Source organism: Dermacentor silvarum, chromosome 7, assembly GCF_013339745.2.
Source record: "Dermacentor silvarum isolate Dsil-2018 chromosome 7, BIME_Dsil_1.4, whole genome shotgun sequence".
Lineage (NCBI taxonomy): Eukaryota > Metazoa > Arthropoda > Arachnida > Ixodida > Ixodidae > Dermacentor > Dermacentor silvarum.
Genome location: NC_051160.1, coordinates 40,394,586 through 40,538,764, shown reverse-complemented (window position 1 = coordinate 40,538,764; position 144,179 = coordinate 40,394,586). Strand labels below are relative to the sequence as shown.

At 47.0% G+C, this 144,179-nt stretch overlaps 3 protein-coding genes, 1 long non-coding RNA gene, 1 other non-coding gene and 1 pseudogene across 5 annotated transcripts; 4 read left to right on the top strand and 2 right to left on the bottom strand.

Annotated features, from left to right (window-relative positions):
- Window positions 1–5,434: 5,434 nt before the first annotated feature.
- On the top strand, window positions 5,435–5,625 carry LOC119459834 (U2 spliceosomal RNA). The gene has a single exon (XR_005193830.1). It is a non-coding gene; the product is annotated as a U2 spliceosomal RNA (small nuclear RNA).
- A 30,215-nt stretch (window positions 5,626–35,840) lies between these two features.
- On the top strand, window positions 35,841–36,012 carry LOC119459829 (U2 spliceosomal RNA; annotated as a pseudogene).
- A 17,116-nt stretch (window positions 36,013–53,128) lies between these two features.
- LOC119457937 (polyribonucleotide nucleotidyltransferase 1, mitochondrial-like) lies at window positions 53,129–108,174 on the bottom strand. Its single transcript, XM_049670570.1, has 23 exons — window positions 107,950–108,174; window positions 105,061–105,202; window positions 102,774–102,879; window positions 100,152–100,201; window positions 99,429–99,492; window positions 96,661–96,822; window positions 94,891–95,077; window positions 92,632–92,683; window positions 91,411–91,468; window positions 89,376–89,472; window positions 87,197–87,299; window positions 85,311–85,381; window positions 83,437–83,473; window positions 80,080–80,236; window positions 75,841–76,004; window positions 75,046–75,117; window positions 74,326–74,389; window positions 68,365–68,448; window positions 66,369–66,452; window positions 65,197–65,303; window positions 63,258–63,313; window positions 61,563–61,641; window positions 53,129–54,254 (listed from the first exon to the last, which is right to left on the bottom strand). The coding sequence occupies exons 1-23, from the start codon at window positions 108,132–108,134 to the stop codon at window positions 54,108–54,110; spliced, it is 2,328 nt and encodes a 775-aa protein (XP_049526527.1). The 5' UTR covers window positions 108,135–108,174; the 3' UTR covers window positions 53,129–54,107.
- On the top strand, window positions 61,544–65,273 carry LOC125946713 (uncharacterized). Its single transcript, XR_007467803.1, has 3 exons — window positions 61,544–61,657; window positions 62,387–62,459; window positions 65,174–65,273. It is a non-coding gene; the product is annotated as an uncharacterized LOC125946713 (long non-coding RNA).
- Window positions 108,175–108,486: 312 nt separating the features above from the next.
- LOC119457936 (mediator of RNA polymerase II transcription subunit 22) lies at window positions 108,487–109,299 on the top strand. The gene is made up of 2 exons (XM_037719709.2): window positions 108,487–108,976; window positions 109,057–109,299. The coding sequence occupies exons 1-2, from the start codon at window positions 108,767–108,769 to the stop codon at window positions 109,273–109,275; spliced, it is 429 nt and encodes a 142-aa protein (XP_037575637.1). The 5' UTR covers window positions 108,487–108,766; the 3' UTR covers window positions 109,276–109,299.
- A 24,141-nt stretch (window positions 109,300–133,440) lies between these two features.
- Window positions 133,441–142,919, bottom strand: LOC119457935 (solute carrier family 22 member 7). Its single transcript, XM_049671443.1, has 4 exons — window positions 142,104–142,919; window positions 136,870–137,886; window positions 135,677–135,707; window positions 133,441–134,250 (listed from the first exon to the last, which is right to left on the bottom strand). Exons 1-4 carry the CDS (start codon window positions 142,917–142,919, stop codon window positions 133,739–133,741), a joined length of 2,376 nt encoding a protein of 791 aa, XP_049527400.1. The 3' UTR covers window positions 133,441–133,738.
- Between the last annotated feature and the right edge of the window lie 1,260 nt (window positions 142,920–144,179).

Here is a 144,179-nt window from a genome sequence, read left to right as displayed (position 1 = left end):
TTACGCGACTCTATACTTCACTACAATTTGATTTTCACTTTCGGTTTCAGCAAACTGCACTCGTACCGGTTCTTCGGCTGCTGCACTACGAGAATTCCTCACTTATTCTTAAACGGGACGTACCGAGCAATGGGCGTGACTGCTCGGCTCCGTCGCTCACCTAGAATTCCACGCATGGACTCGTAGCGACGTTTCCATTTTCACTTGCAAACGACATGGTTGAAAAAGAATGTGTTTCTCCGAGTTAGGTGCGGTTCATAGAATTAGACAACGTTGCATGTAATCCCTCTACATAGAATGAGCTGCACGCACGCACACACACACACACACACACACAAACGCAAGTGAAACGCTGTACGGCGTCGACGCTCGCCTCTAAACAACTTCGTTTCATCGCAACTTAACCTGCTTAACGCAAACGTTTGCGCTCACATGATTGATGGGAGCGAAAAAAAATAAAAATTGCCTTGAGGTTTGACGCAGTGGAAATCCTTATTAGCGTTGTATCACTCCAATTGGCGATTATGGGAATACACTGCTGAAGTGTCGCACGGATTCAGGGCGCTCGCTTGCCTCGTAAGGAGTTTTTTCTTGCCTGCAATCGTAGACTTTGGTGATAACGGGTGCGCCCATTCGGAACTGGCTCGGCAAGATGAGATAAATATCCCCGATATAAAGTTAACGATACGAACTTGTCGCGTTGACGGCCGACGCGCACAGAGGAAGGTCATGAACGGGGAAGCCATGGGAGAAGCCATGTTGACTGTGACGTCGTCGCTGGTTGCGATCGATAATGGTTTTAGTCGGTTTTGTCGGCTTGGGCATCTCTGGCTTTTTGTCAACCAAATTATAATTTGGGAGAAAAGAAAGTGCTTGCTCTTTGCCCTTTCTGTATGAAACTTGACACTATCGACCGTTATTCTGTCTGACGCCACCGAGAGGTCGAGAGTACCTCTACGTGCATTTTGTTGAATCTCGCGTCTCTTATACCGATTTATTAATAAATTAGGTAATATTGGAACATTTTCAACTAAAAGTACTGCTTCGGAATGGACCAAGCAGTTCTCAGAGCGAGCGCCTCAGATGTTGTGCCATAATAGCGGTGTTTCGCTGGTACAGGCTGATGCGGGCTCTTGGGCTTCTTTTGTGGTTTTAAAAAGTGGGTTGAGACCGCGGTCCGTGATTTAGTTATCGCTTCTCGGCCTTTTGGCTAAGATCAAAGTGTAGTGCATGCAGCTGGCTTGTCCGGCCTTCACTACCTTTGTCTTCTGCAGAAGCACCCGGTCACCTGCCCGGTTACAGCAGCGTCTTTCTTTCTCGGTACCCTCCCTCTGTACCGGCCCGGACCCTTCTTGCACTGCCTCCAGGATCGGCCCACTTCGCTGGGGGGCTTCTTTCGGCCGCTGCTGCCTCCTGGTGTCTCCTGCAACGCCCGGCTCTGGACCTGCTCCTGCGTGACCTGGCCCGCCTGTTTCCTGCTGCTGCCTGGCGCTGCCTGCTGCCCCGAGCTTCCTGCCCCCCTTAGTGCAGCCTTGCTACCCTGCCTGCCCCTGTCCTGACGCCCCATGGTGGTGCTGCCCTCGAGGTTCCTGCTGCCCCTGCTACCTCTCTGCACTGTGGTACAGATGGCTGGCTCCCGCCTTCGCCGTCGTCCGTAATGGGCCCTGCCTCTACACTCTCACTTCGGCGGTGGCCCAACAGCCCGACATGACCTCACCTCCTGTAAGGAAAGCCGAGGTCTGAGGGCGTTCCATCAAATGGACGACAGTGAGGACGACGGCGATCCTGACCCTACTCCTGAGCAGGGACGCCAGCCAACACGTGATGGCGACACCCTAACGGTCTACTTCCCGGTACCACACACGTTCCGGTGCCGCGAGAGGGGCTGCCGAGCTGCCTATGGAGCAGCCCAATGGACATCGCGGCGGCAGTCACTCCAAAGGCACCTGGAACAACAGCACAACTGCAGAATTCGGCGCACCATCAACCTTTGCAGCATCTGCGGCGCGACCCTGGGGTTGAGAGCAAGTACCCACGCATGCCTGGCCGCCACCAGCGTTTCCGCAGCTCCTGTCAGCCAGCCACATCAATGTGGGCAATGCCCAATGTCTTTTCCAACAAGAATGGGCATGAGCAATCATGAGCAATGGCACAGGACGCAAGCGGCACTGGCGGCCAGAAGCAACCCCACCGCAGGTGCTCCTACCACCAGCAACGATGGTGCGCCGACACAGGATGACAGCGGAACCCCCCTACCTGAGCAGGACAGCACCCGGGCCTCACCAGGACCATCGGGAGAGGTGGCTGAGCGGGTGGCGGACCAGGAGCCTGTCGATGAGGCGCTGAGGCAGGACAGCAGCGGGGAAGCTGATGAGGATCCCTCATGGCAGGCGCCAACGCTAGCTGACACGGCCAGCAGCCCCCTTCCTGAGACGCCTGCCACACCGACCGACCAGACCAGCCCCGAGAACCAGTTGGCGGGCATGGAGGGGCCGGCGGCCAGTGGAGAGCCTTCTCCCGAGCCGGCGGGAAGCCAGGAAAGCGGAGACAGCCAAGCCTATGCGACACAGGAGGAGGCTGCCGGGACCATGGGACCAGAGGACAGTGCCTGGATGCTGAGGGAGGAGACGGCGGAGCTGCGAGAGTTAAGGCGGTTGCCGGAGTCTGCTGGGGATTGGGCACGGTTTGAGAACATCATCGACCGTGCCATTGCAGCCGCTACCAAACACCTGCGGCTGCCAGAAGGGGGCTCGCGCCAATTCCGGAGGCGCGAGGTTAACCCCGACAATCCTCAGCAGATACAGACCTTGTACAGGCGGAACCGGCGCCGAGCGGTGAGGCTGATCACCGAGGGCCCATCGCAGCTCTGCCCCATCAACCCAGACGCACTCCAGGCCCACTACACAAGCCTCTGGTCACCGGCGGCGGTCGACACGAGCCTGCTACGCTCCAGGACGGCTGCAACAGAGGAGATGGACCTGTGCCCCTTCACCCCAGATGAGGTCGCAGCCAAGCTCCGGAAGTGCGAAAGCACAGCGCCAGGGGAGGACCGCCTGACCTACCACCACTGGAGGCAGGTGGACCCAGAGGGCAGGTTCCTGGCGGCGGTGTTCAACATCTGCCTCAAATACCGCCGCACGCCCCTGAGCTGGAAGTCGACGAGGACTATCCTGATCTACAAGAAGGGTGACCCCGAGGACCCCACCAACTGGCGCCCCATAGCCCTTGGTCGAACAATTGCCAAACTGTATGCCGGGTGTCTCACCACCCGGCTGCAGAGGTGGTTGGGCGACCATGCGGTACTGTCCAGGTGTCAGAAGGGCTTCCTGCCGCACGATGGGGTGTTTGAACACAACTTCGTGCTGCAGGGACGTCTGGATGATGCCAGGACGGGAGGTGGGGAGCTATGTGTGGGGTTCCTCGATTTTGCCAACGCCTTCGGGTCGGTCGCCCATCAGGCCCTCGTCGATGCTGTCCGCGGCGCCGGCGCGGGGGAGGCCTTCGCTGCCATCGTGGAGGAGCTCTACCGCGCCAATACCACCAGCGTCGTGGCAGCTGCAGGCACAACGGAGCCCATCGCCATCGGAGCCGGGCTGAGACAAGGCTGCCCTCTAAGCGGCCTGCTTTTCAACTTGGTGGTGGACCCGGTCATCCGTGCAGTACAGGGAGGCGATAGGCAACACAACATCCTTGCCTACGCCGATGATCTGACGCTGCTGGCCGCGGATCCCACCACCTTGCAGCGCCGCATGGACATGGTGGCTACGCTCTCGGACCGGCTAGGGCTGCGGCTGAACGCCTCCAAGTGCCGGTCTCTACACCTGTCTGGTCGCCACCCTGTGGGCACACGGCCCACCACATTCACCGTTGGTGGCGACCCGATTCCGGCTCTTGGAGACTTTGAGGGGCACAGGTTCCTGGGCCGGCCTGTGGGATTCAGGGTACTGTCGGACAACACCACGGTCGACGAGGCCATCCACCTGGGCAGAAAGCTGCTCTCCTCCATGCTCGCCCCATGGCAAAGGCTGGACGCTATCAAAACGTTCCTATATCCAGCCTTAAACTTCGCCATGCGGGTGGGCGTCGCCAGCAAAGGAGAGTGGCAGCGCCTGGACGAGGAGCTCCGCCCGCTGATCAAGAAGACCCTGTACGTGCCAGCCAGAGCTTCAAACGAATACTTACATGGAAGCACACAGGCTGGTACTGCAGGGATCCCCCTTGCGGCGGAGCTGAGCGACATATGCCGGGTGGACGGAGCCTTCAAGCTTCTCACGTCGACCGACTCGGAAGTCCGGCAGCGAGCGAGGGACGAGCTGCAGCAGGTGGTGACCAGGCGACTGAGGCGGCCAGCTGACACTGAGGACATGGAGGTCTACCTCTCGGGCGAGACGGAGGGCGAGTTCAGGCAAACAGCCACACAGCTGCAGTCTGTGTGGACGGAGGCCAGAAAAGCCTCTCGTCGCCTCTCCATCGCCTGGGAGATCACGGACCAGGGGGCCCGCATCACCTGCGGAGAGGCCTCCGTGTCTGCAAGGAACCGCCACAAGCTGACGAGGACCATCCGGGCGCTCCTCTCCAAGGACCGGGACAGCACCCTACACGGAAAGCCAAACCAGGGCAAGGCGATGGTGTGCGTAGCGGCGGACCTGGCCAACGCCCACTTCATGAGGTCCGGCCGCTACACTCGGTTTACAGATTGGCGCTTCATTCACCGAGCCCGGCTCAATCTCCTCCCCCTGAATGCCACACGAGTATGGGCACCCGCAGCTGACAAGCGATGTAGGCGCTGCGGGTATGCGGAGGAGACACTACCACATGTCCTCTGCCACTGCATGAGGCAGAGCCGGGTGATGACGGAGCGCCATAACGCCATCGTCGACCGAGTGAAGAAGGCTGCCCTGGTGAGGTTCACCGTGATAGCGGAAAACCAGGTCGTTGGCAACACCTCTCTCAAGCCCGACCTGGTGCTGGCCCGTGGGGAGGAAGCTCTCATCCTGGACGTCTGCTGCCCATTCGAGAACCGGCTGCAGGCGTTCCAGGACGCCCGGAAGGCCAAGGAGGAAAAGTACGCCCCAGTACAACGACATCTCCTCCGGCGGTTCCAGCGAGTGACGGTGGACGCCGTAGTGGTTGGCTGCCTTGGCACCTGGGACCCGGGGAACGATCGTGTCCTCCGCAGGATATGCAGCAAAGAGTACCTGCGGACCATGAAAAGACTTTGTGTGAGCGACACGATCCGCTTCTCGACGCAGATATACAAAGGCCACATAGGCTCAGCCTAATATATTTATTGTTTATAGAGAAGTGATATATTTACACCTTTACAGTTTTAACCTTTTAATACTAACACTACTAACCAGCCCTTTTTTAGCCATTTCTGTTTGTCTTTTATTGTATACAATTTTACCCCGTTTGGCCTTGGTTTTGTAACCCAATTTTATGATGTTTTGTAACTAAGCATTAATAAAAAATTCTGTTCTTATCAGCTTAATATCTGATACGGGTCCTATTTGGACCCAAGATATTAAACTTATTTTTGGAATGGGGCGGAGTGCTTGAAGCTTGCTTCACCTCCGCCACGGGTTGGCCCGGTATTGCACTGCCTCCGGGATCGGCCCACTCACCCCACGGGGTGGGTAAAATCTTAATCAAAAATCAGACCTAAATATTAATATACAGCCCACAAAAGAGCCAGAGCTCTATAGAATTGGAGCACGGCTTCGTTTTTTGATGCCGCGTTTTTGCCTGCTCCCACCGCCCCGGTAGACGCGGTGCTCGCACGCGTGTGCGTATGATCTAAGTAAGGGCTGTTTCAATGCGAAACGCATACAACAGCAGCACGCGCACCAGTTATGTCCGTGACAACGCTATATATTGAATTTTCGCCACAAATTTGCCCCCCGTAATATTTGCAAAGCTCTGCCGCTGGACGACAAAGCTCTGCGGGAAAGCCACTTTCAGGAGGCGTAGGCTATACTTGTACACGTTACAGAAAAAAAAGCCCCCAAAAGCAATCCGTTACTTTTATAAACCATATAAGTTACTTTCCTCCCAACGTTTATTGATACTGCACAAATACAGTAAAAAGAACAAGCTGGCCTGGCTGTAACCCTTCACAATTTGTTTACCTTCACCAGCAATTGCATTTAAAAATTGTTTGTTACCTACCGTCGTTTTTGTGTGAAAGCATCAGCAACGACACTAAAAATCTCGCTCGATGTGCGCGCTGGAGGGAATGTAATTTAACATAAAGCTGCATATTAATCAGCCCTAAAAATAATTTTAAGTGTCTTATAATTAAAAGAAAACTGCTGTATATGAGTTACGTATCAGATAGATAAAAATTCACCAACGATTACGATACTCCCTAATGCGAAATTTGGGCGCAGCTCTATACGTGTTTTCATTTCGCGGTATATTGAGTCAAAGAATTTGAGAGGGACATGTAGCAGAATCGGTAATCGTCGTATATCTGATCTGTGGGCCAAGCGCGTCGGCTTTTATACATGACTCGTCGTAGGTTGCAGTGTAATCGCTAGTGCCGCTTGGCTTCCAGAAAGTACTAGACAAGTCGCGCATACAATCAGATCACCAAGCAAGCGCAAACCGTGACAATCGAAACAAGCACGAACGAGACCAAACCAAGCAAATCAAACAAGCGCGAGCAGACGATAGTACGAAACTAGCGGTCCGCCTAAGACCAGAAACGAGTACGCATCGAGCGGTCGGGCGGGTCCGCATGAAACCAGTTTCCTGCGCCACCCGCCGTTCGCAGCTCGCGTCTTTCATCTATCGCTGTTGTGCTCGTTCACTCGGTTGCCGCCGACGTTCGCCGGAAGGAACGGGCCATTATTGGGCACCGTAACTAGAGGTAATCTAGTAACGGTGATTATTGGGGTAGAGTGACCTAGAATATTGAAGAGTGTCCAAAGCGCCGCGCGAATGCATGGGAGGAGCGAGGACCTTTTCTTGTGAGCTCCCGCGCCGCGGCGCTGCTATACCCGACCCGTGGGCTTTCTCCGCTGCGGAAGCCGCGCCAAGGCGGCGGGCGTCTGCTACGAGCCTGATATTTTGGTTGCTATTAGCCAACATCGCAATAATTTGGGATATATTAAGTACCACGTCACCGCAAGGTAACACCGCAGTGACCCACCGCACAGAGAACGCGCTTGCCGGCTGTGAATACGGGTATTTTGCCTATATCCTTCTAGCTCGCTTGGTCCGCGCTTACGCGGCTGTTTGAGTAACGCATTCCGCGCGCTTACTTCATTTAGTTACGTGTGGAATGAACAACGTGAACGTGTTGCAGAAGAAAATAAGATGGAGATCGCGATGATAGAACGTGGCAGATATGGCTAGCTCATGCTAACGCTTTTACACCCTATTGTTTCCTTTCATTTAATTCATGCTTTATTTCGTTTCCTTTCTTTTATCGTTTCCTTCCTTTTATTTCATTATTTGTTTTACAAGACTGCCTCCCGCGCTCTGCTGTTTCTGTATTAAGGCGAAATCCTGAACTGGCTTTTGGGAAGCGGAATGTGTCCGTCGGCGGGGCCGCGGTACCAAAACTAAATACAAACCGCGTAACTCTCGCGTCTCGCTCGCTTGGTATATATACCAAAGTATAGCGTGGAAAGGCACAAATGTGCGACTAAGATGACTGATGGGTCATGGCATTAGTAACTTGACATACTTGCATTCACGTGGCGATTAACGACAACTATATGACGTGTGGTGCAAACCCGCAATTTTTGGCCAGAAATCCCTCTGATGATGTGGGTGTGACGATAAGAACGTGCTGAATGCCAATCTCGATCTCAACGTGTCGAACTTACCCATATATCGTGAAGAACTGAGAGAACAGGTAAAGGGCAATTATAGTAATGATAAATTCCGGGGCTTTACATCCAGAAATCACAATATGGCTGAGACGCCGTATTGGAGGGCTCCGGTAATTTCGACCGCCTGGGGTTCTTTAACGTGCACCTATAATATATACGTACACGGGTGTTTTATGCATGGCCACGGTGGCTTTTTTAAGCCACCGTGGCCGGGAATCGCACCCACATCCTCGAGCTTAGCAGTCCAACCTACCAAAGCCACTAAGCTACCACGGCGTGTAATTAAAGGGTACGCGAGAAATATACGTGGCAAAAAACAAGACAAACCAAAATAAATTAAACGCTAACAGTGCAACATTGTGTACGTACGCCTCATTTCATAATTACGAGCGGACGTCAGAAAACGAACGTGTTGCTTTACGGATGTGCAACTCGTCTTTCGCCTTCTTGTGTTGCAAGAGCGCAAACACTAAGCGAATTTTAACATGAAAGTAACTTTAGGAATATTTATTGCGTATGCTCGCTGGATTGTACACAGCAAATATACTTACTGATAAATAACTACATACTTGTACTTACGTAATGAAAGAGGCAACTAATCACCAGAACATAAACTTTTCATGTTTTACTGATTGAAGGTAACTATTTTAGGGACATATAGAATCAATAGCGATATTTGTAGTGCATCAAAGACGGTAAACATCGTAAATCACAAACATCGTCACGTGCCACGAATGCTTGTTAGTTTAGGTAAAAAAATCACACGTTAAGCAAAAACTATGATATCATGAGAAGTTACATGTTGGTAATTTCAGAGAGGATTCACGGATTATTAAAAGAAGGCTATTGTAGCGATAACTCTTGCATAACAAATGAGTAAATGGCTAGGCCAGTTGTAGCTGTTCAATGTAGAAAAATATTGTGACAGAGCGATGAAGAAGACGTTTTGAGAGGACTTGAAGAAGACGAAGCTCGGGACTTCGCGTGCTTACTATGATCAGATTCCTTCGGTATAGAAAGTTCATACCAACACCAGCGAATATACTGTGTCGATAATTCTTTCACCACGCGAGATATCTGCTTCATTAGAGTTCATAGGAAAGGGATTAGCACAATGCTTAACATCACGTTTGTCGAATGGACCATTAAGGCCTCCCATCGTGGTGTGGAAGTCACAGTGTCAGAGCTTTCCAATATGGTTAGATCTTTGCCTGCCTCAGCCCCAGGTCCTGATGGCATTTCCAATGCCATGCAAAAAATTTTGTTTGCAATGTCTCTTGAGGAACTTCTGAACACAGTGAATTATTCTCTAAAAAATGCTTGGATTCCTCAAGAATGGAGGACAGCCGAAATAATTCCGCTACTTAAAAAACAAGGAGCTGGCTATAATCTTGACAATATTCGACCTGTTTCTCTTACCTCAAATATGGTAAAACTTATTGAAAGTGTTCTATATGATCGCATGATGGATCATATTTCTAAAAATTCGTTCCTGAGCCCAAGTCAAATAGGTTTCCGGCGTGGTCTCTCCATTCGGTGTGCACATGTAGACTTGGAAAGCCGTATCCAACTTGCTCGGAATAGAAAAGAATTGAGTGCTTTAGTGACTCTTGACGTGGTGAAAGCTTATGACAGTGTCGAGTACCCAATGCTACTAGACAGATTAGAGTCCTACAATTTTCCGAGATATATAACGCGATGGATTTTTGCATTTCTAAGAAACAGACAATTTTATTGTTTTCAAAACGGCTTTTCTTCAAGAAAGTTCGATCAGACAAGAGGAGTGCCCCAGGGGGCTGTTCTGTCTCCTGTACTATTTAACCTGTTGATGAGTACAATTCCACTGAGCCGGGAAGTTCATCTCTACGTCTATGCAGACGACATCGCATTGTTCGCGACAGCTGGAGATATCAATTCCCTTTACCTGTCCTTGCAAACGTACCTATGTATTCTAGAGACATGGCTTCACACTCTTCACCTGTCACTAAACGTAAACAAAAGTGCAGTCCTTATCTTTCCGCTTTCCGGGCCGATACATTTATCATTAGTATATGATCAGAGAACCATTCCACAAGTAGAGTCGCATAAGTACCTGGGTATCACATAATGATGAAAAACTTAACTGGCGTTCTCACATAGAAAATATTGCAACGAAAGGGACACGAGCTGTAGGTTTATTACGTAGAATCAGTAACCGGCGTTCTGGTATGCGAAGTGACACATTAATTATGATCTACCGTATGTATGTACGACCGATTCTAGAATTTGGATGTGTTTTGTTTTCCGGAAGTGCAAAATATAAAATAAAACCACTTGTTCTTTTAGAGAGAGAAGCTCTTCGAATATGTTTAGGTCTGCCTAAATTCGTTGCTAATAATGTATTATACCAGGAGGCGCGCTTACCTTCTCTTCACACGAGATTCTGCATGCTTGCGGTTCAAACCTACTTAAGGACTTATGAATCTCCTCTTAGACGTACAGAATATATATTGACACAAGGTGCCTTCAAATCTCGTGCGCCAGCCGTCTCCTACGCCCGCCCATGTGTTTACGGCTACGTACGAAAGATAGCAGCAGCGAAGCCGCCAACACGTGCTCACAAGGCACGTGCGATCGGAGCAAGGTGTCATCAGCGCGGGGCACGAGGAGAAAGAAGTCGTGTGGAACTCTTGGCGAAGACTGCGTACGTTGGAGCGGGACTCTCGCTTAGCTGTTTGTCGGGCACAAGTTCGCCCAACGTTAGCTAATTAAAGTACCTTCACTCAACTGTGCGTTAAAATTCTGGTGGAGGTGCGGGGTATGATTTCAAGCCCTTCTCGACTTAGAGAAAGCAGCCCGGACGCACGGCGACTCGGACCCAACGAACTGACTCCTTCCTGTTCACCAACGCAGCAGTCGTCGCCTACGTGGTGAGCCCCCCGAGTTTTTCCCTTTACCGGATTCTATCGGAGCGTCAACAGCTGCTAACGGAAACGCTACCGAGATGACAACACAAGTCACGCCAACTCACATCGTAGTGAATCCACCGTTGACCCCATAGCATTTCTATGGTGACACATTTGAAGACGCAGAGGACTGGCTGGAACGCTTTGAGCGCGTCGCGGAGTTCAACGAATGGAACGAAGAGCGCAGACTGCGAAACGCTTACTTCGCGTTAGAGGACAGCGCAAGAACGTGGTTCGAAAACCACGAAGCGACGTTTGTGTCGTGGGAGGCTTTTCGAAGGGAGTTACTCGCTACTTATCCGAGTACAGACCCTAGGGAGAGGGCTGAAGCTGCCCTACAAGCAAGAAACCAGCGCAACATTTGTTATAGTGAGGCATAAATTAATAAAATAAGAGCCTCTGCCCGCACCATAACCAGCGCAACAATGAAAGCGTGGCCATGCGTGTGGAAGACATGTCCCGCCTATTCCGCCGAGCTGATCCGAACATGAGCGAGGACATGAAGCTTCGCGATCTAATGCGGGGCGTAAAACAGGAGCTGTTCGCAGGGTTGGTTCAGAGTCCGCCGCGTACCATCGCAGAGTTTCGCTCTGAGGCGATAACAATGGAAAAAACGTTGCAACAGCGATCAAGGATGTACAACCGAGAGATGAACGTCACCTCTGTAGACGCAGTTCCAGCAGTCTTCGGAAACAGCGTCGAAGTCATACGGGAGCTCGTGGGATCAGTTGTGCGAGAAGAGCTTCAGAGGCTACGGCTTGACCAGAACGCTCCAACGCCCTCTTCACTGGCAGACGTGGTTCGAGAAGAGGTCAGACAGGGGATCCGGGAACCACAGCTCCGTGCCCAGCCCCAAGCGCCATTACTGCGCCATCCGAGCGTCTCATATGCCGATGTGCTGCGGCGAACTCCCGGGCGTGCTGACGTCGCAGCCACTACCTCTATGAACAACCCGATGCCTCGAAACACGCTGCCGCCACCCGAGAGAAGATTTAGGAAGGCTGATGTATGGCGCACTCCTGACCGAATACCTCTTTGCTACCACTGTGGTGAAGCTGGGCACCTCTGCCGAATGTGCCCCTATCGCCAGGCAGGTCTCCGTGGTTTTCCGGTAAATGCACCTTGCCCTCGAAATGGTGAGCGTCCATTCGAAATCGAAGAATACCTGTCGACTCGTCAAAGCTTCCCATACACCTCTCAGCAACACCAACCTCGATCATCGGTCACCGAGCCCCCGTCCGTCATCAAGCTCCCCAAGACGCCGTCCGCAAAGCCCGCATCGGGAAAACTAGACTCAGCGACCCGGGGAGGTAAGGCCGTTGCCGATGCGAAAACAAAAGAACCTCCATCGACGACTCCGAACGACGACGAGGTACTCAGAAACCAGTGCCGTAATAGCGACGTCGCTTCCGATTTACGTGTGTTTGTTGACGGTTACGAAGTGGATGCGTTAGTGGACACAGGTGCAGATTACTCGGTAATAAGTAGTGAGCTTGCCAGGAAACTGAAGGAAAGTGCTGACTCCTTGGAAAGGGCCACAAGTATGAACTGCGGGAGGACACCTCATCGACCCGACGGGCAAGTGCACGGCTCGAATAGAGGAATACGAGGCTTCACTGACGTCGCTAGCTTTATTGTGCTTTCCGAGTACTCAAGAGACTTAATTATTGGCATGGACTCCTTGCAGGCTAACGGTGCCGTAATCGACTTGCGGGAATAACGTGTTTCCTTTTCAGCGAGGCACGCTCTCGCAAGATTTGACACTGAAGAAAAATTCGATGCCCTCTGCATTGCTGACGACGATACCAGAATTGTAACGCACAGTTGAGTGAAGGTACTTTAATTAGCTAACGTTGGGCGAACTTGTGCCCGACGAACAGCTAAGCGAGAGTCCCGCTCCAACGTACGCAGTCTTGCTTGCTTGCTTGCTTGCTTGCTTCCTATGCCATGGCGCATACCCACCACGGGGGATTGGCCAAGAAGCCGGCGGTTAAACAGATGGGTTGAAATTATGCAATGAAACTAACTGATGTTAGAGCCGTATTTTATATTATGTTATAGGGAATTAGTGTGCTTTTTGGAAGGAGATGAAGGTAGAAGGTAATAAATTTCAATCAGTTTAATTGGAATTTTCGAAATTAATAAATAATAAATCAGTAAATTAACGTAAATTGGAATTTTTTAAAATAATAATAAACAATATATCAGTAAATTAACTTGGTATTCTCCTTGTTTCACCGAGGAACTCGCATACGGCCCTGCATACGTTCCTGTGGCTAAAACCCAGTGTATATGCCCCGAAAGATAGAATATTTTCAGTGTTTATAGCGATGCCTAATTTTCGGAACGGAATTTCGAAGTATTTCTTTCTCTGGATTGCGAATCGGCGGCAGTTTAATAAATAATGATCAATGGTTTCAGGTTCATTGCAGAAATGACATAGAGGCGACATCGCCAGACCAGACCTGTGTAGATAAAAATTTAGGGGTGGAATACGGCATCGTAATTTTGTAATTGAGATTTACAATTTACGTGTGGGACACCATTGATTATCCCAAGGGTAAAGCAAATGCTTTAAGTCTGTGATTTGGAATGTATGGTTTGCAGAGTAATTTAAGAGACATAGTTTTCTAAACCTAGCCGCGGTGATATAAGCAGAAGTCGGCAGAACATGCATGACTGGTCCCTGTACGTGCCAGTGCGTCGGCCATTTCATTTAAGAACAAACCATGGTGACCTGGTACCCATATTAAACACACCAGACGTAAGGTCGAAGGGATTAATCTTTCTAGTTCGTTCAAAACTGTATTGTCTGAGGATGAGGTGAGTGCTGTGCAAACTGACAACGAATCAGTTACTATTACAGCTGTCGAAGAATTTCTAGGAAGTTTACGAAGAGCTAATATAATTGCTAATAATTCTGCCTGAAATATAGGTGTGAAATCAGGCAGTCGCATTGAATAAGACCAGGATAGCGCCTCAGAAAAAATACCTATACCCGCTTTCTCGTCACACACTGATGCATCCGTCGCTATTACAGTATTGATTTTCATTCGCGCTAAATGATCTTGCAGTAATCCGCTTAGATTTTTAGTTGGCAGGAGTTTAGCATTGGAAGGAAATATGTCATAAAATTCAATTCTGATAGCATTTACGGGTTTTTTGAGGGGAATGATCTCGCGTATCTGAACCTTTAATGGTTCTAGTTGAGGTTGCACAAATAGAACCTGCGGATTGTATAGACGGGACCATGTTTCTTCAAAGAAGGCAGATCTTTCCGTAATAAATACATACTGCTATCGTCTCAATGAAGATGCGTAAATGTTTAAGTAGGTTTTTACTGTAAGGATGCGGAATCTGATAACGAGTGTGGGTAATCGGGCTTCTTGATATAATACATTATTAGCAACAAATTTTGGCAATCCAAGACAAATCCGGAGGGCCTCTCGCTCTAGAAGAACGAGGGGGTTGATCTTGTATGCTGGACCACCAGAGAATAAAACACACCCAAATTCCAATATGGGTCGAACATACATAGAATAAATCATAATGAGAGTGTCTCTGCGTAGGCCAGAGCGGCGGTGACCGATTTTTCGAATCATGCCAACAGCGCGCGCTGCCTTAGACGTAACATGTTCGATGTGGTTGCGCCAACTAAGGTTTTGATCGTATATAACGCCTAGATACTTAATAAAGTCGCGCTGAGGGATTATTTCTTGACGGTATTGAAGGGAGACATTAACCGGTATATTTAAGGGAAATACAAGCAAGGCACTCTTGCTAACATTTAATGTCATACGAATATCATCAAGCCAATCTTCAAGTATTGCTAGATATGATTGTAATATTCTTTGTAGAGAGTGAATGTCACTCGCTGACGCAAAGAATGCGACGTCATCTGCGTAAACATACACTTGTACATCATCACACAGTGGAATTGAGCTCATTAGAATATTAAACAAAATGGGAGAAAGAACGGAACCCTGTGGAACTCCCCTGGACTGATTATATTTTGACGTCGAAACACCGCCTTGTGAGCAATAGAATTTTCTACATCTTAGGAATTCATAAATCCAATTTGTTATATATGGAGGAAAATTCATGTTCTTTAGAATATTGAGGAGAATGATATGCTCTACACTGTCGTATGCCTTAGCTATATCAAGAGCCACTAGCGCTGCGAACTGTCACCTGTGACGAGCAAGCTTAATACGTCCCTCCAAATCAACGTGCGCACACCAAATCGAGCATCCCGGTCTAAATCCGATCTGACATGAGCTCAGTAATGTGTTAGTAGTTAAAAACCTCATTATACGGATGTATAACACTCTTTCTATTAGTTTCATAATGTTAGATGTTAATGCAATGGGCCTTATGTTGTCCATATGCAATCCCGCTCCTTGTTTCTTAAGTAGGGGGAGAATTTTAGCAAGCCTCCAATCTGGAGGAATCCAACTGTTCTTTAGGGAGTAGTTGATGATATTAAGTAGGTCCTGTGGAGATACATCGAATAATATTTTTAGCATGCTCGTTGTTATGCCATCTGGACCTGGATCTGAGGCAGGTAGCCGTCTTACAACGTGCGAAAGCTCTTCAATCGTCACATTTATAAAACTGTCCTCGGATGAAATCTTGACAAAGTTCAATTGTAGCTGAGCTGTAAAACGGTTTTCTAGTCCTCTGGCAATTTGTCCCAATGATTCTGATAATTCTTTAGGCGATAGGATTACTGAATCAATATTTACTGGCGTTGGTATAGCCTTGCAAAACCGAAGAAACCTAAAAAGCGCTTTTTTATTGCCACTCTTCGACAGAAAATTATATCGTTTTTCATCATAATTACTTTTTGCTAAAGATACTGTTCGTTTAAACATAGCTGCAGCGTACGTATAGTTACTCCAATTTGTAGGGCATTGATTAAGAAGAAGTTTCTTCCACGCAGCCTTTCGGCGTCTATAATCTCGTGCACAGTCAGAGTTCCGCCAAGGACAGCCAGAACTACCTTTTGCTTTCGATACTGCAAACTCAGATTTCTTTATGGTACCCTTCGAAACCGCGCAAAGGCGTATAGCTTTAGAATCTCTCTCCATACCTATCAAAGATGCTAACGTGGACTGTAACGTTTTCTTAAATTTTGAATAGTCCACAAATGCATGTACTTCATTATCTAAAGAAATTAAGGGGCAGACAGTATCCATAAGTATAGGACGGTGATCACTACTTGTGGCGTCATCAACGACAGCCCAAGATGAGGATGATAAACTTGAGCTAGCAAATGATAAGTCTAAGACAGAGCGCGACTGACAGCGAACAAAAGTTGCAACTTTAATATTTAAGCAAGTAAAATTGTCCGAAGAAGCCCAATCCCACAAACGTTTCCCGGATGCATCAGTGCGGAAGCCCCACGCCACATGATGTGAATTGAAATCACCCGTGAACAACGTGTTCTTTTTGCAGTAGGTCAAGGTGACCTCAAGTGTACTGACATCTTGTATCCCAGCAGGGAAGTAGGTATTGACTACAGAAAGTGGTGCGCAGCCTGGAAGTGTTATCTCTAATACTAAAATTTCGCATTCAGGAGACGTAGTCTGATATGAAATTTTTGCTGTATGACAAATTTTAGATGAAATGAACGAAGGCAACCGGCCACCTCGGGACGGCCTATCCAATGGAAAGCAACGATAGTTTATTAAATGAAAATCTTGACCAGCTGTCAACTATGTCTCTTGCAACAGTATAATATCAGGAGTATGTTGGGTAATTAGATATAATAAATCAGTAGTAGCAGAAAGTATTGATCGGCAATTCCATTTGAGTACCCTAAGGCACCCTATGTTGACGAAAGCTGAGCAGCAGCCACTGCTTGCTCCAAAATGCTCTTTCAGAAAGTCTGTCCTATTAAGGGAATTTTTGGCACACTTTTTTGTTTTGGAGTTAGTAGGAGAATTAGGCAATTTGTTAGTAGGAGATCTGGTGCGTTTATGAGTCCGAGGGTCCATGTCTACATCCTGATTGCCTAGCGACTCTGATTCCGAGTGAACTTCTTGATCAAATTGTTGTGAACTTGAAGCCCGCGCTAAATCTGTGCTCGCGGAGGGGAGTGATTTCGGCAATTGTGATTTAGGAGACTGAGAAAGAGTGGAGATCTGATTTTGGTCATTACATTTTGTTACAATCTGAGATATCTCTGAGAATTGCGTCGACAGTACTTGCGCCAATGAGTCTGTCAGATTTCCTAGAAGCTTTTCTATTGCTTTTTCAACAGCTTTCTCTATTACGTTTGTGATCGTCTGGGAAAAAGATGAGTCCATACTGAATGAGTGGCGGGCTGTAACTCCAGCATATCCCTGTGTTCTGCTCTGAATTTCTGCAAGAGCTTTTCGACGAGAGCAACGTCTCCTTTCTATTATTTCAACTACTTGAAGCTCCTTTGATCTTGCGGGGTAGTTAGAATCGTCAGCGGGATGATTTCCATTGCACAAACAGCATGGTTCATCTGGAGATGTGCAAATGTTGTCACTATGTTCATCCCCGCATTTACGGCAACGAGTGGTTGATCGGCAACCGTTAGTGCTATGGCCAAAATGCCAACACTTGAGGCACTGTAGTGCTCGTGGGGTTCAACCCTGTAAATCAATGGCCAGGCCTTAATCTCTGATGGGCGAGCCGTCCCTGCAAACGTTGCGATAACTGTTTCAGTAGGGACCTTCTTGTTGTCAACTACCCTTGTGCATCGATAAACAGATACTACACCTGCCGGGGAAAAATGTCTAAGATTTCTGCTGGACTTAGACTTACATCTACACCGCGGACTAGGCCTTTGCAGCAAGCTAAGTGAGGAGGGATGTGACAGCTCACCGGGTGCGAAGCGAAATTAGTGCATTTTAGCAGATCTTGCACACAAGCATGGTCCGGCGACGAGCAGAGGATCCCCCCTCGTCCAAACTGTCGAACCTCGGTGATTAGCTGGAAGTGATTGGAGACTGCCCGAAGTTCCGTTTGAATGGCTTTTGGATTTTTCATACGGATCATCCCCCCATTTGTGGGTACCAAAGCCACAGGAACGCTGCTGGTTCCGCTTCGAAGAAACAGCTCCACCGGTATATCCTGAGGAGGGATGGAAGCAGACCAGAGGGAGGCCCTCTGTCCTGAAGATGAGACAGACATCAACTGAAAATGAACCACGACTTTCAATCAAAAAAGATGTGAAATAAAACAATAAATTTAAGAGAATAACCACCGGCTACTTGACAGCAAACCCGGAAGTAGGCTGGGTCAGGGCTAGGCGATCTCGGGCAAGCACACTCTCTGGAACGGCAGGAACGGCCCGAACCGAACAACCTCGGATCTTCGGCCGCTTCGTTAGGCTTGCTTGCTAGCGACAATGGTGGTCAATTTTCAAAGACGCAGTCTTGTCTTGTCTTGTTTCCTAAACTTTGGCGCATACCCACTACGGGGGATTGGCCAAGAAGCAGGCGGTTTCAACTGTTTGAGAAATTTTACAAAAGCTTTATCTTAATTTGAGATTTAATCTTAATTTTGAGATAAAGCAATTTTGTCATAAAGAAGTGAAATAATAGGAATAATTCATAATTCTAGAAATTCAGCAAGGTAATCTTCGTGTATCTCTAATGAAATTGTAAACTGCAAGAAAAGCATCCCTGTGACTGTGTCCCAGTGAAGTCGCCCCAAAGGAGAGAATGGTTGGTGAGGTTAATAATAAGCCAAGTTTTCGAAATGCAATTTCTAAGATTTTTCTTTCTCTTAAAAATCGGCGGCACGAAAGGAAAAAATGCTCAATGGATTCGGATTCATTGCAAAAAGAACATACAGCGAGACCAGACCTGTGCAAGTAAAAATTTAGAGGCGGTGTACGGCATCTCAATTTTGTAATGGAAACTTCGAATTGCCTTGATGTACACCAATTATTATTCCATGTGAAGCAAAGATGGTGGAAATCACAAGACGATGTTAAAAGCGATTTTGCGGAATTTTGCGATATAGAGAAATTTCTGTACCTAGCCGCGGTGACATAAGCTGATGTCGGCAAAACAGATATGACAGGGCCATTAAGTGATGCTCGTGCGAGTGTATCAGCCATTTCATTCAAGTGCAAACCACGATGTCCCGGTACCCAAAGCAAGAATACTTGCCGCAAGTACGAAGGAACCATTGAACAAAATGTTTGCAAATTTTTTTAATTTGACGAGGCTGTAAGTGCTGTGCAGACAGACAGTGAGTCAGTCACAATAACTGCTAATGAATCGTTTTGGGGAATTTTTCGTAGGGCTAATATAATCGCTATTAGTTCTGCCTGAAAAATGGGTGTGAAGTCGGGAAGGCGAAGAGAGTAAGACCATTGAAGAGATTGAGAGAAGATCCCCACTCCTGCCTTCTCATTGCACACGGAAGCGTCGGTAGCTATTATGTTGTCAGTAGCTAGCTGGTTTAGCTGGTCTTCTAATATATTATTTAAATGTCTGCTAGGCAATAGTTTAGCGTGATTTGGAAATATGTCCTCGAATTCAATTTTGAGGTCTGTTAAGGCATTATTCGAATGGCAAACTTGACGTAATGACACATTCAATTGTTGTAACTGTGTGTGCACAAATATCATCTGAGGACTGTGTAATCGCGACCACGATACGTTAAAAAACTCAGACGGTTCAGTGAAAAATATGTATTGTGCACACCTCCTTGAAAATTCATAAATTTTTAGAAAAGTCTGAACCGTAAGCATGCGGAATCTACAATCTAGAGTGGGTATATTAGCTTCCTGATATAACACAGTGTTGGCAACGAATCTAGGTAGCCCAAGGCATAATCGTAGAGCTTTTCTTTCTAATAGTATCAGAGGTTTAATCTTATAGGCGGGACCACCGGAAAATAACACGCAACCGAATTCTAATATTGGCCGAATATACATTTTATATATCATCATTAAAGTATCTCTGCGTAGTCCAGAGCGGCGGTGACTGAGCCGGTGGAGCATAGCTACGGCACGTTCTGCCTTTGTTGCGATATGTTCAATGTGAGTGCGCCAGACAAGCTTGCCATCGTATATGACACCAAGGTATTTCACCGAGTCAACTTGAGGAATGGTTTCCTGGTGATATTGGAGGGATATATGCACTGGTGCAGTTAACGGGAAAACTAGTAAAGCACTTTTATTAACATTTAATGACATACATAACTCATCTAGCCATGTCTCAAGCCTTCCTAGGTAACTCTGCAACGACTTCGCCAAGAGTTCCACACGTCTTCTTTTTCCTCGTGCCCCGCGCTGATGACACCTTGCTCCGATCGCACGTGCCTTGTGAGCACGTGCTGGCCGCTTCGCTGCTGCTATCTTTCGTACGTAGCCGTAAACACATGGGCGGGCGTAGGAGACGGCTGGCGCACCAGATTTGAAGGCACCTTGTGTCAATATTTATTAGTGAACCAAATTCATTTCTTGAGAACACGTGGCCACGGTTACATACCCCACAGGTTGTATTTGTGCAGGCACAATTAGCACCTTTAAATGTTCGCATTAGGGAAATCATTCCGTTTGATAGGTCCACATTGTCCCTTAAAGTAGAATTTGCGGACATTTTCCCCAATAGCGCAAAACTTCTGCCACCAACATATTTGAATGCCCTTTTTCAAGACTATTTGGCCCATTTCCCAATAAATGTAATAGCGACTGATGCTTCCTCGTGTGAAGAGAAGGCAGGCGTGGGAATTTACTCACCATCCCTCGATTGGTTCTTTTCACTTCGCCTGCCAGATTACACATCAGTTTTTCAGGCCGAACTTCTGGCAATAGTTCTTGCACTGCGAAAGTTACCGCTGCATGTTACAAAAGTTGTTATTGTCACAGATTCCCTTTCTGTATGCAGCGGGCTTAACACATCTACAAATTTGTAAGCTTTAAACACATTTTATACATTAGCTCCACCCCACCTAAAGTTAGTTCAATTAGTATGGGTACCAGGCCACCGAGACATCCAACTTAATGAAATAGCTGATTCTTTAGCGAGAGCTTCTTTAAAAGGTCCGGCGATATCTGTGCTGCCGGCAACCGCGTATATCACTGCAGACAGATATAGACAGTTTTCTTTGACCGAAGACAAGAAAAGCCTCGCATTAGCAAAATCTACAGACTTTACACATCTAAATTATTCTTGGAACCGACAGTGGTGTCCTAACCGGCAATTCGAAGTAACATTTACAAGACTGCGTTGCCGTATTCCACAACTAAATTTTTACTTGCACAGATGTGGTCTGGCGGCATCCCCATTATGCTACCTCTGCAATGAACCAGAATCTATCGATCAGTTTTTATTATCGTGTCGGCGGTTCTGTAATCATCGACAACGATGTTTGGAAATCTCACTTTGTAATCTAGGACTGCCGTTAAGCAGTTCAGTTGTACTCTCACTTGGAGCCACGGTGTTAGGATATAGCCACGGGAATGTTTGCCGAGCCATTTATAATTTTCTATGTCACACAAAAATATTTTCTTATTAATATTCCACTTTCTATGATTGATATATTTACCCTTCAATAAATTATAGCTTTAAAGAATTCAAAAAATAGTCACAAAATAACAACAACAACAACAACGACGACGACGACGACTACGACAACAACAACAAATATTCAAAATTTAGGTCTATCCTTTAATGTATCTAATTATTATTAAATCTATTCCTATCCAGGCAGGGCTGACTAACTTAGTATAGACTACTTGATTCTTTTATTATCGCTTTCTTTCTAATCTTGAATTATTCATATATTTTCATTTTTATTACTGAAATATTTATAAATCAATTTATCTTAAATTTCTATCACAATACCACCCGGTTCGTGGCCTATCCCCCACAGTGGGTTGTGCCATTGATTGAGGAATCACCATCATGATCATCATGATCTTGTCAGCCGCTGCCGGTCTTGTAAATACACTGTAAATACATTTCTTACTTCTTTTCCCCGTAACGTTTTTGGTGGAGTTTGCGGGCTCAAGCGCAAGACGGATTTACGCAGCGGGCGCTCCTTGGCTGCATCTACCATGCCAGCTCAAGGCGAGGATGCTTCGAGCTCGTCGGCCCCCACACCAACCGTGATTCTGGCACAACCGCGCGACCCTGGCACCTTTTCCGGGACTGACAACACGGATGTTGAAGATTGGCTTCAACTTTATGAGCGGGTGAGCACGAGCAACCACTGGAACCAGACCGCCATGCTGGCTAATTTGATATTCTATCTCGCGGGAACGGCACGCGTCTAGTTTCAGACCCACGAGGAGGAACTTACCACCTGGTACATTTGTAAACAAAAGCTCACGGATTTGTTTGGCAAGCCTGTTGGACGTCAGCGCGCCGCTCAAAAAGACCTCGCTTCGCGTGTCCAGACGTGCACCGAGTCCTACCTCACATACATCCAGGACGTGCTCGCTCTGTGCCGCAAAGTGGATCCGAGAATGACCGAAGCTGATAAGGTCGCACATGTCGTTAAAGGCATAGCAGATGATGCCTTTCACCTCCTTGTGTTCAAGAATTCTTCTACTGTACAAGCCATCATTACCGAATGCCGGCGGTTTGAAGAAGCCAAGAGGCACCGCATTGCCCACCCATTTCCCCGCCACCCCAACAGGGCTGCTGCGTCCACCTGCGAAGACCTCCGCAGTCTGCCCACGCCCAATCGCTCTGATGACATCGTCCACATCATCCGGCCTGAAATCGAGGCCGCATCTCCTATCGAAACCCCAACCCTTGGCTCCGACAATGGCCAGTCCACCGTTTCCCTGATCCAGACCGTCGTACGCCAGAAATTGGCCAACGTTGGCTTGACCAACGTCTGCTCCATTAATCGGCCTGACTACGCTTCGTACACCTCTGCCATGCACCTTCGCAACGTGAATGCCCCTCCGCGGTATGGCAACCCGGCTGAATGGCGCACTCCAGACGACAGGCCAATATGGTTCACTTGTGGCCGTATCGGTCATATTTCACGTCAGTGCCGCTCTTCGTGGAATTCGACCCCTTGGCCTTATCTCCCATCCGACCGTCCGCCTCATGCTGCTTCTCGCTTCCCACCAGTAACTCCTGGCAACACTTCTCGGCCCGCCCGCTCTAGCCGCTCTCCTTCGCCACATCGCCGCTTCTCCCGCTCGCCCCCATCGCGTCGGTCACCGTCCCCCAGCTCCTTCCCTCGCGCCCGCATGTCTTCCAGAAAGTTCTAGACAATTCGCGTCGCTCAGACAATCAGATTACATGAGCGTCGGTGACCACAGGCGACGGATACAAGCATCGATAACGTTCGAGAAGCTTCCAATGCAGGCGCGTCCTGCGCCGAGCGAGAACGTTTAACATTTGTTAGCCGGTGGAAAGAGGCCACCGGTGAAAGATAAACATGTATACGTGTCAATGCCCTCCCCTTAAACGGCATCGTCCCGATGCTACAAAGACGAAAGCAAAAACAAAACCACGCGTACAGAAAGGAAAAAAAAGAACAATAACAAAGCAACAAAGGACCTAAGTTCGTCAGCGGGCGTAGAACGGCTTAAGACGCGCCACGTGGATGACTTCAGGTCGTGCGCGGCGCCGCTGCGATTGCGAAATACCGTCTGGCACGACCTCAGAGTCCAGTGCGCCAATACGTCGGATGATCTTATATGGTCCGAAATAGCGACGTAAGAGTTTCTCTCTAAGTCCTCGTCGGCCTATCGGAGTCCAGACCCAAACACGGTCGCCGGGCTGGTACTTGACGTAGCGTCGTCGAAGATTGTAGTGTCGGCTGTCGGTCCTCTGCTGGTTCTTGATGCGCAGGCGGGCGAGCTGTCGACCTTCTTCGGCACGCTGCAAATAGGTGGAAACGTCGAGATTTTCTTCGTCGGCGACGTCCGGTAGCATGGCGTCAAGCGTTGTTACCGGGTTCCTTCCGTAGACCAGGTTGAACGGTGCCATGTGCGTCGTTTCTTGCTCGGCCGTGTTGTATGCGAAGGTCACGTACGGAAGGATGGCATCCCACGTCTTGTGTTCGTCGTCGACGCACATTGCCAGCTTGTTGGCGATGGTCTTATGTAGGCGCTCGGTGAGGCCATTCGTCTGCGGGTGGTAGGCGGTGGTCCGGCGATGGCTGTATCGCAGGATGGCTTGAGTTAGTTCTGCCGTAAAGGCCGTATCTCTGTCGGTGATGAGGACTTCTGGGGCATCGTGACGCAGGAGGATGTTCTCAACGAAGAATCGGGCTACCTCGGCGGCACTGCCTTTGGGCAAGGCTTTTGTTTCGGCGTAGCGGGTGAGGTAGTCCGTAGCTACGACGATCCATTTATTCCCGGACGTCGATGTCGGAAAAGGCCCCAGTAAGTCCATCCCGATCTGCTGGAACAGTCGGCGAGGTAGTTAGACCGGCTGTAGAATTTCGGCTGGCCTTGTCGGTGGCGTTTTGCGTCGCTGAGAGTCTCGGCATGTCCTTACGTAATGGGCGACGCGGGCAGAGAGGTGAGGCCAGTAGTATTTTTCTTGTATCCTCGCGTGCGTGCGGGAAAAACCGAGGTGTCCAGCCGTTGGGTCGTCATGGAGAGCTTCCAGAACCTCTGGACGCAATGCTGAGAGTACCACGAGGAGGTAGTTGGTTCAGAGAGGCGAAAGTTCTTTTTTAGGAGAATGTCATTTTGCAAGAAAAACGACGCTAATCCTCGCCTGAACACCTTCTGCACAGTGACGGTCTTGCCTTCCAGGTAGTCTACAAGGCTCCTTAGTTCCGGGTTGGCTCGCTGTTGTTCGGCGAATTCGTCAGCACTGATGGGTCCCAAGAAAGTGTCACCCTGGTCGTCCTGTGGCGGCGGTTTGAGGGGGGCGCGAGACAAGCAGTCGGCATCAGAGTGCTTTCGCCCCGACTTTTAAACGACGGTGATGTCGAATGCTTGAAGTCTCAGACTCCATCGTGCGAGGCGACCTGAAGGATCCTTCAAGTTAGCTAGCCAACAGAAGGCGTGGTGGTCGCTCACAACTTTGAAGGGCCTGCCATAGAGATAGGGGCGAAAATGTGATGTAGCCCAGATGATGGCGAGGCACTCCTTTTCTGTTGTAGAATAATTTTCTTCCGCCTTCGATAGCGACCGGCTGCGCACCTTACAACCTTTTCTAGTGCGTCAGTCCTCTGCACAAGCACGGCGCCGAGTCCTACGCTGCTTGCGTCGGTGTGGACTTCGGTATCGGCGTTTTCGTCGAAATGCGCAAGTAATGGCGGCGATTGCAGACGCCGCTTCAGTTCTTCAAATGCTTTGACTTGCGGCGTCTCCCACTTGAACTCGACGTCGGCCTTCGTGAGGTACGCGAGTGGCTCGGCGATCCGTGAAAAGTTATTGACGAAGCGCCTGTAATAGGCGCACAGTCCAAGAATTCTACGCACTGCTTTCTTGTCGGCGGGCGGAGGAAAGTTGGAGATGGCCGCAGTTTTCTGAGGGTCAGGGCGCAATCCAGACTTGTTGATGACGTGGCCCAAGAACAAGAGCTCCTCGTATGCGAAGCGGCACTTTCCTGGCTTCAACGTGAGTCCGGAGGTTTTGATTGCTTGAAGAACTGCTTCAAGGCGGCGGAGGTGTTCTTCGAAGGTTGAGGAAATCCAAGTAGACCGAGGCAAGTCTGCCACTTCAAGCCTGCCAGTACTGTATTCACGACGCGTTGGAAAGTCGCAGGTGCCGAGCAAAGAGCAAACGGCATGACCTTGAACTCGAACAGTCCATCTGGTGCTATAAAGGCAGTCTTCTCCCGGTCTCTCTCGTCGACTTCGATTTGCCAGTAGCTGGTTTTGAGGTCCATCGACGAAAAATACTTTGCGTTGTAGAGTCGATACAAGGCATCGTCAATACGTGGAAGAGGGTATACATCCTTCTTCGTGTTTTTGTTGAGGCGACGACAACCAACGCAGAAACATAGGGCTCCATCCTTCTTCTTCGCTAACACCACTAACGCCCACGGACTCTTGGACGGCTGGATGATGTCGCGTAGCATTTCATCGACTTGTTGCCTTATGGCTTCGCGCTCGCGCGCCGAAACTCGACATGGGCTCTGACGGAGCTGGCGGACATATTCGTCGGTTATGATGCGGTGCTTGGCGACAGGGGTTTGTCGAACTTTTGACGACGACGAGAAGCAGTCCTTGTATTGCAGGAGCAGAGCTTTTAGCTGTTCTTTATTATGCCTGGGAAGGTTCTGGCTAACGTCGAAAGTTGGTTCAGGTACTACACTCCTCGTTGCAGGTGCGCTAGAATCCGTGAAGGCGAAAGCACTGTTGGCTTGTACTATTTAGTCGATGTAGGCGACCGTGGTGCCTTTGTTAATGTGTTAATGTTAATTCAGGGCTGAAGTTCGTGAGCATCACTCTTGCTTTCCCTTCACGTACCTCAGCTATGCCTCTAGCGACGAAAATTTCTCGGTCGAGCAGTAAGTGATGATTGCCCTCGATGACGCACACCATTTTGCAGGCACTTCGGTACCGACGGAAATCATTATGCTGGAGCGAGGCGGAATGGTGACTTGTTCTTCAAGCACATTCAAGGCATGGTAACTTATGCTTGTATCCGGTGGTATCGCGTTGTGCGTTGAAAGCGTTATCGACTTGGACCTTAAGTCGATGACTGCACCGTGTTGATTTAGAAAGTCCATGCCTAGGATGACATCCCTGGAGCAGTGCTGCAGGATTACGAAGCTCGCCGGATAAGTGCGGTTGTTTACCGCGACTCGCGCTGTGCAGATTCCAGTCGGCGTTATTAGGTGGCCTCCAGCTGTCCGAATATCGGGTCCTTGCCAGGCTGTTTTCACCTTGTTCAACTTGGCGGCGAATGGGCCACTGAAGACGGAATAGTCGGCTCCAGTGTCGACGAGAGCGGTGACGTTAAGACCATCGATTAGCACGTCTAGGTCGGTAGACCGTCGTCTGGCGTTACGGTTAAGTCGTGGCGTCGGATCACGGCTGCGCCTGCTTGCTCCGCTGCTGCTACGTCGTGTTGGCAGGTCTTCTTTCGGCGGCGAAGTGTTGTCGTCAAGGCTCTTGAGAGGCGATGTGCTGATACTTCGTCGTGATGATCCGCGAATCTTCTTCGTCGGCGGCAGAGGATCTTCGGCATTGTGTCGTACAGCAACCGCACCTCCATCGGTTGCTGCCTTTAGTTTCCCGGGTAAGGGCTGGGAGATCGGCCCCGGGTTGGGCCGGCGTACAGCCGGCGATGCGGCGAGATATAGCGGCCTGGTGACGGCGAGCGTGAGGGTCGTCGTGGTTGCCACTGGGCTCCGGCGAGGTAGTCGGCGATGTCACGTGGGCGCTCGCCAAGCTGTGGACGTGGCGCGTTGACAGCGAACACCCGTAGGCCCATCTAGTGGTATGGGCATCGGCGGTAGACATGGCCGGCTTCCCCGCAATGATAGCAGAGCGGGCGGTGGTCGGGCACGCGCCAAATGTCCGTCTTCCTCTGGTAGCTGCGCTGGGCGACGGGTGGGCGTGCTGGCGGCGGCGGTGGACGACGGAACTGCGGCGGTACGGGGCCCTGGCGCGAGCGCGGAGGGGGCCCTTGACGACGGGCGAAGGCGGCGTAGGTCAGCGCTTCCGGCTGGGGTTGCGGCGATTGCGGCTGCACATCGGGAACTCCAAGTGAGCGCTGAACTTCTTCTTTGACGATGTCGGCTATAGACGCCACTTGAGGCTGCGACCTGGGAAAGAGCTTCTGCAGTTCGTCGCGAACGACCGCTCTGATGGTCTCGCGCATATCGTCGCTGCCAAGTGCTTGAACGTCGATGTTGTTGGCGGCCAGTGTTCGGCGGTTATATTGCCTTGTCCGCATGTCGAGTGTCTTCTCAATGGTTGTGGCCTCGGAAATAAATTCAGCAACAGTCTTGGGCGGGTTGCCTATTAATCCGGCGAAGAGCTCTTGTTTAACACCCCTCATCAAGAAGCGAACTTTTTTTATCTTCTGGCATGTTGGGGTCGGCGTGCTTGAACAGGCGAGTCATCTCCGTGAAAATCGTGATGTTCTCGTTGGGCAGCTGTACCCGGGCTTCTAGGAGAACTTCGGCCCTTTCCTTGCGCACAACGCTTGTAAAGGTCTGCAGGAAGCCGTGGCGGAACAGGTCCCATGTTGTCAAGGTCGACTCCCGATTCTCGTACCACGTCCTGGCAGCATCTTCCAATGAGAAGAAGGCGTGGCGCAGTTTGTCGTCGCTGTTCCACTTGTTAAATACTGCGACCCTTTCATACGTCTCCAGCCAGCTTTCCGGATCCTCAAATGTTGATCCGCGGAACGTTGGTGGCTCCCGGGGGTGCTGTAACACGATCGGTGTAGGCGGCACTGGTGCTGTCATGGTTGATGCGGTCGTCGTGGCCGTGCACTTCCTGGTCTTCTCGGGAAGAAATCCCTACTCCGGGGATTGGTTTCGTAGCCTGAGGCTAGCTCGATGGTCTGGGACAACGTTTGTACTCTCTTCGGGGTTCGGGCTTGGATTATGGCTTTTCGGGGGCGTCCGCTGCATGGACACAAATGCACCTCCACCAGATGTCACGTGGTAGTGACGCTGAAGTAAACAGTCGTAAAACTGTGTATGACGAAACTTATTCTTTATTGGGCGAACCTGTGCCCACAAAAGCAAGCTACACTCGAAGCACAACGAAAGCGGTGAACACAGTCGGCGATCGTCGAAAATCTAATCAGCGGCGAAACGCGTCGGCTTTTATACCTGAGCCATCGAAAGTTCCAGATTAATCCCTCGCGCCCGCGTGTTTTCCAGAAAGTTCTAGACAATTCGCGTCGGCCACAAAATCAGATTACATGAGCGTCGGTGACCACAGACGACGGATAGAAGCATCGATAACGTTCGAGAAGCTTCCAATGCAGGCGCGTCCTGCGCCGAGCGATAACGTTTAACATTTGTTAGCCGGTGGAAAGCGGCCACCGGTGAAAGATAAACAAGTATACGTGTCACTATGGTTCTGTCCAGCTACGTGACATTTGAATATTTTGAAATCTTTGCGCACCCTGTATAATACTGATGTTTTCTGTGCAGATGTGTGCCTGCTTTTCAAATTTGTTCCATCCTGGCTACTGATTTTTTTTTTTTTTTACAATGCGCGTGCGGTGTATATTACACGCTTGCATGTTTTTATTTACCATTTTTCCATTGTGGTAGTGTATGAGAGCGTAAGCTTTTGGGATAGTTATCCCATATTAAAATTATCGAGCTGCTTCATGCACAATTTTTTTCGTATTGTGTCTTTGCAAAAAATAAAAAAATAAAAGGTCTATGGAATTATTGTTTGGTGGGTGTATGTGTATTTGTGGACAGGCTGTAGCATCCATTGTCAAACACGCTTACATTGGCACATTCTCATATGGAATTTTAAGAAGAAAGTCACCTCTTTTTTTTTATATCTTGCAAGAGCCACTCAGTCCTCAATGGACGAAAGCCATATGAATAATATACACGGTCTATGTTAAGCCTGCCTTCGTCCCGCCTAATAAATTCCCATTTGAAAGAGTTTTTACATAGCTGATGTGCATTCTCATAAGTTCTAGCCATGAACAGCCACTTTGCTCTAGCGTGCATTGCATATCGCAAGTTTGCGCCGTTTCATTTCTTAATTTATATCGCGGCCACACTGAATTCGCGCAACGATGCTTGAACGGTTTTCTTAGTGTGAATGCAAGCAGCAATAAGCATGAAATACAACATTTTCCGATGCAGTCACTATTTTCTTCTGATCCTGTGGTAGCACATGGGCTAACGTTTTTATTTTTTTATGCTTGGATGAACGGCTAGACCCGACGAAACAAATTGTGTGCGCGAGCGCAACTTGAGTGGGCGTCACGTGAGTCACGTCATTCACGCCATGCACAAGGAACCTTCATGCTATAGCGAAGCAGTAAGCCTGGTATACTTATCCTTTAATCTGAAATAACAAATTTAGTTCGCGCTTTGAGTTTTAATCACTCCACTATGAACAAAAATTTAGGGGAGGCAGATCAATGTCAAGCCGCCGGCGCCGCTAAGCTGGGACCGCTGACCGCGGCGCCATCTATTGGCTCGCCGCAAAGCTGCTCGGCGCGCCTACGCACTGCCGAACATATTCTGGACGCTCGCGCGCGCGCAGTGTCAGCACCTAAATGTTCTTGCACCACGGTAGGAGGTAAAGAGGAAAGAGAAGAGAAAGAGTTCAGGGGGCTCGTCCGCACATAGGTAGACACTGTTAGAGGAGACATGGGCGAGAGCCCAGAGAGAGTCCGCGTCACAGGTACAGTGGCTAGCCACTGTAGCACAGGCAGCAGAGGCCAGCAGGGCTGCGCGCATGCGCCGCAGTGGGAGAGCGGGCACGCACACGCACAGTCTAGGGCGCCTCGATGCCCTCCGCGCCCACCACTCCCCTTCCACAGGCCTCCCTCCCCTTATTCCACTTTTCCTACTTTCTATCCCCCCTTCCCCGCCCCTCAGATGCTGAGCCGTGCTCCCAATAAGGGCTGCAGAAACATGCATCTTTTCTCTTTTCCTCAACCTCTACTACTACTACTACTCCCCTTCCACTGGGAAGTCGCGTTTGCTCGCCCTCGTGCGCTTTCACTCACACATACAGCATACGGCCACTGAGAGTTTTTTTTTTTTTTTCTATTGCCGGAGGCGACCAAGGAGGTTGAAAAAAACAAAATCTTTTTTTTTTCAACCTCCTTGGAGGCGACCATCGAAGAGTAAGCCCTTAACATCTTCGCTGAAAAATATTGATTTGTCGCGACGGCACATCATAATGCCTCCGTAGGCGTCGAAACCCCTTTATATCGAAATTATTTTTGAACAGCTCTGATAGCGTCCACGCAGCAATCAATGATTGCTTGTGTACTGTCAAACGCTCATATGCTGCAGCCTAAAGCTCGCAGCACGGTGCGAAAACACGCTCGCATCGAAAGTGACACATTGTGTGCTCACATGCATGCAGACGCGCAGTCAGTCGCTGCGAACCCGTGCGATCGCTTATTGAGGCTTCATTTTGTTATGCTTCATTTGGTTATACCTGAACATATTTCACATAGTTTGCTCTCAGCGATTGTCTACTTTTCGCCCAAGATTATTATTTTGACAGGACAAAAATTGGAGGACGCTTAAGCTTCGCCATTAAGAGTGGAACGCGATAGCGTTATCGGGCCACGTTCGCATCGCATTTTAGATGGCAATTTATGGTCGGGGCTGTGTCACTCCCTAGCTCCCTCCATCCATCCATCCGCCGTGCCGCGTCCACACCCCTACTGCGCATCCTCCTCCCCCTCCTCTCCTCTCCTAGTTCATCTCCTCTCCTCTCGGCATTCCTCCTCTCCTCTCCGGATTCCGCAACGAATGGCAACATCTGCGGCTCGCGCGCGATAATGCGAAGCAGCTTAGGTTTAAGGCGCGACGGTAGGCGCCCCAGAGGCACCCGCAACAGTCACCAACGCCGCGCGCGTTCGGTGCGAACGCGGGCAAAACGCCAACGGCGTCGACAACAGTTCTGCGCGTTGCTGGTGCTGCTGCATGTCCAAGTTTATACAGCTGATAAAACTACCTTGAGTCGACCCCATGGCTGCTTCGCATACTCCTCAGGGTTTCCCTACGGGAAGATGGTGTAATTTTTTGTTTCAGTGGGCTTCACCGCAACACCGAACGCAGGAAAAGTCAGCTTACAAAGACCAAGCTTACACCGATCCTCTTAAAGTCGGCATCACTTTTAAACAGAAGTGCATTTCACATAGTTTGCGTTAGCCTACATCTCGGCCACCGCTTGCTGGTGGCCGGGGACATATCCACGCAGTGTCGGCTTTTTTGTGGTTGGCGGGCGTCGGCAAGATGAGCAGCCAGCCGACCCAGAAGGCCTACGCCTTCGATGTTGTCGTCCCTGAAGGGGCAGGTCCCGAAGACATCGTTGACGCGACGGCTTCAATAGTATCCTTGGAAGAGCTATACTGCGTCCAGCACTTCGGTGGACGCAACTACCAAGTAACCGTGAAAAGCGAAGCCGCCATGGCGAAAATCGTCGACGCCGACAGCCTCGTCATCGGGGAGGAACGCGTCTCCATCGTACCCCTGAGCCCGCAGGTCACCCAGGTGATCGTCATGTTTCTTCCGTGCCGCGTCTCCAGCGATACCCTCGCTCAAGCGCTGGCCCCATATGGCAAGGTGATTAACATCAGTCGAGGCCCGATGGGCTCACGTCCCACCGTCACCACCGGAACGCGCTACGTGCGCATCGAAATGAAGCCTGGCTCTCCTATGCATAACTACCTGAGAGTGGCAGGCCACCGAGTGACCTGCGACTACAGGGGAATGCAGCGGGTCTGCCGGCGGTGTGGGTCATCGGGCCACTTCAGGATGCAGTGTACGGCTCCGTTCTGCGCGAGGTGCAGCACCTACGGCCACGTCTTTAAGGGCTGCGTTCTGCCGTGCCGCCGCTGTGGAGACCCGCATGCGACCGTGGATTGCTCGCTGCGGCGTACCTACTCGGAGGCGGCGTCCAAGAACTTTCCACCACTTCAGTCTAGCACGCACGAACCTGACCTGCCCAACATTTCGTCGGCCTCGTTAGCTCCCACCCAGGAAGATGCTGTACAGGTGCCAGCAGCTGAAACGCCGGCAGCGTCTCCTGCGAGCCCGGATCCCGAGAACCACGAGAATGTAATACTGGATGAAGCACCGCGTCCCGTGGACATACCTGCTGAACGCTGCAATCGTGCTGGCGTTCGATTGTGTTTTTCAATCATTACACTTAAGATTCCTGTGCATTCATGGTCCGGCAGTCTATAAAATCCAACAGTTTTTTCCAATCTCTAGATGTATATTTTCTTGATTCACCCCAGGTAATTCTTTTGGGCGATTTCAATTGTGTGCTCGATTCGGACGTAGATGTCCAGGGCCCTGGCAGGGGCAGGCCAAATGGCAACGCCAAAGAGTTAGGTCGCCTGGTGCAGCAGTTTGCGCTTTCTGACGCCTATGAAGTGCTTCATGGAAACACGTATGCGTGGACATGGAGACGCTGGGCATCATCCAGTCGGTTAGACAGGGCCTATGTACCACGATGTCTGTTAGGCTGTGTCCGTATCGCCGATGTCCGTTCGCTCCCACCATCACAAGTGTATGTTAGTAATCACCGCCCTTTTCAGTTGGCATTACGGCTACCCACAGGCATATCGTCATGTAGAGGTCCATGGCGTCTCGACTGCCGCGTCCTGCATGACGTTCAGTCTAAAAACGGATTGGTACGGGCTGTGACGGCGTCGCTTGTAGGTGCCGAGCCGGATGACTGGGATGGACTTAAGGTGCAGTGGCGTCATCACTGTAGTGCGTCTGGGCGAGCGCTCCGGGCTCGCGTGTCCCAGGAAATGGCGGGGCTAGTGGCGAAGATACGCATTGCCCAACGCAGTCCACACCCGACGGCCGTTATGTACGCTTGGGGGGAGGAACTCGTGGAACGCTACCAGCGTCTGGTGCGCGCTTCGTCGCTGTCAGCTGCCGCTTGGCGCTGCAGGCGTTCGCCGTGTGCGCACCCCGAGGTGCTTCGCTACGCAAGACGCGCAATAATCCGTCCAGCGGGATCACCGGCCTACTCCTTGGACTCTAACGCTTTGGCTGATGCCGGTTCTCGAGATTTTCACGACTTTGTTGAGCATTTCCGCGATATGGCTCAGTCGACGCTCACCAGAAACGCTGCCCGAATATCCGCGCATCCCCTACTGAACGCTTTGCCACGCGACTACCGTGAATCCTATGATACGCTCCTTACTCCCCCCTCCAGAGACGAGATAAAAAGAACGCTGGATCAAATGAAGCGTGGATCGGCCCCAGGCCCAGACGGTCTCCCAGTAGAGTTCTACTTGGAGTTTTGGGATGCCATTGGACCCCTATTGACGAGAGTTCTAGGGCGATGCTTTGAACAATGCACCTTACCGCTTTCCTTCCGCGAGGGACGCATAACACTTCTGCCTAAGAATAGCCCCACGTCAACGAGCCCCGAAGACTGGCGACCCATAACATTGCTAAACGTTGATTATAAACTTTTAACTGGCATAATTGTACGTCGACTTAGCAAGCTACTTCCATCGCTTATTTCGTGGCACCAGGTGTGCTCCGTTCCGGGGCGAGAAATTCACAGTCACTCTTGTGTCACACGTGACATCATGCAATATACGATAAGTCGCCGCGCTCAAGGTCTGTTAGTTTCTTTGGATCAAGAAAAAGCATTTGATTACTTAGAACATGAATATATATTTGGCATGCTAGATGCATTCGGATTCCCCCAAAACTTTGTTCAACTGATTAAAGCAATTTATGCCAATATAGAAAGCACTTTGCTACTAGATTCGAAGGAAAGCAAACCTTTCCGTGTAACACGAGGTGTCCGTCAAGGATGCCCACTTTCTCCAGTGTTGTTTATTTTATCTTTGGAACCATATTTAATAGCTATAGAGCGTCATCCGCACATTAGGGGCCTGCCGCTCCCTGGTAACTCCTTTGTAAAAGTAACAGCGTATGCTGACGATATTACACTGTTTGCCCACAATGAACAATCGGTTTTATATGCCCTCAATGTCTTCCAGGAATACGCATCATTATCTGGTGCAAAACTTAATTATTCAAAAAGTAAATATTTCTTTATTGGAGCTCCAAGTGCACGACTTCATATCGCTTCACCACTTCAGTGGCATCCCGTAATTAAAATCTTGGGAATCTCCTATACATCAAGGGGCATCTGTGATGGCATGTGGACTCCTGTCGTGAACACATTCAAAAGCAATGTTGAGGCAGCCCGGGATTTTGATTTTCCTCTACTTGAAAGGCGATATTTGATTCAGGCAGTCTTCTTAGGAAGCGTATGGTATATTTGTCATGTAGCTAAACCACCTCTCCGAGTATTGAGGAGTTTGCAAAGCAGTGCCAACACCTTTTTCTGGGCGGGTGGTACCGAACTATTGGCGCGACCGGCGTTGGGGCAGCCCCGCGAACGCGGTGGCTTCTCCTTCCCGAATGTTTCAGTCACAGCCTCTATACTTTTACTACGCACTATAAGACGAAACTTAGCAAATGATGACACTCCGGCACAAACTCTTGCCAAGTACTTCCTGGGCACGTCATTGCGAGTATTGCTTCCGACGAGCCCGGTAAATCGAGGACCTCAGTCGGCGGACATGCCTGCAATATGCAAGACAAGCGTAGCCTTCAGCAGACACCTGTCGGATACGTGTCCGGGCGTCGACATTGTTACTGATTAGGTCGTAGAAATAATGGGCGCTGTCCTGCTTCCATTGATACCCCCTGACCGGCGTCCCGTAGCGCACAGACTCCAATGGAGGCGCATGGCCACGACCACGCTGCCTGGCCACCTTCGTGACTTTTTTGGGAGACTGGGCTGGGGACTACTTCCAACTCGGGACAGGCTTGAGCGTTGGGGAGTGGTACGTGGCTCCACATGCCCCAACTGCATATCGATAGAAACTAACAGACACGCAACAATCGAGTGTGTCGTCGCACGAGTATTTTGGCGCGCCGTCCATGCAGGGTTCAGAGGCCAGGCCGTACGGGACTTTGTGGCAGCTGGAAGGTTTCCGCGCGGACGTTTCGCGGGCCTTCTGGTGGTAGCAGCCCTGTTCAGCCTATGGCGCAATCGATGTGAAGCAGTCGCGGGCAACTGTCGCCGCCGTGCAATATGGCCTATCATGGGCCGCCTGAGGCGGGAGATGATGAGCTTTCTCTCAGAGGAACTCTTTTTTCTTGGAGAGTGCGAGTTTCTCCGCCCCTGGTCGTGCCCATTTGTTACGGTTAAAAACGGGCGAGTCCACTTAATCTTCCGCCCGGAGTGGCGATAATAGCCACTTTCCAACAGTCCTTGCTTCCATTTTGAAATTTCTACTCCTGGTATTAAAATGTTCTCGATAATCGCACAAGCAAAGTGTTCATTTTACATTGTATAATTGTATTGTATTATTGTATAATTGTATCGTATATTATCTGTGTACACAAGCTCGTACATATGACTACTTTAGTAAACCCATGTACATAGTGTAAATAAACTTTTTCTAAACAGTATCTGTTCTTATCAGCTTAATATCTGATACGGGTCCTATTTGGACCCAAGATATTAAACTTATTTTTGGAATGGGGCGGAGTGCTTGAAGCTTGCTTCACCTCCGCCACGGGTTGGCCCGGTATTGCACTGCCTCCGGGATCGGCCCACTCACCCCACGGGGTGGGTAAAATCTTAATCAAAAATCAGACCTAAATATCATTACACGGCCCGCAAAAGAGCCAGAGCTCTATAGAATTGGAGCACGGCTTCGTATTTTGGTGCCGCGTTTTTGCCTGCTCCCACCGTCCCGGTAGACGCGGTGCTCGCACGCGTGTGCGTATGATCTAAGGGCTGTTTCAATGCGAAACGCATACAACAGCAGCACGCACACCAGTTATGTCCGTGACAACGCTATATATTGAGATTTTCGCCACAAATTTGCCCCCGTAATATTTGCAAAGCTCTGCCACTGGACGACGAAGCTCTGCGGGAAAGCCACTTTCAGGAGACATAGGCTATATTTGTACACGTTAGAGAAGAAGAAAAAAAGCCCCCAAAAGTAATTAAACAATTACTCAAAAGTAATCCCTTACTTTTACGTTACTTTCCTCCCAACGTGTATTGACACTGCAGAAATACAGTAAGAAGAACAAGCTGGCCTGGCTGTAACCCTTCACAATTTGTTTGTCTTTACCATTTAAAATTGTTCGTTTGTTACCTACCGTCGTTTTCGTGTGAAAGCACCAGCAACGACACTAAAATATGGAGGGAAGGTAATTTAATCCATAACGTAATTAAAATAAAGCTGCACATTATTCAGCCCTAAAATTAATGTTAGTGTGCTATAATTGCAGAAAGAGGTGTATAGGAGTCACGTAACAGTTTCCCAAAAAATCACATTACCAAGCAAGCGCAAACCGTGACAATCGAAACAAGCAAGAACGAGACCAAGCCAAGCAAATCAAACAAGCGCGAGCAGACGATAGTACGAAACCAGCGGTCCGGCTGAGACCAGATACGAGTACGCATCGAGCAGTCGGGCGGGTCCGCATGAAACCAGTTTCCTGCGCCCACGTCACTCCGCGGCTGGCGTCTTTCATCTTTCGCTGTTGTGTTCGTTCGCTCGGTTACAGTGTGCTAGTACACTGTACCTCGGTTGCCGCCGACGTTCGCCGGAAGGAACGGGCCATTATTGGGGGCGAGCTCCACCACTGGAAAAGCTGAAAAGAAGAAAAAAAAACTTCTTCCTCCATGTGAGGCGGTATGAGGGATCACTTGGACACAGCGGCCGCGTCAGCTGAAAACGAAAGTTGAAAGTCCCGCCTGCGCTCCGGGTGTCTGCTCGACATCACTTGAAAGCACCATATATGGGTAGTGGCTGCCTTTGAAGGCGTGTAACATGGTAGGCTGTACTGCTCGGTGCCGCAGTGCCGTACGCGTACGCAACGGAGCCCGGTGGCAGCCTTCGCACGTACCCGCAGGACAAGAAGCTGCATGAAGCTTGTATCGCGAAACTTTGAACTGGCAAGCAGCCATCGGCTACAACTCGAGTGTGCAGCAAGCGCTTCCGCAAAGGAAAGAATACGACTTGCATAAGCCACGACTTGCTCTTCAGACTTCCGATTCCGCTGCAGCAAGACAGCGCAAATTCCATGGTCACTTGCATCAGTGTGTAGAATAGCAGGGGCGGTTGCATCGAAATTACGGAACACAGGCCCTGACGTGAGACATCGTTTGAGGGTCTAGAAGGCGGCTTCACAGTCGTCCGACAACACAAAAGACGCGCTCAAAGTCAGAAGTTTGTGAAGAGGAGCGGCGATGGTGGAAAAGTCACGGACAAAGCGGCAGAAGTAGGACGCTAGTCCTAGAAAGCTGCGGAGTTCTTCAAGTGAGGTTGGTGGCGGAAATTGCAGCTCTGCAGCGATTTTATCTGGATCAGGCTGGATGCCATGCTTACTGACGACATGGCCCAATACTTTAATGCTTCGGCTTGCAAAGCGACACTTTTTAGTATTCATATGGAGACCAGCCTTTGCTAGACACACGAAAGCTTAGTCTAGACGCTGTAGGTGCTGGGCGAAACACGACGAAAAGATGGCAATGTCGTCCAAGTAACAAAGGCAGGTCTTCCATTTTAAGCCACTGAGTACTTTATCATACCTTCAAACGAAGCTGGTGCAATGCAGTCCAAAAGGCAAAAGGCCATCAGGTGTAGCAAACGCAGTCTTTTCTTTATCCGGCACACGCATCGGAATCTGCCAATATCTGGAGCGCAAGTCGAGGATAGAAAAATACTCGGCACCTTGTAAGGCATCCAAAGCGTCGTCGATACGAGCCATTGGATAAATATCCTTACGGGTAATCTTGTTTAGCGCCCTATAATCGATGCAAAAACGCACAGAACCATCCTTTTATTGCGATGGTAATTATATGGATACTCCAAGCGGATTTCTGCTGTCGCCATCGCCGTGCATGAGGTTCCGTATGAAGTCCAAGGGCGATAAAATCGTCGCGGAGCGCCGTATACTGTATATGCGAGTGAAAGCGCACGAGAGACGCGCACTTTCACGGAGAGCGAACGCACGGCGGAAAAACGCCGTCGTGCGAAAGGCCGTGGGAGAATGGAAACGAGGGAGGGGGGCGCCGAATTTCCTCCCCGCCCTCTACCCCTCTCCTGCCTTCTTCACCGTTTTTCGCTCTCCCATTGGACGAGGCTTGACACGTGACGAATAACCAGCGCGGCTTTCGTTATCGCGGGAAAACGGCGCCATTGGTGAGCGTAGAAACACCGGGACACATGTGCGCTGTGCGTGAGCGTAGGCTTTTTACATTCTTGAAGACGCGCTCGGCTGCAGCACGATGCCGACTTGCTGTGCTGTTGGATGTTCGAATAGCATTGCCAAGGGGGCAAGCTTTTTGCGCTTCCTCGTTCTCAAACGAAACCTCAACCGGCGAGCGATATGCCTCCACCGTATCGGAAGAAAGAAATTTGACTGCCACCGAGGGAGGTCAATACTGAGGGAGGTTCTGATCGCTGTTTTTACCCAGTTAGTGATGAACTCTGGAAGGTGGGTGCGTTCGCGAGTTCATCATCAGCCAACGACTGAATAAAAAGAAAGTCCCGGTTTATGCTCTGCGTTGAAAAAAGGGCGCATTTTGGCAATATGAATACCAGCATGACTTCTCATAAAATTATCCAAATGGCAGAGTCGCCAATTAAAGAGCAAAACGCAGAAAGCGCGCGCACACACGGGAACCAAGGCATATAACTGAGAGTGAAAGAAAAGCGCGCGGATGCATTTTGGAAATTAAAAAAAACAAACACGTTGAGGGTATTTAGCACATAATGTCTCCGCCGTGTTGTGTGTGCATAGCTTGATGTAGCTCTTTGTTTTCGTAAATGCGTCAGGTAAACAACACCATTCGATTCCGAGATACAATCAGCAGTAGTAAAGACTGCTTAGGATTGCGTTTAACTTGTTCTACCTTTCGTTTGCCTCGTCTGAGCAACGCAGGTTCTACTATTGAAGGTACTTCATATCTTACGTAGATATTTTACGTATGAACAGCCTTGTGAAAATGCGCCCAGAACAGTCGCGTTTCAAGGAAGCGCTTCAACGCGCCGCATGCGATACGAAATGAAGCGGGCGGTAGCGGCCGCGCGCTTCGCTCACTAATGGCGGTCGAGAGGGAGGGGCGAGGGGGAAACGGCGCGGAAAGGAGGAGTTTTACCGGAACCAATTGCGCATTTAACGACCCGGCGCAAGGGGATCTGGCGATTCAATCTCGCGCGCGATAAGAGGAAAGTGGGAAGGCGGCGCGGGAGGGAGGGGGTGCGGCTTATACTCTACTGGCACGTACACACTAGCGGCAAAACGCACGCGCGGCGCACCGCCGGCGGCAAAACGAAGCTGCGGCAGGGTGGCCACACCAACCGGCGGCGCGCCGCTGCTCCACTCACGTGACAGCATAGACTCCTCCCCCCCCCCCCCCCCCCCCCTTCTCGAACTATCCGGGAGCTGACGCGTGCAGATGATGGTGCGAAACGAGTTTTAAAACGCGAGACACACGGTGCGATTTTGCGTGCGATCAGTCGTACGACGCGTCGGAGTCCGACTTGCCGCATACGACGATTCGGGACACATGGTACGAACGACGTGCGGTGCGTAGCTCCGCCCACAACCGGCGGCCCTGCATGGACGCTCGGAATACTGCGGAAGTTCGCAAAGGGAAAACAAACGTCTTTGCACAGTTCGCTAGTTTCGCACAAACGATCGTAATAAAAACGCGTCTGTGCGAGCAGCGTAGACGTGTTTCCGCAAGGGCGCGTCCGCAGTGTGGGCTCCGTCGACAGCCACCGATGGCTATAGGAGCTGCCAGGCCTAGCTCGCTGGGCCGTCGAATCCGAGACCGGTGTCGCTTGCGACACGACCGCTTGTAGCTCGTAAACCTCCTACGTTGGTCAGCACAACGTGCACAGTTATGTCGCGCTTAAATTGCAATACACTTGATTTTATCGGCGCGGACGGAAGCGAACGAGCAAGCCAGGCGAGTTTGCGATCGCTGGGAGACGGTATATAGGCCTAGCTCGCTAGCCGTCGGATCCGGAGTCGACAGCCCTTGCGATAAGTCCGCAGCTCGTTATAAAGAGCCCATATTCGTCAGCACAATCAACGTCTGAACATGTCGCTCATAAGTGGCAATATTCCCGACGCCGTTGGTAGCGATGAGAAAACACGCCAGTCAGACGACTGCTGCGGCTTCTGCGCTGACCGCTTCCGAATTTATAGCACGTCAACGATTTACTACTTCGCGCAACGTTTTATAACATGTACAATTTTGAGTTCATTTCATTCTATAAGTTATTTCGTGTCAGAGACAAAGTGTACCCGATTTTTGTGTCGACATCTGCGGCAAAGAAGCCAGCATCTCGACCAGGGAAAAAAAAAAAGTGCCGGGACGTTCGGAGCGCTTGCTCGCCGGCCCCGCCCCGCCAGCTCTACCACGTGACCATGACGTACATGCTGGCGGCGCTGTCATTGGCTGCGGCCGTTTGACCGATCGGGCAGTCGTACGACTATATCCAACAGGATGGTCGCATGCGGCGCGTGCGATCCGGCACCGCATGCGGCCGAATATGTTCACAACTTGAGCTCGGCGGCCGATGCGGCGCGTCGTAACGGATCGCACGCAAAATCGCATCGTGTGTCTCGCGCTTTATACCGGACGCGAGTACGAAACAAGCGGTCGGGCGGGTCCGTATGATATCAGTTTCCCGCGCGCACGTCACGGAAGCGGGCCGCTCTCATTGGTCTCCTTCATCCGCGGCACGCGGCAAACCGCATAAAAATCGAGTGTGCGTGTTGGTAGTGCACGCTGACGTCACGGGTAAGCAGCCGGTTGACTTATTGAACGCGACTTTCGCCTAGGCGAAATTTCTCCCAAATGGAACGTTTCAGAATACGGCCCTTGGCTGCGGTCATCGAGTGTGATCTATTCATGTTTGTATGTGCGCTCTGACACCATGCTTGTTAATTCAGTTAGTAAGCGTATGTGTCCAAGTTTATACAGCCGATAAATCTACTGTCCTTACGACGTATAGGTCTCTACTAATTTGCTATCGCAATTGATGCTTCGCCTTAGGGCGAAACTGACTTTTTTTAACAAGAACAACACGAGAAGACCAAGGGCTTGCTGAAGGCCTTATAATGTTGCGTGTGAGCATGTCGTTCACTTCTTGTTCTATAACTTTTCGCTCCGTAGGTGACACACGGTACGGGCGAGGCGAATGATGCGAGAGCCGTCTGTTTCAATTCGATGAGTATTTACAGTGGTCTAACCCGGGCCTCGCGAAGAAACGTCAAAAGAAGCTTCGTGCTTGATTAAAATGGTGAGGAGTGCATTGGTCTCGGTCGGATTGAGATCTTTCCTCAAGGTGGCCTTAATAGCACAAGAGTGGCCTTCTGCAGGCGTACAATGCGTGAAAGACGTGGCAGCTGAAACACTGACGACACATACCGGCGCAGCGTCAGCGAGGTTGGCGACAGTAGACCCTTCCGGCAGTAGTAGAGGCTCAGGAGTCGTGTTAAATGCTGTGAGGCTGGCATAGCCACTCGAGAACCGGACCAAGCAAGAGGCGATGGCGAGTCCTCGAGAAATGCAGCGCTGAGAAGGTACAAGCAATGCGGCTCCGTCGAAAATGTCTCTTGACTCGACGGTAAGAATACGTTCTTCGTCTGGTTGGATAATAAAATCTGCTGCTGCAATGAGGTTGGGACATGAGAAATCGAAAACGGAATAAGTCTCGGTGTCGCTGATGCGAATCCTTGGGTCGCCGCACGAAATTAGTGCAAAAGCAGCGGACCGGAATTCCCATCCTATAATATCACCTGATGAGCGCTCTTCAAAAGCACCGCGAGTTGTACATGATGACGAATACCTTCTATCAGAACGCGAGCTGTGCACTGTCCGGTATAGGATAAATGGGAACGTCCTTGGCACCACAGAGAACCGGACCAATTACATACGACGTTTGCACTTTTCGCAGACGCAAGAACACTTCACGATGGATAACAGAAATAGCGGCTCCAGTATCTACAAGGGCGTCGACAGAAACACCTTCCACACAAACCGAGCGTAATTTGGCGGGGCGAGCAGGAGGAATGGGTATAGTCCGATACGATGCAGTTTCTCCTCCAAAAACTGCAGCCTCTAGTTTTCCGAACGGGTGTCCACAACATGGGAAGCAGCACGCAAGGGCGATGAGGAACGGCGGTAAGGTGAAGGAGAGCGACGCTGGGGCGATCGGGAAGCTCGAGCCATGCATGTCCTGGGAAGGTGAGGGGGAGCGACCAGAAGAGGTTGTGTACGGCCCGGGAACGTATAGGAATCAAACTCAGGTGCCCTGTTTCGCTCAAAGGTAGCGTAGCCCCGCCTTTCATCTGGCTGACGCCGACTGCAGTAGCGAGAAATGTGCGACCACCACGGTTGTGCAAGAGTATTCGCTGCCGGCGAAGCTACAGGGTCGCGGTAAGCTTCTGCAGGTGGAGACTTAACGGTCGAGGTGGGCCGGGAGGCAATTTCGGTATAACTTGGCGTACGAAATGGTCCAGTAGACTTGTCAATTTAGGTGTTTGTCATCGACGCCAGTTCGTCCTTGATGACGTGACGCAGTCCAGAAGGAGCGGGCGAACGGTTGCAAGCGTAGCAGGTCCAGAAAGATGTCCCTGAAGTTCCTCCCTGATGAGAGTACGTATTAGCGCTCGCAACTAAGCATCACCGTTGAGACGAGTGTCGCAAGAGGCGCGTGGCAGGCGCATGGACTGGAGCGTGTCAAGACGTTGGCATGCTGTGATAATATCACCAACGCTGTTTGGGTTCTGAATGACGACAGCATTGAAGGCGACTGTGTTGATGCCCTTCAGTATGTGGCGAACGCGGTCAGCTTCCGCCATGTCACTCGGTGCGCGGCGGCAGAGGGAGGACGTCCTCAATGTAGGATGTATATAGGACTCGTCCTGTTCTTGTATGCACGTTCTGAGCTTCTGTTTCGCGACTTCGAAGCGTCCGGGGGACATGCCGAATATGTGGCGAAATTGCTGGGTGAATGATCGCCAGTCCGAAAAGTTACTTTCGTGGTTAAAGAACCACGTCTTGGCAACTTCGGTGAGGTAAAAAGCGACATACCGTAGTTTGTGCGTGTCGTCCCAATGGTTGACGTCGCTGGCTTTGTTGCAGTGCTCGAGCCAATCTTCCATGTCATCGCCGCGGAGGCCGGGAAATACGGGCGGGTCTCGTTGTTTGGTGTTCACGGTCCAGGTATAGGCCCAGCTGGCTGAGCAGAGGTGGTAGTAGCACTGGTGGATGGATTGTTTTCTGCCATCACCGTGTTTGGCGAGAGCAAACGACTACCGGACCGGAGCTCCAGGGGAACGAGGATAGCAAGAGGACGTGGGAATCAAATCACACGCCTCCATTTGTGAGACGTCGACCGATGCGACGCCTTTATTTTCTAGCAGCCGCTCGAGACATAGCCGAAGCACCACACGAGCCAAAATACGATGATGAGTCGTATACGTACAAATGACGACGACGACGATATGCACAAATAGCGCTCACACAAGATGATGAGTCGGATGTACAGATGACGACGATATGCGCAAATAGCGCTCACAATATACGAGTATATATAAAGCTTGGAGATCGTACTTAAAGAGACGTGTGCAAATCTGCAAGCCTGCTATGTTAAAGGGCCCCTAAACCACCTCAGATATTTTTGAACATTTCAAGTAAACACGCGCATCGAGTTCAGAATGCCGTCACGATCAACGATGCCAAACGCTGCAGCGCTACGCACCGCAGGCGCGCCACAAAAAAAAAAAAAGAAAAAAGAAAAGAAAAAAAAATGCCGTCCTCCTCCTCTCGCCATTCCGGTATCCCCAGCCGTCGTCACGATGTCAGCAGGGGGAATCTGGTGATGTCAACGGCGGAAACGATGTCCATTGGTCGAACAAGATCCTACGACTTCCGGTTTGCCTGCTGGCAGGTACGCGCGCTCCCTGCTCGCCCTCGCCGTGTTGCTCGCTTGTGCGCGCATGCGCATCGGTAATCACAGCCCGCAACGCAAGTATGGTGGCCAGAAGGGCCCTTCTAGTATTGTCTAGTACACTCTACTTCTAGCCACCATAACGCAAGTGCCAAATCGCTCGCGTTCCAACCAGGCCTCCGCTGGTTTTTTGTCCACGCGAATTGCAGCGCTATCCATGAGATGGATGCGAAACCTCCAAAATAGCTTTTCCTTTTTTCTTGTCAACTCTCTCTCAACTTTGTCGTTTCTCTCTCGCCTTCAGCTATCGGCGGCGCGGCTGGCGCGGCCCGCGCTCCTCGTCGTCGGCCGTGCTGATAAAGGCCAAAACGGCAGCAATTTTTTTTTTTTTTCTGGCATTATGCGGTCAGTTTTGCGGTTTTCGCCTTCTCCGCTAGCAGTGTGGTCCGTATGGTACCCTACCGTTGCACGTTTGTCGGCTTTTCCCAGCAATATCTCGCCACTGTAGCTGTTTGTGTGTGCTTCACCGGTGTGCGAACACATCAAGACGAAGTGAGCCATGCGACGTGAAATTCCACCGCATCCCTAAAGACAACAGGTGAGCACTGTGCAGTTTACTTCCCGGTTTTTATTTGTGACAGTAATCGTGCGCAGTCGTATACGGCTGTCCGGTGGTGAGGCCGCAGTTAGCTGATTTGAAAACACCACAATGATGCAGTAAATCGTTATGTCAACAAGCAGCGAACATAAAGCTCCTTATAAATATAGTACCACCTGTGCGTATCGCAAGGAACACGTGTGTAGGTGCGCGCTTTGCGCTTATTTCTAGCTAATTGGTCGCCATCGTTTAAAAATGCGTTTCTGAGAATTAAGGTTGACATATCACAACTATAGTACTCTGCCGCGACGCGAAACGAGCTCAGTTTTGTATGTTCCAACTGCGATGTTATAATTTATGATCTTCACTGTTCTTCAGGATGGAAGCGTTTGTAACCTACGCTGGAAGGATGGACCTAATGGGTTTGTCCAGAGACAAGGTCAACAACCGCAGAATATGCTCGGCGCACTTCACGGAGGTCGGATTTTACGGACCGAGCGAGAAGCAGGCCGTGAGAAGCTATTCTGCGCATTGGCCATTAGAGCAATTGCAATATATGGTTTTTTTTTTTTTTTTTTTACTATGTGCGTACTTGAAACACCATCCGCGTTTTGTTCCATTCTATAGTGCGTTGCACTGTCCTCTCCAATTCTGGTTTTCGCAAACGAACACAATAAAGTGAGTCCAAAGAACTGTTGTGTTGTAAGTGGAATTATTTTTAATACAATTCGGGCACATGCTTGCTTGATTGTAATAATGAACGCGACTGCGTGCATGAAAACGCGAAAAGAATCCACTGCGCACAAGCACGCAGCCCGAATGCGCGAATGGCACGGCCAGACAAAAAAAAAAAAAAGCGAGCCGCGGACAGCTAAAGAAATAAAAAAAAAAGAGCACTGCGCAAGGCATGAGGGGAGGGTGAAGCGAGGCATGGGAGAGGAATAGGAAAGTCAAGAGGGAAAGGAGAAACGAGCGGAACAACGTTATCATAAACAAAGGAACAAAAAAGTGCTATAGCGAAAGGGGGAGGGTAGAAAAAAACGTCGCGGCGCTTTTTTTTTTTTTTTTCGCCACCGCAGTACCGTCATCCATCCGCTGGGGCCTAACTGAAGTGCGCCTTAGCGCTAGCGTCGACTGTGCGTCTGCTATAGGAGAACCAATGGGAGGTATAGGAAGATTCACCGCCCTGGCGGAGGCACGCAGCTTCGCGGTCGTCGATTGGACCGTTGATCGTGGAGCGGGATAATCGAATGCACGAATGGCACGGCCGGACAGGAGAGGAGCGCGCGCTTCAGTCCGCCGGTGATAGCGCCCGCGACAAAAAAAAAAAAAAAAAAAGCGTGCCGCGGACAGCTAAAGAAATAGAAAAAGAAGAGCATTGCGCGAGGCCTGAGGGGAGGGTGAGGCGAGGAAAGTCAAGAGGGAAAGGAGAAACGAGCGGAACAACGTTATCATAAACAAAGGAACAAAAAAAAAGTTCTATAGCGAAAGGGGGAGGATAGAAAAAACCGCGTCGCTTTTTTTTTTTTTTTTTTTTTTTTTGCCACCGTAGTCCGTATATGTGCCGCTAGCATGGCTAGCGTTGACGTGCCTTAACCGGAAGTCGGCAGTGTTTTGAGAAGCGCGTAGGCGATGACGTATGTCACCTGACATTTCGAGTAGCACTCGGCGAGGAGGGGAGACCAGCCAACGAGGAGAGTAGCGAAGGAAAGAGCGAAACGAGCGAGGGCCGTTTTTCACGTGTGTAACTCCGCTATTACGGCACCATTTCGAAAAATTCTCGCGGCTACGTGTTCGTTGTAGACTCGTGAACTGCCACACCACAAGTAAATTTCGACTCTGGGTTGTTTAGGGGCCCTTTAAGGCGATCGATGTGTGTCTGCAGGACGTAGATGATTTTATATTCGATTGATATAAAATCAATGTATAAATATACATTTGGTATATTGATTGGTATAAAATATACAACAAACTGAGATGGCTGTTGCCAAAGATGGCAACAGCCATCTTTGGCTGTTGCACAAACATTTTTTTTATGAGAAGTCACGTAACATGGTCATGAAACGCTGAACGCATTTATACAACTGTTTCCATGCTTGCTAATCGACTGTAGTACCGTAAAGCGTTATCAGCACAATATGGCGGCACCTAAACGCTTCCGTAAAAAGGTGTTTAGGAAAGAGCAAACCAATGCTGATGCTTTCATCTGTTTGGACAATGTCACATGCAATGTAATTTCGGCAAAATTTAAGTGCTCAAAAATGCGTCGCCTGTTACAGCTTGTTTCTCGAGTAAAGCGTAACTGGTTACATGTAAGGTGGTCACTGAAAGAAGTGAGTGGATTACAGGGAGTGTTACCGAGTAAACAAAGTTATCTATAAATTACATAACTACCAAAAATGTAATTAATTACGTGCAATTCGTTACGTACAAGTCTGGCGCCGGCAGTTCGACAAAAGGGGAATTGGTACGAAGATTTATGGTATTTGCTGGGATATTTGGGGTGTCCGCACGGGGGCTTCACTGCGCAACCGCAGCTTGTGAAACGAAAGCCTGTAGCTTATTCATGCGTTCGTTCTATCGGCCCACTTTAGACCATCACGAAGTACGGAAAACAGAAGGGCACGGTCCCTATATTTTTAATCCCAATTTCCTTAAACCGGCTACGCGATCCGCCACGCCACGCCACGAGAGCCCTGCGTATGTTCAGTTATAGCTACGCACGATATTTCCGAGCTTTCGATTGTGATCTACTGTTCGTATAAATAACAAATTGCCCACCACTTGTGCCGCTCCCTGAGCGCGTTACAAACTTGTGGACGTATAGCAGGGTCCCTTTTCGAGCTCGGCGGAACAAAGGCGGCGCCAAGAAAAATCTTGGCGCCGCCCTTGCTTGCCTGCTGCTGCAAAGGTGCCAATGCGGAGGCCTGCACCCTTGTCAAGCTGTTCTTCTTACAGCTCTTTTCTGCTGGCTTCCTGTACACTGTCGTGTACACCTCGACATGATGCTTGTACAGCCTTATTAGGCTACACGGGAACAAGAATAACGCAAGAACTGCTTCATCTAAAAGTTATAAATACTTCATCTACAAGGTAACGTTATACGCGAAGCGATTGTCGTATATACCGTACACAAAAAGCAGACGGACATGACATCTCCCGGACTTGCAGCGGCCGGCAAGAACCCTTGTCCGGGGCTTTACTGTGCATCGTAGCAGTAACCTACACCTTTTGCGAAGTATAGAAAGAAAATGGTCGGCAAAAATTAAATTTCTAAGCGTAGTCGAGGGCGGATGGGCGACCGCGTGAGGCGCTAAGAACTACCACTTGCCTGTCACCTGAGTATAGTGCTCGGAACGCCTATAGAAGGAAACATAGACGACAGGGTGGGAAATGCGAAGCTACGCACACATAAATGTGTAAGTGTGTCAAGAAGTAAGAAGCCCATTTCCACCCATTTTGTGTCATATACTGTACAATAATCCATTCGTCCATCTTCCATTCAATGGGCATCGCGCAGAGGGCGATTAGAGGCGGACAATCGGGGGAGCCTTGTTCTTTCAGTTCTCTTTTACGGTTGGCTGACGCGACCCGCAGCATTTCGCTGTTCTGCATGCGTATTAATTAATTAATTTATTTATTCATTGAAAATACTTTCAGGCACGAAGGCACTACAGAAATGAGTGGGGAGAAAATGACAAGACGTGCAACTAACAAAAATGTTACAAGGCATTTTGTAAAGCGATCTTGCGAACTCATGGTCATCAGTTATGCTTACGATTGTGGAGGGAAGGTGGTTCTATGCGACGCTTGTTCTAGGAACGAAAGAGTCGTTACACAATTTTGTGCGACAAGACGGTAGACCAACCTTGAAGCGATGATCGGTCCTTGAAGAAATATAATGAGGTGGATGAAACAGGATGTCCTTTAAATCGTTGTTATAATAATAGATTTCGTGAAAATCTATAGTCTGCGTCGCCAATGCTCAAATAATGCATTGAAGAAAGAGCTGAGACCTATGCGGAAATTTGCAGATATATGTACCCACGAACTGAAATAAATATCGGCTAGTTGGCGGACGGATTCGTCGTGGTGTCTCCTGCGTGTTCTGTTCGGCGACCATTATTACACCATGCGAAGGGCTGCCCACGGGATTATTGCGCTTCTGGCCGTGTGTACAAATTTACGTTCAGTGCACACGCACGCGCAGACAATGATATATATATATATATATATATATATATATCCAAATTAGTGGTCGAATTGATAGCCGTCGCACAATTGGTAGAGCACGCGTAATGCGGAGGATGTGGAGATTGTACACCACGCAGAGACAAAGTGCTAGGACTCCGCGGAAAATTCCGTTGCCGAATCAGCACTTCGCTGAACTCCTGGCAAACGTATGTCATTGCAAAGGCGTGCAGCCACTTCTCATCCAATTATGTAATCGTCACTATGCTATTTCTGCAGGACCCAAATAAAGCTTGTCCAGTCCAGTCCCTATGCTATTTGAAAAATGATTATATTAAAAAAATGCCTATAACATTTCGTTCACAAATTTATGCACTTGTATTACGTATTGTTATGACGTAGTCGGTACATGACTTGCAATATACGAACAGCGCTAAATAAGAGACCAAATAGAAGCAAGACAGCGCACTGTCTCACGTCATCTTGTTTGGGCCCGTTTTTAGTGCTCTTTGTTTTTCCCAACATTTATGCGAGCAGCATAGTTTACAAACCCACAGTGAGCAACATAACCCATCGTGGCCCATCATTCGCAGATATATTCTGCGCATGCGCGAGAGATCCATTTTCCAACCACAATATTCTCGCTGACAGATTAGCAGAACAGTGTATTCTTATCATTGAAAAGCTTCGCCTTCACCACTCCAAACCATATTACTCGATCTTCTAGGTTTCGGTGACGGCAAAAGCCCTTGAATCTAAACAATACATCTTTCGGCGGTCAGGGGTGGGATTGGGAACAGTCGGAACCATAAGTTTTCCCAGAAATTATAAAGCTTTTGAGATCACGCTCCTAATTCCCTTGAGAGACCGCGCACTTAGAGGGCGGAATAGAGACTGTAGGGAAGAGCTAAAATCTCTGTTGGTATTAGCACTACGTAATAAATAAATAAAATAAATGAAACGCCACACTGCCGGGCAAGACAGCGAACTTCGATTTTTGCCAACGGTCTTTAAAAATCCGCCGTCTATCCGCTTTTCGTGAACGGCAATAGGACTGTCGTTTGGTTTAATCATTACTTGATGCATAAAATGTTAGGAGAAAGAACGTAGCTTGAAAGAAAGGCAAAGAGCAAAAAGAGACCTGTTGCAGGCCAGTTAACAGCGGAGATAAGCGTTGTTTTCTAACTGAACTGAGCGTTTCGGCCCCGGTATGTACGGAAGTGGGTGCGCACTTTGCAAGTCACCTAGGTGTTACTCAATCGCGTTTCCTGCGTTGTACCCATGCTATATACTTCTACATTTAAAATATAGAAACGAACATTTGCGCTAGAACTTCGATAGTATCATATGAAGCAAGTTTCACTCACCTTCGGTAGACCTGCTGTCCCGACTTGTTTGAATAGATGTTTCGAGGGTACTTGCGGTCGTGGTATTGTAGTCCTCATCACGAAATACGATATCGTTATTTGATCGCACTCAGGAATCGATGAGGCAGACGGTCCGAAGCAGGGCTGCTTTCTATGTTGGACACTTTTGTCAAAATAACGGCATCCGTAGTTCGCACTACAATAAGGGCTAGCATCTGCGAGGTATTTCGATCTATTTAAGTCTCCCGACACCCAGCTGTTCTGAAGACTGCAGAGACGTTTTTGTTAGGATGGGCTCTCAGCAGCAATCAGCACGTACTACGACGGGGCCGGTCCACCCTCAGCTAGGCGGCTGGCCACGGCCGTCTAGTGTCGATCGTGCCGAGACGCTCTTCCTTTGTCCGTAATTTTTCGCCACCTTCGTTATTGACGCCATTTAAGCGCGTCATTCCCTTCCCCTCCTGTCGCACTGCAACTTTCACCGGGTTTTAGGTAGTTAGCGAATGTTTACAAGTTTATATGGCCGATAAAAGTTTGCTATCGCAATCGATGCTACGCCTTTTGGGCGAAACTGCGACTTTCCCAAATCCGCCATTAGACCTTCGTGATGTCAAAATGGCTCAGGCCTCGCCCATACGGGCATAAAATACAGATTGGAATATTTGTACGGTATACTGGCCCTGGGGACAGAGACGCCCACCCGCTGAACCCGCTGCAACCCACGCCGCCCTAAATGCCGCCCTAGAGAGTGCTGCTTCCTGGTGGCGCAGAAATCAAACAGACAAAAAACGGCTAATATTGCAGTAACCATGTGTATTCTACTTCTCTACTGGTGTAAATTTTCAGCGGCAACACGATTGCGCCACTGTCGAACATTTACACCAACAGCAAAGTAGAATATACTTGGTTACTGCAATATTAGCTGGTTTTTTTTTTTTTTTTTTTTTTGTCTGTTTGATTTCTGCGCCATCAGGTGGTAGCACCCTACAGGCCGCTCACGTTTACGGTTCCGGCAAAACGCCCCCAACGCCCAGTCCGCTCGCGTTTACCCGATTACCGGACAAGCTAAACCTCTATCTAGTTCGCTCGCAGTGCCCTCAGCCTACTTTTCGTTGTTTGGCGCCTCAGGCAGGGAGCGCCGCGCCGCTCGACCCACTCAACCGTATTCTAGTACACTCTAAATACAGCCACCCTGGGCATTCCGACAGTAGTGACAAAAGCCGGGAGTGGCCATGCGAGCGCCGGCCACTTGCCAGAAGCGCCAAAATCACGAGAAACTGTGGGGGAGGCGCCGTCGCGCGGACTGCGGAATGTGAGCGGCCACACTCTTTTACGTGCGAAGCACCTTACGCGTTCGGGCTGTCGGGCGTCTCCTGTCGTCGTTGTCACGGTAAACAAGCGGCTCGTGCTTGCGCTCGGCACGCGCTCGTGCCACTGCTCCCGCGTTCGTCGTCGTCTTCCACAGCTGGCTGCGTTGCCGCTCATCATTCCAGCGTAGAATTTCACTTTTCTGTCATCGTAATGGGGAGGCCGCGCTTACGGGGTTATGAGCCATGCAGTATGAGCCCATTAGCGGTGCATCACTGCATGCTTCCCACCTCCCCAGGTTTCACGTTAGCAGAGTTGCATTTCGCTCAATGGGTCGTTTGACACTTACGCATAAAATTTATTTCACCGCTCAAACCGAGTCTACAACTTAACTCGTGCTAACTGTAATAACTAATAAAAACTAAACCAGTAAGAAAGGCATCCATAATGGCCATATTGCTGAGGGAGTTAAAGAAAATAGTGATGGCTTCACTAATACTCCAGCCACTGCCGGAGCACACATGCCGAAGCCGTTCTGGCGCAGCGTAGCGCAATTTCGGTCAATTTTCTGTGTTTGGCGCAACTGGCGCAGGAGTCCCACTCCTGGTACGACCACGCGTACTATGTCGCAATCATGGCAGCCTTGAACGAAGTTGGTCACTCAGGTTGTCACCAGTACTCTCACTTTGGCCTTGAGTGTCGTAAACGACTGCAAAGAGATTTTGGGTGAGTTGGCACCAAACCAACACTTTGGCTGCCAGCTTTGAATTAGCTGCACTGGTTAGGCCTAGTGGCCCTGGCAGTATGGTCTGTGGTACGAGTGCAAAGGAAATTCGGTGAAGGCTGGCAGCTAGCCATTGCAGGAAGTGTATCGTTATTATGCTTGTATCAGTTGATTTCAGTTAATGTTCAAACGCGAGATCACATGCAAGGGCTAGACTGATGGCCCTAGTACAGTGGACCACATGTCCGTGTGCAATCAGCTGTCTACCGTGAATGCCTATATACCAAGTTTGTCAATGCACTTAGTGAGCGGAAGGGCGAAAGCTCCAAACAGAATTCACTCAACACAGACCAAACTGACATCACAACATCAAGTTCATACTGGCCAATATTTCTGCACTTTGCGATGACACCTTTTGGGCAGTGCAACGTCAAAACTCATGACACTGTAGTGACCTCGACACAATAAAATTTTATGTAAATATTGTTCAATTGAGGCAAAGCACTGAGCAAAATTTTGTAAACAAGTCTTCAGTACTAACGAACAACAAAATTTATTTTAGCATTCAAATAATTTTTTTCTGCCGTTTTGCCCAAATACTACTTGGGTATTTTTCCGGGGCCTTCACGTCCCGAACATCAGTTGGCAACTGTATATTATAATAGGGGTGTGCAAATGGTAATTTTTGAGACCAAACAGACTACAAATCGAATAGTGCCAGAATCGAATTGAACATTGAATACTTTTCACATAGTTTTCTAATAATGAACAGCCGCTTTCACATAAAATGATGTTCCAATTCTAATGTTCATAAAATCAGCAAGTTTCTGTCATTACATTGCACATCATAAAGCGTTTGAGCACAGCTGAAGCATAAGGAACAAATCAGTGGTTTGTTCCCATACACAGGACTCCTCGAAGAGTGTCAATGATCGCTGTATAGCCAGTAACGTCTGGCTCCGTAGGTGATGTAGCCTGCTCCACTGCATAAGTTCTCATGTTTTATGCCTATACTATACCCGCGGGAATAAAATTCATTGTACTTTTGCTCGAGCTTTATATTTTCTTGCGCACAGTTGAGGCTTTGTAATATTGAAAAACTATTAAAAAATTACTCGAACTTACGAATAATGACAACTCGATTCGAAGATTGATTCAAATAGGGCACTATTTGATTAATTATGCAAAAATTTCCAGTATTACTACACACATAATAAATAAACCAGAATACAAGCTGTCATTTTCGAACTTTTGGTAGTTGCCAGACACTGTAGAATGTTTCAATCCTCTGAAAGTAATACAAGCTCTATAGAAATTTATGCGCATAAATTTTTATTTCCTATACACTTTTCCTTTTTTGGCTATGACAGTGATTTATGTACATCTATATATCAAGAGGCTCTCGCTTAGGATGCTGTGGATACAATTTACACCGGCGCAGGGCAGCGTACGCTGCTGCTGCACAGAGAGATGAATGAGGCTGGCCACGAAGGAAGCACAGGCGATGGACATTAGCTCCTGGCCACCACACCACCTCAGGACAGATTTCTTATGACGCTCGATGGAGGAGTCTGCAGCACCTTGCGTGACAGCCGCATCTTGCCGCTCACGGGATCGCGGCCAAAGTACTTGACAGTGATCTCTTGGCCCTCTTCCAGACCCAGGACACTTGGATGGCTAACCTGGGGGGTATTAAGGAAAGATAAGAAATACAGATATGAGCGATAAAGTGAGATAAGGAGGATAAATCAGACACTGTTCATGATTATTTAGCAGTGAAGCAATGAAAGGATGAGTAAGAAAAAGAAAAACAGAACAGTTTGACTCCACTGTTATTAACGTGCTTCCCAGCATCAAACAGTTAAGAGTCAGCCTTTCGCGTGCTTTTCTTAGATGTGTAGAATGCTATGCTGTTACACAATTACGAGTAATCAACTGAGGATACGAAATACAGTTAAACCTGGATATAACGAAATTGACAAATTCCCGAAAAACTTCGTTATAAAGAGGATTTCGTTATATGCAGGTTCGGCACAAAAATTCGAAAAAGAAACGCTTACCGTATTTACTCGATTCTAACGCGCCCTCAATTGTAACGCGCACCCGTTTTCCGTTTTCGTTGAAGCACTCATCCTTGGAATGTCACACCAGGTACCGGATGCGTGGCCGCATGTCGTTTCGCACAAGCGCGAGGCATCGGAAACGAAGAGCGAGCGTCATGATAGCGTCGTATAGTGTTACAGTAGAACCCCGCTGTTACGTTCCCGGGGGCTGCGTTTTCCCGGCTGTTACGTCGTTTTCGGCCAGTCCCGGCACAGCTCCCATAGAACCCAATGCATTGGTAACCCCGCTATTGCGTCGCAACTGTGGGACCGTTCCCGCTGCCACCCCGCGCCGGCCCAAGCGGCCATTTTGACTTTTCATGTCGCTTGGCTTGGTGGCTTGACGATGGCATTTGCCGCCCAAAGTGCCGGGGGCGACAACTATGACGTATTTTCGGTTTCCGCCAGCAAAAGTATGGCCCTTGAGATCCGTATTTGCTATATAAATATGGTGTCTATGACGCGTTGTGGCCCTAAAATTGGTTTTGGCTCATAGATATTCCGTATAAAGTCAGAGTGATAACGCAGTCGCCGCGCGCCGTATGCTGTATGTGCGAGTGAAAACGTGCGAGGGGAGCCGACGACCGCGTCTAGATCTCGCGCGCAGCAAGAAAAGCAGGGAGGAAGTGCGCCTTCTTCCGTTGCGCTCGAGGCACCGGCGAGGAAGCGAGGGGGGAGGGATAGCGGGCTGGCGTTGTACTGTACTCTGGCATCAACTGCGATACTGCACGGCGGCGCCCGTATCTTGAAAGTGATCTGCGTTGGGGCAGAGTCTAGCAGTGTAGGTGCGTCGGCGGCTTGTAGCTTTGTGCGTGCTGTGTGTTCTCGGCGCTCAGTTTGCGTTGAAGCGATAGACAACAGCACCGAAAGTCACTTCGCTCGCTTCTTCAGCGGCGCTTCCACACGCCGCTAGCGTTTGACAGCGCGTGTCCGCGCTCATCGAGTGTGATATGTCACAGTGTGTACCAGCGCGTCGGCAACATCACCTGGAAAAGGAGAGAGTGTCAGCTTGGCGGGCTAGGCCAGCTGCAGCAAGCGGTAGGATCAGGTTTGAATGAAGGGAGGGGGAAAGGTCACGCCCGCGGCGGCAAGATCGCCGGGTCGAAGGATGCAGGCCGGCCTCGCACACGCATGCACACGTGCGCTCGCTTCGCATTCTGTCGCGGTGGCAAATGTGCTTCCGCTTGTTGCTCGTGCAAAAATGACAAAATTTGGGGCGAAATCTCTTGGTTGTCGGAGGGGAAAATTCGTTATATCGAGGGAGTCTCCCGCTGCCACTTCGTTACGTAGAGGTCTCAAATACATGTGCTTCTATGGAGTAACGGCGGGGAATAGAAAAACTTCGTTATATCCAGGAATTCGTTATATGGAGGTTCGTTATAAGCAGGTTTAACTGTATAAATCCAAGCTTTTGACAAGTTGATGATTCATACTTAATGATGCAATAGTACTGCTTATTACGCCAAAGAAGCGAGAGTGACACATACATTGTTCTGTTTGTTACATGCTGCATCTGTCCCTTTCACTTCTGTCACATCTTCAAGCAGAAATGTTGAGCTGTCAGCTTACAGGTTACAGCAGCAATTCCAAGATTCATTACACTCCTGGAAGAAGCCCTTCAACGTGCCAATGGCAATTTGTAAACATTTATGGTGACCCCAAAATACTCCAGCATTTTCTCCGGTACGCTGCTCCCAACAAGCACATTATTTCTATGAATTTCATTTTCATATGCATAGAAGTTCCCAAATACAAAATTTCTTAGTCCCCCAGCAAGCACCCAAGATGCCTGATTAGCACAAACTTGATAATTTCCTGCAGTGCCCCCAAGGCACATACAAATTTAAGATCTATCCCAGCATGAGCCCGCCAGCCTATCTGTTTCTGCCAAGCTTAACTTTTAGATGCCTCATATAGTTCTGAAACAGTGAACTGCCAAAAACCACACAGAGCTCCAAAGTGCAATTAAGTTAACTTTGGCACTTTCTTACAAATTACTTCACTCATATTTCCCAATGATTCCACAAATTTTTGTCTTAGAACGACTGAAAGCTGAGCTAGTTGGTACGGATTCATAATGCAAAAAGGTAAGGCATGCAGACACGGACACAAGCGAAGTGGACAACATGAACGCCGACTATCAACTGAAGGAAGCACTGAGGCAAAAAAAAGAAGACACAAAACTCATCTGCGCATGCTCTGAAATGGTAGCACCACGTGTCAATCAGGTATACGTGCCGGTCTTTTTGTTGTCATTTGAAGTCAACCTTCTCAGCTCCATATGTCACAATAACAGCCCCATTGTAAAACCAAGATGACTTACAACAAATTTAGGTAATCTACCATCTGGAAACTGCTCAGTGGGTAGAACACCTTAAACAGCTATTTGGTTCATCATTAAGGCAGGAAATAACTATGCAAATGCAGAGAAAGGGACATTAGACAAGAAGAAACATAGAAACAACACTTAAATTCCGGGGTTTTACGTGCCAACATCATGATACAACTATAAGACACGCCATAGTGGGAGGCTCTGGATTAATTTCGACCACCCCGAGTTCTTTAAAGGGACACTAAAGGAAAATACTAAGTCAAGCTAATGTGATGGATTAGTGCTCGAGTATATCTAAGGCACCAATATTATCGCAAACAGAGCCTTACTAATCAAGAAATTGAGGTAAATGCAGGACGCGATTAGAGACTCCCCCGGGACATTCAAGTACTTGCCCGATGACGAAGGCACTCTTAATTTAAATCCTGTCTTTACTCAACCACTAGTTATAAAAACTTTATTGTATTGCAAATTATAAAACCCACAAGGCCCACTTACAAGGTCCCATGTAGGACCTTGTAAGTGGGTAGGTATTTTACAAATAAAGAAAATAAAAAAATGCTACTTGCCCAGTTCTATTTCATTTTCAGAAAAAAGAGCTCATTGACATTACCCTTCACAACTACGCGGGCGGTCGAAAATTTTTGTGTTCACTGGACTCTGTGCCGCCTGCGCTTTCGCATTTCAGTAACTTCGTCATCGCGTAGTGCTGCGCTGGTTTTGCTGGCTCATGGAACTCGCACAAACAGCAAGTAGCAGAGAATTCCACTTCCATTTAATGTCACGGGATGCCTGAACGGTGCACGCTACTTGACCAAAAGCAGTTGCAGTGGCGCAGCATCGTACCACTGTCTGTCGGGCGCCGTTTTACTCACCGACGGCAGCAAAGGGCGGTGATGGCGTATGCAACGTCACCATTCCCCGATTGGCATGGTGGGAGACTTGAATTGCGATAAAGATATTCGGGCACATCAGATGCAATTTTCTCGTAAAATAATTCTTTTCTTGGCACGAAACAAGCGTTGCGGGGTTCATGGAATGGTAGTCGACTTCATACTTGCCTTTAGTGTCCCTTTAACCTGTTCAGTGTCACTGGCATACTAGTACGTTTCCATGTTTCTGTCCCGCCATGTTACCGACAAACGTGTACGTTCTCAATTCTCTCCCCTTGGATACCAAGTGTGCATTTTTCACTAACCATGTAATTTTTTTCCCCTTTTGCATAACCAATAGTAAACTGTTGTGTTCATTTTATACTATCAGAGAAAAAAAAAAAGACGATTACCTCCAAAAAACCCAAACGCTGAAAGGGTTAACGTACAACTAAATATACAGTATTTGCCCAATTCTAATTTACCTCCAAATCTAACACGCACCCAAAAGGGAATTCTAGAAATAGCGTACCCAAGCAGATTTGCATATTCGAAAACCCAAATTCCAATGTATGCCCTCTGTGATCTTCTGTGCTCTCCTTGCATTCTTTTGTAAGCACAGCCATTCGCGTCCCGTAACTTTCGGTACGAAAAATCTAGAACCCAAAAACTTTAGCAGGTTCAAGCAAGAAAACGAAAGTGCACCTGAATGTAACATACCCCTGATTTATAAAAGAAACATATAGCATGATCCTTACGTTCATGCAAAAAAAAAAAGAAGAGATGTGCAAAATTTACCTTCACAGCAGATATATTTGTTTTTAATGAGCTTTCATAACGAAAGCAGCGCATCGTGATCACCATTTGTGCTTCAGTGGCCACAGATACCAAGCACGCAGGGACGGTATTCTCTAGCAATCACTTTCAGAGTACTACTATTCCTGTCGCAAGACTTCGCATGACTGCATCAGACTTGTTGAAGTATGCATCAGACTTGTTGAAGTATGCAGCTGACGGTGTTCCTGGCACTGTGTGCATATAGCGAGCTCAGCACAGTGCCAAAAACGCTGGTGGCCATATGTGCTGATGCATCCGGCGCCAAGTCGTGTGAAACCTGGCGAAAGTGATAGTACTTTTGATTGATGGAGAGTAATGCTCTAGGTTATAGTTGAGCACAAAATTAACCCACAGAAACCTTCATCAGGGTGCCTACCAAGTTGACATTTCCAAATTCCTTGAGTTTTCCAGGTTCTCCCTGACTGCCATTGCAAAATTCCCCGAGTGACACAGAACTTTGTTTTATGTCAAGATGGGCTGACACCATGTCGCCCGATGCTTTCACTCTCTAGTAAGCATGTTAAAATTAAAAACTACTTAATCCAGTGTGAATAGTAACGAGTAGTGTTTATTTTATTCAAAAAGAAAACAGAAGGAAGGGGTTATTAAAATGCACAGCTAAAAAATATATTCGAAAAAAAAAGGTAATACCTAATGCAAATCGAGTCAACATTTTCAAATACGAATAAAAAGGAGATGCATACAGAAGCAAATACTTTCGAATGCGAGCTATTTCTATCAACTGATGGCAAGCTCATTGGTATGAGGCCCGAACTTTGTCACAATTGAGATTCTCTCAGCAACTGGAAAGTCAACCTTAACTGTCCTGACTTACTCTCAGCCTGCGCATAACACCACAGTGTTGCGTTTCCCTGCTTTACAGAGCTTATTTTCATTTAAATGAGGGATACCTTCATCTCGGCGTCAGCCAACACTTTGTTTTTTGAGCTCAAGCTCCTTCAAATAAACGGTGGCACACTGCCTTTCTCGCTCATTCCTCAATGCGCCCGTCTTTTCTGTTCTCATCCTCCTTCCACCGCGTGTTCGCCCCACAGATCATTTGAAGCATCCTCTTGATCAGTTTTACAGTCAATGTCCTGTTTTTCGGGATCCCTAGGGGTCGCGAAAACGTCCGAAAAATCGGGCAGTCCGAAAAAATGATTGCATGTCTTTTACTGCCCTTAATGGCTCAAATCGCCACAGGCACGTACAAAAAAGCTCTGAAGGCCGGCCAGTACACTTACGAGGCATATCGGTGCTCGTACTGTGACAGGAGACAGCCGGTGCACGTGTGTATAATTAAGGAATACATGCTGTGTCCCTTGACAATTGCCCCTTCCCACGCTTGCTAAACTTCACCGTGTAACATTGCTATATTGAGGCGAAGCTGACTTTCGGAAACTGGCATTAGGCAACGCGCCGTGCTTTCCGAGCTTCGAATCCAGTCGCGAGTATTACAAAGGCGGAGTTGGTGCCATTGCTGGCACCAGCGAATTCTTTCAGTGAGAAACATGACACTGAACACCAAGAAGCTTAATATCGAATGTCGAAGCAGCTCGGGCTGAGTTGCCACGGAGGTGGCTACGGCTGCCAGAAGATCTGCGTGCGAGAGCGGTGGTTCGAGGCGGCGAGATAATCGAAATGGCGGTGGTGGTGGCTTTGATTAATGCTGTTCTCGCACCTGCGGTCACGGCAAAAAGTCTGGAAAATCGGACAGCGAAGGGCTCTTGCGTCCGAAATTTCAGACATTCTTATACATTGACTCTATGGGGCGCGTAGTGGTGCCGTGAAGCCGTCCGTAATTATCAGGCATGTCCGAAAAATCGGTCGTTGACTTACACTGGCAACTCCTCCAGCCGACGACACGGTGTCAAAGACGATTCGTTACGATTTCTCTCTGTTACTGGAGCCAACATTAGCATAACTTTCGTTCCCTTTCAATAAAGTTACAGCTAATTTTCCCTGAGAGAAGCACAAGTTCCCTGAGTTTTCCCCAAGTATTTATAGACTATTCAAAATCCCTGAGAATTCCCGGCTCTCCCGGTTTTCCCAGTTGGTAGACACCCTCAATCATGAAAACATGCTCTGTCACCAGCTTGCGATAGCGATGACGCCGCATTTGACGGCTCTGACGGTCAACGGCTGTTGCCAACGCCACGATCGCGGCTCTGGTTTCGTGTTCGACTGTAACGAGCAGGCAATTTTCAGACCCATTTTCTCTGAAAAAATGTGCACATTAGATTTGGATACATAGGGTAAGTAGTACATGAGCGTTTTTGCATTTCAGCCTCAGTGAAATGTGGCCGCTGTGGACGGGATCGAAGCTGCAACCTTGTGCTCACCAACGTATTGCTACAACCACAGAGCCACCGTAACGGGTGTTTTCTCGGCTCCTGCACTCTGAAATGCCAGTCCCATTTGGCTTCCATAGGGTCATGCGAATTAGCCTCCTGTTTGTCCTGTTTGTTAAACCTGCTTTTCTGGCTGTTACAACCAATAAACAGCGACTGCGCACCATCGACATGACATTGTCTGTTGGTGGCACATCTAGACTGGCCGCGACATGTCGCCGCTGAAAACAGTTACTTCGCAGGTTTTCATTACTTTATTTCAATATTTTCAATTTAGCGAGTTATCAATAGTTTGCTGGCTTCCTCTTCTACTTCAAATAATGCTTTGTGTGAGAGTAGCTCTTGCATTATCCGCAGTGCTGCTGCAAGAATTATGGGCAGTTACATTTTTCGGATAATGCGTTTTTTTTTTTCTGCAGTCCGCTACGAAACAGATGACCGAAGTCCTGCTATATATGTACAACAGCATTTGCACATGAGGATGGGGGGAACTGACCTTTCTCTGGTCGAGCTGAGAGATGTGAAGAAGCGTCGGCGTCATCGTCGGGTACAGCGTCACCATCACGCCCGATTCCCTGCAAGCGAGCAGGGGTGAGCAGCTTTCAACCATTTGCTAGTCTCCACGACTTTGAAAGACCACGCTGCAACTAAACATATGCATCGCTCACATATATCATAACTTCTTCCCGCAGTAAGAATGAGACCAGCATGTTAAACCCTCACGGTCATGAGGGTATACCCAATTTGTGGCCGTTTCAATCAGAAGCCATAATGTACATTTTTGACACCACACAGAAGCACTCAGGTAAAGAAACGCATGGTAAGCGATTTATATCAGAAAGTTTCTTTCGTTTCCTTAGCCGCTCAACAGTACTTGAGCCCTATGTGATAGTGCTTGAAGTGCTCTCCTGGGTGGAGGTGAGGATTTGCACTGCAGGTCTGTAGAGTACTCATCGTCACTTTCTTCTAAAGCACCCTCATCTCAAGACGTTTGCTGACCATCTGAAGGCGGAATACATTCATCTTCAATACTAAAATAATCTTCTGATTCACCGAATTCACGTGAGTTTCATCCATAAAGCCCACTTCAGAAATCATCGCCATCCTGTCAGTGCTTTGTGCCGAAAATTCCGCACGAAAATGCCTTCAAGTGCCGCCGAAAAAGTGCTGCACTTGTGTGGAGACATTGCAAAATGCATTGTTTAGTTTAAAACTTTCCTAAAGCTGGCACTACCAACCCAAATAATTAGTAAATACAAGCATGCGTGCCTGTCGGGCGCTTCTTGACATCTGGCCAGAACTGATATTTGCACATTGCAGGAAGGGCCCGATACATGACCGCAAATGGCCAAGAGCTTCAAGCTCATCATTGATCATATGGCCTACCAAAAATGTGAGCACATAATTTTTTTTTTACACATTAGGTGGTTCCAGAGTGAAAAACTGCCAGAGGGGCCTCCTGTTTTGTATGGAAGAAATAAATGTACTGAGCATACAGTGCCCGTACAAAAGTTAGAAAAAAATTGACTTGCATTATCAAGTCAATTGCAAAGTGAAAAGCAAGTGTGACAATTGCAAGCATGACAATTGCAAGTGACAAATTGACAAAAGCATGACAATTGCAAGTGAAACTGCTGTATGATCACCGACAACGGGAAATCAATGGGCAGTAGATTTCAAATGCCACCAGCTGAGGCCGCAATCTAGGATGAAAATGCTTGGCAACAAACCGCCATGCCTGTCTCTATGTGTTCAGGCAAAGAGAATGCGCTTTTAACCGAACAAGTTCCAGATATTAGACTCTTTGTCCACGTACATAGAGCTGCTCTTGTTAGCACATACCTTTCCACCTGATCAAGCAAGCAGCTTTTCAGGTTCGTCAGCAACTAATTCCTGACAAAAATTCAGTTTAGAATTTTAGAATGTATTCTGTTACAAGGATTTTGTTGGGTCTGACAAGGATATCACTTGCGAAAGGTTCTCTAAATATGCGCATCAAAGAACTGCCCACAAAATGTCATCACAAATAAAAATGAATGACTTTTCCCAAGTTTGCACGACCACTTCGTCTTTATCGGCATGGAATGCGGCAGTCTTATATTACTTACAAATTTAAGGTGTGAAAATTCAGATTAAAATTTCTATGACAGCAGTCACTCGCAATCAGTCCATCAATGCCACAACCGCTCACCTGATCTCGACTATCTTGGCTGTGTACACCGCTCCAAACTCAAGAGTTGGCTCACGCTAATAAAGACAGAAACAAAAAATAGGTGTTACAGACTGCAAAACAATCAGAAAGAAAAAAAGAAAAAAAAAAGCATAACTCATTGCGCATATTGCCAACCAATTCCTAATAATATAAATGTAAAATCAAATACAGACAAACCTTAATATAATGAAGTCGCGCCTAACACGAAATACCTCCATTAGATATGATAACTGTTATAAGCACACATTTATTACACGCTTGTATCCTCAAGTAAAATTTTTTATTTATTTAGTCACTATATGCAAAAAGTCGTTATATCTAGAGGTGTGCGAATACCGAATAGTAGTAGATTTCAAATCGAACATCGAATGGAATCAAGAAAAAGACAAGCCAAATATTGAATATCAGAAAATGTGTTACAAAATTTCACGAACTCCACAACGTGAATTCCAGAGTTCGGGTGCGGTGTGTACGATCCCCGCATTGGGCTAAGGTTGAGGAGGGCATGCAGTAAGGCAGCAGTGATCGCAGAGACAAAGCCCGTGTCTGGGTCAGCCAGGGCGCCATGTCTGCGGTGCGCTCGGCGCTCCTTTTGCATCGAAAACAACGAAGTGAGTTGCTCACTTACGCGGCATTGAACATGAGGAACTCCGTGGTGCACGCGAGATGTGGTACTGCATGGGCCTCTACAGCAAATATTCGAAAAATCGAATTATTCGAATGTTCACTATTTGATTCGACTCGATGGTATTCAAGTATTCGCACACCCTTAGCTAAATCTGCTTGCGACAGCGACACTCAGCTACATGTTCTTTTTGATACGACAAGCTGGCCAACTATCTTATTATTATGCCAGTAACTGATCATTATGTGTTCCTCATCATACTAATAATAAAGACTGTTACAAACACATTGATTACGTTCTTCGACGCAACTCAGTTAGCAAATATTTTATTTTTATGCTGTAACAAATTGGAGCCAGTTATTGTTAGGTAAATATCACATTCCAGTCACTCGTCATTTTTTATACATCATGGCCACAAGTTATGCAATGACACTAACTAGCCATACACCAACTGAATCTCCTCAAACAAAGCTTTCTAGATGTGAATGGTTTTCAAAATTTGCATGTACAGCAAAGGTTGGAGGCTGTTACCGATTTTCAATGTCTACGCGAATCTAACAAATGCAGAATTTCTGCCAGAAAGTCTAAAAAAATTACACCATCTTCCCGTAGGGGAACCCTGAGTAGTATGCGAAGCAGCCGTGGGGTCGACTCAAGTTCCCATTACGCGAGCCCTCATTGCATCAGTAGCAGCTTCTCGGCGGCGTTGACGTTTCCTTTCGGCTTCGCGAGCCCGAAGTTCTGGATCGGCCTGTCGCTGCTGCCGTTTCGTGGCAGCGGCTCGAGCCCTCTTCTCCGCAGCGCTGTCCACGGCGCTGACGCTGGCGCTGTCCGTGGCACTCATCGCGGCGTTGCGGGAGGAGAATGAGAGGAGCAGAGCGCGCGCACGCATCGTTATACCGCGAGCTACAGTGGCACCCCCCAGCGGAGTATGCAGCGCCTACCATCGCGCCTCTAACCTAAGCTGCTTCGCATTATCGCGCGCGGAGCCGCAGGTGTTGCCATTCGTTGCGCAATCGGGAGAGGAGAGGAGCGTCGGAGAGGAGGAATGCCGAGAGGAGAAGAGATGAGACAAGGAGAGGAGGGGGAGGAGGATGTGCATGCGCAGTGCGGGTGTGGACGCCGCACGGCGGAGGGAGGGACATAGCCCCAACCATAAGATGCTTCGCATCTAAAAGAAAAGAAAGAACCTTATCTGAGCTTTCTGCAATAAAGAAAGTGTGTTGCACATGTTTTTTGTTTTGTTTGTTTTCCATGCAACCTACACTAGGGTCAAATCAGAACACTGCGCACCTCTTCCTTGAGGAACTGCTCAACCATTTCTTTTGCTTCATTCATGGCATCCTGGTTCGGCGCAAACATCTCGAAGCAAGTGTCATCGATTGCCGACAGCTGAACACCTGCAAGAAAGACAGAGGGGAGGAAAAAGAGTTTTAAAGAGCAACACCCTGCAACATTGAAAGCAAGCTGTGTAAAAATATTTTTTAAAAAATACTGTCATCAACCTGAAAGTAACACAAAGCAACAAAGAGAACCCATCTGGGTTTCTCAAAACTACAAAAGCTATGCAGCTGAAAAATTGGTCTTGGTTGAGGGATCAAACCCACGGTCATGATTCTTTAGTCATGGTTTTTCTGATTCTATTCTTTTTTTTTGCATTTTGTCCGTGGCCATAGCGACACTTTGCCCACGTTATAAAAATGGGATCAACCAGCCGTGAACAGGATGAAAAGAGTGGCATAGCATCGAGCGAAAGGCATCGCTACAAAATTGCCGTCTTGAGCTTATGAGAAGGCTAGGAGATGGCAGCACGAGGCCTAATTTATTGGAACTCAAAAGTGCCGGAAAAAAAGCAAACCAACTATTTCGGAAATCCGCGAAGTGGAGTAATTTTCATGAACGACAAAGCTTTATGACCATTTTCTCTTTCTTGAACCTTGCTCCATTTAGGGTATTTCCACAGAACCGATTTGTTCAGTCAACTGTGTGTCTGCATAAAATTAAATACCACAGTTGAACCAGGATATATCGAATTCAGGTATACTGAATTATTATCCATATCATATATAGTCAACGTCCGATTTTTTGGACTCCCTAAGGGTCGCGAAAACGTCCGAAAAATCGGGCAGTAAAAAAAAAATGAATGCATGCCTTTTACTGTCCCCAAGGGTTGAAATCGCCACAGGCGCTTCTGAAATAGCCTCTAAAGGTCTGCCAGTACACTTATGAGATGTATCGGTGCTCGTACTATAATAAGCAACGGCAAGTGCAAATAATGATTTGCACTTTGCTGTCTGCTATTATATGTGTGCGTTATAGAACCCAATCTTTTTTTCTGTCCATCAGAAGGTCGATGTCACCAGGTGCAGAAAAATGCAGCAGGAGGTTATACGTGCAAAAATACAGTACAAGTTGAATAGAACAGTTGCAATAGCTATAATAATTTTTAAATTATACTACTGCACCTGTTTCGGCAGTCAGCTTCTTCAGGTTGTGGCCTCCAAGACCAACGAAGCGTGCCCGCTGATGCACTGGAACTTCCAACCTCTCTGAGTGGGAGAAAAAAAGCATGTTTTTTTTTTTTGCATGTGGATAAGGAAATTCAGGCTCTCTGAAACAATCGTAAAACAGTATGAAAGAAGTTCTTATTTCTTACGGTATACTTGGGTGGTTGTTTGAGAGTACTCTGGCCATGCTACGAAAGTTGTGAAAAACAGCTTTAACACTACATTATGAGAACAACCCAATACGGAAGTGATGGTTCTGCTTTCTTATCATCACTTGAGCATGTCTATGCTAGCAGTAACGCTTAGTTGCTTTTTTTTACTTGAACTTTGCAGTGCCGCCAGAGCTCTCTGAAAAGACAACCCGAAAATGCCGTGTTTTCTTACTCCAACTTATACCCCTGTCAAGCGGGCAAGTTAAGTGCACTTACGGGGGAGTGCACTTTGGGACCTTGAGTGACACTTTAGGCTACGTGGTTCTAAACGGGAAAACAGAGCGCACTCGCAGTAAAAACAAAAAAATATGGCGACATACCACGAGCGTGTTTTGTGAAGATGTAGATTAAAAAGAAAAGTACTTCTAAGAAGTGATTGTTTTATTAATAAGACAAGCTTAATCTATGTTTTTTCAACAAGAAACGAAAATATTTTTTTATTAAGAGAGTGTGGCAAGTCAATGCCGGCCAAGAAAAGTGCCCAACCAATTCAGAACGACATAGCGACGTGCGACGAGGCTGCATTTGATCCTGCTAGAACAAAATATGAGCGTTTTTTAGGCTATTATCTGTGCGCAAGAGCTGTTCAACCACTAAAATGAACTTCTGTGTCCTTTTTTTATGCATTACATTTTGTACCATTGAAACCGCTGGCGGTGAGGCTACGCACTCGGCCAGCAAAGTGCGTTCCGTGAACGCACATCGACGGGAGTACACTCTTCTGTGAGTGACACTCCACTTGCGACATTTAGATTTGGTAAAGTGCAGTTAAACCGAGTGACAATCTCCGTAAGTGAACTTTACTTGCCCGCTTGACAGGGGTATTAATGCACATAAGAACGGCACCGCACAGGGCTTGTACCAAGACACGTGCCTCTATCGGAAAAATACGCAAACTCGATGCCTCTTTATATTTCAAACATGGAGTAATTTTCAACACGAAAAGTTACACACAGCATGCTGATAATCTCTTTCAGGGATCACAGGGGAAAGGTCACCATTCAAGATGACCCTCAGAAATATTACAGTTGCTGACTGCCACTGATTTGAAACATGAAACAAAGGATTTGATTCAGTTTTTGATTTACGTGCATAACAAAAGAACATCCACCTCCTTCAAATGCTTTTTCATTAAAACCCTCAGACAATATCAACCTGTTTCAAAGTCCTGTCGAGACTGTATTACCGGAAATCCAATGTGCAGTTTGCGTGGCCTTGAAATACAGGAATGCCTTTGCACAAAGCCATGTGAACTGTGACGTTGCAGCCTGTTCCCCTAGTCCAAAGTCTATGGCAGACGCACGATAGACCCTTTACAAAGTGACTGGATGGCTTTGCCGCAATGCACATAGCCCAGAACATGGCTGCGAATGCATTTCTAAAAGACCGATTAATCTGTAGCGAGTGCTTTGTCACTGTTTTGCGCATTCGGCCCCATCAGATTTAATAGACAAAAGCAAGAATGACACACAAACAGACCAGTAATCACTCTTTTAGCAACGAGCTGGCCACCATATTTTGGACAATTATGCACAAAGAGAAAGCTAGAGCGGCCCTTTTCTAAAGGATGTATTTAACCGACCTACAACTCTTCTTTGCTAGTACAGGGTTTATCAGACACCGAATTGTTCAAACTGGACAGAACACCCGCAGCAATTCATTTTTATAAGCCACGTGAAGAAAACATGGAAGGAACATGAACTGTTTTTTTTTTTTAAACTTCATCGCACGAAGGAACTTACCAGAGACCGGCCAGTTGTCTTTTTTCAGAGTCCTCGGTTTGCTGATCACTTCGTTCATGATCTTGAGGACCTCAGACTTCCCTTCTGAAGATTTAAGAAATGATCGAATATGTGTTCAAGTTTTTTCTTCATGCATGTTATCACAATGCAGTGACAGCAGGTTAGGCTATGGGTTTTTTAACGTCCTGAAGCTACTCAAGGGATATGAGAGGCGCTTCATTGATGGAGGCTCTAGGTAAATTTCGACCAGCTGGGGTGCTTTTTTAACCTGTATCTAAATCTAATTACTGCACGAGTGTTTTCGCATTCCCCCCCCCCCCCCCCCCTTATTGATTGCAAAATCAAACCTGAGACTTCGAGTGACAGTCTGAAACTTGACAAAAAAAAAAAAGAATGTTTTAAGTCCACTAGGATCCTCTAATGAAATACAGAATTATATTCGAAATATAAAATTCAACTGAGCGTCACAAAATTCCATGTAGCGTGTACTTGCAATGAAATAGACCAGTGGTTCTCAAATGGGGGTCCGCGAAACCCGTCAGCAAAAGAGGGGTGTTCGAATATTATCGAATAGTATATTTTTAATATTCCAATTACCTAGATTCGAATATGTTTGAATATTCGGTTGGATGTGGTTATTCAAATCAAATCAAATATATTGCGGCTGTGCAGGAGCAAACACTATTAGCATTTGTTTCTATCTAAGAATAGTGGGGCGATATTGTGCTGAATTTTGTGAGAATTTCGTGCTGCTGGCGATATTTCGCCCGTAAAGCACACTTTACAGTGTGCCACTGAAAGTCTCAAGTTTGCGGAAAAGCCAGCCTCTGGTAGCAAGGGGCACTAGTTTGCGGAAAGCAATTCTATTATTGTTTTTTTTTTTGCAGCCTTATTCCCAATTTTGAGCATATTGCTTGACAGCAAGTGTGATGAGTGACGACTGGCACAGGGTCAAATGCCTCCGAGTATACGGGCATTTGATGCGGAACAAGGCACAGGTCGGCAAGGACAGGCCAGTGGGAATTACCAAATTTTCCAAGTTAACAGGAGCCAAATGCACAATGTTTTAGTATAATGGCTTACTAGTCTAGTTTTGTAACACTGACAATGTTACAACATATCAAATTAACCCAACTTGCTAATAAATGCATGTGTATATCATTATTCGATATTTGATTTACTATTTGAAGCTGAAGTAGTATATTCGTATTCGATTCGTATTCGAAAATTCTGTTATTCGCACACCCCTAAAAAAAGCTGTCTAAATTGTGCGCTTTTTAGGCCATTTACTTTAGCCTTGACTCATTCCCAGTTCCAGACTTGCTCCCAAAACTGCGGCAGCAATCCGCATAAGATAACAAAAAAATAAAAGACAACAGAGTGTTCGTTGCCAATTTTGTTCATCATAAAAAAAATGAACCTTTGACCCCCCCAACCACCCGTCACTGCAAAGGGTCCCCCATCACTTCCGCCGGTTCACAAGGGGTCCCTAACACATCCATGGCTGAGAACCGCTGAAATAGACAATACAAATCTGATATTCAATAACTTGTCGTCATATTTAACCCTCTGAGTGTCGCTCCCTAGATAAGTGGGGCCGCCACCCTTACAGAGCCCCTGCCACTCAAGTATACCCGTTTTGTGTTTTCAGCACACTCCCTGCCTCCGCAAAAGTAACTCATGCAAAAAAAATAACACTGCGCGCCTGTTGTGCCAGCTTATGGACAGGTCATCTAAACCAAGGAACTCGTCTCACTGCTCTGTCACTATTAACAGCCAAAGAACGTGTCCTGTCACTATTTCACGACATCGCAGCCACAATTCACTAGTGTGGCAGGTCCATCCACACTTAGACAGGCTAAGAGATTTATGAATACTTGATGAATTATGAATCAAAAGAAACCGACGACGAATAACCAGTTCCTACGTAGCATGAAATGTCCGTTGAGCCAACAAGACCGAAAAAAAAGGAAATGGCCGGGACCAAGTATCGGAAAAGCAATCGTGACCATGACTAGCGTGGTATGTCCATCCATCTGGACAACGACAAATGAAGGAATTTCTGAACAGTTCACAAATAGTGAAATAGGAGAAAACGGCGAAAAAAATACAGCTTTTATAGAGCATCAAATGTCCACTGAACCAACACGTGAAATAAACCTGAAAGGGGCTGTACACAGTCTACGCTCGTTACAACGGACCTGCGTACAACAGACTTTCGGATATAACAGACCATATTTTCAACCTTAGTTTGCTTTACCTATTTTATTAATGCAACAAAGTTCGCTTTTAACGGACCACGCAACAACTAACTATTGGCTACAGTGGACGAAATTAGCAGCAATTTTTTTTAAATTCGGGCACATAAAACATATTTTTGCCGTGTCGACACAGGCTGACAACAGACTTGAGAGGGTCAGCTGATGACTACGGCTCAATCTCATGCGCGCGAGGGGGGAAGGCAGGGTGGCAGCATGCCGTCTTCTTTCGTGCACGAGGCAAGGGGGGGGGGGGCAGGCGAGGGAGACGTGGCGTTCTACTCCGGCGGCTGCTGCTTACGGCGCGGCCGTGTGGGCGCCGTATCTTGAAAGCGATCTGCGATGTGGACAAGGTGCGCCCCATGCCGGTAGCTTCATATGCGCTGTGCTTTCGACATTTAGTTTGTGTTGAAGCGAGAGGCAGCATGAAGGACAATTCGCTCGCTGCTGCTGCCATGCTTCCCACTCAAGCGTTTTGACAGCAACTTTCCGTGGTCATTAAGCGAGATGTGTTCACGTTTACCTGCGCACATGACACCGTGCATGTTAATTTGGTTAGTATGCCTGTGTTTACAACTTTATACGGCCGTTAAAATTACTATCCTTACCTCATATAGCTGTCTACTAATTGGCTATCGCAATCAATGCTTCGAAGCGCCTGTCGAGCGAAACTGCAACTCTTTTTTTTTTTTTTGCTTTTAGCTTGAGACGTTAGTCCTTCACTCTTTCAATAACGTTGTTAAGACATTGCGACCAAAGTTTCGGAAGTAAGGCGTTTTGGATATTACGGACTTTGGACAAAACGGACATTTTTTGTCGGGTTATCAGGGTCCGTTGTAATGAGAGTCGACTGTCGCAGTTGGGGAAAAAACTTGGCAGTCAAAGGGTTAAGAAAAAAGATTTGCTTAACTCCCAGGAAATGTTCGGTTGAATATTTAGGTTGACCTGTGCTTGCCTATCCATGCATATTCCCATTTTTGTGTGTGTGTTTTGTGGCCTCATTTGGTATGCTTAACCTATGTACACTGATGTTGCGGATGAATGTTTTGATTTCCCTTAGCAGCATCTTATTTAAGGCATTCATTCTTTACATTAAGGAAGAAGTTCAGTGTTAAACCAAAAATTTGTTCAAATCTTTATTCTTCAAGTCATGGTGCAGAAAATTTGTAGATATATGTATTTTATGTGCTTATGTTGAATAAGAGGTGAATTTTTGCTTATCTCATCTGGTCCTCATTTTATGCAAGTTTCTCAAATTTTGTTGAACAGTGCATCAATGGCATCTGCATGACTCAAGAAAAGCAATAAGCCAACCTTATTGCTTTGTCTAGACTAGAACAAGAGTAGCAAGACTTCAAAGTTTACACTCGGGAAAGTGTTCTTCCGAGTTTAACTCCAAAGTATGGCAACTTCTTTTCTGGGATAAAGAAAGCAATAAGGTTGGACTTATCGCACTTCCTGGTTCATGTAGAAACCTTTGATGTGCTGGTTAGCGAAATTTAAGAAACTTGCACAAAATTACAAACCAAATGAGTTAAATCGAAACAAAAATTGTCTTCACATTTCAAGTAAGTACCAGATGCACAAGATATTTGAGAAAACAACGCTTGGCTTCAGGCAGAGAAGAATATCTCCAGTAAAAAATGGACATATTTTCACCAAACTTTGGGAAGTACTACTCTTACAGTTTATTTCCTCAATTACTCAACGATTCCGCCATCCGCAGCAATAACCGATTCAATTCGGCTTTGAAAACGGCTGTTTGCACGGATCAGGTGGTCCTTAGAGACCGCCATTAAGTTAGCAATGGCGGCCTTCAGTGAGTATTTTGTATTATGTGGCTGTTTGTTGGCCTCTCTCTCAACGACTCCCCAGGCATAGTAGTCGAGCGGATTTAAATCTGGAGAACTAGGAGGCCACAAGTTAGAAGTGACGTGGCCGTAGAAGTTGTCAGCCAACCACTCCTGGGTGACGCAGGCGGTGTGGGCGGGAGCGGAATCTTGCTGAAAGACACAAGGTGTTCTTTTCCAAACAGTCTCTATCCAGGGCTTTACAACAGTGGCAAGCACCTCCACGTACGCGGTAGCATTAATGCGGAGTTCTTCAGCAAAACAGTGTGGTGGCATGACATCACCCTCGTTGCTGAAGACTGCTAACACCATCACAGACAACGCAACTTTTGTGTGCATCACTGTAGCCACCTCATCAGCGCTTGCGCAAAGCCACCTATCGTTACGGTGTTAAATTTTTTGTCTTGGTCAAAGCTCTTTTCATCTGAAAAAAAACCCCAAAAACAGAGCATTCCAGGCTCCTCAGGTCTCTTCAGCTTGCTTAGCAAGCGCTTGGACCGGAGCAGACGATTCTCCCGAGTTTTATCGGACATGAATTGCCCCCTCCTCATGACATAGGAATGGTACCTCAAGTCCTCGTGCACAGCGAGCCTGACAGTCGACTCTGCGACTTGGAGCTTCTTTGCAATGGCCCGCATTGACTTCCTTGGGTCGTCACTCACAATGACTTGCAACCGCCGGAGAAAATCAGCGATTCTGACGACGTCTTACCGCTGACTCTGCTTTTTCCTTTTCGCCACAGGTGCCACGTCACTGCCAGAACACATCAGTTGTGTTCACACCTTGTAAACGAAAGACTTCGCAATGTTCAGAAAGGTGGCAATTTTTAAGTCACTGTGCTGTGCAGCCAGAGCGACGAGGACTGCATGGTGTTTCATTTCCTGCGTCAACCTGTACACTTCCATCTTTGAACAAACTGCACAGTATGAATGATAAGGGGTCAACCAACAAGACACCGCACGCCTAGATAGATATGATGAGCCTACTGGTCTCTATGGCGATATGAAATAGTGTTCTCAAATACCTCGCACACCCAGTACATAAAATCGTATATACGGTTGAATCCGCTTGTAATGATCCCAGATATAAGAATTAATTGGTTATAATGACCACATTTCGTTGCATTAACGATTTTATGACCCTTCCTATTGAAACTGCGTCGTAATGGGCACTGTAATGTTACGACAAACACTTGAAACCTGGTCGTGGTAAAAGGAAGGGCGCATGCAAAGTTCTCAAGTACGGAATCATGACAGATCTGGGCACATGGCAGTGCGCCCCTAGCTCTGAAAATACTGAAAATCCCAATTTTCAGACCATCCCAAATTTCAGACCAAAGTGGTGTCGAATTGTAACTACTGACACCAGCTTCAGTGCCATTAATTTTGGCGCGTGTTGAAGGGCAAGTTCACATATAATTAATTATTCATACAAAGAGTCCTTTTCGTGGAGGTATGGAGGTCGTTATAAATAAGGGCGACTCCATCTACAAGTTTTCAGCACCCTAACTACAAGAAAAAATATTTTTTCAAATTTTGGTCTAAGGCCCACTCCCCCTTTGTACGCAATCTCTACTGAAGCCACGTCTATTCACTGCAGCTATCAGTCGAATTGCTGTGTACTTGCACAGATTCACTCGATTAAAATGCCTAAATTGAAAATGTCTTTTTCTGAAATTTTATTAAAAATCTGCTATCCACTAAATAAGTATTTTTGCACCAAACAAGTGTTTACCCCACTAGACTTGGCAGAAAATAAAAGTGTTACAATGGCAAGAGCTGTGCAAGCAACACAACAATAATGGTCCGCAATTCTCATACAATAAAATGTTTGGTGAACAGGAGCAAACTTACCAGTGGCTTGCTGAATGGCCTCCATGACAACTTTCAGAGGAAGCCCCGGAATCTTGATGTCAGCCTGTGTGTTATCAAAAAGAAAGAAGAAAAAAGGTACAATAAATTTAAAGGAGTATAGTTATATCTCAATACTGAACTTAAAAGGCCATGCACCAGATTTAGGCATGGCAAAACAGAAAAGCACGGTGCACAGATCACACGCTAACTGCGCCTGCAAAGCGTAAAACCGCTCCACGGCGTGAAAACAGCTGAAATTTCTAACAAAAGCCTGCGTGTGCTTCCTCTCAAGGGAGCCCCACTTCCAGCTGGATAATTCAGGTCACACGCATAAATGCCTCTACGTCAGATGCACTGCCTTCAACATCACCAATCATGACACATGCGACTTCGGTAAATCGTCCAATGCGGAACGTGGAAAACCAGCTCTGGTAGCATGCCACACATTTCCATTGAAAGGGCAACTTAAATTAATTAAACCTAGGATAGTTGTTGCCAAACTAAGGCGTATTGCAGCAAGTATTTTAATGTTCGTAGCCGGACAATTCCAATGGGGATTTCGGCTTCAGCCATTTCGTGAAAGCTTCACGTGGAGCGAGTGAGCACAGTTGGGAACAGGTCACGCATGATCTTGTGATATGCAATCCACGACCTCAAATCAGATCATGATTCAGTTTGTTGTGAAATCCACTTTACAGAAAGAAATTTCGAACAGCATACCTGGAGCGCTGTGATTCCTTTCTTGGTACCTGCCATCTTGAAGTCCATGTCTCCCAAATAGTCCTCAATGCCCTAGAAGGAACAGTAGGTGCAGGACTTCAATGCCAGCCATAAAGTGACAGCTTTAAGTTTGGCGTTTACATTAGGGCAGGTTTCTTTATTACTTGCGATAGAAAGTTAAGCATAGTGGTTGCATTCATTCGTGTCATTTTGCCCCTTGCTTGTCATATGTTCCTCTGAGATATGTAACCATACAAGGTTTTACTTTTCTTTTATTTCAGGAGGAGTTTACTTAATGCTGACACCACTTCCTGCCACCTTGTCCGAAACCTTATATTTAGTCGTATGCTTAATAATGTTAAAGAAAGAGAAAGGAAAAAGATGCAAAGGTGTGCACTAATATCTCAGAGACAACAGCTGTCACTCACCGAGTGCTTGCTAGATGGCAACACAATAACCCCATTTCAGAACACAGAGGCGCTTCTTATCTGTATCTTCGTAACTCCCTAACAAGGTGCATCACATCTGTGCCTAGGTGGCGCAAATTGACACGTCAACATGCACAACAAGTGTCAACTGACAAGCAAGAGCACATACGTTAAAGGGATGGAAATGGGACTTGAACTAGCCATTGCAAGTCCTTTCAGTCGCAATTTTATGCAAAGAGCCTTGAGGTTTCTGGTCAGTAAAAGTACATAATTCATTGCCTGCTGATAAAATTAAGCTTATCATTGCTCAAAGACACAGCAAAGTTAGGTCTCGCCATGAACGAAGCAAGCAGAGCTAACTCCTCACCAAGATGTCGGTGAGCAGCCGGTAGTCAGCAAGCTCGTAAGAGCGCTCCGGATCTGGCACAGTGACGAGGCCAACAGCAACGCCTGCCGCAGCTGCCGAAATAGGCACTCCAGCATCCATCAGAGCAAGACTCCCACCGCAAACGCTCGCCATAGATGAGGACCCTGCAGCATAATGTTGACAGTGGAGGCAGGCAGGTTCACAACAGTTGGCCAACACGTACAGTCGGCGTCAAAAGTTAGCGAACTGGGAGATCCGAGGAAATGCTTAACTTTCTAGCAGTTTGTGACCGCTGGAAGTCACTATTGAAGTCACTATTGAAGCAACTTACGGGAAGAACTGCTGGTGTACATTTCATTCCTACTAAGAGCCGTCTTTAGAGACGTCGTCAGTAATAGAGCATACAATTTTGGGCAACACAGCTAAGGAAGCAACATACACTGCTCACAACTGCTACTATTAACGACTGAGACATTAACCCTTTCCGTACCTTGGACAAGCTGGGTTCGTCCACGTGTTTCTAGCAAAGCCGCAAAAGGACGAGCTATGCTCGTCAACTGGTACTTTTAATTTTCTAGCAACAGCATAGACAAGCTGGTTCCATTTCAGTGCTTTGTCGTGCTTCTGGAAGACGGTATCAGACAATTCGTGGGGCAGTGCAAGCAGCAGCAAGTTTATTCCGGCAGAGGAAGTAAAACAAGTTGGCAACTGGGCTATTTAAAAATGGCTCTGCCAGTTGCTGAATCTTCGCTGGCTTAACATAAATTTTAACGATGAATTGATACTGCTCTTCGAGTGAAAAAGACACTGAGATTCTAGATGCACTCAGCTTGCTTTCTGAGATGGGCCCTTCTGGCGACTTTGACATCACAAGATAGTGATGTGAACTTAAAACAAAGCCACTGCATGCCCGCCTCGCTTCAGTTTTTGGAGTCTCTAGTTAAGACCTCTGATGTGGAAGACACAGGTGACCCGATGGAGTATTTCACAGTGTACTCTATAGGCGAACATAGAGTTTCATGTTCTCTTTGCATACCTATCACACGGTACTGTATTTTTCCATGCACAGCCCGCCGCCGCGTATGAGCCGCACCCCCAATTACAACTGCCCAGAAAGAAAAAAAAAAATATCAATGCACATAACTTGCGGAAAAAACTGCCCATAAAAATGCTGAAATCTTCGTAAAAACAATCTCCATTTGCAGATCCACAACTTGTCCATGTCGTATTTTCAGCCAGCGGCTCTGTTTCCCATCTCTTTGGCAATGCTGATAACGTTCCCCTTCTGCTGCGCTCTAAAGCACTGCCGTCGAGTGCAGCTCAATTGTTATTGGATTTCAGGTTCGCCAGCGCCGCATGCACCATTCGCTAACTACTAAATGATGTAAAATAACAGCCCAGAAAGGAGAGGAGCATTGGCGACCATGAAAGAGGGGACAAGGGACCTTCAAAACACAAGGGTGGGGTTCCCTAGGAGATAATGAAACTTTAAGTGGCGAGGAACTTTGCCTTAATCACATCAGCCAAGGCTGATGTGAAGCTGCATCTCAAAGCAGAAAGTACGCTGCTGTGAAGCCACACCTCAAGGCAAAATTTGCATATAATCCACACTGACTTCACTGTTCAAGTTTTTTTGAAATGTTGGTGCATGTAATAAGTGCAAAAATATGGCATATGAAGAAACTTATCTTTTGCAATGATGGTTGAGATTTTGAATAAATAAGCTTAAGCTTTGCCAATGTGTTTCTAAAAAAATTCGCAATCAAAATATTTGGCCGTTTTTGGTTAGAATTCTGGACAATAGCGTGGCACGGAAGGGGTTTAAGACTAACTGCAATCAAATTTCGCATTGGCTAAATGGTGATAAATGAGTAGTGCAGTCGACTTCGTTAATTCAACCTTGACGGGACCGACGAAACTGACTGAATTATTCGGCAGGTCAAATTAAACAAGATGCAGAAAAAAACGCCATAAGACGCTGCTGACGGTATTTGTCCGAGTCTAACATGCCCCCAAATCGAACTCGTGTCCACTTTATATGTGCCCAAAGTAGAAAAAGAATGTATAAACGACATTAATGCTCTGAAACAAAGTACAAATCTAATGCGCACCTGATTTTTTTTTAAACAGCGGCTCATTGCCTAAAATGAGTTTCTCCGCACTGTATTTTAAAGTCAGCTTTGCCGCAATACAGCCGTGTTATGTGGTACAACATTAAGAAACATTGTTCCACCGCACAAATAAACACGGACCGAGCAGAGAAAGACAACAAGAACACCGGAATTCAACAGAATCTTATTCCCGGAAAACAGGGCTTTATGTCCACCGCTGCTGGTGCACCCGACCGCTCAAAAATATTTCCTTGGTCCAGGCCACAATCATCAAAGGTGGCAAAAACCAAACGAAGGCAAAAGTTTCACGTCACTCATGGACAATCTTGCACATCTCCCGCCCTACCAAGCTGACACGACACACACGTTTGCTCTGAGATAATTAAGTTCTTTTTTCCACCAAATTTTACCTCGCAAATCTGGCTTTCTACCACTGAGGCCACGATTTCTCTATGGAACCGAGCCTTCTCCAGACGCTTGAGTAAGGTGTCAATGCTATCACGAACTTGATGTTCGCAGGACTTGGCTAGAGCAGAGCGGACCGAGTTTTTTGCTATAGCTCTTTTAACGAGCTTGGAATGGGCCGATAATTCGTGAATAAAATTCAGTTGAAGTCCGTCGTTCTTGTTGTCGTTCTCTGCTCGTCTGTGCTTATTTGTGCACTGTAACGATGTTTCATAATGCTATTCACAACCAACTAGTCCAGATGTCCACGCTTAGCGTTGTGTGGTAAAGTGTACAAATGCCACGAAGGCAGTTTGGTTTCGTAACTGACTGCGACAGGCAATTTTGGGCCCAATTTTCTAGGAAAGCAATAGACGCACATTCGAACCGGGTAATGCCATAATCAGATATTGTGAGCTACAATTATTGCTTGAAAATCATCCCAGGGTGGGCCTAAAATAGGCATTTTCAACGGGAGATGACGTGTGTTCAACACATTTACTGTCCCATAAGCTCTATTGAGACAGACGCTGCCGCTAAAGGGGTTGTTATCGGGGTCACCATAGGGTTGAGTCAAGCGCGTGCGTGCTGACTGGTCAAGTTCAAATTATCTGGTGAATGACAATGTGACAACGGAAATAACGAATGTTTGGCCCAACAAAATGCATGGGCGTCGGCCGGGACCTTCGGTCGGCATCGAATTAACCAAAAAATCGAATTAACTGGAGTCGAATTAACGCAAGTTGACTGTACATACAATTGAAGAAACCTTGCCAAAGCCATTAAGGATGGTAATTGCCTAACACTATAAATAAATTAAAAGCCTCTAAATGCACTCGACATAAGAACTTGGCGGTAAGTGGATATGATATGATGCAGGTCTCAAGATTGAGCATGAATGCTGATCTTGCGGTCGCACCTGGGTACCCAGGTGGGTGCGCTGGTTGTCAACGTGCTTGACCTTGCGTTACTTCCGATTAATGGTACCGGCAGCGTTTCTGTACATTTCAGTGTCATAAAGGTCTATTTTTGCAACCTTCATGTGATGCATCTGCTCATATTTCCTGAACGAACTTTTGCACAGAGGCCACTTTGTAACTACAATATCAAAATGAGGTGTTTTTTTTTTTCTTTTTTGGCCATCCAGAATTTTGTTGTGGTTGGAATTTAAGTTCCAAACTACCTTCCAACATAACAGCAGTCCCTACCCAGATTTCCGCAGCACAAAGAAACCTTTTTCATAATTTGCAATTGCGTTTCTCTGCACCACACATTTTCCCAACTACGAATCGCAGCACCGGTCATCGTTGAAATGAAGTGCTAGGTGCACATGCACGGGCATCTTGCACATCGTTTTATCACGAGAGCCACGTCGACAGTTTCCATGTCATAACAGTACAAGCAAACTGTGCCTGTACGTGCCATTTGCAAAAATGACTACGCCCCCATTATCGGGCAAACTGCCTTGCAGGAAAGCTAGCCTCATAATTAAAGAGAAGGTCTATTAGTACCAGCTCTTCAGGCGCTGCAGCATATCAACAGTGGATGCTAATGACATCATAGAGGAACAGTTTAAAAACAACACAATTTTAGAAAATATCTTACTCGGTGCTATAACGAACAGCCAGTTTTTTCGGTAGCCTTGTTTACAGAACGTTGCTGACAGCAAGCAACAACCACTCACCATTTGATTCAAGCACCTCTGAGGTCAGTCTGATGGTGAATGGAAAATCTTTCGGCACAAGTGGTCGAAGAGCGTTTTCGGCGAGCGCTCCATGGCCAAGCTCTCTCCTTCCTGTGGGTCCACTCCGGCCGATCTCATTGGTTGCGTACGACGGAAACTATTGGAGAATACGGCCAATCAGGGCAATGCATGATAGGATGCTGTATGGCTTCTTTAGACAGAAGGAAGAGCATGTAAAAGTTTTCAAACACAAAATGCAACACCAACGCAAATGCAACACAAATGTTGCATTTCGCCGTGGTTATTTTCCAGTCAATGGTTTCAAGGCATGCAGGATTCAGAACTGTTTTGATGGAATGTGAACGCATGACACTTTGCAAGATAGTCCAATCCCAAGCCAATCATGCCTCTGAGAGACAATTTTGGTTTCAAATATGCGGAGGCTTATGGTAAATTTGGGTGGTCGATGTGGTCCTCCGAGTCAATTGTAAGACGCTCCAGATCCGAGTCAGAGAAACCACGCGCCACCTGAACGGCGGGTCACTTTGCAGAGCAGTGAGAAAGAAGAAAGCGAGGGTCAAGGGGAACACCGCCGCATCACACAGCATGGTTAGAGGGTCTGCGTAAGCCAGACGAAAAATGGTGGGCTACGAAAGTGACGACAAAAAAAAAAAAAAAAAAAGGCACTGAAGGTGCCACTAACAAATGCAAATGCTGCTGTGCCACCATCGTCGACGCGAGGCTCACAAAGCATGACAGCACAATTACGAAACCGTCTAAATGGCTGAGCCAACAGCGGCAAAAGCGCGCTGACAGAAAGCTGCATAGCACTCGCACAACCGGAAACAGGGCAGAGCTTGGAATTGCTCCTACGTCATTGGTGAAAGCATGTCTTGGCGTTCCATGACGGATTTCAACGATCTTAAGGAACCAACCAAACGTAGTTAGAGCTCCCTTTTTTGGCCTCCCGAACAAGATGAATACCTATGGAGCAATCCAAAACAGCCACCTGAAAATGTCATTAGTGTACGCGTAGTGCTGCAGATGAGAAGCACACTTGCCCAGAATGCAAAGACGTGGTCCACATTCTATGTATGTCCACAAGTTCATGTTCCCATGTCATGGCATACATGGGGAGGGCTTAGGAGGCAAGGAACACTTTGGTTTGACCACTGATAGTTTCAGCCAATTTTGACTAAGATAAATTCCTCACCAAGTATTTTGCAATGCAAACTACAGTATAGGGTATCGTTATTACCTCACTCTGACTGCTGCTAGACTTTGACAAAGTCCTGCAGATGTTAACAGAGTCGAAACCCGCGATAACGAAATTTTGCGACAGCGAAATATTTTCATATCCCTGGCGAACGCCCATAGGTTTCAATGCATTTCGTACCTCTCGACAACGAAATGTCGCTGAACTATACAATCCCGCATCAACGAAATTTGCTGGAATGTAGCCCTCCATATTACCTACTCGCACAAGGCTAGCAGGCTCCAAAATATGCTCAAATGCGATTGCGTCGCACTAAAATTGCATAAAATATCCTCACATTACGTTTGCGTGGGCGCTACCATTTGTGTTTACAAAAACAAGCAAGCGCCGGAAGCGATTGCATGCCCCAGAAACCTGTCATGGCTGCCATCTTGTTTCTTGATTCCCCGTTTGAAGAGGCATGCATGTTGCTACCGACATGCAACAACGATTTTTGCACACCTAATGCAGTGCATAATGTGCGGCTTGGTAAGAAAAGTGCAGCAAGAACAAAAAAATCCACATCCCACCAACGTGGACTTGTTCATAGCCCTTGAGATGGCGGCCGCAGCGTGGACTGCCACGCATCGGGCCGTGATTGAACAATCTGGTAATACGCGTCCCATGCTTCAAGAATGCTGCTTTCAGCGCCACCCGACAGGCATCGCATGCGGATTCGACACCAGATTTAGATTTGTGTGAAAGGGCTGTGATCTCGATCGATCGCCTTCTGAGATATGAGTTACGATCACTTTCGTGCTCGGCACTGGAGGCGTTGGCGTCTACGAGTGATAGCGTGCGCTGGAAAAATGCTTCTGGGTGCGTGGAGGTTCCGTGTCCGGGGCCGAGTTGCGCAAGATGTCGCAAAAGTAATCGTATCTCCAAAAGCAATCGACCGAGAATACTGCTCCACAGAAGTGGCGGCACTGCTGATTGATGCATGAGGCGCACTTTGTGTTGTCAGCAATGCAGTTTTATATCCTCGAGCAAGGCTTACCAAAGTAGGCTAACAAAATTTGGACAGTAAAGTTTCATTCTACGACGCATTCCCTATCTGTGCTGTCATTTCGCAACAGCAAAATTCTCACAAAAGCGAAGTTTTTCGCATTCCCCACTGATTTTGTTTGTGCAAGGTTCAACCGTATGGCACTTCCCACATATGTGGAAAGCCTTGGGAGTAGGTTTTAGTTACAGTAGCATTTGCACTTTCAGGAGAGATTAAAAATTTGCTGAACTGTAGAATCAGTGCTTGTAACAATGCTGCAGGAACAGAACAAACTATTCAACGTCTCTTGACCACTCCCTTGGCGAATTTCTCCTCACTGGAGGATGTTGAAAGCAACGCAACACGTACTCCAACCCCAAGTTGATTTTCTGTAGGTGATACCAAGTGATGCGCACTTGATGTGCACTTTACGGGCACATTGAACAGCTCACTCAAGTCATGTTGCATCTTTGCAGCAGCAAGAAATGTGCACTGAAACAAAGAAAGTGTGTTTGGATAGCAGCCCTAACATCCAATTTAGGGCTGAGCTCTTCATACTGAAGATCTTAAGAAGGGTGCTTTACAATTTAATGACATCAATGAAGTGTACCTGCCCTGTGCTCGAACCTATGATGACTTTGTCACTGAGCAAGGTAACTTGATCGTAAACTTGATCATCACACCTCATAAGGGATCAATCAACTAAATCTTGACTAGCATTGATTTATTGAACGATTGGCTGATTCAATTTTTTTTTGTACGACAGAGACACAAAGGCTATAAGAGAAGCTTTAGTAATAATTTTGACCATCTGGGGTTCTTTAGCACCCAGAGTACCTCAATTAAAATGCAGCTGCCTCGAAAAGCAATCGAACCCACAGCATTATGTTTAGCAGTACGTATTAGCCACTGAGGTGGGTTAATTTAACTGATTTTCATGACGTCACAAACACCACATAAAAAGAAACATCACGCTCATCACGGATGACATGATCAATGCCATTCACGCACACTGAACTAGCGAGAAAAAGAATTCGCATGTCGCATTCTATTCGAATCCTCAAACAACGCCTGCAAGTACTACACAGGTGAGAGCAGAAAGAGCTGTTTCACATACCTCATAATGGAGCATGAAGTTCTTCTCCTTCATCCCACTAGCTCATGAAAACATGGAAGTAAAAAACAAATATATAGTAATACAGTCAAGCCTTTATTTAACAAAAGTTTAAGCAACTTTACTAAACTTTTTATATGACTGTAAGTGCATCTCATTCCCCGGCACACATTCATACAACCTAATACATTGACAACCTCAAAGCAACAAAGCGAATTCAACGTCTCATACAACTTTATGTCCTGGAGGAAAATATGGGCAAGGAAACATGTCACAGAAAAACTGTTGTGCTCAAACTGCCTCGAAATTTATTCATGTAATGCTGCTGCTACAGTAACTGCATTACCATACTGGTTTAAGGAGGGAGGTCGTTTTTTACAGCGAAGCTGTTAGCCTCAAGCTGGTTGGGGTTTTTCGGTCTGTGCTCACCCAAAAACAAAAGGCAGCTGATGGGCTTTATGTATGAGTTTCCACATAACAGAATTAGGTTTTCTAGTGTATTCGAATTACAATCCGGTGCTACCATGTCTGCAGGTTGTGTGTAAGTTGTACTTTACAAATCTTCTGCTGCATTTTACTTTGAAAAATACAATTAGTTCAATAACGCACTTGTGCCAGGCAGTGGGCCTAGAAGAATGAGAATGTATGCTGCCTTTCTGCACACGTGCGTGCACGCATGACGAACGTGTGCACATGATGTATCGTCCTTGATGAATGGGCGCTCTGCCCGTTGCATCTGTCGCATAGCATGTGCTGCAATTGTTATCAACATTATGCCAAGCACTGTCCAAAACGGTACCGCCACCTAGTGGCCGCGGGCACTCAGACCTCAAACGGCAGCTGGAAAAGGGCTTTGCCTTTCAGTTTCTGCATAACATAATTACGTTTTCTCGTATATTCAAATAACAATCCGAAGCTATCATGTCTACAGCTTGTGTGTAAGTCATACTTTAAGCATTTTTCTGACGGAATTTACTTTTAAACATTTATTTAGTTCAATAAGGCACTTGAGCTTGTGAAGCGCCTAGAAGAACAAGAATGCATGCTGCACTTGTGCACACGTGCGTGCACGCGTGGCGTACGTCACTTGTGGTGGTGGTGCTTGTGTAACGTCGTCTAACTTCGGTTGTGCTTGTCAAACATCGGCAACAGCTTCGCTGTACATCTACTTTCACAGGGTGGACTGAAGGTGGAAATTTTTAGGAAGCTGCTCGTCGCAGGGTCTACACATTCGCAAACTCAGCATCGGATTTACCAGATGGAATCAGCGGCTGCGTTGCAACCACGTTCAGACGGGCTTACTGTCTATAACAAGTGCATACACCCTCTGCTGACAAAACCCACACAAGCAAAAAATCTGCATTTTATGTTGCTTGAATGAATATCATTTTATGATATTTTATGATATTTGCACGAGTGTTTAAGTGTTCCCGATTCAACGAAGCCCTCAATTTAACTAGGACTTTTTTGTTTAGTCCCATCGAATTCTTAAATTGAGGTTTGTGTGTGGCACTATTGTGAGTCGATTTCAGCGACTGGTGAGAGCAAGTGCTATGTGGACACAAGGAGCTGCATATTTTTGAAACTGGAAAAGTATAAATTATAAATTTGATTAAATTCTGATGTTTTACATGCCAAAGCCCTGATCTGATCACGAGGCACGCACGGCGTAGTGGCGCACTCCGGATGAACTTTTACCACTTGGGTTTCTGCAACATGCATCTAAATCTAAGTACACCAGCGTTTTTTGCAATTAGCTCCCATCAAAATACAGCCATCACGGCCGTGGTAAAAACCCGCGAGCTCGGTGATGTAACACCACAACCACTAAGCTGCCGCAGTGAGTTGGAAGAGCAAACGTAGCAATGCGCACTCACCCAGTGATCACCGAGACGGGATCTGATCGCAGGACTGAGAGCAGGGAATCAAATGCGACAGTGCAGAGAACCTGCCAGAAATTCATTCAACCACACATGAGCTATTGGGCCAGTTAACGTCAAAGCATGCCTGAGCATGCGCACAGCAGCAGAAGACACGAAAGAAAAACAATTTTTTTTTTTGCGTTGGGCACAGTATTTTCATTTGCCCCCTCCATATATAAAAAAATGCCCAGCTGGTTGGTTGTGTTCGGCAGGCTGTGCACTTAACACTTTCGTGACCGCGCCTATTCCCATCGATAGCATGTTATCGATCATTAAAAATTCAAATCTTGGCGCTCTCCATCCAACACCATCTAATGGGTTAAATAGAAAGTATTTTATCAGTTTCACTCCTGTGTTTCTCTTTTCCACCACACAGGGATCTTTAAAGTGCCTTCCTAGTGGGGGAGACGAGCGCTCGTAGTTTAGAAGATGGCATCGAGGTCGCACGCCAGTGCTCCACAGAAACGGCAAATTTCAACAGATTCTAATGCATTTCGGCTCAAATTTCTCGATTATGGTGGCTGCACAGGCTTAGAAGACGGCTTCGATTCGTCAGACTTTAGTACGGACGGCAAAAGTGCGTCAAACCGCCCCGGAACGTCAACAGGTAACGGTCGACGATTTTCGCTTTCTTCTTGGACAGGTTCATTGCGGCCGCACATTGATCCAAGAATATCTGGTGTGTTCTAAAGGTCACAGTTCTATTCTGCAGGGTGTCAACATCGTTCGAGCGGGACTGAACGACGGAAATTAATGGCCGCCGGCCGCGCAAAGAGTGGAGTTTTGTACACGAAGACAGCCTGGAGTGGACCTTGTCATTGCACTCTGGAGTGGCACGCGGCAGTTCGAAAGGGCATGGCAGTTGGCTAGTGCTAATGTTTTCCCATGTATCTAAACCAATTTTGTACATACAGAGCTTATATTTACAGGATTAGTGCATTTGGCTCTTCTGTTCAAAATGTGTTTTCGAATATTTTTTTATGTTTATTTTGTGCGAAGCAGCATTGATGTTTTTGTCTAACTTTTCGTTTGTTAAATTTTTCTTTTGATATTTTTTCGTAGTATTTTTAATGAATATGTTGTTTGAAATTAATACCGTAGGAAAGATAATTCCTTCCTCTACAATTTGATACTATACAGTTTAATATCAAACATTTTCTGTGGCCGAAAAAAAAAAGATATTTCCTAGACCACTAGAAAACTACCGATTTTTCCGCGGTCACGAAAGTGTTAATATCTCCTCTGACCTGTATGTGTCACAAGAGCCAAGTTGATCAGTTGTGCACCTATGCCTTTGTACTTTTCTCTATGATCTGCAACAAGATGTCTATTTTTACCATTTATGTACGTTTTTTTTTTTTTTCTTTCCTTTCTACTCCTGTAATAGCCCCAGTAATGGCGCTGAGAGTATTAATTTATTAATCAACAAAAAAGTGTATGCCAAACTTCACAGCAACACATTTGGTGGTGCCCTCACGCCACATCTAAGGGTGAAAATTGTATGCATCTCACAACTCAATTTTACGCTGAAATTTCCTGGATTAGATGGCACTGAGACAATACAAATCAATAAGCATACACAGGACTTTAACACAATGCACTGTGTACTAAAGTAAAGCCACACCAAATGACAAAATTCGTGTGTAGCTTACATCTCAACTCCGCTTCATTTTTCTTCAATTTTGGGCCCAAGTCATAGACGCATAAATGTTACGTGTCATTTTAAGTTGTCAGGGTAAATGTGCAATTGTCAAAAAAGTCACAATCAATGTAGCATGCTGCAAGTCAAAAGAATTAAGTACAGACACAGGTTCTGAAGTCAGAGCCTTCTGAGAGCTCACCTGAGTCTGTCCTCTTTGGAATAAGGCTGACCCATGAAGTGGCTGGAACAGGTCGATCTGACACGATATGTCACGCAAGGCTGTTAGACTTCGGCCGTCAAACCTGCACGACCAAGAAATGCGAAGGTTTAGAAACAACGCTAACGGTGCTAACTGAGCTACTTTTTTCACCACATTAGGCGATGACCAGTATGCAGCATCAAAGTCAATTGAGCTCTGTTGTCAATGTAAGCATGTGTCTACTGAAACCATGAAAAACACAGTATAAACTAGTTCATCCGTTCCGGAATAAAGACACACGAAAAAACATACTAATTGGGAAAACATAGGACCCAGTGTCAAAAAAATAAATTGACAGACTTAACTGTAACTGACACGTACTTAATGCAAAGCGTTGAACGAATCCTTGCAGCACAAGACACCGGCTAGTGGGGCCCGAGCAGCCCGAGACGTGCATTGCCGCTTTTGCAGCGTTCGCAAGCTTACATTTGCACTTTTTCGGGTGGAGCATTTTGGCGGGAAGTTATGACACACCCACTTGGCAAGAATGGCTGCCTACGCGCAATGAGCTGGTCGGGTTCCAGCGGCCCGAGACGTGCTTTGTTGTTTTCCTATTGTGTAGTGTTTTAAGACAGCGGGGGAAACCAAAACGGAATTGAGTGACCCCGAAATACGATACCACCAGAGCGAAACATGATGCTCACTTCGTACGCCACCTGCAGCACGGAGTGGCGGCGTATTCGGGTTATCGGCTACGAAGAGCGTGCAGTACGCTTTCAATGTCCCTACCCCACATGCGCTGTGAAACAGATTGGTGAACATGCTTATCACGATAGGGTTGGCAGTGATGGCTGTGAATGTGACATGCGACGACCCGCGAGGAGATTTGCGGGTACCGGAAGAGCTAACTATGAATGCATGCCGGAATTTTCATGTGACACGGGCGGGTATGTACCACGGGGAAGCTGCCATGGCAGCTGCCTACTGCTCTAGATTACACATGCTTCGCACAGTTTCTTGTTCACATGAAATATAGTGCCCGGAAAATGTATCATACGACTGCAGTCCTATGACATTGGTGATGCACTGAACGTTAGTGCCAAGTATTTTCTGGGAACGTATTAACCAGTAAAGAAGCGTAGCTGTAGTGAATCATTTTATGTATTCTCGACCGTCAACATTAGTGCCGAAAAATCGTACACAACGGGATCATATCATCAAGCTTCGACTGCAATTAAGGTGCTCTAGTGCAGCCCCAAATTTTATCCCTAGAATCTTCTACGAACTTTTGATCTAACATGTAGTTAAAGAAGAGGTAAACATATCAGGATGACAAATAGGGCTAGTTGTGGTTCTTTTTCCATGCTTTTCTTAAGTGGTGCTGCTTTACAATGAATTGTTTTAAACTTCTAGGCCAATAAGTCATCTTTTATTAACTTTGGATACCCTATCTCTTCAAGAGTTCATTTCTTATACTTGTGATAGCAAGTTGTAACTCAGGGCATGCAGTTTATTGTGTTATCTTGTCTGAAAGCACTTGTGTGTCCCATGTTTATCATGCAAAAAAAAGAAAGGAGAAGACAGAAACATGTGCACAAAAATTACAGAAACAACTGCCGTCCTTTTTGCAACTGAAGCGTGCCCCTTGATGAGGAAGAGCTACACAAATGCAAAACGTTTTGGCGCACGGAATCCAAGAACAAACAAACTTTCAACGTAACCAATGCATCTATCCTCAAATGAAAAAGTTTTGTTTAGCACGTACTTAACCGTATGACTCCCACATCTCTCACCTATGTTCAAGGCTGAACACAGAGTTGAAAAGAAATTAGATTTTTTCATCACTCTCACGCTTCGAAAATTTCTGCGGTTGGCTGTACAGCGGCGGCACCACACATAAATTTGGTATCGTAAATCTTTTAAGTCACAGTTTTCCGAAAAGAGCCTTTAAGTTTTGTACAGGGTGAAAAAGTTCCGTTACAGTGTGCGCAAAAATCAAGATGCAGTTTAACCACTCTCACTCTAAACATTTCATGTCATAGCCATTCAAATTCAAATACTAGTACATGCTAAGGAGGCCGACTTTAACTAACACCGAGGTAATTTCCTGCCTTCTGGCCTTTTACAGTGTGACATGTTGAAACCAGAAAACTACAGAAACTGAAAAATGCCTGGTCACCTTTGTTCTTTTGTAAGAACTTGCTGCCTAAAGGCTTCTTTGACTACTGACGTGAAGGCTTCGTTCAACAGGTAGCTCTCAGTTCCTGGAAAGCTTTCTGGAAAAGAAATAACCATGCGACAACGCTTGAGTCATCGCAAGACAGCACCTTTCTGCAGTGAAGGCTATACACATGTTGATTCTTTCGTAAAATTACATTTATATGATGACTCGAAACACCACATCTAGTACTGACAAGTGTTCCATTAACAGCATCCCACATTCCTAACACATTCACAGTATCAGTTCTTAAAACCCTTAGCTACACATTGCAGAACCCTAAATGAGACACCAAAAGGGTGCACTAAACTTAGAACATTACAATGCTTGTCTAGAAACATCACAACGCTTGTTTTCAATTCACAACATTGCCCTTAGAACCTCAAGTTATACTTATCTAGGTATACTAGATCGAGGTATACTTATCCCAATTTTTTTTTCATGCAGTTTACAATGTTTTTCTTACGTCTCATAATCATAGACTACCGAAACACAAACCAATACATGTGAATGGCCCAAAAATGCATAGGACAAACAAAAGGAACGAACCAGTAGAAGGTGTCAAAATGTGTAACGAAAAAGGTACGAAATCAAAGGCCCTTTCTAAAAGAAAGATGGTTGAACGCGAAGCTTTCTCCCATTCAAACTGAATCGAAGTCCAAAGCCAACGACCATGCAACGAACCCAAGAAATGCCCAGCAACCTGATGCGATGCATATGTGATTTGATTGCTTGTTTAGTATTCTATTTTTTGAACATTGAAGTTGAATGAAGACGCATTTCGTTGAGTTGCATAGCCTTTATTTTAGATCCTGTAGCCGTTGATTACACACACACACTCACACTTTCACGGACGACTCTACACTTGCACAGTATTGCCTTGTGATCACTGTGGTAGACGGTCCAAGGCTCTGCCGTTGCCGATACATGGGATCGGCCTTACGAGCACGATCGCGCTCGTGCTTACGTTAGCATACGGCAGCCTCTTCTTCTGCCGTGCGCTTCACCTGCGGCCTACCCATGGTGACGGCTGGGAATGCATTGCGTGACGCGCGTAATGCAATGCAGATATATACAGTTCGTCAGGGTAGAGTGGCGTTGCAGTTCCCATTGTTCTTATCGGTACAACTGCGAATGTAAACTGTAGTGTTCTACGATATGTATGTCATGCGCCACTGTTCTATTGTGTGCGCAGATGTGCAGATAGTTACACTGTGTAAGTTGGCTTTCCTGCAGTGCTTTTTTGGCGCTCACGGACGAATGAGTGAGTCATAGAAAGCTTCACTTTAAAAGAAGCAGCAAGACAGAGAGAGGCCAGAAAAAAAGCACAAAGGGCAAAGGTGCTTTGTTGTGAGAGATGAAGGAATAAGTCAGAAAGAAAAAAAAGAAGCAATCAAATGGAGTCATTTAAAAAAGAACACCGCGGATTAACACGAACACTAAACTGCATTTTTTGCACCATTTACAAGATCACATATGTGCATTTGTTACTTAAGCCTGCCCCTTTCTTATGCGCCATTCATAAAGTATGGATCAACACCAACTTGCTCAGCCTAAGGTCCACAGAATTAGCACTGCACGTCATTAACTAATTCCCACCAGTTCATTGCTAGTTCCCGCTTATGAAGAACAAGCACGGCACCACTGGCACGAGCCTGGCACTACCCTTCTGCAGACAACGCTGTGAACTCATCTTGCGCGAAGCCTGCACTGTGTGAAGCTGATGGCGAAGTGCAGATGCCATCATGTTCAAAATGTGAAATGAAAAGAGAAGTACAATACCTCCTGAACTAGTTCAGAGAGTGCAGACGAATTGAGTGGACACTTTACATCTTGTTACCAAAGCCAAATGTTGTAGTACTCCTTAGTTGCAGAGTTCAAAAGTTTATTCAAAGGTTCATTACCAGTAACCATACATTCACAACACGATAAACAACAAGGAGGTCCTAAAGCTCAGGGCTGTAAGAAAAAAAAAGAAGCCACAGGCGTTCCTTACCTTGGAGCTTTTCAATCACGTCGTCCTTTACCGCAGTCAAGGCCTCGTCTCGAGAAATCTGCATGGCAAATCAAAGGTGACAACTACTCCTGAAAACTGTAACTCACACTTATGCTAGGTCGCCATAAAAATAAAAAAAATAAATAAAGGAACCACAAATGAATAAAAACACCAATAGTAGTACATCAGAAATTAGCGTTCTAGCATCATCATGGTAGCAGCATGGGCTGCAACGTCTGCATGGTGCACACCGACCCACACATCAATGGTTTGCAGGTCGTGACCACCGCCTGCGATTTCCGTGATATAACCAGGAGGCCTGCTGTAAGCCCAAAGTGGTGCTGCCCTTGGCATGCATTTTGTGGTGATTGATTAATGCATGGGGTTTAGCATGTCAATGCAACACGAGACCTATGAGAGAAAATACAGCAAAGGGCTTCGGATTTATTTTGACCCCCCTGGGGTTCTTTAACATGCGCCTAAATCCAAGTACACTAGGCTTTTTTGCATTTCAGCCCCTTTGGAATGAAACCACTATGCCTAAGAGTCAAACCCACGACCTCAAGCACCACATCATAGCCACTAGTAGACATGCATCATAGGCTACCATGGCAGACATGCATTTGTACACAGGCAGCGTTAAAAGATTATGCGATTAACTATATGTTACACTAGCAAGAAACTGAACTTCCATATCATATCTCACGGCATGACAGCTATCTATTAAAAATACTGCGCGACAATATTTCTGTGCCAGTACATACTCCTTAAAAGAAAAGGTAATTGGATGTTACAAGAAAGAAAAATCTACAAACATAACCTAGGACGGTATTCTCAAATGACCACTTTCCCGAATACGATCATGTATGTAAGATGTCGCATGACCCAGCGCCGGGCCCATCAGAGCCTACAGGCAACAGAGTTCTTGGCCCTGCCCCAACGAAATGTGTTTGGTGCTGCGCAAGAAAATCTGCAGGCAATACAAGCCAATGTGTCTGGCGTCGAGTCACAGGAAATTTTGTAAAAGTGATTGTACCCTTAAATGTTTTCATTCAAGAATACCATGCTTGACTTAAACACGATGCAGCAGTTTGGTTTTCTTTCTTGCTTTAAAACAGGAGCACTATAGAAACCTCTGAGCACAAACCTAACAAATGAGAAACACCCCCATCACCCCACCAAGAAGGTGAAAATTATAAACCAAGACAAGCAAAGCCATACTTTGTCGTGGTTGGCATCCGACAGTATATCTCGGACACGAATGCCAGCCAACCTGCAATGAAAAAGAAGATGCACTGCACTTTAAATTTATTGCTAGCATTTCAATGGCAACGAACATGGATCAAATGGAAATTTTTCGATATTCCAATAGGACAGACATGTGGGCCATCGTTAAAATGTGAAAATAGCACAAAGCACACTAAACTTTTGAAAGAATGTGTTTCGCAAAATTTGTACGTCCTCTGCTGTTCTTTTAATCCCTTGTGTTTAGCGCTATTTTCACTTTTTTATTGCTCAAATTCACATTCAGACCCTTTCTATCTTTTCTCACTGGATTACGTGTCACAGTGACATGGCGTCTGGTGGATTGTCAAACACAAGGGATACAATCCTCTTTTAAGAGCAATCCATAGGTTTCAAAGAAAAAATACACCACACTGGCAAATAATTTACTTAAATTTTAAACAGCCAGTTTGATGAGCCACGAGGAAGAGAGAGAGAGAGCAGAGACTTTATTTGCACCCATCAAATAGATGACGGGGTAAGAAACTTTATTCCGGGTTGGTTGGTTCACCATACAAATTTAGTATGTTTATAAACATACAGGTCACCTCTGAATAATAGCCTTCACTCCCAATTACAACTGCTGCAAACAAAAAATATATGCAAGGTGCCCTAGCTATCATCATGTACCTAGTTTTCTAGGTTTTTTTAAGCGAAGCCTTCTACATGAATTAGGTCAAATGTATACGTTTTGCAGAAACCAGCAGAAGCCTCCTGTATTTTTTTTGTTATGATATAATTAATTAGGTTGGCGTTATTACTTCATAAACTTATTCATTGTTATATTTACCGCAGACATGTCAACACTAGGCGTTAGAACCCATTCGAAAACATCCATTTCGATTGTTTGAGGCATGCTACGTTTTGCACATATTCTCAAACATGTTGCAAAGGGACTAGGTGCACTCCATGCCTTATCCAACACTTGCAGCACTTTGATAGGGTGCTTATCTTGGTATGACCGTCAACTTGCAGCTAACGGTGACCACTGCACCTGCGCACATCAACGCTTGTGATACCGGTAAGCAGACTATCAAAGCCAATTTATCGGAAATCAATCGCAATGCACGCTATCGACTTGTGGCGCCACGCCAACCCAAACAGGGAATGTATGTAGCAGCCACCTTGAAGAAAGGCAACACGTCACATGAATTAAAACAGTCTACATACTGCATCGACGGAATTAGTTCACCACACGCTTGAGAAGCCGCATCATGTAAGCATAAGGCTGTGACGGCTTTTTCATTATTTCCTGGGCTCCCTTACAAACCCAGAAAAAACGAGTCATTAAATAGATAGCATGCCACAAACAACTTAAATTGATGCTTCAACACCTAGCGTTGATATATCAGCCATAATTATCGTAATTAAAATAGTTACTTAATTGAGAACAGTAAACAATACAGAGGACACCGAACACTTCTTAAAGTTGCTGCTAACAGCATACAGCTGGTTTCATCCACAAGAGCTTCAGCTTTACTAAAGCTTGGTGAATGATAGATGGGACAAGGAATATGGGTAGATTTTTTGGCTTTTTTTCTAATTGTCACACACAATGCGGGTAAAAAAAAAACACAAACAAAGACGTTGAAATCTTGGGAAAAGCAGCCTGAAACAATCATCAGCACAAAGCAAAGCAATGGAAACAATTTAGTTTTGTGCGTGCAGTCGCTGCTGCTTCCACAGCTGTGAAATGGACTGGCTTCATGCGAATAAATAATGAAGCCACGCTGCAAGGCAAGATTCACGTATAAGCTACACCAGCATGTTGCAATAGGCTGTTCGTAATCATTAATGCGGGTTACAGGTGCAATATTACGGTATATGAAGAAAACAAATGCAAAATTAAATTAAATTCGGTGTTTTCAACGTGCCAAAATCACAACTGTACTACGATGCATGCCGTAATAGGAGACTGAATTAATTTGCACCCCCTGGGGTTCCTTACGGTGCACCTCAATCAAAGTACACCCCACGGCCGGGATCTAGTCCGCAACCTCGAGCTCGGCCACTGCAACACCATCACCACTGGACCACCGCAGTAGGTAAAAAAAAAATGCAAGAACAAAGCAAAGAAATGTGAGCAAAGCACATTGTGTCCCAATCTTTTCGCATAAATTCCTCTTTGTTTCATTGTTGCACCTTCGCGTGGCCTTGTAACTTATGATGTGGCAAAAGATTTCTGCAGGCACTCACAGCCTGGCCGCGTCAATCAGCTCAGCTGAAGGGACGAACAGCTTCTCCACGGTGCGCTTGGGCCGGCCACAGGCACTCTGGAACTCCTTGATCTGGCGGATGATGAGCTGCGTCTCCTTGACGCCACAGCGGATGGCCTTCTGGAAGTCCTGGAGGAGCACGTTGTCCGCCGATGCTTCGAGCATGACTGTAATGTGAACCGTGGAACCTGTTGTACCTATGTTTCCTTTCAGGAAGAAGCTTTTGATGGAGGCCGACTCCAGTTTTTCCTTATTCAAATGTACATGTGAAACGCAGGAATGCTCTTATAAGGCAGCCGCTGGACCGATTTGAATGAAATATGCCGCATTTGAGAGATAAAGCTAAATTCCAGAAACTCTGGCAAGTAGAATTTTTATTTAGGACCTGCATTTTATTTTACGAAAATTGCAGTAATTTGGTAAACTTCAAGAAAACAAAAGCACAAAGTTTACAAATCCATAACCCTGCATTAAGAACAAATATCATAACATTGCATCAAACTGCATGTGTTAAAGGAATCTCAAGCGGCCAACTACAACGTTATACGAAGTTACAGTTCACGTGAAACTGTTACATTTACGAGGCTTTTGCAAAGGTCGTTTTCCCAAATTAACGCTATGTTTCCAAGGGGTGTATAGCACACTCACTTTGTCCGCTTCAGATGCCTTATTAGGTGCAGTTTACAGAAATTCGACATTTTTTTTATCGCCGAACTACGCAGTTGCACACCTGTTGCATACTTAAGTTTCTTGAACATTTGTAATTATAAATAATTTTTCAAGAAAAGCTGACGGCAGAAGTTACAAATCCACTACCTACCGTTTGTACATATTAAGTTCTTTTAAATGCAATCAACCTCATCAAAACCACATAAAGATAATTTTGACGAGCAAACCGATTTCTCCAATCCCATGTACAGCCAACGTCAAATTTTTCGGGTTCCCTAAGTTAACGGATTCCCTAAGTCTCCAAGTTTAGCACAGCCGTGGCTGCTCACGGCTGTCAGCATGGCTGAGTGCAAACGCAGTCCGTGCGGCCTTTTTTAGAGCGAAGACTGGGCAAGCTGAGATGGCAAGGCATGATGTGCTGTTTTCCGACATGTCTATGCTGGAAGTTGCATAATCTCAAGTTTCAGAGAAGCACTGAAACGTGAGGCAGATAAACATTCGCTGCCAGCGCTTTTCAAGGTAGCACCGTTCCACTGTGGGCAACACTACCAGGTGTGGGGACGGATTGTACGTGAAAGCGTGGCTTGCTTCACTTTGTACCGCCGATATGAGGATATCGTCAATGCGGCCTGAAACTGTACCTTTTGTCGTGGACTCTCAAACTCAACAAAATGAATTTCAATGCGTAAGCATTCTTAGGGTACTTTCACGCACTTTCTGGGGGCTGCCTATCTGTGCATGTTTGTTTGCATCTGTGCATGTTTGTATCTAACCGTTTGCATGAACATAAGTACACAGCCCATGCAAGAGCACACACTGCCATGATTAAACAGCGGCAAGAGTTCCACACCATTCCGTACCCTCTTTGCTCGGTACACCAATGGCTCAACAGCCACTGACGCTGCCACCACAGCACCGGCCAACAGGCAGCCGAGTCCAATCCATCTAAAGGCTCCCAGATGCCCATGTAACTTAAGTGTTTCAATTGCCTTTTATTTAAAGTCTCAAAGAACCCAAAGTATCGCTCGATAAGCCTGTAAATTATTCAGCGAGCCACAAGGACAACAAAAGGGCTACTCACCAACCTGGTTATGCTCAGCACCAGCCACAACGAGGTTCAGCACGCTCTGCGTCATCTGCCGCCGTGTTGGGTTGATCACTACGTCACCATCGATCAGACCCACACGAACAGCCCCAATGGGCCCGTTCCAAGGTACATCGGAGACGGACAGTGCTGCTGACGCTGTAATACAGCAGCAAGCAATAGCATAATTTTTTTTTTTCATGTTTGCATTGAACGCGCACCTTTTCGGGGGCTACATGTGCACTTTATTAACAATGATTTACCTTTAGACATGGCAGGCAAGCAGCGGCAAACTTGGAACCGCACAGAATGACAAGCAACACATCGTTCTGAGAACACAGCGACTCTGCTGCTGCCAATTTGGCCTGTTTTGGCAATATGAATGAACTTGTTCGACCCTACTACTTCTCTAGCACACGGCGTCTTGGGCTGCCACAGAGAGGGAAACGATGGTAACAAGCACAATTTCTCGCTTTTCTTTGTATGCATGTTTTTTTCCAGACTGCGCCCCCCCCCCCCCCCCACCGTGTCTTTCAACATTTTTTTTCAAAAAAAAACTTGACACAATATTCGCAAAATCGTGTAAGGAGCCCAAATTCGTAAACGTTGTAATAAATTAAAGAGAGCTGGCGTGGAATGTTCGAGAGACAATGTGATTGAAGGTCCTCTGGATTGTTTCTGACCAATTGGAGTTCTTTAAACGTGCAACCAGTGCTCAGTAAATGAGTGTTTTTATATTCCAACCCCATTGTGATGCTGCCACTACATACACAAATTGAACACCGAACTTGGGAATCAAATGCCACAGCCACTGGCCACCACAATTGAGAAATACCCAAGGTAATTTAAGACAGTGTCCTACCATCTTCAAAGCCATCTTTACAATTAGCATAAAGGAGTACGTCAGCAAGATCAGAAACCACATGAAATTACCGCAAAAGCTTGATATATAACAAACTACAACATAATGAAATTCTCGATATAATGAAGTATGTAAGTATGCGTCGCACGACAGAGAGCGGCTGCTGAAGTGGTGCAGCGTAATAGCAAGACCCTCTAACTGTCGTGGTTAAAAACAGAGAGCGGCTGCTGAAGTGGTGCAGCGTAATAGCAAGACCCTCTAACTGTCGTGGTTAAAGACCAAGTGCAAAAGAGCCTATTGCACCCCGTCTGCTCTGGGTGCGAGGAAAAGCATGCGAGGGCAAAATGAGTAAGGAGGACAGTGACTTGATGCACATGCAGGGGAGGGAGTGCACAGTAATGCGATCAAGCTCGCACAAGTGGGGGGGGGGCTTCTCTTCTCTAGCCCAGCCACTGCAATCTGCAGCCGGGTGCAAAGGTCTGCGAGACGAGACTTCAAGTGCATTCAGTGCCGGAGGTCACGTAATCTCGAGTTTTGGAGATGTGTTGAAGCGAGAGGCAGGCGAAGCGTTCCTCCATCCTACTGCAGGCAACACTATCAGCTGCGGAGGCGGAGTGGATGCGAAAGCGTCGCGGGCTTCAGTTTGCACTGCCAATGTGAAGATATGGTCAACTAAGTACTTAGATCGCCGACTCAAATTCAACAAAACTGGAAGGTTTTTTTTTTCTTCTCATTGAAATTAAGTTTTTTCGGATTCCCGATAATTCAGAAAATGTTGCGGCCCCTTCCGTGCATCAAAAATTCGTCAGTGGCTGCACTTATTTGCCTAAAAGGTTGAATTTCAACATAACAAAATTTCTACAGTGGAACCTTGTTGATACGATTCTGCACAATACGGTCTTCTCCAGCAGGACAAGCCACCCCACTGCACAAAGAAACTTGTCAGCAGCTGCTCACCACGTGCAAGACCGAGCAGATCTTTCCGTGCCCATGTCCTATGGCGCTGAGTACATCGGCCAAACGGGCCGCCGCGCAAGCGGCCCAGAGCATCACAAAAGAGCAGAGGACGCTGCACTTGACAGTCGGTGCCCGATAAACAGAGAGGGGCGGCTGCACTCCCGAAGGGTCGCTGAGGCGACCCTTCTGCCCCCCCTCCCCCCTTTCTTCTAGTATTTAAAAAGTCACATCATTGATATACTGCAGTTTTTTTTACCGAAAATAATTACTGAAAAACAGGTGCTTTCCTTTATAGTCAAGGCCTTCAGCAAGTGCGCCCCCCCCCCCCCCCCTGAACAAAAATTTGCTACAGGCCTGCGTTGGATGATACGCTGTATTTTCCAGTTCCCGTGAAGATCGTATCAGTGAAATTCCACTATATATAACAAAGTAACTGCCAATTTTACCGACTTCGTTATATTGATGTTTAACTGCATAATCAAAGCAGGACTGCAGCCTGCAATATAAGGGTATTCACTGGTGGGTTACAGTCGAGCATAGCTGTATCACATTGCCACAAGTATTTTTCTTTGACAAAGTTTTCCAAAATAACATGCTTTAATTAATGTTTTGTTTATTCCTAATCTTCAAAACATGGCCATAATGTTCTACTGCAAGCGGTTTTCTTCTTAATTCATCGTGCCCTTTGTATATCCATGAGCCCGCATTTTGTCGCCACATCGTTTCCAATATGACCACTCACACTTCATCTGGTTGAAACACTGGCTACCACGTGAACCAATCATAATGCGGCTATCCTAGCAGAGGAAAGAGGCAACCCTACATGAAATGTCCGAGGCTCGATCAGCGTCAAGATATCACATGGTCGCCGTCAATCAAACCGAATACACCAGTAACAGCTCTCTGTCAAGCTAAACTTTCAGCCACTCTCGCTTGCACACCTCACCTGCATTGAGGCTCACAATGTCGGGGTCGTTGATGCCGTCGACGGCAAGCAGGTTGCAGACGAGCTGAAACATAAAGACGGCAATGTTGGAAATGCGAAGTCTAACGTCCCAAATATGCACAGTAGGTTATGAGGGACGTCATAGTGGTGGGTTTAGGATTAATTCTGACCACCTGGGGTTCTCTAACGTGTACCCAAAGCATGGTAAACAAGCGTTTTTGCACTCCGCCCTGACAGACGGCAATGCTGTCATTATGGCGGCAAAAAAAAAAAAAAAAAACATGTGAAAAGTTCCAGACACTTCAACAGTGTTATTAATGAATTGAAAGAGGTGCATTATTGAACCATGCTTCTGCAAAAGCACAACAGCCCATCACTATGTGAAAAGAGGCTTAATAAGCCAGAAAAGATGCAAAAAAACAAAAGACGGCACTGTGTGCGTTGAATGGAATTTGTTCTCGAGAATCATGTCTTCTGTGAGAACTTTCTTCTATTGCAGTAAATAAGTTTGGCGTTAGCGGAATCACTGAAGTCTGGTAATATGTTTTTACACCCTTGTTTTAGAGAATGGCTACAGAAAGAGGCTTCTCTCGTTCGCCCAATGTTGATCAATTCAAGCTCTCGAAGTTCTGTTTAGATCAGACTTTTACAACAGGCAAAACACCAGCAAGCTTTCAGACCAACGCTAACACCTATAGTAAGTGAGAATGACAGCAAACACACCTGTGTCTCGTAGAAATAGCCAGCAGGGAATAGAGGCCTCAGCGATCGATCTGCAATATGAAAAAAAAGATGAAAAAAAAAAAAGCAGCATCTCATACTAGTCAACAATTGAGGCAGGTGCAGCAAATGTAAGTGCTCTGTTATGGCATGGAATCTGCCTGATAGCAAGAGAGCATAAGATGTGACACGTTTTTACCAGCAATGCAGGAAGGGATGTGAAAGTTATGACCAGTCACCACAAACACTGTCAATAGTGAAATCAAATTCTGAGATTTCATGACCCAAAGCAATACACACACACTATATATATATATATATATATATATATATATATATATACACCTGACCACCAATTTCGACCACCTGAGGGTTTTTTAAAGAGACACTAACAAGAAACATTAACTCTTTCTTTATCACCGCACTAGGCATCGATCACCAGTGACCGAAGTTTTTGAGCGCGTATCTTAAAAAAACTGCTGTGCGTCTGGACTCGTAACGCCATCTCGGTGATTGTACAGAAAGTAGAGTTTCCGTTTTTGCGCAGTTCACATTGTTACCGCGCAGCGGAGATTTTTAAAGGGCCCGTGAGCTTAAAGGTTGAGCGGCGTGAAGCAGTCGACATCCGGTGCTGCGCACGCTCGAAAGAAAGCAGTTTTGCTTGATCCTGACAATCCTAGAAGCGATCTTTTGGACTCTTCAAGCAGTGATGACTCCGACATCGATGTCGCGTCATCGGAGTTTAGTTCGGATGAAGAAACTTCAGCAGATCAGCCGGGAACACTAGCTGTTACACGCCGGCAAGTTTCGTTTTCGCCTCCCGTTTTGTTTATTGGTATCTACAGCCGGTTCAGTTGCCCTGTTGGTATCCAAACTATTTTCTTTATTTATGGTAGGTCCCCTTCATTTGTACAAGACGTGCTGCCTCCAGTTCTGGCCCTAGAGAGATCCGGGCATTGGCCTTGGGATGACGCTCCGTAGGTGTCCGAAATGGCTGGCGAGAGCTCTCGATTTTTTTCGCCAGTCCTTTACGGCGAAGGTCGTTCATGCTATATGTATAAACACCAACAAATATGCACGGACGCATATCCTTGACAAACCGACGTAGAGAATTTTTTTCTCTGAAGATATGTCTATCATTAGGAAAGTTTGCCGCCAATTTCATTATTTGTGTTTGGTAATTTTTATTACGTATATTGTAATTACTGTTTCTTTTCCGAAATGTACTTTTGAAATGTGCATTTAGTACTCATGTTTTGTATATAATATTATGCTGTAAATTAATGTTTTTCTTGAAAAAAAAATAGTAGGTAGGACCAACCAAGAACTTGAATGTTTCACTATGCATCATGTAATTTTTCTTAACTCAAAGATACTTTATCTATGGGTATAATTCTTTATAAATGTTGCCAAGGGATATATCAACAATTTCTATATTTTGGAATTACTCAAAAAAATTTTTTTGCCAGTGATGTTACTTCTTACTGCAATTTTTCCTTAAAATATTTGTTCTTTTTTTGTTAAGAATTTTTTAAGCAAATAATATTTTTTGTATTCTTTTAAAATAAATATTATTTGAAGCACGTTCATTTACCTTCACTTTTATATACTGCATGACACTGTAAACTTATTGGCTGTTGCACAAAAAATTCCCAACTCAAACATACAAAAAACAGCCAATTTCCCCGTGGTAAGGAAAGAGTTAAACCAATTTACACTGATAAAGTATTGTTCCAACTTCATTTTCCTTAATTCTGCCACAAAAGTTTCATTACAGAAGAGAAAATGAATGTATTCCATTCTTGAAATTTCGCACCAAAATCCCATCGACGGGATTTTACCATAAAATTATGACGGTACGTGGATTTCAATGTAATTTTCTCGTATACGGGTAACTACGGCTCAGTAATAGTCCTTGAAAATTGTTGAGTGTTTGGCTTTTTTTATGATATACAATAGAGGCCATTTTTAGTGATAAAAAAAAAATTTAACTAGGCCCTAGCAGACGCCGTCTAAATTCATGCCGTCACAACAAACTGGTGCGGGAACCTAACGACAGCGTCGCCACCTTTCGTTAATCTTTTTTTTGCGTTCTTTCTGGCTTGCCAAGCCTCTTCTCACAGCAAGACTGGCTGCTTTTGGTATTGATTGTAGAAGGGTAATTAATGAAGCTAAATTTATTGTCCTCTTTAACGTCACTTTTAAATGCACCTAAATATACGTAGCTGTGTTTTTTGCATTTCACCCCCATTGGAATGCGACTGCCATGACAGGGAATCAAACAAACTGCCTTGTGCTTAGCAGACAAACCCCACTGCCACTGAGCTACCTTACTGGGTCAAGGTTCAGATTAGATTAGTTAGATTAGATTTGGTTCGGGCATCTGGCAGAGAGTTTGGAGGCCTTTGCTTCCTGCCATACTTCACTTCATTTCTATATGGGCTAAGGTGCTATGAGTAATGAAAATTACTTTAAAAATAAAACACTATGTGACGTGAAGGGGGAAAAAAAAGGGAAAAAGAAGAAGAAAAAGCAAACAGTGGACGACACGGTGTCACACTCAAGCCCGAGGCTCAGACCGTGCACACCACTCATGTTGTAACAGAACATGTCTTTCATACGCACCAATAACTCTGCTTGTCAAAATTTCTTTTTCCGTGGGACCTAGTTCTCTCCGCAGAAAGTTTGTCGGTATCCGGCCAGCAGCTGCAGCCTTTTGCCGGTAATCGACCTGAAAAGGAAGATGGGTCGCAGGAAATGAATGTTAAAGGAGCACTATGAAATGATAACAGGTAATGACAGCCCAGTGGCATATTAAAGCAGCCCCTGAAACATCTTGCCTTGATACAAAGCAACACACTAGAATGAATGAAGCTTCTTTCAATGAATGTATTCCCGAAGAAATTTTTGAAAAGAACCTAGTATGAAGGAAGATTACTAATACGGTAAGTATTTAGGTACCAAGTCGTGACCGGCAGCTTACCGCTATCCTTGAAAATAAAAGTGTACAGTCATTGCATTCTGCTGTTACTAACATATGAGGCAGAAACTTGGAGGCTAACAAAAAAAATTCAATAGAATTTAAGAATAGTGCAATGAGCAACGAAATGAGAAATTATAGCCGTAACATCGAGAAACGGGAAGACAGCGACATGAATCAGAGAGCAAACAGGGGTAGCCAATATACCAGTTGAACAGACATTAATAGGAAGGAATGGGGTTGGGCAGGCCATGTGCCTGCTAAGGACAGGTAACCGGCGGTCTATTAGAGTTACAGAATTGGTATCAAAAGAAGGGAAGCACAGCCAGGGACGGCAGAGGATTATGTGGTGTTTCTAAACTGGGGCCGCACCGATAGAAACGGCCTGGCTACTGCTTCTTTTTTCTCTCTCCTAATTTCATCAATACAAGAGTTATGCAATCTTTCCAGGGTGGCATCTGACAAAGGAGCTGGTGACAGGACAGGCAGGACGCATTAACCGCTCCCCCCTCCAAGTTTCCTAGAAAATCTCAAAGGGTGTGTATGCATGTACCAAATTGCTGACATCTTTAAAGGGACACTAAGGAAAATATTAGGTCGAGCTAGATGGTTAGATTACTCATCTAGAAGTCTATCAACGTTTCCTGTGTCCCAATACATGATTTTGTTGCGTAGAAAATTGCCGCCAATGGCCTCGCAGCTGCTCCTCAATTTGGTCCGCCTGCGCCAGACCGGACGAGTTGACATAGTTTTCAGGTGACCCTCCTACTACACCGCTTTCTGTGGATCGGCCAGTGCTGACAACACGTGATAGGTAACTTTGTCCACAGCAGGTAGCAATACTGCAATTTTCCACTTTGGTCATTTTCTCGACTAGAAAAGCTCTGTTCTCACCATGAATGATGAATTCGTTATTACAGAAGCCTAATCTTTCAATCTAGCCAGACTTAATATTTTCCTCTAGTGTCCCTTTAAACACAGACGCTAACCTAGGCCTTCACTGGTAGATTGCCTTTCTGAAACAGCATTACTGTTTGGTTAGAGGACAGAGACTAATTTCTAGCCACAGAACTTGTAATTGAGCTTTTAAAGCGGACTTTATCAAGCGGAGAAGAGGCAAAGATAGAAGAATGCCTTGCAAAAGTGTATGTTCCGAACCCCTGTCCCGTAGCTTCAGCTGTGCAGGTTTAAACAAGCAGGCACTTTAGATGAAGACAAAGGCAAGACAGAACGTGCATGTCCTGCGTGTATTTCGTTTGTCCAGGACTACAGTGTGGAGAAAAGTAGCTGGTCATTTTGGTGCACCCCACTTATGTAATGTAATATGTATGTTTTCCTTAAACACCCCTGAAGTCAGGGGTCTTTAAGGAAAATAAACTGAACTGAACTTAGGAGAACATTGTTTGTCAATAAGAAAAATAAAAAAGAATAAACGTTGTGTAACAATGAAACAGAAGAAGACATACAAAAGCAACATTGGACAAGGCACAAGAATGATTACGATGTATCAAACATGTAAAATTACAGGAGAAATTGTTAGCAAATAAATTTTAGAGTATTTAAAATTCACCGTTTTATTCTTAGCAGTGGCATTTCAGGTAACATTTTCCCCAATGCTAAGAAAATTAAAATTACATTCTGGGGTTTTACATGCCAAAACCACTGTCTGATTATGAGGCACGCTATAGTGGGGTGGCTCTTAAATTAATTTTGACAACCTGGATTTCTTTGAAGTGCACCTAAACATAAGCGCATGAGCGTTGTTGCTTTTCACTGCCAATGAAATGCAACCACTGCAGCCTAGATCGGACCCGCGACCTCAATCCCAGCAGCACAACATCCAATGGGCTACAGCGGCATGCATTTCCCCCAATGCTTCACAACTTGGTAACATCCTGGTAATACTAGAAGTGTGGTTAAGCTATTACATACCACCAGAGGTAAGAAGGATGCCGACGAGGATGGTTTGTGTTTGCTGACCACAGTGACCATAACCGAAGTATCGCCGATTTGCGCAACTGCTGAGCCATCGGCAAACTTGGCCAGTCGCCCCGCCGACAGCTTGAGCGTTTGACTGCAACATTTGAGTAAGTGTTATCAAAAACGCCGCAAGTGCCTACCAAAACATGCTTCCTATAAACTTAAAGTATGCTTTATGTGTAGTGAGCTTCCTTACATGCACAATACAGAGGCAAAATGGGACTTCTGAACAGGGCTATTTGGTTTACACTGATCACGGCAAACATAGACCAGCTGTTCTGTTCATACATCTTTAGCCCTGTCGAAATGCGCCGTTTGCCATGTTTTGACGATGACACAACATCAACATTTACAAACACTACTCAGCCTTTACATACTGTACAGTTGTCTTATATCTGCAGGTGAATCACAGAATTGCTTGACTCTTACAGAAATAAAAATAAATGAAGTAGTAGTTGCCATTCAACGGCAATGGCTACATCTCGTGACTTGGCTATTAAAAAAGACCTCACTTTTACATTTTCAGAATACAAATCCTTGCGATAGAAAATATTTAAATAAATCAAGAATGTGCATCACACTACAGGTGAAAGCCCCCTCGAACAGTTCAATTCCTCATACGTCAGAGGTATGCAAGTTTGTTATAAATGCACGATTAAGAGACGATTACATAGGCACAAACGAAACACTCAACTACACATGTGGGGTCTATATTCCTCATGTATACTAGCGTCTTCGAAAGAGTGGAAGTGCTTTCATTGCTTTGTGATGCACTTCTGATGGCCACGGGCCTAACCCCTTGGCAAGTGAAAAAGGCCAATGTGAGTCAAATAAATGCAGTTCGTGTTCAGTTAAGGCACTGTCTATGTGCAGTGTGCTTAGGTCAGTCAAGGAGTAGGTGGTTTACGTCCTTCTTATCGTGGCCATGTGAACATGTTGGAGAGAGAGAGTGAACTTTATTGAGAACCAGCAGTTTAGTCGGTTGGGCCTAGGCCTCCTACGATGGGACGTCAAGGTCTTGCCTCTTCGAACACTTCGTAGGCCTGCTGGGTAGCTCAGAGTTGGTCGTCAAGATGGGAGCTGCGCAGGGCGGCGTGCCATCTCGACGAGAGGGTCACGGGATGAAGGTCTGGGTATTGATGTTTGCACTCCCATAGCATGTGGGGGAGTGTTGCTGATTGAGTTTTACAGATCTTGCACGTGCGGCTTGGGTAGATGTCGGGGTATATGATGTGATAGCGTCTGAGGGAGGGGTATGTATTGGTCTGTAACAGGCGAAGGGTGGTTGCCTGTGCTCTGTTTAACTTGCGGGGAGAGGTGGGAAAGGTTCTTCTTTCGAGGTAAAATGACTTCACAAGGTGGTTGTATCTTGTAAGGCGGTCGCGTCCTGTGGGTGCACATGCACCGTCTCCGGCACGGTTGACTAGTTCTCAAGCTACGCAGTGTGTAACCTCGTTGAGGTTGGTGAGGTGCGGGTGGACATCGCCGGCGTGTGCTGGGATCCAGACGAGGGTGATTTGACTTTCAGATGAATGCGGGGCTTGATGTAAGAGAGGACACAAACTTATTTCGAAATAGTAAATGCTTGGTGCAAGCAGTTTCAAGTAACAGAAAACGTAAGAGGGTGTGAATGCATCGTGGAGGCTAAGGATATATTATAGTATGTATTCAAGATATGAGTCAACTGCATATAAGACTGATTTCTTTGTGCTCTCTGTGAACCAATTCAACATAGGATTGCCCATTTCCTTAGTATGTGAGCATCAGGGCAGAAAACAACACGACATGAGTCAATCTGACCAAAACTACGTTAGCAGTTTATAGGTTAACAAAGAGGCATGATCATTTAAAAGACAACCTTTATTTTAATTTCTCAGTGACATCCGATGCCTGAAGCAAGTCGTCAAACAAATATGAAAAACATGAAATCGCAAGAGCGAGTACGCAACGCAATGAGTGCATGGGATGTCCGATCTTAAGAACAGTATCTTACTGCTGGCAAATAATATGTGCATTGGCGATAAATTTCAGTGACTACAGAAACATTATAACAGAAAAAAAAAATGCGACACGGAGAGCACGAAGGGTCAGAAGATGGCTCAGTGCAAGTTGCGTCATCTGAAACAGCCTGTGTCGACATCTCGCGAAACTTAAGGGCATCGGCGTACTGAAGCTTGCCATGTTGCGGCTCAATTTAAGGAGGCGTTAATTTAAATAAACAACAAAAAAGGTCAAAATAAAAGATTGAGTAGATGTTGCGAAACACGGCAAACACGTAATGCTATTTAAAGTTTCGGATTCACACCACGCATGTCAAGTTTCAGTAGACGGAATAATAACGCCAAATTTCGAGCGACTAAGTCATGTTCGCTGGGTGTTGTTGTTGCTGTTGTTTTCTTTTCTTTCCTTTTTTTTTTTTTTTTTAAGGTGAGCTACACTGAGCGTGAAATCCCACGCTCAGCGCAGCTCCCGTTGCGTCATTCGAGCGTAGTTCAGAACCAAAGCTCCCGTCACCAATGCATCGATGCCTAGTTGATCCCAACTTCCAAGCACAACTCCGTGTTGAGCACGCGCCCCTGTTCAAATCACTTTCCGGTTAATGACTCCACTGAGTAGTTCAAACATGTTCAAACACACCGCTGCAAACTAGCGGTAGAAACCAAACTGCGAAGGCTGAGAGCCAAGCAACACAACACACCGCGACACCCGAGTCACTCAACGTGTTTTTCGCGCAACAGGCAACAGACGTACGGCTTATGTAGTCGTGTTACTTAATTCGAGCAAACTATTCACACGTGCGATCGCAGCGAAATGGGTTCCGCTCGCCGTCGCGCGACTCACTCGTTGGAGAGCAGAACTTCGGTGTGATGCTCGCCCAATGTGGACGCTCCGTGAGCGTGCCTCGCATTACTGAGCCTGTAGAGTACGCAGGGGCGTCTTCTGCCACCGTAGGCCAAAACGCACCCTACTCGTGACCGGCACAAGCGCTGCGAGATGGATTTGACGCACGCCGCGGGAACCTCCATGCTCGCTTCAAGCGGCGTCCCTGGGCGCAGCCATGTGCGCCGAAGCCTGTCCCAGGCCTGTCCTATCGCCTACCCGGATACTTTCCTGTTTTTCTGTCAACTGCGGCGCTGCATACTAAAAGCTTATAACACAATTAACTCACCATGTTATCTAAGTTCACGTTAATGTACTGCACTAAATTTTGTATGGTAAAGTAATATTCAAAAAGATATGTGGAATTTGTTTTGTAGCAACAACGTAGAGATAGTTTCGGAAAAGCAGGCGCCATTTTTAGTGGGACTAACACTCCTTACACCATTAGCACCATCGTGATTAGCACCAGTCATAGAGTTAATATAACTACACTGTACTGGAATACCTTAAATACAAAGTATTCTAGTACACTGTAATATAACGCACCAGTGGAGTGTTATAGTGAAAAACTCTATGGATTCACCAATGCCTCCTGTGAAAGTTTTTTTTTTAGAGGAGGCATTGGGATCATCATCAGTTGTGCTGCGATTTGTGCGCGATCGATTTTACCGCCGCCAAATTAGCCACCGTAGCCAAATCGTACTCTCTTCCCAAAGTTTCGTGTACTCTTAATTACTGGACCAACTTCATGACAGTACTTAAGTAGTGTACGTGCAGGATGGCACAAGCAAAGGGACTCAGTCAAAGCAAGGAAGCCCTGTTGAAGTCTTACACCAAACAACTCAAGGATGACATGAAATCTATGGTCGACAATTTTACGGAAATCATCAAATCCACGCGTGTGCCTCTCGAAGACGAGGGACAGGTATTGAGACCTCTGCAGGGAATACAGGACCACTATGAAATGACCGTCCGAGCTGCGAACATTGTGAGTACGCCTCGAAGGCTCTAAACGGGTGCACATCGGAAGAGCGCATGTAGTAATCCCTTTAATTTCTTTTTTCTCAGGTCCGCGCTGGAGAGTCGTTGATGAAATTAATATCAGACATAAAACAGTACCTGATCCTCAATGACTTCCCATTTGTGAACGACTCCATTGCCCAGAACAGTCAGCGCTACTGTGCTTTTCAAATGGACTGCGATCAGCGGTTGATGGCACTGCGGGACGACATGTCTGCTGAATTGTACGAGCTTGAAGAAGAGTATTATTCGTCCTGCTATAAGTAATAAACTTCACTATTTCATTGTGCAGTTATTCGTGCAGTTGGAATCAGTGGTTGTCGTCAAAAAAAAAAAAAAAAAGCGACTGCAATATGAAGACGTCTGTGCCCTCGTCCGCTTTACGCTGGTTTATAAATTCTGAACACTTCCATAGTTTAGGCCAGACCTATTCTATTGCCTTTCTTTCTTCACGTCTGCGCCAGTACGGTGTCATCAACTGCGCGCGCGAACCTTGCGTGTGACCGGCGGCAAGTCGCGCACTGTCCTTTGAACATTCGAGAGCGATTTGTGAAAAACCAAGATGTCTCTGGATTTTGTCATGCTCAGAAGCCGCAAATGCGAAGTTTATGAGGTACATCATGTTCAGAAGGACAGATGGCTTTACAAGTCTTGCAGAACAGTGCAGTCTGGTTCGCGCACAAGTAAGCAGTGCTTTTTTTCCATTTATTACCTTTTGTGTCAATACATTTCTAACAGGATTACGGTGAAAGGCCAACAAGGTACTGCAGAATTTGCATGCGAGAGTTGAACATCCTGCGAGACGCTGTTGCATGCAAGCAACGTAACTACGCAGATTCAAAAACAGTCTCTGTCAAAGGTTACTTGGTTGTGTAGAAAGCTGGCTGTGACCCTCTTTAAAGAAAACAAAAACTGCATGGTGACTATGGCGACATCTTTTTCGTTCGAACGCTGGCTTAGAGGTATCCTTTGGCCACAGTCGTCTGGCTGTACCAACGCAACTTTATGTGTAGCTTCAAAATGATTGCCGAATAAATAAAATTCTGCGATGCAAGAGATTCCACAATTCTGCATGGGATTGACACAATGGACAGCTGGTGTATAAATCTTAAAGTGACATTAGGTGTCACCTGCCTTTATGTCAATTGTATGCTATTTTTTGATATATCAAACTTAACTGTGGGGTAAAGGTTGGATAGCACCAGTTCTAGATTTGTGATATATGTATGTAGCGTAACATATTATTTAGTAACGACTGAGGACCTAGTTGTTTACCTGGTATGCTCACCACTTTCCATTGACCTAAAGTGCTGACTGGACCACTAAGCCGGGCCTCGGACATCCCTCGATGGACCATATATGCCTGACCAACTAGGGCCAAACTGATGGCTCTATACAACCGAGATCACTAAATACAACGAAACCCCACCGATAGGCAGGGACCCAGCCATTGGCAGTAACCACTTTACCTGGCAGGCTCTTGTTACGGAGAGTTCCAGTATTTAACAAAAGAATTCTGCAACTCCCCGGTCGTAGTGCTACTTATGTGCCAACTGCCACAAAATCTGAAGTTTCACCTTCAAGGAGAGGCTTTATTTTGTATTCGACACCATTGTTTCAAAGCTGATAGGATAGATGCTTATGGCTGAATACAGATTTGCATAGATTTGCATTTCGATTTCTTTCACCTAACTGCCAGTGTAGTGTAAACACAAAATACGAAAGTATACTAGTGAGAAAAGATTGCCACGCAATATTTACAAGCCTTCGCTTGTGAGATAATGAAAATACACTTCATCAAACGTATGGAAATTACTGTGATGCTATTAAACAAAAAATTATACTTTTTTTAATTGGTAGGAAAAGTTGCACGAAACAATGTGCAGTAGTCAGCAGTGATAAACAGCAATTAAAACTGCTTGCATACCATGTGCTGTCACATCAATGTACTAAATGTCGTAATTGCTGTCAAGTGCACTCTTCTTTTCATCAAAGGTGTTCTCTATTAACATTGGGGAAAACACTGTCGTACTGTTTCCTGAATTCCAGATATTTTGAAAATTCCAAGCAGTGTCACATCATACTGTGTGCAGCCCTGTTCTAATTATTTTTGCTTTAGCATTGCAGTTTGCTTGTTCCATGTGTGCTTGCTCTGCTTTCCCCTTCCAGCTGCCTTCATGATTATCGTTACTGCTCACTTGCCTTGCGGCATCCAGCGAGCACCATTTGTGCACTTCTAAGGTGGCACCGGGATGTAATAAAATATCCGGCAAGACGAGAAACTTCTGTATATTAGAAAACAACTTATTGAAGTACCCGTCACATACATGTCACAGGCGTTGTATAAGATTTTAAAAAAATGAATTTTTAAAAATCTCCAAGCATCCACAGATTAACCTTTTATGCATGTCACAGTAACTCTCCTAGCAGTCTATGCACAATTAAATTGATAAATGTTTTTTATCGGGCTGAACAGAAGTAAGTTCTTAAAAATGGGTGTCAACTTCTTCAATGTGATTTTTGTCCAAAGCCAAAAGAAGTCATTTTCAGCTCCTGCATCACTGTTTTACTGAAAATATGATAGCAATTTAAAATGGCTGCCAGAAAGGGCACGCCATGTTTTGGATAAGCCAATACATTCCTTGCTCGGAGGTGTAATATTTAATGGATACGTGCATGACAACATAATCTAAGCGATCACTAAGCAGGTTTAGTTTAACTACATTTTTAAAAAATGCTTGCAGGTACTTTATAATCTGCAGTCCCGTATTACAGTTTCCTTCGCAGCTTAGGTGTTGCCTCGGCATATAATGGGACTTTAAAGAGAAACACTAAATGAGTTTAGATCAATAAAGTATTCTTTAAGAACTCTATTTTCGTAAATTTCGCGGTAATAGGTTGATAATTATAAAAGAAAATGAAGATCAAAGTTTCATTTTTCAAATTTTGTGCCTCAAACCCCAGGACCTCTACGTCAGTGTGATGTTGCAAATTTCGAAGTATTTTTTTGCCTTTAAGCCGTTGTGGCTCTGTTAACCCCATAACCGTTTTATTATTTTGACAATTTCTGCACCCAAACTGCTTATTTTAAAAAAAACTTGATATTGAATATTTTCCTTCTAAAAAGCAAGGTTTCGGTGTTGAAAAAAATTTCAAGCACATACTGAGTCAAATTAGCATATTAAAGTTTATTATTGCTCATGATAAAGGAGGCCAGCTACCTGCTGGTAATCAACAAATAAAAGCAGAAAAACAGCAAGAGCACTGTTTGGGAAGTTTTATCAAGTCATGAGGCAATGTTATAGTGAATGCCTTACCAGGGACGCCCAAAAACGGAAACCGAGGAGCCTTCGTGGGGATGTCCTTCACATCGATGCGCCACCAATGACGCGCACTCGCAATAGTGTCTTATGAGCACTCTTCTTCATCTGATAATTCAACTGTTACGTTCAAGTCATCGCTACTATTTCGCTTCCAGAAACGAAGTAAACTTCGGTTTCTGAATCATTATCGTACAAAGAGCTGGGCGACGGCAAAATGCTTCTTTTCCGCGACAACGGACCAGAAGCACATGCGTCGCGTCCACCGGACTTCAATTTTTTTAAACACGAGTTTCCCACCAAAGAAATGTGTAACGGCGGTTGAAAAAACATAAATTACCTGCCCAGTGCTGCCATCTGCGAAGCGACGCACCAACTAGCCGGCAAACGAGCGTTTCTTGTTCAAAACGCTCAAAAGGAGATATCTCGAGCGTACTAGCTACACTCGTCCAAAACGGTTTTGGGGCATTTCAGCAAAGACGAGCTGTGCTCGTCCGAAACGATTAAGGGGTTAGAGCTCCCGAGACTTGTTAAAGGGGCCCTGAACCATCCCCTCGGGCTTGGTGAAATAACATAGTCCTGCAGGTAACAATGTGCTGCTATGAACACCTCATCCAAATTTTGCTGTCATACACGCAGTGCGTGGAGCTCGCAAGTGGAGCGCGAAGTCACCTTTCTCTCTCAAACGCTCTCTTTTCAAACAGTAGCCTGCTCCTCACTTTCTCCTGGACGCTTTATTTCGTAATAAGCACATTCCTATACGTGGCTGCTATTGGTAGCTACGGTTGGCTACGTTGCGTAGATAACGCGGCCACCGCCACGAGTCCACTGGCTAGAGCACTGCAGCTCGCTGAGGACAGCTGCGTTTGGCTTACATTTAGCGCATCGTAGGCACCAAAATTGAAATTCGTGGCATCTACAATAACATCCAAAATGAAATTTTAACTACGCGCCACGGTGAAATTAGAAGGTGGAGGGAGCGTTGTGGCCACGCCACACTCTGCCGTAGCGATCGCAGTGCAAGGCATTGAAGGAACGGGAGCACAGCGGAGGCCTTGTTTGGTTGCCAATAACTCCACTTCTGCTTAACACATTGAAGTACTTTATTGTGGGGCCAAGCATTTCTGAAATAGCCCATTTTCACTTCAAATGCCCTTCTCCACTTCAATAAAAGTGGTTCAGGGCCCCTTTAAGTTTATTTTCCTCCTTTATAATTTAGAATTACAATGTTGTCCATCTTTACGAATAAGAAATTAACTTGGCCCGAATAGTTGTTGTCAGTATCCATGACGTCACAGCAAGCTGGTGCTGGAACTTCAAGGCGGCGTCACCACTTGTCTAGTTTTTTCGTGTTTTCGAGATTACCAATCAACTTTTCGCGGTAAAAGTTTCTCTTTTTTTGTAATCTAGAAGGGTAATTTACTAACCCCTAGCTCTCAAACGATCCTTCACTCGAAGCTCTTCCTCCACTCCGCCCGTTGAGGTCAGCGCCGCCCCTCAACTGAAGAGGACTATGCTTCTAAAGTATTGCTGTGGAGTGTCAATGAAGCACAGTGACTACTTCCTTCGAGGGGCAGTGCTGGCCTGCACTTTCTTGAGTCGAGGTGAAGGAACGTTTTAGAATATGGGGGTAACTGGCCTTTAGTGTGAACACATACTTCCAGGATGGGTCAGATTACACATCCAGACTGTGCTGTGAGGTATCCCACAGTAAGGCAACCTCCAGGCTGGCACCTTGCTGTGCGGGCTCTATCCAATAATATTTTTATTTTCCCCATTAGGATGCATTGGGTGGTGGTGACAGGTCAGCACTAAGGTGCAATGCCTTGGAAGGCTGTAGTAAGTAGGTACAGTTTGTAATCGATGCAGCAGCAACCTTGGGGGAAGGTGCTGCTTGCGGGGCACATCACTGGAGTCTGCCATTGCACAAAAACAGTGACAACTGGCAAAGCATGTCCGAGCAGCTGAAGACATGGAGGTGGTCAGTGCGCTGGAACAAATGACTCAACTGGCAGCGACATGGTGTGCCCCAGGGTGTTCAAGGATGAGCATGATTCCATGAACGTGTAATTGGTGCTGTCTGATCATGTGTTTTACTTGTCATGTGGCACAGTACCTTATGCCAAGTGCTGCCAATTTCTTCACCGCAATACATTCATATTGGTGCTTTTCATTTGGGTCCTTGGCCTATTGCACACAGCGCAGCTTTGATTACAAGTGCCGGTATAGCCTTTCCACAGGCCGCTGGGCTAGACGCACGGTTGTAGAGATGTCACAACATTGTGAACTTTTACATGAACACATTCTCATCAGCATCATCATTCAACAGCCCTTTTTCTCCCTGTCTCTTTCCCCCAGTGTAGAGTAGCAGGCCAGAGCAAGCTATAGCTCAGGCCGACCTCTCTGCCTTTCTCTAAATAAATTTTTGTCTCTCTCGTTTTTTTGCAATATGTGGCATGGTTCAATGAGATAATATTCTCTAATATGTTTTGAACAATTTATTTTTTAGCGTTTATAGATGTGTGTGCCTTTGACTTAGTCAAGGTAGCATGTTGTGGTTAATTCAGATTTTCATGCGCTCAGGCCAAGTGTACTGAGCGGATATGGTGTCATGAATGAGTATGAATCATTTGTTAAACATGTACTCGCATGAATTGTTTGGACAGATTACAGCCTGTTGTGATCGGTGTTTCATGTGAAATGTAATGCTGCGCGTTTGGTGCGAACGCAAGCAAAACGCCGCCGCCGTCGACAACAGTTCTGTGCGTTGTTTGTGTGACCGCACACAACCGCTGTCAAAACGCTGGCGTGAGCAAGCGCGCCAGCAGCAGCGAGCGAAGCTTCATGCGGTCTTTCGCTTCAACGGAAACTGAGCGGCGAAAGCACAGCGCGTACAAAGGTAGAAGCCGTGTTGCAGATCGCTTTCAAGATACGGTGCGCGCGACCGCCCGGCGCCGCTCAAAGTACAAGTTGCTCGCAGAGTAGAAGCCGCAACCCCTCGCTCCCGCACTGCCTTCGCGGTGTCCTTTCGCGTGGGAGATTGAGTCACCAGTTCCCCTCGCGCCCGGTCGCAAGATACGCACGGCGGAGAGCAAACGCGACTTCCATCGTGCGAAAGGCTGTGGGGGGACGGGAGAGAGGGAGGGGAAGCGACGTTTAGAAACCCACGGCCTTTCGCGCGACGGAAGAAGTCGCGTTTGCTCTCTGCCGTGCGTTCTCTCCCCGTGAAAGCGCGCGTCCCTCGCGCACTTTCACTCGCACATACAGCATACGACGAATGAGTTTTTTTTTTCTACATCCGGATGCGACCATCGAAGAGCGAGCCCTTAACAGCTTCGCTGTAAGAACTAGCCAAATATAGTCATTTTTATTTGCATTTTTATTTGTGCATACATTTATTTTCGCATTCGACTACGGCAATCTTTTTTTGCACAACCCGTCGTAACAAAAAGTCCCTGACGGTCGATCCTTGACATCAACAACAGCGACACAGTGCTTGCACGCAGAACACTTTTTCGTTGGCCCAGGAAGCTCTCAAGTACCAGTAAATCGCCGCAGAGGACGAAAAAAGAAAGACGTAGCGAAATCGAAACAAATGGGCATGATACTTTCGAATGTGATGCGCAAGTAATTAGTAATATCATTTTCTCCAATTAGGTACGAAATGGCAACCGAAACATTCACCAGTTTGCGCAAAACGTGCTTTATTCTCTCATCGTCCTATCTTGTTTTCTCTTTTTTTTTCTCAATTAGCTTGGCTCGGGTTAGCTGGGACACACTCTATATAGTTTCCATTTACATCCACCTGGCCGCCATCTTAGGTCTCTAGCACCCCAAGAACATGCATATAAAAGTGAGAGACGACAGATGCCACTCACTGCCTGAGTCGGTGTAAGCGAAGCTTTAAAAGATTACTGTGCAATACGGCACATCAGTGTAGAAAGCGCGCAGTCGTTTTCGGCGACGAGCATGTCCCCAACGTAACTCGCTCGAAATGGTAAAAGCCGCGACGGCGCACAGAGAGCAAAGGTAAACGACAAAGTGATAATAGCAGTGGTAATCCTGCTAGAACCGGTTACTGTCAAAAAGCAAACCTTGTTCATGTGCTAATAATAATAATTGCTGGGATATTGCGGGCCAAAACCACGATATGATTATGAGCCACGCTGCAGTGGGGGACTCCGGATTAATTTTGACCACCTGGTGTTCCTTAACGGGCACCTAAATGTAAGTTCCCGGGTGTTCGCGCATTTCACCTCCATCGAAATCTGGCCGCCGTGGCCGGTAATTGAACCCGCATCCTCGAGCCAGCAGCGCGACACCTCACCTGCTAAGCTAACACGGTGGGTGATGTTCATGGGACGTGGTGCAGTGATGTCATCGTGGCAAACATGTTTCGATATTAGCACAATGAGTACCTGCATCTGTGACGTTACGGGCAAACCATCTATAAGTAAAAGCACCAGGACTGCACCTTTGAGCTCGGGGTCTTGCCCCCATTCCTTTTTATACTTGCTCGCATACTTGGCCCACTTACCCATGGTTCGACTCTCCTCTAGTGGCATCGGTTTCTGTTCTCATCGTCTTGACCGATCTTATGAGAATTTTCAATATCATTCAGGTAGAGCGCTACATGCCTCTGCTTCCTTATAATGCTTCTCGTTGGACGCGACTGGGCAGATATTTTTTTTTCCCGCCTCTCACACAAGACGACGCGTCCACCAACGAACAGGAAGATGCCTGTAAAGCTTACTGTGAGAAGCATGGAGCAGGTCGAAAGCTGTGCCCGGCGTGACACTTCACCCAGAAGCCATGGCCATGAACACACTGGAGCGTGTCATATTGACCCTTTTCGCGGAGCAGTTTGCTCTACAGGAACGAGATGGCGCTTTCGGCCGCGCGCCATACGTTGCCTCAGCGAATGCGCACGAATACGAAACCATTACTGCTTCTACCCTGCTACTGTGCGATCAGCTGGCAAAAATGCAACTGGGTGTGCGCTAATGCACTATGCCCAAATCAAGCTGCAAAATGTGTAACGATAAAGGGAAGACGTGTGCGGTAGTTCGCTGCAAAAATAGTGATTCACATATTAATGAATGGAATCGACCTGTGTCGCCGCTGCCACATAAGGACTGCCTGTGTTGCCGCCCTTCGCGAGGCACGGCTTTCCTTAAGGATACAAAAATATAATCCAACCGCCTGCGCTGCATAGATAACCTCCAAAGAAAGGACTTCAACTCCGGAACGTCGGCACATAAGAGGGAGTACCGCTCGTTACAAAAGGAAGTAGTGCCACTTACTGGCATAGTAAGCTTCCCGCACGCTATCTACACACATCCACCCTTACTCGCACGAAAACTTACGCCCACCCTATCGCCAACGTGTGAGTGAATAGGCGCGCACTTGAATCAATGTGCCGAAGCATGAGTGACGGCGACTACACCGACAAGACACGAATGTTGGAAGCTGAATGTTTCGTGACGGTCCACAGAGTAAGCGAGGGACTAGCGATAATACGTATTTGCTACGAGCTACCACAAAGTACAGAACATTTAAATTACAAGCTTTGTGCACAGCAACAACAAATTTATCGCAGCAGAGCACACCCGCGAGTGATTACGCTGAAAATAAACAATCAGATAGTGGCCGCACCGAGGAACTCTACTGAGTCAGAAATATGACTAGCCGCTGTTTCAAAATGTTTGCCAAATAAAGAACGCAGAGCGCACTGATCCCGATTTAATTCATAAGCGGAAAGTTTGGACAGTTTGGAATACATTTCTAGCCCCGCTTTTAGTACAAGCACCGTATACGCTGCTCACGCCGTACGGACAAGGCTTAATGAGCTCTGAAAGCACTTACATGTCCTCTAAAGCTGTGGTCAAAGCTTCGTGTCGTGCACGCAGTCACCGTCTACGATACGCGTCCAAACAGCGATTCCGGCGTCACGCGCTTGCATTGTAAACGCGGAGGCAACGGAGGCGGCTGAGGCAAGCAATGGACTAGTCACCACGTGATCAAACATGGCAGCGCCCACGGGAGCGCCGCGAAAAGGGTCAATACCCGTGCTTCCCTTCTTTCATGCCGGCGCCACGATCGCCCGACCCTATTTTACTGCTCTCCTTTTCTACGCCACATTAGTACAGTGTGCTGTAACACTCTCTATACTCCCAGGCTCATCCCGATGCCCGGGTATCGGATGTCTGATGACTGAAACCGATAAAACGAAGATGAGAGGATGTTACCGGCGCAAATGTTAGCACGTTGAATCGCGGTGTTAAATTCACTGCAATTAAACATCAAAGCCACCGGCTCAGACATCGGCGCAGAGAAATGGTGAGGGGGGGGGGGGGGGGATTTCGCGCACGCCCACACGCACAGCCGTACTGCCGGCTCAGCCAGCTAAAAGATAGCCTTCGAGATTTGTTTCTACTCAATTACTTCTACTCTGGAGCGTCGATTAAGGCGCCGCTTATAGCCCAAACAAAGCAAGGTCGCAAATGTTCAGTAGCCCAAATATAGCCACATAGCCAACTGGTTTTGGCACGTAAAACCCCAGCAAGAAGAAGGAACTAGCCCAAGTCGACGCCAAATTTTTTTTCCTATAGCCCAACTTGGCTATATATAGCCAAACCTACCGACACTACATGGAGCCACGATGGTGACGACAAAGACGATAACCTAGAGAGTTCGCGCAGGCTCAATAGAAGAAGACTGCGTTCCCTATTCTCGGATGTGCCGATAGAGTGAGACAGGACGACCTCTCGCAATTAAAGCTCCCCTTCTCAGTGAACCGCGACACGGTATATGTGTGTATGTGTGTGTGTGTGTGCGCGCGCGCGTGCGCTATACTGGTTGCCTCTTCATGACCCCCCCTTGTTTGCACGCACAGCGCAACTGTTTTCGCTGTTTGGTCGCTGAAGCCCTCAAGACTGATCAATAAAGGTGCTCGGCAGCAAGGACGCTTTCGAGTTTCGGCTTCGACGACACACCTCGATTCAACACTACAATCAAAAACTTAAACACAGCGCAACTAGCGACAATACCGCCTTCAACGTCGTACATCTGTTTTTCGGGGCAGTGTTGCCGGCACAATGGGCGTGGCTGAACGATGTCCGTGGCGTGAAACTCCATAGTAAGCGGCAGAGAAAGCAGCGCAAGCAGTGAACATTGCAAATCGATTATCAAATAAACGCAAGGCCTGAAGCCGCTTTGTGCCAAAAAATAATAAAACAATAAGAATAGCCGATATTTTTACTACGAAAAAAAAAAGCGAATCATACGAGTACACTTACAGACATGTGGCAGCAAATGCCAGTTCACCTATAAAATCAGTAAAAAACTGGAACAGGAAAGCAGCGCGCGCATGCGAAACTACATTTGTTACATGTAACCCAAACCGATAATAAGAAAGTGCAGCCGCGCCCTCCTCTTTCGTGTACAACACGTTCGTGCACGATCGATGATCTAGTCGCGAATAGTCAAAAAGTTGAGCCACGGCCAATGGATGTCATATCGTTCTTCAAGTACTGCTGCATTGTCTGTGCTTCGGTGGTGTACAGCAAATTGTCCCCACTGGAGAATACCCACACTAACGTGACAGCAGCCTATGTCTTCGTCAAACACAAAACAATGTCCACGATATAACAAATAAATAATCTGCAAGGTTATTTCCGACTCGCTTAGCCCTTTCAATGCCACTCGTTCCGTGGTGCAAAGGGCGCTTTTATCTTTTATGCGGTCGCTGGACTGTCGAAGAGTTCCGTCGAAGTTAAAATAAGCACGTGGTGCCGAAATGACGTCGTCGTTACTCGGTAAACTTCACCGCGAGGCGCCCGACCTCTTGCGTCGCTCGTCGGCCACGCTCGACGCTCGCCGACCCCGGGCGAGCCTGAGCGGCGCGTCGAGCATCCACTTGTCGGCAGTGCGCGCGTCGACGACGGGGGAGAACGTGTTCGTGGCGTGTATCTTGGTGGTCTCGGGCATCACGACCAGGGCCAGAGCGCCGAACGCCACCAGCAGCAGCGAGACCACGCCGAACTGGATGCCCCGACCCAGGCGAGAGTCGGAGCTCGCGAAAGCCGATGCGATGGTGCCCAACCGACCACACGCGTAGGCGAAGGCAAAGCCGCTGACCCTGAGCACTGTCGGGTACATCTCGACCGTGATGACGCAGAGGCTGACTAGGACCGAGTCGATGGCCAGCAATGCCGCCACGCGGAGCGCCGTCTCGATGTGGCGCGCCAAACCATCGGCACTGGAGGGATCTGCAATGGGTGGTTGCCAAAATTTGGTGGCCTTAATGTCACCGCCACCTTCGACCATAGTGGTTCCTGCTAAAATTAATAGAGGGAAACCTGCCACTGCGATCATTCGTCTACCATAATAATGATTATGTAATTGTGCTTCTGGCTTAGTTCTTGTGGGGAACTTAAAACTTTTATCATTTTAAATATCCAAACAATCCTATTATTTCAGACGCACGAAGGCAGCAATTATCCGTTCACATACGTAATCATTGCGAAGGCCAATGAAATCTGGCTAATTTCCACAAGAAAACGGAAAATGATGTGCCGAAGAGCGCAACTTTCTCGCCCTTAGCATCCTGACCTTATCGCCCGTAATTAACATGACTGTTTGCGCCTGTCGGGCGAGAATGAAGGAAATATCCTTATCAAGCCGTGAAATCGGTAGCTTCATATTCGCCTGACGGCGATGCGGGAAGAATCATGCCATTCGTGGGCGCCTGCAAAGAGCATGTAAGATAGGAAAATAATATAAATAAATATGCAGCATAAGAACTGAAAGCTGGGTGAGTTGGTACCTAATCATAATCATACTTTGGGATGCGCATTAAACACACCGACCAAGAATAGGACTAGACGGCACGATTGCAGCCCAAGTGTCGTCTAGTCCCTTCCCTTTGTTCGCGTGTTTTATGCGCAATCTAAAGTATGAAAATAAATAAATTCTTGGCTTTTACGTGCCAAAAGCACGATATGATTATGAGTCACGCCGTAGCAGGGGGCTCCGAATTAATTTTGACCACCTGCTGATCGTTAACGTGCACCCAGTTGAATTCTATGCGGCATTTCGGTTTTCATTTTCAAAGTGAAATTGACCGGTATTCATTGTGCTGTAGAAATAAGCACCGTCCGCATTTTGTATTTATGTAATTAAGTGATTACGAACTGCTCGGATGGCTGGGTTCTGGTATTGCATTATGATCAATCGTCTCAATCTTCCGGTTAGAAAGTTAATTTATGTTTTTTTTTAATCATTTGTGTGGTTATCTTGACTCATCTCGATATGTATGCTTCTGTGGCAAAATCTGTCCCGAGGAAATCACTTGATTGTCGCATTATGCCTATATTTAAAGAGTTTCGAATGCCTTTCAATGCAGAGCGTAACTAGGCTCGACCCTTGAGTTTCTTCATATGGCGAGCTGGGTATAGTATGGTCTAATTCCGACCGATTGTGTAATGCGAATTAACGAAATTAACTCTGTTCTGGGCGATGAAACAGTTACATGTGCCAGAATCTTCAACGCATATATTTCTCCTAGTGGAATATCACATGATATCCAACCATTTCCTAAATTTCTGGTATTAGGACAACACCATTCTGGTATGGTTTATACGCGTACATAGCTCCGGCTTATATGGCACATAATTTTGACCATCAGCAACGCAACTGTTGTGCTGCCTAATGAAACATTCGATCACGGCATAGAACGTGTGCATTTAACATCAGCTGAAGCACACCTCTGCATTAAAAAACAAGCAGAAGTTTTCCAGAAGACTGATCTAATCGCCGATTCAGTTCAGCGAGGGTCCCTTTAAAACCACGGTGATTGAAGTAGGCCTTACCCGGTAAAACGAGGGAGAAGGCACCGAGCGCCGCGACGAGGCAGGCGAGAACGATCATGCTGATGGCGGTAGCGATGCGTCGTCCCTTGCGCTCGAGCAAGATGATGTTGGCCGTCACGGTGGGGCATTCGAGCGCGATCTGGGCATAGTAGACGGGTCGGGCCTCGCGGCTACCCCGGAGCTCGTGGAAGAGGCTCATCGCCAGAAACCAGCAGCCGAACGCCACCAGGGTCTCGGAGCGAAACGACTGGTTTGTCAGCACCTCCAGGGGCGATGCCTCGTTCACCCCCTCGCTGAAGCTCCCACTTCTGAACCTCCTGTTCTCCTTGCGAATGCCTTCGAACCGCTTGGCCACGCTATCGAGGTCGGCTCCGTTGGTCTGCGCCGCCGCCATCACCATCTTGCACAGTCGCCGGACCCTGTTCGTGGCCAGGAGCCAGTTCGGCGACTCCTGGACGATGTGGACTGCGCCGATGAGTAGCACGCTGGGGAGCACATTGATCATTTGGATGAATGCCCATTCGTTGGCCAGGTCGTACATGATCTCGCCGTACACGTTGGCGGCGGAAACTCCGCCGGCGATGGCGACGGAACTGTAGAGCACGCGACGCGACGAGTCGGTCACCTCGAACAGCAGTACCAGGGACACGACGAGCAGGGTCCCGGAGGAAACGGAGATGAAGACGCGCAGTATGATGAACATGAGCACCGTGGTGGCGAAGGCGAGCGTGGTGCCCGCGGCTATCAGGACGAAGAGCGCGACGACCAGCACCGGAGTCCGGCCGATTCGGTCGGCCGCTACACCCGTGAACGGCATGAAGACGACCGCGCTGCCCATGTAGCTTGCCATCATCGCGTGCAATATCCATCGTCGATGGCACACTAGGTCCCATTCGGCTGTGATAGAGGTGTGGATCGAAGCCTGCAAGTATTGAGAAGTGGTCACAGTTCAGCAGGTTCAGGAGTGATAGGAGCAATGACTGGCGTTGACAATTAAGAGAGATCTACAGATGACCGACCATAGGCATAGAATAGTGAAATTTGTAATCACTGATTGTCCTCACGTCCGCTGGAAACTTGGTCAGTTAATCAGGCGCACCTCATGATACCACAACAGACAGACATACAAAGAACTTTCAAGCTTTATAGAGCGAATGTGGGCCTGGTGTACCGAACCCACTGACAAAATTCACTGTGGTTAGTGACGCGTCAAGAATGCACCGAGAAGTGGGCTTCAGAGGAAACATGTATACATGCGCCAGCGAATCGCTCTTCTTCTGGCCTTTCTATCTTTCCTTATCCTTTGCATTCATGTCTTTGCCTTGGCTTTGCTCAGCGGCTTCGTCGCAGTGAAATTCCTCACCCTACAGATGGTGAGCAACTGTTTGTTGCTGTGGCGAGTGATTTTTGCATTGCAATGAAGACATGATAACACAAGACCTGTCATTCGAAGGGAACCGAGGTGGAATTTTAGGGTAATATGAAGCTGGAAGAAAGCAGCATATTGCGGTAAAGCGTCCTATGCGGTTTGCAGACATTGGTGTATCTCGATGAAGGCATGTACCCATGGGAAACACGCCCAGCAAAATAACTTAGGCATGCTATAGAAAGTCTATAAAGGTTTTTTTTTTTTACGTGAAATTTCTAGATTGTGTGAGGACAGCCTGAAGACTTACTCTCCCTGTTAATATAAATCCACTTTCTACAAACAGTCTTTACTGTCTGCAGACCTCACTAGGCTGAAGAAGTGAGGCTTAGTAGCGCTTGTAGTACATAGAAAGTAATGAGCTTTATAAAGCCATAAGAACCAGTGTATCAGAAGACAAATTTATCTGTAAGAACCTTAAATACACTTTATAAGCACAGCCCTAAACTCTTTATGAGGGAAGCATTTCCCTGTCGACCGATGCCATCGGTGCTCTGTGTCATGTATGACAAGTGTGTGTACGTTCATCCTTCGAACTATAGAAAGCGAATTCAAAAGAGCATTTTATGCTGAGGTGAAGCAAAAATAATTGGATCCATCGTATACTGCATTATGGAAACCGGTTTGTGAAGCATCTTCACTTGCAGTAGCAAAAACGTTATCCTAGGGCTATCCTAGGATAACGTTTTTGCTACTGCAAGTGAACTCGTTTGCCGGACGGGTACGGCGGCAGAAAATTATTGAGCTATATTTTGACTGACAATGTGCATGGCCATGACTTTAGAGTGCTACAGAAAGACGCGATATTATCGAACGATTCTGTATATTTCATGTGAAATGGCTTCCTTTATTTTACAAGAAACTATCGCGAGTAGTTTGAAAACGTACAGTTCTTTCTTCCTGAAGATTTCATTTACAACGCTTCTGTGGCCTCGCAGCAGAGTCACCTGTCACCGCCTTGAAAACGCTTGTGCCTAGTGAGTACCGGAGAATATGTATAATCGAGTTTTCTCCAAACACACGTATGTGAACACATGTTTGGAACCCCGTGTTTCCAAACCCCGTGTTTGGAACACGGCATTTTGACGTTTTGCCGCACGTATTTCACTTCAATACGTTATATAATCTACCAGGAGTCACTTTACCAAGAAACGGAAATATCTACCGTCATGAATTGTTTCTGGCATGCATTACGAAACCAGAAGCATGCGGATGTGAGAAAAAGAGGGGATCTTATACGCAACGTTAGGGACTTTATTCAGCCTGATAATAATCTACACATATTGTTTAAATCCATCAGAGTAAGCCAAAGCTTTAGCGCTTAGCCCGAACGCGTGCTTATGGATCACATGAAACGATCATTCCTTCGCTTCAATGTACGATTGGCGGATGCTTACGGCATAGTCCCACCCGGCGTCGCAGGGAACCGTCGAAGACAAGTTGACGCCTACGTCGTACGGTGCGAACGGGGGTTCGTAGCGGAAGCAGCGGCTGTACGAACCGTCCTCCTCGACGGGGATGCTGCTGTTCTTCCACATCTCGGGCAGCAGGTTGCCGTACCCGACCGGCGGCCTGCACCAGTGGTCGACGGGCCGCGCCAGGCTCAACATGCCCATGGCGTGGACCATGGTGCAGAAGATGGCCAGCTGCGTACAGAACAGGTTGATCCACTGGAACTTGCCGTGACCGAAGACGAGGACGTAATCGAGCGGCGTGACGGCGTCGATGACGTGAGAGGCCGAAGTTGTGGCACCAAGCGTGCCCTGATGTCCTAAGCCGGACTGGCTGCGTTCCAGTTGGCCGGGCGGCGACAGCATCGTGAACGCCGACGCACGGCGTGTGTTCATGCAGCCGGCCTTTTTTTCGCCTGCGTTAGTTTCGAGGATGCTTAGCGCCGCTATATCCGTGCCTTTGGTGGTGCTTGCCGGGGCGTCTTCTCCCAGAGCGGAGGGAGCCTTGTGTCGCTTATTCTTGGCCTTTCTGGGTCTGTGCGCTGAAGAATGAGCTTTGCCGCCTCGAGGGTCCGAGGGCGGCGCCAGCACTTTCTCCGGATGCGCGTTCGAGGGTCTAGCGTCCACCGCGGATGTCCCGTGGCTGACCTTCACACTGGCGTCAGTGGTGCCTGCGGAGCGATCGACGGCGCTCGTGCGGGCGCTTTGTGAGGTGGCGTCGGCCACAGTGGGAGAAGCCTTCTGCCGCTTCTTCTTCTTGGCCATTCCGACAGGACGTGCAGAAGCGCTTCAAGACTGCCTTATCGAGTGCCGTGCGGGGTCGCGTGGTCCTTCTTCCTCTTCAGAACGAGCAACGCGTGACCTCGAGCTCAATCTTCCGCTCGTTTATGGCAGTGATGATGATAATAATTATTGGGATGATGAGTCCTAGACTATGGCGCATAATCACAACGGGGAATCGGCCATGAAATGGGGATATTTATATGACTAATAAAATCGGGGCTCTCGGTTTTATAATTACCAGAGAGAAACCAAGCACAAATTTCTTTAATACGTTTTCGTCAACTCATTTATACTTTTACACGCCTATCGTTCACAAAAGTTTTGAATGCGATGCATTTCTTGGCGAACACTTTGAGGGCATCTACCTATCCCAAGTAACAAGGGTTCTAATAAATAAACGACAAAGCATGAAAGTGTCAAACTCAAGAGATCAGATAGAATTCGCTGAACTGTCAGAACTGATCAACGAGAAGAAAGTAATGGATATTCGAAATAATAACGTGGGAGAGATTGAGGAAGCAGTCAAATATGGACGCAGCATGAAATCAGTGAGAAGAAAACTAGGCATAGGACAAGGCAAGATGTATGCACTGAAAGATGAACAGGGTAATATCATCAGCAATTTAGATGATATAGTAAAGGCAGCGAAAGAATTCTATACCGGCCTTTACAGTACCCAGAGCAGCGACGCTACCTTCACTCGAAGTAGTGAAGAACAGGATACAGAGGCTCCTTCTATAACTAGCGATGAAGTTAGAAGGACCTCGCAAGACATGACCAGGAGAAAAGCTGCCGGAGACGATGGAATAACAGTCGATTTAATCAAAGATGGAGGAGATATCGTGCTTGAAAAGCTTGCGTCCCTTTACACGCAATGCCTCATGACTTCAATTGTTCCAGAGAGCTGGAAGAATGCCAACATTATACTAATACATAAGAAGGGAGACGTTAGAGAATTGAAAAATTATAGGCCCATTAGCTTGCTTTCAGTACTGTATCAAATATTCACCAAGATAATTTCCAATAGAATCAGGGCAACACTTAACTTCAGTCAACCAAGTGAACAGGCTGGCTTCAGGAAGTGATATTCTACAATGGATTACACCCATGTCATCAATAAGATAATCGAGAAATATGTGGAGTACAATAAATCTCTCTATATGGCTTTTATGGATTATGAAAAGGCATTTGATTCAGTAGACATACCAGCAGTCATATAGAGGCATTGCGTAATGAAGGAGTACAGGAGGCATACGTGGATATCTTGGCAAATATCTACGAGGATTCCACAGCTACTTTGGTTCTCCACAAGAAAAGTAGAAAGTTACCTATCAAAAATGAGGTCAGGCAAGGAGACACAACCTCTCCAATGGTATATTCACTGCATGCTTAGACAGGGGCGGATCCAGGTTTTTTTTTAGGGGGGGGGGGGGGGGGGGTCAGCTTCTGTCAATGATGATGATGATAGTAGCCTTTCTTATTTACCGAAATTTACCGTTTTTGCTCACGATAAACCCGCGTTTTATACGGCTAGAGCAACACCTGTAGCCCGCCGTGGTGGCTCAGTCAGCTCAGGCGTTGAGCACGAGATCGCGGGATCGAATCCCGGCCGCGGCGGCCGCATTTCGGTAGAGGCGAAATGCAAAAACGCCCGTGTACTTGCGTTGTAGTGCAGGTTAAAGAACCCCAGGTGGCCAAAATTAATCCGGAGCCTTCCACTACGGCGTGCCCCATAACAGTTGCGCACCCAGGATCTCTGCCAGGGGGGGTTAACAGTTTGCCTTAGTTTGCCAATACCATCTAAACAGCCCTAATTTGAGTTTCTTCACGGTATAATTGTCAAAAAATACGATTGCGCGTCTTACATCTAAGTTGCAGTACTCAAAGGCGCAAGGAAAGAAAAAGGGTTAAACAAAAGGGGGGTTAACTCGGCCTCAGGGGGAGGGGGGGGGGGGGGGGGGTTACGACCCCCGAATCCACCCGTCGGTGCGCCACTGCCCCATAATCAGAACTCGTTTTGGCACGTAAAAGCCCAGAAAGAGGAAGACCTGTAGCGAAGCCAGGTATCGGTTTCTCCGAGCTTATAGGAAAAGGACGTTACCCATACAGCCATGTGCTTCGCGGCTGTGCCTGATAATACAGGGTGTTCAAAACTAAGCTTTGGGGTTTTCTTAAAGTTAGGCACACGCGAAGACCACCTGTGCAAATAAGTTATGTGGCTAGGGGGGCACAAAGTGAGATGATAATTATCGCTGTGAGCAGCCCAATTAACTAAAATTGAACAACTATTTTTTGTTGACTGCAGTAAGTGGGTATGTTTGTATTGAAAACTTAGAGACAGTCGTGTTTCTACACAGTATCAGTCGGATGAATTATTCTAGCGTGTCCGTGCTCCGAGATATCCGACTCCAAATTTCAATTGTCGTACTGCGCAGAATAATAGAGTCGACGCGAGAGCGGTTTATGCTTTGCGTTGCTGTGGAAGGGAGGCATTTTGAACATGTTTAGGGCATTGACATCTTGATGGGTGAAGTGTTGTCATGAGATTTGTACTTCACAACACCAAACTTAAAGCGGCAGTATGAAATATTCGTTAGCATAGCTAAAAAGGTTTCTGCTGTTGATGGTGCCGTTGTTACTCTTGATTTCAATAAAACTTACAATACTTGGAAATCAGCAGTCAGTTTATTTGCGTAGCCCAGGCAAGGACCATGCCCGGTCGTCTAGTCACCATTACGCACGCGTACTGCCCTCCGGCTTCTCCGCTCGCGCCATTATCTCGGCATGGCAGCGGCCGCCATCTTTACAGGCTGCGCGGTCGCGTGTTACGACAGCGGTTACGGGTTCTTCGATTTTTTTTTTTCATTTAACCAGCCGTGAGGGGAAGGGGGACAGTTATTATCTTTGCCAATGCCTCCGCCCCGTTGTCAGACTAAATGCCGCACGCAACAGCGGTGTCACATCAGGGAGGAGCTTTGCGCCGATCCTCACTCTCTTGCAAGTTGCATGTGTAATCATGCGAACGACAATTAAAATTTGGAGTTGGATATCTCGGAGCACAGACATGCTAGAAGAATTCTTCCAAGTGAAGCTGTGTAGAAACACGACTGCCTTTAACTTTTGAATACAAACATACACACTTACTGCAGTCAATAAAAAGTTGATTATTCAATTTTAGTTAATTCGGCTGCTAACAGCGATAATTATCATCTCACTTTGTGTCCCCCTGGCCACATAACTTATTTGCGCAGATGGTCTCCACGTGCCTGCCAGTGTCTAAGTTTAAGAAAACCATAAAACTTAATTTTGAACACCCGGTATATCTACGCCTCTATTGTTTCTTAAAATAAAATTTGGGATGATCTTTTGCAGGTTCGTTATAAATGCGTAAGCACGGGTCCGTCTTTGGAGTTCTGTTGGGACACCTTGATTTCCTTAAGAAGTCTTTGTGTTCGGCTGGTACACCTTCGTTTGATTTGGAGGACTAACTCCCCTATTCTCAAACAGCCCTCGACTCGAAGCTCTTCCTCCACTCCACCTTGTTGAGCACAGCGCCCCCTCTCGACTGATAAAGACGCGACAATTCTAAAGAATTCCCGTGAATGATCATGAAGCTCAGTGACCACTTCTTTGGAGGGATGGCGGTGCTATATTTCCTCTTGAGTCGAGGTGTTGCGTTGACTACAGGAACGTTCTTGAATACGGGCGTAACGCTACGCTCCAACGCGGCAACCACTACACTGGTTGTTTACGATATGCGAATCACCGCGTATGAAGACTCACGATGCCACCTACAAGAATAACGATGTGGCGTAGTAGCCGAGAGCGCGAGCCAGCGTCTTCATGTTTTGTTTCTCACGCGACGTCATCCTTTACACAAGGCGCGCATCTGCTCCCGTTTCTCTAACCACGCGACGCCATCCTAGGCCCGCGCGCTGGCGTTCGCCGCTGACGTCACGCTCCCCCACTTCGCAGCCGCGGCTCGAAACTTCGCCCCGCTCCGCGAGAACGCCCACTCAGATAAACGGATCCGGCGGGTTTGAGCCTCCTATGCTTAATGTACGACAATAAAACTGCGAAGTCACAATGAAAAACTTGTAGCGTACGAACGGTCGTGTGCTGGTACTGGATATTGTCAACGTGCAACTGTGATCACAATGAGTGCTACAGCTAAAAAAAGTTGCCTATGCGTAGTTCTTAGTTTAGCTGTTAGTTGTTTTTATTTATATATGAACACTTCAGCGAGAGATCTCTTTCATTAAGCAGGTTGGTCGCGGAACCGATGACAGCGAATGAGGTAACCGTTGACACCCCAAGGGGAAACTAAGTTAATCAGGCGCGAAGGCGCTCGAGCGGACCTCGGCGTGCTTGGCAAAAGGGACGTCCCCTCGTTCATTCGACGCCACCGACGGGACGAGTAAGGCACGGCCGGCGCCAGGAGGTCCAAGCTGTTTATGAGAAAAACTACGGCAACTTCGCGACACCACACTCCTACGGAATACAAGTAAGCTTGTGAGCGAGCTAGCTTTACTTCTACAGGGCTGATACCAACGGTACTCGCGAAAAATGCTTTTGAAGAATGCTGGTGGCTATATATATATATATATATATATATATATATATATATATATATATATATATATATTTGCGACAGGGCCATCCCCCTGTCAGCGAGGGGGCGATGCAGAAATTTGAGGGGGGGGGGGGTCAGGACATCCGGACATCCCCCCTGGATCCGCGCCTGTGCTTATAAGTATTCAAGTTATTAGACTGGGAAGGCTTAGGAGCGAGGATAAACGGCGAATATCTCAGCAACCTTCGGTTTGCAGATGACATATGATCCTATTCAGGAACAATGGGGACGAATTACAAGTGCTTGAGGACCTTAACCGAGAAAGTGTAAGAGTGGGATTGTAATATGCAGAAAACAAAGGTGATGTTCAATAGCCTGGGAAAGGAACAAGAATTCAGGATCGTCGGTGAGCCTCTAGACTATGTAAAGGAGTACGTTTATCTAGGTCAATTATTCACAGGGGACGGTGATCCTGATAAGGAAATTTACAGAATAAAATTGGGTTGGAGTGCATACGGCAGGCATTGCCATATCCTGGCTGGGAGCTTACCACAGTCGTTGAACAGTGTACAATCATTGCATTCTACGATTCTAACATATGAGGCAGAAACTTGGAGGTTAACAGAGAAGCTTGAGAACCAGTTAAGGACCGCACAAAGAGCGATGGAACAAAAATATTAGGCCTAACATAAGGCGACAGGAAGAGTGCTGGGCAGGTCACGTAATGTGTAAGGTAGATAACCAGTGGACCATTAGATTTACAGCATTGGTACCAAGAGAAGGGAAGCGCAGTCGAGGACGGCAGAAAACTAGGTGGGGTGATGAAGTCAGGAAATTTGCGGGCCCAAGTAGGAATCAGCTAGCGCAAGACAGGGGTAAGTGGAGATCGCAGGGAGAGGCCTTCGTCTTGCAGTGGACCTAAATATAGGCTGATGATGATGATTACTTATCTATCTAGCTGCCTACGTCTTGGTGCTCTCATGGTCTCTTCGTTAAATTGGTAGGCTCCCCGCACACTGCTTCGCATAACGTCGATTCCCACAGGGCCTGGGATCTGCCCCCTTTTTTTTTCCATCCAGCAAGGGCTCACAAAAACGTGCATTTTTAGCGTTTCGAGGAGGGCTGGAACTAGATGTTTCGCAAACGGATTTGAGACCCCCTACGGGCGGCGGGTGTCTGTTGTGTGCCCAAGCCCATGCTTTACTTCAAGCACTGCCTACTGCGAACACGAACACGCACCAGTCATCGGACACAGGCGTCCTCATCCCATGGATCGGTGAGCGGAACGGAATGGTGCATTCAGACTCAAGAGACACTGACCGCGTAACTTTACAGTGTTTAGCTTCGTTCTATCAGTGCACGATAGACGTATTTACCTCTAAAAGGACAACAGACGTTACTAACTACGTATTATGGGATGTCATGTGATATACTGCAACACGAGCGACACGGGTCGCAGCGCGGGGTTGCTTATGAATTAAGATCGAAGAGAGTCAGACATCTTACTTGTAGCAGTGAAGCAACGCCGCGCACAACTGCTTGCACCTTTCGAAGACACCTGCTACGCAGGAACCACTAGCCTTCTTCAACTTCAGGCTCGCTTGAAAGGCTTTTTAACTTTTATAAAAATGGGGGCAGCTTGCACTAGTGGTGCAATTAAGGCTGGAGTAAACAGCGCAGCTGGTGGTCGACCTAGCTTCTTCGAGGTTTTACTAGGCTTGGCTAAGTTTTGCTGGGAAATGCTAAGTGCTGCTAGGCACGGTATTCCGAATCGGCTCGCCGCCGACGCACAGGTTCTCGCTTGGCCGCTCGACGCGCTTCAAGATGAGCGGTTTCTTCTTCGGGTGTCCGGATGTTCTTTGGTCGTCCCATGTCGAGGCTACATGTACTCGCCACAGAGTCAACGAGAGTTCGGCCGCCGTCGCGGCGGCTCCGAGCTTTCTCTCTCCGGTGACGTCGCTGCCAAGGTGCGCCTCCACACTTGCCGGGGCGTGGCTGGTCGAAACCTGCCGAGCCGCGCCAGAGGCGCCGGCTGCATTCAAGGACACCAGCGCACGTTCGGCGCGAACGCGGGGAAACGCGGATGGCGTCGGCAGCAGCTCTGCGCGTTGCCTCGTTGATGCTGCTAGAGTGTACTCGACAATGGTATTGTTCTAGTACACTCTAGTGCTGCTACATTTTTTTTCTCTCTCGCTCTCAGTTTCTCTTTCTCTCTCCCGAACATAGCGCGCGCCGCGCGCATGCTCTCATTCCCTCTGCTTAACGTCCCATGTCAAGGCTGTCAAGGCAACATGTGCGCGGCACGGAGAGAAGGCAAATTACACGCCCATGCGCGAGGTGGTCGCTAGGCAACGCTCTATGGCGTCATCGCCAAGAGCTTAAACAGCTCCGCTGTTTAATCTGATGCGACTCGCCGAGCAGGCCGGACGTTTGCGAGCACAACGCAACTCTATTTCGGCTTCGACGAAACACCTCCATTCAACGCTACAATCCAGAAACCTCAACACAGCACCAAGCGAAAATGCCGCCTTCAACCTGGATGTCTTAGCCATCTTTGTCTTTCGGGACAATGTTGCCAGCACAATGGGTGTTGCTATGTCCGTGGCGTAAAATTCTATAGTGAGGGACAGAGGAAGCAGCGCACGCAGTGAACATTGCGAAATTTATCATCAAATAAACGCGAGGCATGAACCCTAGCTCTTTGTGCCAAAAAGTAATAAAACAAAAATAATTTATTTTTCCTGCGAAAAAGAGTAGCGAATCATACGAGTACACTTACAGCCATGTGACAACAAATGCCAGTTCACCTACAAAATCATTAAAGAATTGGAATAGGAAAGGTGCCCGCATGCGGACCTGCATATAGATATATGTTACATGTAACGCAAACCGATAATAAGAAAGCACAGCCGTTTCCTTTTCTTTCGTATACAACCCGTTCGTGCACGATCGATGATAAATTGTCAAAAAGTTGAGCCACAGTCAATGGCTGTCATCTCGTCCTCCAGGCACTGCTGCATTGTCTGTGCTTCGGTGGTGCACAGGATACTGTCCCCACTGGAGAATTCCTACACAGACATGACAGCAGTCTATATCTTCGGCACACACAAAAGAATGTCCACGATAACAAAGAAATAAACTATCTGCATGCTTATTTCCGACTCGCTTAGCCCTTTCAATGACATTGGTTCCGTGGCGCAAAGGGTGCTTTTATTTTTTATGCGGTCGCTGGACTCTCGAAGAGTTCCGTCGAAGTTAAAATAAGCACGTGGTGCCGAAATCACGTCGTCGTTACTCGGTAAACTTCACCGCGAGGCGCCCGAGCTCTTGCGTCGCTCGTCGGCCACGCTCGACGCTCGCCGACCCCGGGCGAGCCTGAGCGGCGCGTCGAGCATCCACTTGTCGGCAGTGCGCGCGTCGACGACGGGGGAGAACGTGTTCGTGGCGTGTATCTTGGTGGTCTCGGGCATCACGACCAGGGCCAGAGCGCCGAACGCCACCAGCAGCAGCGAGACCACGCCGAACTGGATGCCCCGACCCAGGCGAGAGTCGGAGCTCCCGAAAGCCGCGGAGATGGCGCCCAACCGACCGCACACGTAGGCGAAGGCAAGACCGCTGACCCTGAGCACTGTCGGGTACATCTCGACTGTGATGACGCAGAGGCTGACTACGACCGAGTCGACGGCCAGCATTGCAGCCACGCGGAGCGCCGTCTCAATGTGGCGCGCCAAACCGTCGGCACCCGAAGTATCTGCAATGGGTGGTTTCCAAAATTTGGTGGGCTTAATGTCACCGCCACCTTTGGCCAGAGTGGTTCCTGCTAACATGAATAGAGGGAAACCTGCCACTGCAATCATTCGTCTACCATAAGAATGATTATGTATTTGTGTTTCTGGCTCAGTTCTTGTGGGTAACTTGATAGCTTTACCATTCTAAATTTCCAAACAATCGTATCATTTAACCCGCATGAAAGCAGCCACTCTCCGTTCAAATACATAATCATTGCTGAGGCCAATGAACTCCGGCTATAATTTCCATAAGAAAACGGAAAATGTGCCAAACAGCGCAACTCTCTCGCCCTTATAGCATCATCGTTTTCTCGCCCCTGAGTGACACGACTGTTTACGCCTGTCGGGCGAGAATGAACCAAGTGTCCTTATCAAGCCGTGACATCGGTCATTTCATTATCTCCTGACCGCGATGCGGGAAGAATGTCATTCGAGGGCGCCTACATAGGGCATGGAAACAAGAAAAATAATATAAAATAAATATTCAGCAGAAGAACCGAATGCTGAGTGAGTTGGTACCTGTTCACATTCATACTGTGGGATGCGCATGAAGCACACGGACGAAGAAAGGGACAAGAGGGCACGAGCGCAGGCCAAGTGTCGTCTATTCCCCCCTCCCCTTTGTTCGCGTGTTTCATGCGCAATCTAAAGTATGAAAATAAATAAATTCCGGGCTTTTACGTGCCAGAAGCACGATATGATTATGAGTCGCGCCGTAGCAGGGGACTCTAGATTAATTATGACCACCTGCGGTTCGTTAACGTGCACCCAATGGATGGGCTTTGCACTCTATGCGGCACTTCGGTTTTGGTTTTCTAAGTGAAATTGACCGGTATTCATTGGGCTGTAGATATTGTCCGCCTTTTGTGTTTCTGGAAGCGATTACGAACTCATCGCATGGCGGGTTTCTAGCCTTCTTGCATTAGGATAATTCGTCCGATTCTCTCGGTTAGAAAACGAGCTTAATTTTTTTTTTAACTCCTTGTGCGGTTTTTATGAGTCATTTCGGTATGTATGGGTATGCGCCACTTTGAGTCATGGGACATAGATAGCCCAAATATGTTTAGATGTATACGAGTGTGGACCCATAGGTAACGAGAATTGTTTTTTTTGTAATGCGCACATTTTTTTTTAATTCCCTAACAATAATAACCGTAATATTCTCACATTCGCGCAATAAACTTGTCCTGCCGATTTATCTGTTGCTAAAAACTGTTCAGTGCCTTCTTGAAACGGATGCCTATTTGTTGTTTTCATCTTCGCCTCCTCCACACCATGAAAATGTTTTCCTTTGTAGTGTCTTCATTTTTTTTTTACATTAGTCCAAAGGGGCTCGATACAGAAAGTATAAGCACTGAAAATTGGGCGAGTTTGTCTTGAAACTGCAGCGCACACGCAAGAAATGAGAACACAAGACAAATGTAACACACCTTGTGTTACCTTAACACACCTTGCCTGCCTTGTGTCCTCGTTTCTTGTGTGTGCTCTGCAGTTTCAAGATGCAGAGAGTATAGGAAGAATGATGTAGCCTTGTCATCTTATTTTTGACCGAGTATGCTGCGCGCTCATTGCTGTCTGCAGGTAAGAATGTTGTGCAGCACAACCCACTTCTCCGAGCACAAAGGACTGTTTTGTTCAAATTGTATCACACACCAGCTTGCCCACTTGAGCGCAAAAAAATGCTGGTTGACTCTTGGACCTTGCGGTAGATTTTAGGATTATCAAATTCTTTGACATGGAAAATTTTCCCAGGAGGGAGCCGAACTTGACGCACTCACGCTGTTCCTTGACGCCCACTTTCGCAAAACCGACGCAGACAACGGCAGGAGCTCAGGAAAAGAGGGAAAACACGGCAGTGAGAATACGAAATTAATTTACACAAATCTCCTGCTCGGTCAACTGACGGAAACGATAGTATATAGCACGCCTGCCTCGATCGTGGCACTCGTCGGTAATAACTGCCCTTCCTCCGCGGCAATAAAATTCTATTTAATTTTGGGTCCACTCTCGTAATGACGTAAACAGTCCTCATCACCATTATTCTCTCGACAAGGATTGTATGTCGCCGCAGTTGGCGCCACATCGCTGCATCGGCGTCTCGTACTGTGCAGCTCCCTAATCAGGTGTTTGTATTTCGGCCTAGCTTGCGAACGGTGTATACTGCTTAAAAATCGCGCGAGAATAAAGTTGAGTCCTGTGCTGTACAGCACCACAACGTTTCTTCAACGAACCGCAGACTCATAGTGCCATCGCCGTCACCGTCGTAGTCACTCGCACAATTGCTCGCCTCAGACAAGCATGTTTGTCTGTTTGGTAAGGCCTTGCAGACGCCCGAACAATGCTTGATAACCAGTTACATCCAGCTATAGAATGCTTCGTCTATAGCATCTATTCTCGCAGTGCCGTGCGTGGAATCTTCAACATTTTTTTTCTGAGACACACTGCGTATATGCCTACGTGAGCAACAGCTTTGACTATTGCGTTGATCCTTGTGAACACAACACGATGTCATGAAGATCGAGCCAAGCACGCCCTTGAGCACACGGTATCCGGAATCGGCGCACTCACTCGACTTCGCATTGTAAACCCGTTTAAACACAAACGGCCAAGTTTTGATCCGTGTAGTATGCTGTCGCGCGTTAAAAAACAAGCAGAAGTTTTCCGGAAGACTGATCTAATCGCCGAAACAGATTCAGTTCAGCGAGGGTCCCTTTAAAACCACGGTGATTGAAGTAGGCCTTACCCGGTAAAACGAGGGAGAAGGCACCGAGCGCCGCCACGAGACAGGCGAGAACGATCATGCTGATGGCGGTGGCGATGCGTCGTCCCTTGCGCTCGAGCAAGATGATGTTGGCCGTCACGGTGGGACATTCGAGCGCGATCTGGACAAAGTAAACGTATCGGGCCTCGCGGCTACCCCGGAGCTCGTGGAAGAGGCTCATCGCCAGAAACCAGCAGCCGAACGCCACCAGGGTCTCGGAGCGAAACGACGGGTTTGTCAGCACCTCCAGGGGCGACGCCTCGTTGACCCCCTCGCTGAAGCTCTCACTTCTGGACCGCCTGTTCTCCTTGCGAATGACGTCCAAATGCTTGGCTACGCGTTTGAGGTCGGCGCCGTTGGTCTGCGCCGCCGCCATCACTACCTTGCACAGCCGCCGGACCCTGTTTGTGGCCAGGAGCCAGTTCGGCGACTCCTGGACGATGTGGACTGCGCCGATGAGTAGCACGCTGGGGAGCATGTTGATCATTTGGATGAGTGCCCATTCGTTGGCCAGGTCGTACATGATCTCGCCGTACACGTTGGCGGCCGAAACTCCGCCGGCGATGGCGACGGAACTGTAGAGCACGCGACGCGACGAGTCGGTCACCTCGAACAGCAGCACCACGGACACGACGAGCAGGGTCCCGGAGGAAACGGAGATGAAGACGCGCAGTATGGTGAAAACGAGCAGCGTGGTGGCGAATGCGAGCGTGGTGCCGGCGGCTATCAGGACGAAGAGCGCGACGACCAGCACCGGAGTCCGACCGATTCGGTCGGCCACTACACCCGTGAACGGCATGAAGACGACCGCGCTGCACATGTAGCTTGCCATCATCGCGTGCAATATCCATCGTCGATGGCACACTAGGTCCCATTCGGCTGTGATAGAGGTGTGGATCGAAGCCTGCAAGTATTGAGAAGTGGTCACAGTTCAGCAAGTTCAGGAGTGATAGGAGCAATGACTGGCGTTGACAATAAAGAGAGATCCACAGATGACCGACCATAGGCTTAGGAATAGTGAAATTTGCAATCGCTGATTGTCCTCACGTCCTTGATGCTGGAAACTTGGTGAGTTAATGAGGCGCACCTGACTATAGCGAATGCTGGCCCGATGTACTGAACCCAGTGACAAGATGGACTGCGGTTAGTGACGGGTCAAGAATGCACCGACAAGTGGGCTTCAGAGGAAACATTTATAGATGCGCCAGCGAATCGCCCTTCTTCTGGCGCTTATCTTTCCTTATCCTTTGCACCCCTGTCGTTGCCTTGGCTTTGCTCAGCGGTTTTCTTGCAGTGAAGCTCGTCACCCTACGGAGGGGGAGCAACTGTTTGTCGCTGTGGCGAGTAATATATATCTATATATGTGAGGGATTAAACTGGGGCAATTCGACTTGGTGGGTGTTATTTTTGGTACGGTGCACCGACAGTCGAAGAGAAGGTGCTTTCGAGGATGTACCTTGTTCAGGAGATCAGGGAAATCGTTTCCTAAACCACTATTCGAATGACCCGTTTATGTTGGGAACTATCATGTTCACTCCTATATACTTAGATATTTTGGCTACTCTTGGACGTTTCGGTAAATGCGACGTACTCAAGGTTGTTAAATTAGCGGGACATTTTTTTTTCTTGTGCAGGTAGCAGCTCCACAGGAACTATTTCTTGAAGTGCGGAGCGGTGAAATTCAGATGCAGCAAGTTTTTTTAATTACCATGGAGGGGGGATCCTATTTTTCATTATCGACTTCTCTCTGACTATAGTTTCCATTTTCTATATTTTTTTCATTGTAATGAAGACATAATAACAAATGACCTGCCATTCGAAGGGAAGCGAGAAGGAATTTTAGGGTAATATGAAGCTGGAAGAAAGCAGCATATTGCGGTAAAGCGTCCTATGGGCTTTGCAGACATTGGTGTATCTCGACGAAGGCATGTACCCATGGGAAACACTCCCAGCAAAATAACTTAGGCATGCTATAGAAAGTCTAGAAAGGTTTTTTACGTGAAATTTCTAGATTGTATGAAGACAGCCTGAAGACTTACTCCCCCTGTTGAATAATATAAATCCACTTTCTACAAACAGTCTGTACTGTCTTCAGACCTCACTAGGCTGAAGAGGTGAGGCTTATCAGCGCTTGGACATAGAAGGTAATGAGCTTTATAAAACCATAAGAACCAGTGTATCAGAAGACAAATTTATCTGTAAGAACCTTAAATACACTTTATATGCACAGTCCTAAACGCTTTATGAGGGAAGAATTTCCCTATCGACCGATGCCATTGGTGCTCTGTGTCATGGATGACATGTGCATATGTGTACGTTCATCCTTCAAACTACAGAAAGCGAATTCGAAAGGGCATTTTCTGCTGAGGTGAAGCAAAACGAAGAATAATTGGATCCATCGTATACTGCATTATGGAAACCGGTTTGTGAAGCATCTTCATTTGCAGCAAAAACGTTATCCTAGGGTTATCCTAAGTATGTGTGCACCGGTTTGTGAAGCATCTTATCTAAACCCTTTTGCGTGTCATATGCGATTCTGACCTATGCATTCACGCAACTATTATATATGTGGCCGCAGCATTGTGGTTGAGACTGATCACAAACCTCTCATCGGTTTACAGTGTAAGGACTTCCACAAAGTCTCCCCCAGGCTACAACGCCTACTACTTCGACTTCAGCGTTACACTGTGAAAGTGTACGTACCAGCAGAGACCATTAAGACCTCGGACCAAGAGTATCAGGTTCTAGCCTGTACATTGGTGCAAGCTTCAACTCCAAAGCTAGCTGAGATAAGCAACTGCACAGCTACTGATAGCACACTCCAACGTGTAGCCTCGTACATCCAGAATGGCTGGCCTGACAAGATCTCAAAAAGTGCCCCAACAGTGAAGCCCTATTAATCGATCAGAAGTGAACTGATCGCTTTCTGTGTTACGGTGAACGACTTGTCGTGCCCCAGGCATGTCAAAAGGAAGTGCTCTCAAGTCTCCACATGACCCATCGAGGCATCGTCTCGTGTAAAAATACAACTCGCCAAAGTGTCTACTGGCCCACAATAAGCCAGGGCATTGAGCAGATGATATCTAACTGCGAGGTCTGCCAACGCCATCAGCGAGCTAACCAGCGAGAACCACTCGTTGACAGAGAACTACCGACACGTCCTTGGGAGAAAGTGGCAGTGGACTTTTTCCACCACAGTGGTGCTACTTATTTGCTTTTAGTGGACTACTATTCTAAGTTTGTGGAGATCAAGAAAATGTTAACCACTTCAGCCTCATCTGTCATCACAGTGCTCAAAGATATGTATGCACGCTTTGGCATACCTTCAGAAGTCGTGAGTGATCAAGGCCATCCATTCAATTCCTCTGATTTCAGAAACTTCAACAAGGAATGGGGCATCATCCACAAGCTCACATCACCTCTTTTCCCTCGCTCAAAGGGACAAGTTGGGAGAACTGTCCAGACCATTAAAGCATCAAAGCCAAAACACTGTCCGAAGGCAAAGAACTCTCTATGGTGCTGATGAACCACAAAGCCACTCAAATGAATGGCCTCCTGTCCCCTGCAGAGATGCTTATGGGAAGGAGGATTAGAACGTTTATTCCAGCCCATCCCAGCGCTTAGTTACCGCACTACTCGCATAAGGCATTCCAGAGTAAGCTTCAAACAAGGCAGCAGGCATAGCACAAGCATGCTGACCAGCATGCTAGAGATCTGCCTCCGTTAAGCAAGAACCTGCCCATTTGGTTTTGGCATGGAAAGAAATGGGAGAAAGCAGTCAACCCAGGTAGCCCCAGAGCAACGGAGGTATAATGTTACAGCAACTAATGGTCAAGCGTTCGTACGCAACCGACACTACCTACGAGTACGAGGCTACTCAAGGGATACCCAGGCAACTCCTGAAGACTACTACCCTGTCGAGTCAACAATAGTAAATGAGCCAAGCCATTCCGCACAGCCAAGAGTTCTTCCTGATCGCCCCTCAGACCCAAGAACTGTGCCACCGCAAGCAGTGCCACCGCAAGCAGTGCCACCGCAAGCACTCCCGAAAAAGACTCGTTCGGGAAGGACAGTTAGAACTCCATCAAGATTCCTCATGTGATCTTTTGTTGGATTTGTTAGTTCTTGTGTGGCGGCGTGTTATGTAATATCATATAACTGCTAGCTCCCCCTACACTTCTCTTCGCTCTTACATAATAAACGCCTCTCCTAAGAAGAGAGAGGCCAGTTCACGAGCACCGCTCAACATGGCGTGTGTTGGCTCTCGTCCAACCTTTTCATAATCTAAGGCCATCCAGATATAACACCGATAACCACGGATGTCACCCTCTATGGATTTTCTTTCGTTCATGAAAACAGTTGTGACTAATGAGAACCGGTGAATCTATAGATAGTGTTCATGGTACGTCACGCAGCCATATCTCACCGCGCTGGTACCCAAAGATGGCGACTACGATGACGTCAGTGCAACGTATTATCACGCGCAAACTGTTTTCCTTTTTCACAGAAATTGTTTTTCACCGGTTTATCATTGTTATCGCTCTGACGTTCGACGCAAGACGGGCTTATCGTTGCTGTTTCACCGGTTTATCATTGTTATCGCTCTGACGTTCGACGCAAGACGCGCTTTTTGTTGCTGTCATGCTGTCATGTTCCTTGCTCACGCACCTTCTCGACCTGCTGGTACCCAAAGATGGCGTCCGCGATGACGTCCGTGAAACCTATGTATATACAAACGAGTTTTCTCCGAACACACGTATGGCAACACATGTTTGGAACCCCGTGTTTCTAAACCCCGTGTTTGGAACACGGGATTTGGACGTTTTGCCGCACGTATTTCACTTTAATAAATCTTCCAGGAGTCGATTTACCAAGAGACGGAAATATCTACCGTCATGAATTGTTTCTGGCACGCATTACGAAACCAGAAGCATGGGGATGTGAGAAAAACAGCGGATCTTATATGCAACGTTAGGGACTTTATTCAGCCCGATAATAATCTACACATTGTTTAAATCCATCTGAGTAAGCCAAAGCTTTAGCGGTTAACCCGAACGTGTGCTTATGGATCACATGAAACGATCGTTCCTTAGCTTCAATGTATGATTGGCGGATGCTTACGGCATAGTCCCATCCGGCGTCGCAGGGAACCGTCGAAGACAAGTTGACGCCTACGTCGTACGGTGCGAACGGGGGTTCGTAGCGGAAGCAGCGGCTGTACGAACCGTCCTCCTCGACGGGGATGCTGCTGTTCTTCCACATCTCGGGCAGCAGGTTGCCGTACCCGACCGGCGGCCTGCACCAGTGGTCGACGGGCCGCGCCAGGCTCAACATGGCCACGGCGTGGACCACGGTGCAGAAGATGGTCAGCTGCGTACAGAACAGGTTGATCCACTGGAACTTGCCGTGACCGAAGACGAGGACGTAATCGAGCGGCGCCACGGCGTCGGTGACGTGAGAGGCCGAAGTCGTGGCACCAAGCGTGCCCTGAGGTCCTAAGCCGGACTGGCTGCGTTCCAGTTGGCCGGGCGGCGACAGCATCGTGAACGCCGATGAACGGCGTGTGTTCACGCAGCCGGCGTCTTTAGCGCCTGCGGTGGTTTCGACGATGCGTAGCGCCGCTATATCCGTGCCTTTGGTGGTGCTTGCCGGGGCGTCTTCTCCCAGAGCGGAGGGAGCCTTGTGTCGCTTATTCTTGGCCTTTCTGGGTCTGTGCGCTGAAGAATGAGCTTTGCCGCCTCGAGGGTCCGAGGGCGGCGCCAGCATTTTCTCCGGATGCGCGTTCGAGGGTCTAGCGTCCACCGCAGATGACCCGTGGCTGACCTTCACACTGGCGTCAGTGGTGCCTGCGGTGCGATCGACGGCGCCCGTGCGGGCGCTTTGTGAGGTGGCGTCGGCCACAGTGCAAGAAGACTTCTGTCGCTTCTTCTTGACCATTCCGACAGGACGTGCAGAAGCGCTTCGAGACTGCCTTATCGAGTGCCGTGCGAGGTCGCGTGGTCCTTCTTCCTCTTCAGAACGAGCAGCGCGCGACCTCGAGCTCAATCTTCCGCTCGTTTGTGGCAGTGATGATGATAAAAAGTTGTCGCAGTTTCACCTGAAAGGCGAAGCATCAATTGCGATAGCAAATTTGTAGAGAGCTATACGGAGTAATGATATTAGCTTTATCAGCTGTATAAATTTGGACATGCAGCAGCACCGGCAACGCGCAGAACTGTTGTCGACGCCGTCGGCGTTTTGCCCGCGTTCGTTCAAAAATGCGTGCGGCGTTGGTGACTGTTACCGGAGCCTCTGATATAAATAGGCATTTGGTGCCGCAGCTAAACGTCGTCTCCCTTCCCTCCCCACCCCCCCTCCCCCACGGCCTCTCGCGCGTCGAAAGAAGGCGCGTTTGCTCTACATATATGATGATTGTAAAGGAGGAAAGAGACGCCTACTTCTGCAGCCCTTAAGGAAGCACGGCGCAGAACGCGCGTTTGTTCTCCGCCGTGCGTTCACTCGCCGTGAAAGAGCGCGTCCCTCGCGCCCTTTCACTCGCACATACAGCGTTCGGCGGCGCGCGGCGACGATTTCATCTCGATTGACGTCATACGGAACCTCACGGCGACGGCAACGGCGACGGCGACGCCGACGGCAGAAATCTGCTTTTGAGTGTCCATATAATTGCTATCGCAATAATAAAATGTTGCCCTTCTTTGCTAGTACAGTTGACTAGAACTTAAATGTGACTAGAACAATAAAAAATGTCACAGTTTCGCCCTAAGGGCGAAGCAATGAATGCGATAGCAACACAGCAATGTCATACGAAGTAAGGTGAGCGGCTTTGGTAGCAACAACACGCAGAACTGTTGTCGACGCCATCGGCGTTTTGCCCGCGTTCGCTCAAAATGCGTGCGGCGTTGGTGACTGTTGCCGGAGCCTCTGATATAAATAGGCACTTGGTGCCGCAGCTAAACGTCGCCTCCCTTCCCTCCCCCTTCCCCCCCTCCCCCACGGCCTCTCGCGCATCGGAAGAAGGCGCGTTTGCTCTACATATATGGTGATTGTAAAGGAGGAAAGAGACGCCTACTTCTGCAGCCCTTAAGGAAGCACGGCGCAGAACGCGCGTTTGTTCTCCGCCGTGCGTTCACTCCCCGTGAAAGAGCGCGTCCCTCGCGCCCTTTCACTCGCACATACAGCGTTCGACGGCGCGCGGCC

What these genes read in the sequence shown, in the direction of transcription:
- LOC119457936 (XM_037719709.2), top strand. Translation starts at nt 108,767, where the DNA reads ATGGCACAAGCAAAGGGACTCAGTCAAAGCAAGGAAGCCCTGTTGAAG. An exon ending in CCGTCCGAGCTGCGAACATT is followed by an intron (nt 108,977 to 109,056) that starts GTGAGTACGCCT and finishes CTTTTTTCTCAG; the next exon opens with GTCCGCGCTGGAGAGTCGTT.
- LOC119457935 (XM_049671443.1), bottom strand. Translation starts at nt 142,919, where the DNA reads ATGGTCAAGAAGAAGCGACAGAAGTCTTCTTGCACTGTGGCCGACGCC. An exon ending in ACGCCGGATGGGACTATGCC is followed by an intron (nt 137,887 to 142,103) that starts GTAAGCATCCGC and finishes CAATACTTGCAG; the next exon opens with GCTTCGATCCACACCTCTAT. An exon ending in CTTCCGGAAAACTTCTGCTT is followed by an intron (nt 135,708 to 136,869) that starts GTTTTTTAACGC and finishes TTGAAACTGCAG; the next exon opens with AGCACACACAAGAAACGAGG.
- LOC119457937 (XM_049670570.1), bottom strand. Translation starts at nt 108,134, where the DNA reads ATGGAGGTTCCCGCGGCGTGCGTCAAATCCATCTCGCAGCGCTTGTGC. An exon ending in CGGATGCCAACCACGACAAA is followed by an intron (nt 91,469 to 92,631) that starts GTATGGCTTTGC and finishes TTTGCCATGCAG; the next exon opens with ATTTCTCGAGACGAGGCCTT. An exon ending in GGCTGCTCACCGACATCTTG is followed by an intron (nt 75,118 to 75,840) that starts GTGAGGAGTTAG and finishes TGTTCCTTCTAG; the next exon opens with GGCATTGAGGACTATTTGGG.